The 131,988-nt window shown below is 42.2% G+C and overlaps 2 protein-coding genes across 2 annotated transcripts; one reads left to right on the top strand and one right to left on the bottom strand.

The window, feature by feature from the left end:
- The first annotated feature begins 20,986 nt into the window (after positions 1-20,986).
- LOC124789480 (ketohexokinase-like) lies at positions 20,987-108,695 on the top strand. Its single transcript, XM_047256858.1, has 5 exons — positions 20,987-21,204; positions 61,202-61,321; positions 72,069-72,276; positions 72,728-72,963; positions 108,111-108,695. The coding sequence occupies exons 1-5, from the start codon at positions 21,107-21,109 to the stop codon at positions 108,385-108,387; spliced, it is 939 nt and encodes a 312-aa protein (XP_047112814.1). The 5' UTR covers positions 20,987-21,106; the 3' UTR covers positions 108,388-108,695.
- Positions 91,849-93,851, bottom strand: LOC124789481 (transcription factor Adf-1-like). Its single transcript, XM_047256859.1, has 2 exons — positions 93,602-93,851; positions 91,849-92,191 (listed from the first exon to the last, which is right to left on the bottom strand). Exons 1-2 carry the CDS (start codon positions 93,732-93,734, stop codon positions 91,908-91,910), a joined length of 417 nt encoding a protein of 138 aa, XP_047112815.1. The 5' UTR covers positions 93,735-93,851; the 3' UTR covers positions 91,849-91,907.
- Positions 108,696-131,988: the final 23,293 nt, after the last annotated feature.

Here is a 131,988-nt window from a genome sequence, read left to right as displayed (position 1 = left end):
TCTCCCTTGCAACATCAGTATGAAGCACCCTCTGCCATGCATCATTGGCACTGCATGCTGGCTCTGATATGGGTGGCCTTTTGCTTGTATGGATGATTCCACTGGGGTTCTGCCAATCACCACTATGTGGCAATAGTATCATTTTCACATCAGCTGGAGCCAATTTGCAAGAAATATTTACGATTTACATGCAGAAACTTTCCTCATGAATCATTCTATCTATTAGTGAAAACTGTATCAAAGTCCCTACATTAGCTCCTGAGATTAGCCTGAACATACAGACAGAAATCGTGGTGGGAGACTCTATACATGTATAGAATATAAGAGGAAGATGGTACAATATCATGGGGAAACTCGATTAATGTTACAAGGTTATTAACACTGTAGGAAAAAATCACCTGAAATACAAATTGTTTATTGTTACCAATGTTAATGTATATGATCCCACTTCAGTCGCCAATGGTAATGTATATGGTCAGGGAAGGGGGGAGAAGGTTGTTACATCTGCATTGTGATGACAGTATGCAGGAGGTCGAGCAGTCAGGATTTGGGAGTGGGCATCCAGGGCTGCTGTTAAATGACAAAACAGGAAATTAGGTACAATAAAGAGGATATATTTCAATGTACGGTGTACTAGTGTCACACCTAGGGTCAGACGTTACCAGTTACTCTGCCTTCCAAAAAGACGTTTGTTCTGCTCAAGGTCTGGATTACAAGACAGAGAGGCAACTGTGTTCTGCATCGCAGAACACTCCAGCGTCCACACATGTGACCTGTATCCCATGCAAGCTATTGGCTAAAATCAATGGCGTGAATTCACTAGCAGTTTCAGCAGAGATCTGAGGGTGTCTCTTGTCAGCAGCTTTAACTGGACAGAACTGCCTCAGTTTTGAAAGACAGGCAACTTGTGTCATGTAGGTACAGTGTAAGATACTCTGGGAGAAAACTTGTAAAGATTTCACTGGGCCTTTGAAATAAATTTTTTAATCAATTCCCCTAAAATATTCCGTGGCTGGCTGCCACCCTGTACATTCCTTCCCCCTTCCAGAGAAGTGGTGACAACATTGTTAACAAAACGGCGTCAGTCACTCCCCAGAAAGACGGGTTACCCTAGTAGGGGCCTTAATATTATGGGACGGATCTGTTACAGTATTTCATTTAGCGTAAGCAGGAGGGGACTAACATATAGTCATGTTTATCAAATTTCATGAGTTAAGAAAATAGTAAAAAATTAACTATTCAAATTACAGTACAATATCTCCTAGAATGGTTGAAATCATCACTGTCCATATAATCAGATCTTAAAACATACAATGTTAAAATCATACCAGAAGGCTTCACAAAAGAGAAATAAACTATTTTGGTTTCTATTAGGTTCAGGAAAAAAAATCTGTTATTATCTACTGTTGCAGTACAAACTCATTGTCATAGGGAGTAGATGGTGGCCGAACTGAATCAGCACCAATCTTTTAATGATTTACAGGTGTTGTTTGTATTATTTGGCAAATATTAATCTCATTGCTAGATAGTGGAACTAATACCAAAAATAAAATGCATCAACAACATGAGAGAATACTCAGTTCTAGAATAATCAAAGTATTTGGGTAAACAACATAATAAATCAACTTAATGCAATTGTTAGCATCTGACTTGGGTAAAAACTGGGTGAAGTATATTAAAAAAGAGTGATAACAAACGTAAAATAGTGATATATCCACCACATATTAGTTACAGGTAATAGTTGAGCAAAGTTTCACAGACTACAAAATATTAACACATTTCAGTAGCATGGAGGATGCAGTTAGCAAGCTGAAGAGATGATGTTCCATAAATCACATGAAAATCTTTAACCACATTAACTCATGTTAAAATACAAGGTACAAAAGTTTTCGTGTAAAATACTGGACTTATGGATGAATTCAGGGGATAACAAAGGCTACACATCAAAACCCATCACTATCTACTACCAAAATGCTACCTTCTCACATTAAAGTACCTTAAATCACTTCATAGAGCAATCGTCCTTCAAAACATGGCATACTGGAATAAATATGAACACACAGAAAGCGAAGAAAACAGTGAAATATTACACCTAGGTCAAAATTACTCACTAGTTTCAACTGTAAAAATTGTGACATAGAGTAGCCAGAGCATCCGATTTGCTGTCACTAGCTTAACTTGAATACATCATTTAACATTATCCTCATCCTATTCATAAAACTTCAGATAAAAAGGGGAAAGAATCCATTGAGTTTATAATCAGTTCACAAACTACAAAAAGATTCAGAGCTAGAATGTGGCTCTGTGTGACAGAGGCACATGCACTGTATGTAAACAAACTTCTGACTGACGGGAGAAGAGCACAAGGCTTGTCCGGCAGGGAAGGAGAGATATGCATGTGACGTCGACAAACTTAAATGGAGCTTCTCTCTAGTTGGGTGATGGAGGGGGTTATTATGTGCGGCGTAACACATGTCTTGTGGGAGGGGAAAGAGTGGAGAGGCATGTGCAAGGGAAGAGGAATGGCGAGAGGAGCACTGGCTGCCGACAAGGGTGCAGACGAAGGCGAGCCTCATCGTGAAGTGTCAATGAAGTATAGATGAAAGAGGTAGGCAGGCAATCAATTTATGAAAGCGAAGACTGAAAGAATAACCTGATCAGCTGGGCACTCCGCGGGCAGTAACCGCGCCGTGTAAGGTACACGGCCGTGGAGGAGGGAGGTACAAAGTAATGGTTGAGGTTGGAACGAACAGACAGGCGACTCAGAGCAAGGGTAGTAATCCAGCACAATGCATGGGCGAGGGAGGAACTGTGCTCTGTCTGCATAGGGGCAATTTTGTCTCGTGGAAGTTAATTACTACAAAATTCCCAAAATCCATGAAGTAATAGGGTGAGCTAAAAAAGAAAAAGGGGGGGAGGGGGGTTATGAACTACTACGACATTGTACAATAAAAACTTTTATTCATTAGGGTGGAAGTCTCTTGCTAACTATATTTCCAAGAAGATAACACATAACTGCGCTTGGGAGATGATGTCACATCATGGGTGCTAATCATCAACAATCTAGTGCTTACTGCAGCAGGTGCTTCAATCTTATTACGTCATGGACTAGAGGGAAGGTAGTATGGTATGGTACTATTCTTCAGAGGAGGCTCGGAAATGCAGAGCGCCACCAAACTAAATGGCGGTGAACGGGAAGACACCCCATAATGGCGTGCTTTGTTATTGCGATGTGTTTCCGCTTTGCATTCCATCAGCTGGAGGTCGCTTGCTTCCAAATTCCCCTATGAGTTGTAATCTGATCAGCGGTATGAGAATGAAAAACTGACAATCATTTTTTAATCTTAGGCAGCTTGAAAGAAAACAGGGAAATAAATGCTTCTAAAACAACAGAAGACTTAGGTCATCTGCAAAGCAGTGGAGCATTAGTTCCATAAGTAAGATGAAAATCCAAAGTATCACAATCTTTTGAACAATAAAAAACAAATAGAATAGACACCGCAGGGAGTGGCTCCACATTCTTGGTTTGACAACAAAATAAAACATTCAATGACATACGCTTGTAAAAAGTAGCCCCTTGTACACTAACAAGCAGAATAAGAAGTACTTTGAAAAAATACATAAATAGTGTTGAGTAAACCATTTTATTTGCAATCTGATAATTTTGTTAATCAATGACATATTCAGAAAAATGTATTATTGTGTTGTGTGTCAAGATTTGTAACCTGTTTTTGAACATATAAATGAATCATTCGGTGCTGAATAAAGTATTATTATTATTATTATTATTATTATTATTATTATTATTATTATTATCATCATCTACATCTACATTTATATTCCGCAAGCTACCCAATGGTGTGTGGCGGAGGGCACTTTACGTGCCACTGTCATTACCTCCCTTTCCTGTTCCAGTCATGTATGGTTTGCGGGAAGAACGCTCCCTGTGTGCTCGAATCTCTCTAATTTTACATTCATGATCTCCTCGGGAGGTATAAGTAGGATGAAGCAATATATTCGATACCTCATCCAGAAACGCACCCTCTCGAATCCTGGACAGCAAGCTACACCGCGATGCAGAGCACCTCTCTTGCAGAGTCTGCCACTTGAGTTTGCTAAACATCTCCATAACGCTATCACACTTACCAAATAACCCTGTGACGAGACATGCCGCTCTTCTTTGGATCTTCTCTATCTCCTCTGTCAACCCAACCTGGTACGGATCTCCCACTGATGAGCAATACTCAAGTATACGTCGAACGAGTGTTTTGTAAGCCACCTCCTTTGTTGATAGACTACATTTTCTAAGGAATCTCCCAATGAATCTCATCCTGGCACCCGCCTTACCAACAATTAATTTTAAATGATCATTCCACTTCAAATTGTTCCGTATGCATACTCCCAGATATTTTACAGAAGTAACTGGTACCAGTGTTTGTTCCGCTATCATATAATAATACAATAAAGGATCCTTCTTTCTATGTATTCGCAATACATTACATTTGTCTACGTTAAGGGTCAGTTGCCACTCGCTGCACCAAGTGCCTATCTGCTGCAGATCTTCCTGCATTTCGCTGCAGTTTTCTAATGTTGCAACTTCTCTGTATACTACAGCATCATCATCATCATCATCATCATCATCATCATCAACCCCACCAGATGGGTGCCTGAAATTTTCTAGATTTGTATAATCAAATACATCTCTGGATTTATCTGAGCAGATGTTATTCTCATCCTTTCCTGTGACCACATTCCAGTGGCATTTACATTGTATGCACAGGTGAGTAATACTCCAGGATTGCTTCCCATAGCAAATATTAACTGGAATTCTTGCCAATTTCACAAAAGTCAGACTTAGCCCCTGATGACAATGATGTAGACAGTCATCAAAAGCTTGAGATTTTATCCACGTTTGATGCAGCAAGGTATCTGAGACCTTTTAGCCAAGAATCCATCATGGAAGATACTGTAGGATAATCTGTATCTGCTTGATGATATCTGTTTTAGCATCAAATTTTTAGTCAATAAGAGTAAATACCTATTGATGAATATAAGAGAAAAATGAAGACTTTAAGTTCAGTAGCTAATACGATGGTTCTGTTACTTGTGATACAAGAAATAGTAGAGTAACATTGGAAAGTGACACCAAGGAAGTATTTGGTGTGTCCAACAGCATGGAACACATGGAATAACTGGGCTCCTAACTGGACAAGAACAGGTACTTTTTATTAGGAGCAGTACAACACAGAAAACACACAAGATTTCTGAAGATAGCATAATTGGGCTACAATGGCATTTGTCAATTCTTGGTTCAGTTACAAGTACAAATAATACTTTGCAAGAACTGCCCAGTTCTCAAGTGAGGTTCAGGGAGAGAGAAGACTTAGCAAGCAGCAATAATTCATTAGTGAGTTGTGAGAAGAAATAACATTTAGCAAGTAAGTTCACTGAATACACATGGCCTCACATGGCCTTGGCTGATAGCCAGGTCAAAGTTAAAACTACTATCAGATGCTACTGTGCGGTAGCTCATGCTTTGTTGGATAAGCCACATGGGTGTAGTAGGCATAAAGCTCAGAGGGAGAGCACTTGCTCTGATTTATAAACCACATGGGCACACCTAGAGTAAAGCCCAGAGTGTACACAGAGCAGTTGCTTGTGTTCCAATGGATGGGCTGCTGAGCGGAGTCAGTGTTAGGTCCAGAGCATAAGTGAATGCTGATCTACCAGTCATTGCCAAGTAGGCAGGCAGATGGATACCTGCATAAAGCACATGATTTGATGGTACACCACAGTTGCTGAAGTGCACTCTGCTGGTAGCAAGGCTGTTGCCTCCTGTGGGGGCTGCTGGCTGGTTCTGACAGATGACAGGAGTATGGGAACCCACTGGCTGCAGATGTATGTATGGTAGCCTAAATGGCTGTGGACATGGCAGTAATAGAGCTTTTGCAGCATTGGTGCGAACTTATTTTTCAGATGCTGAATTATATACTTCCTCAAAGTGAACTTTATGAAGAGACAATCAGCAGGCCACTAAAATCTTCGTCTTCATTGTTCTCATCACAAATGAGAGGAGGATACAGTGTATCACTATCGTTTGGTATCCTCCATACTGTTCCACATATACTTTGTTCTAAAACAGTCTGTACGATTCTATATGTGTCCAGGTTTTTCTAGTTTTACAATAGTAGTCTTGTGCAGTATATAATGTGTTACTAAATATTTGTAATGCCCAACAGCAGAGATTCATATGAATGAAATATGGCAAAATGGTGCTGTGACAAACAATACACTTGCAGTGTGTTATGGGCATTGCACACAATATGGTACCATGTGTTTCTATCATGATGTACTACGGTGGTATATTTGTTGCCGAGATGGCTGCATCAATTCAACTACAGTATACCAATGAGACTTGGTATATAACACCGATGGCTTTTGTGGTAATTGACATTAACAGCATATGTCGTACATGACACCGTGCTGCAGGTAATGAATGCTGCAACATGGTGAATTCTTCATACAAAAAAGAAGGCAACATGTCGTTCACGTAGTCATGAAAATGGCATTGCACATAAATCGCCATGCTTGTATCAAGAACATTTTTAAACAGATAGCAAAAATCACTCTTGGAATTTGCTGCAGTTTATGATCAAGTGGATAGGGTGAAGTTAGATGTACTGATAATTCAAATGGTTCAAATGGCTCTGAGCACTATGGGACTTAACATCTGAGGTCATCAGTCACCTAGAACTTAGAACTACTTAAACCTAACTAACCTAAGGACATCACACACATCCATGCCCAAGGCATTCATTCTGGAAACATCCCCCAGGCTGTGGCTAAGCCATGTCTCCGCAATATCCTTTCTTTCAGGAGTGCTAGTTCTGCAAGGTTCGCAGGAGAGCTTCTGTAAAGTTTGGAAGGTAGGAGAGGAGGTACTGGCAGAAGTAAAGCTGTGAGTACCGGGCGTGAGTCGTGCTTCGGTAGCTCAGTTGGTAGAGCACTTGCCCGCGAAAGGCAAAGGTCCCGAGTTCGAGTCTCGGTTGGGCACACAGTTTTAATCTGCCAGGAAGTTTCATATCAGCGCACACTCCGCTGCAGAGTGAAAATCTCATTCAGGAAACATCCCCCAGGCTGTGGCTAAGCCATGTCTCCGCAATATCCATTCTTTCAGGAGTGCTAGTTCTGCAAGGTTCGCAGGAGAGCTGCTGTAAAGTTTGGAGGTAGGAGATGAGGTACTGGCAGAAGTAAAGCTGTGAGTACCGGGCGTGAGTCGTACTTCGGTAGCTCAGTTGGTAGAGCACTTTCCCGCGAAAGGCAAAGGTCCTGAGATCGAGTCTCGGTCGGGCACACAGTTTTAATCTGCCAGGAAGTGTCATATCAGCGCACACTCCACTGCAGAGTGAAAATCTCATTCTGGAAACATCCCCCAGGCTGTGGCTAAGCCATGTCTCCGCAATATCCTTTCTTTCAGGAGTGCTAGTTCTGCAAGGTTCGCAGGAGAGCTTCTGTAAAGTTTGGAAGGTAGGAGACGAGGTACTGGCAGAAGTAAAAGCTGTGAGTACCGGGCGTGAGTCGTGCTTCGGTAGCTCAGTTGGTAGAGCACTTTCCCGCGAAAGGCAAAGGTCCTGAGATCGAGTCTCGGTCGGGCACACAGTTTTAATCTGCCAGGAAGTTTCATATCAGCGCACACTCCGCTGCAGAGTGAAAATCTCATTCTGGTATCAGGAAGTCCTTTCTGAAAGTATTTGTATGGAATGTAGCTATGTATGGATATGAAACATGGGTGATAAACAGTTTAGACAAGAAGAGAATAGAAGCTTTTGAGATGTGGTGCTACAGAAGAATTCTGAAGATTAGATGGATAGATCACATAACTAATGGCAAGGTAGTGAATAGAATTGGGGAGAAGAGAAATTAGTGGGACAACCTAACAAGAAGAAGGGATCATTTGTGGGAAACGCTCTGAGTCATCAAGGGATCACCAGTTTAGTACCGGAGGGAAGTACTGTGGGGGGGGGGGGGGGGGATCATAGAGGGAGACCAAGAGATGAATACAGTAAGCAGATTCAGATGGATGTAGGTTGCAGTAGCCACTTGGAGATGAATAGGCTTGCACAGGACTGAAGACAATAACAACAACATCATCATTAGGGACCAAGTACAAGCTAGGATTGGACAAGGATGGGGCACAAAAGTGATCCAATCCTGCTCAATGAAGCCTCTCTAGTATTGGTATCAACAGAGTCAGGGGAACTATGGATAATCTTTATAACTATGCTGGCTTCCTCAGAGAATTTTATTTATAATATTGTCTTGGGTTATCTACTGAGGGCAGTGTCGTCTTGAAGCAATGTTTCAAAAAGTTTTCTACTTATTTTCCTCGAGGAAAACTTGGATATAGGTGGGCAGTTGGGATCTTGAGCACTGATCCTCTCAAATGAGAGGTGGTGGTTCTTCATCATCATCATCGTCATCATCATCTTGGACAGTTTCCAGCCACTGGCTGGGTCTGTCGGGAACACAAGCCTCTCCATCGTGTTCTGTCTTTCCACCATTCCCTCTCTTCCACCTTCGTCCAGTTCTCTCCTCTTCTCATCACACATTCCTTTACTCCCTTCACCCTTCTATCTCTTGGTCTTCCTCTGGGCCTCTTCCCCTCCAGTTGCAGATCAAACATCCTCTTTGGAATTCTTCCCTCATCCATTCTCTTCATGTGTCCATACCACTGCAGTCTTGATTTTTCTATCCTGTCCTGTACTGGTTCCTCCTTTAGTCTTTCCCTCACATACAAATTTCGCAATCTGTCTCGTCTTGTTACACCCAACCTGCTCCTCTGGAACTTCATTTCACTAGCCTGTATTCTACTTTTGTCGCTTTTATGCATTACCCATGTCTCACTTCCGTATGTCAATATGGGGACAAAGTAGGTTCGGTATATAATTCCCTTGGATTTCTGTGGCACCTCCTTGCTCCAAATAAGCCCCCTAATGCATTTGTAGAACTGCCCTGCTTTTCTGCACCTTTCATTTATTTCCATTGCGTTTCCCCCCTTACTTTCAATCACGCTTCCCAGGTACTTGAAGTTCTCTACCACTTGTAGTTTTTCCCCTCCACAAGTTATATCCACATTTGGCCTATTCTTCTTCCTTGTTGTGACAATTATTTCACTTTTCTTTGCAGAGAAATGCATTCCATATTGTGCTGCCGTTGCCTCCCATGCATCTAACTGCTCTTGCACCTCCTTCACGCAATTTCCCCATAACATCAGGTCATCGGCAAAGAGCACTGCTTTCATTTTATGATCTCCAATTGCATCTGATACTTGCTGTAGGATTTCATCCATAACAATAATAAACGATAAAGGCAAAAGTGCACTTCCCTGTCGCAGCCCATTTTCCAGCTTGAACCATGCAGTACGTTCCCTCCCCACTTTCACACAACTCTCACTTCCCTCATACATTTTTCTGAATTTTCGTGTTATCTCTTCATCTATCCCTTTTGCGTTCAGCACATCCCAGAGCTTGTCCCTACAGATACTGTCATACGCCTTCTCAATATCCAAAAAGGCCATGATTAAGTCCTTCCCGTACTCATAGTGCCTTTCCTGCAGTTGCCTTACCGCAAATATGAGGTCCGTTGTTGATCTTCCCGGTCTGAAACCGTACTGCTCCTCTTGCAGTCTACTTTCAATACTGCTTCTTATTCTCTTCTCCAGCATCTTTTCATAGATTTTTCCACAGTGGCATAGCAGGGTGATTCCTCTGTAGTTCTTACATCTCCTTTTATCCCCTTTCTTGAAGATCGGGACTATAATTCCTTTCTTCCAATCCTCAGGAATTCTGTTCTCCTTCCACACCACCCTCAGCACTCTGTATAGCCACTGGGTTCCTACTTCTCCTGCTGCTCGTATCATATCCACTGTTACTTCGTCCCAACCTGGTGCCTTGCCCCCTTTTATCCTCTTTATGGCTTCTTCCACTTCATTCCAAGTTAGATCATCAATTTCCCCACTATTATAATCATCTGCTGCCTTAGGCTCTCCATCGCTGTTAGTTACCCGCTTGGCGGCATTCAACAGATCTTCAAAGTACTCCTTCCAAATCTTTTTGAGCTCATGCATTTCCTCCACAACTCTTCCATTATTATCCATGATCCTCAGGCACTCGCTTCTGTCGTTCCTCTTATTTCTTACCATGGTGTAAAGTACTTTTTTGTTCCCTTCACTGTCCTCTTCTAACATTCTTGTCCATTTTTCCATCCACTTCTTCTTCTCCGCCCTTACTATGGTCTGTGCCGCTTTCTTGCTTTCCTTATATTTTACCCTAGCTTCCTCTGTTCGGGTCTGGAACCATTCTCTGAAGGCTTTGTTCTTTCGAAGTACTGCCTCTTTACATATGTTGTTCCACCATGGGGTTTCCCTACTTCTCCTCTTTGTGCTAGTTCTTCCGCACACAGTCTCAGCTGCCTCAACTAGAGCCCTCTTAAAATCGCCCCATTCTTCTTCCACTGTTCTCTGATCTTCCTTTGGCAGCTTCTTCCTGATCAGTGTCTGGTACTGGGTCCTCCGTTCATCCTCTTTCAGCATCCATGTCTTCAACCTTTTCTCCTGTATATCTGTTGCCCTCCTATCTTTTTTCTCTCTCAGGGTGGCTACCAACAGCCGATGGTCACTGTCTAAGGCCTCAGATGGTATGACCTTAACATCTGTGAGGCTGCTCATCATCTGCCTGTCCACTAGTACATAGTCTACTACTGAAGTTTGGGACCAGTCCCCACTGTACCAAGTTATTTTGTGACTACTCCTCTTCTTGTACCAGGAATTTGCGATCGCCAGCCCATTCCTCTTGCAGAATTCCAGCAACAATTTTTCTTCTCTATTTCGGTTCCCCCAGCCCTCTGGTCCCATTATCTCCTCGAATCCTTTCCTGTCTGTGCCAACATGTGCATTGAGGTCCCCTATTATAATCTGATTTCCTCCATTTAGCTGCTTTTGCATGTCATCTTCAAATTCCTCCTTCTCCTTTTTTGTACACCCCACCTGTGTGGCATATGCTTGGATGATTTCAATGCTTTTTCCTTTCACCCGTACTCTGGCTTTTATCATTCGATCATTGATACCTTCCACCTCCTCCTGCAGACCCTCTCTGACCACTATTGCCACTCCATTTCTTCCCCTCTCATTCCCTATCCAGTACAGTTTACACCCTTTACTTAGTGGTTTTTCACCAACTCCTCTCCACCTAGTCTCAGCAAGTCCCAAGATGTCCAATTTCCTCCTTTCCATCATTTCTACAATTTCTTCTAACTTCCCAGTTAGAGTCCTTACGTTTAAGGTGCCCAGCCGTAAACCATCTCGTAATCCTTTTCCATTGCTTGGTCGGTTTCCTTTAAATCCGTTCCGTGATCCGAGGCATGTTCCCTTTTTAAAAGCAGTTGATTTATCCACTACTGGCTTGCTAGGCCTATCGCAGCTTCACCAGAGCCCTGTTAGCCGTCACGTTTCAGGGTTCCCATAGGGCCTTCTCAGCTACCGTAGCGGTCCTGGAGCACACGAAGTCCCCGCTGTACATCGCCCCTAAAGGCAATCCCCTACTTTGTGCCGTTGCCCATCTCCCACGACTTGGACGAGGGGTTGGACTTATGGGAGACATTTCTTCTCTTAGTATTTTTAGTATTTCTTGCTGTAACTTACACACACACAAATTTTCTGTTACTGTAGCACCATATCTGAAACATTTCATCAAAGTTTCACTTATGTAAGTGCTTTGCACCACATGCATAATCTTGGAAACTTTGTTTCTCAATCCTGTATCAGTATCTCATAGTAGCAAAACTCTTTAGTTGAAGAATTTTTTTTGTCTATGTCAATTTGCTTCAATGGACACCAATGTTTTAGCCATCTTGTATAATCTCCTAAGTAGCAGATAAGTGTTTCTTTTATTTGGACTTAATCTAAATTCTGTGCCCTGTTGGTTGCCCATTCCAGTTGGCTGTGTTCCTAATTATTAAATACTTTCAAATGATTCTTAGCATAAGTGTCTGTTCTCTTTCCACTTTCTTCCTATGCTGGAACTTTTATTAACTCCTTTCAATATCTTTTTCACACAAAGTTAAACATCATGAGTAATAAAGCTACAAATTTGCTTCATATATGCCCATCCTTATTTATGTTTCCTCTAATTCAATTTAGATGAGTAGATGATCTAGCAGGCCATGGGCTAACTCTGTACTGTAAAAATGAGCTTATGATCCAACTTCAGTGACCTCAAAATCAGAGACATTAAAATTCAACCTTTCTTTCTTTGTGGCAAACATAATTTTTAGCACAAACTTGTATTTTTTACATCTTTCTTGCATGTACTTGTTTTTTTATGTCTTCTCTGCACCTCACCATTCTTCTTGTCAATATTTTCAGTATCCTTACTCTACATTACATTATTTGAAGCCTAAGGTAGAACCTCAAATGACATGAAGGTCTGCTGGTGTTAGTTTTCCTTCCAATACTAAATTCAAGTTTAGAATCACTTCCGCAGGACTATTAGCTTCCCCGAAGCCAAACTTATCTTTGTCTCACGTTTATATTCTTTGATGTATTATTGTAGCATGAAATTTATAAGTCTGCAATGTTAAGAAGAAAGCACAAAGTTCCTCACATTTGTTCACTTATACCTTTTTGATGATTTCATAATATTTTTCTGGGAATCTGTTACGTCTTGTGTTTCCTAGTTTTGAACACAGCTCAAGTAACTTCTAGTTCTTGTAAGTCTCAGTAATTTTAGTGTTCTCTGAATGTCTCTTATCAGCCCCTGCTGACTTACTTTTCCTCATATTATTCTGAATTCTTACCAGGTATGGAAACAGTCTTTTACTCATTGCAAAACAGGTGTTAAAATGATTATATGTAACTGTTGTGTTGGCAGAAGAGCCAACACCGTGTTACTATTGGAGGCTGAAATGCACGCGTTTAGCTCACGCAGGCTGGCGTGAGGAGGGAAGGACTATACTGACGTGAGGCCTGGAACATGACAAGGAATTAAAATTCAGAAAGTGGGCGTAGCTAGTTTGATACTTAACTTTAATCCATTAATGATGAATGTCGCTCTTGACGGTACATGATTCACAATATTATCTGTTCAGAATAGTAACTGAATATGGCGCCTTGCTGGGTCGTAGCAAATGACGTAGCTGAAGGCTATGCTAAACTATCGTCTCTGCAAATGAAAGCTTATCCAGGCAGTGAACCATCGCTAGCAAAGTCGGCTGTACAAACTGGGGCGAGTGCTAGGGAGTCTCTCTAGACTAGACCTGCCGTGTGGCGGCACTCGATCTGCAATCACTGATAGTGGTGACACGTAGGTCCGACATATACTAAAGGACCGCGGCTGATTTAAAGGCTACCACCTAGCAAATGTGGTGTCTGGTGGTGACACCACAGTACCAAAGCTAAAACTCTATTCTGAAGCAGAATTCAAATACTTATACCTATCTTTCACATCCAGTTACATTATCTGAACACAGTGATCGCACTTCTGCATTATCCACAGTGGTAATCAGCAAAGTAAAGCCACTATTAATGATGTGAAGAATAACTTTGTAAACTATTTCCTTCACTTCATCTTTTGTGGTGGTGCAGACATTGTCCATATTGTAAGCAATGTAACGAAAAATTAAAATTATATTTTAAAAAGAAAAGTGATAATAAAGAACAAATAATATCAGTGATATCAACAACAATGATGACTGCCAATATGTGAATAAACTGAAGAAAAGGGAAAACAAAATTATTTGTTTAAGCCAGAAGATAACTACCTGTGATTTCAAAGTATCCGCAGTCACACTGTCAATACATTACCATTCCGATAAATGAGTATGTCCTTGACCACTTGTGCGATTAACTTTTAGTTTGCAAACTTAGAGCTTCACCTTGCATTGTACGACTTTACAAGAGTAAAATATATACTATACACGATTGCTTGACACTTTATACAGTGAACAGTTTTTTTTTTTTTTTTTAAATACAGGTGTTGAAATTTATTAAAATAAAAATGAAATGTCTCATGGTCCGCTGCAGCTGCATTTTTTTTCAGGTCACTTATAAACCCACACAACTGGTTTTGCAACTATATGAGTTGCATCTTCTGGTGCAAATATCTGTACTGAGACATCCTAAAATACTGAATGACTAGATAAACATGGAAGAAAATGTTATGTGTCAAGTTAGGAAACTAGTGTGGCTCACATATGCCCCACAAGAACAGGCTTATACATACTCAATAAATGCAACTTGTAAGTTCATACCAAAAGAAGGTACTTACAAATGCTATGTCATAGGCTACAGAATGCTGCAGTGTAACAATTAGAGTGAGTACATAATTATTTCAGCACCCTTCAATTGATAAAAAAAAACTATCATGATGAAAAAGACCATTGTCCATGACGAAAGTCATGCTGAAACAAAATAATGGAATTAGGAATCAGAAATGATCCTTAATTAAAGATCAGTGGAACAGCAACTCAAATGAAAAACAGATGGGGACCATCTCAATGAGGCTGATCTTAGTTAAGTCTCAAACTGTACACATTGCAACTAAAATACATTCTTGTCGGTGTGTGTCAAAGAACAAAATTCCACTCATAGATGTTGTTCAGATAGGTATTGGGCCCTGTAGTGACTGGAGAATTAAATAACATTAGTGATGAAAACTAGTAATTTTAATACATCGAAACCTACTGAAAATTATTTTAATTGTTATTTGGGGGGGGGGGGGGGGCAATCAGTGACCAAAAGGAAGAAGCATATGCCGCCAATCAAACTAACCAAAAGCCAACAGTCTCACGTGTATTGGTCACCAACACAGTGGATGACAACATAAACTATGAGTGTCCCACGTGTTGTCTATGTGTGTGCTATAGCTGCCACCTGGGTACTGAGATGGTGACAGAAACTGAACTAACACAGGCAACACAGAAAATAAGAAAGCACGATGCTAAACTATTAGATTCGGCTCTCTGTATTGCATTAAACTGAACCTGAATAATACTAAATAACTGAGACTAATAGCTTATGTGGGACCTAAGTCCTCAATAGAGTATTAGGGTGACACTTTCTTATTTTACATGTTTAATTTCTGTCACTGTCCCAGTACCCGGATGGCAGCCACAGCACATGCTTAGACAACACATAACTAGTAGCTTACATCAGCTGGTGTGTTGGTGGCAAACACACATGAGCATGTCGCCTTTTGCTAACTTTGATCACCGGCATATGCTTCTTCCTTTCCATCAGTTATGGCCCCAAATAACAGTTAAAATATTTTTCAGTAGTTTTGAGAGATTTAAAATTACTAGTTTTCGTCACAAACATTATTTCATTCTTCAATTACTACTGGGCCCAGTACTTCCCTGAATAACTTATGTGAAGGGCTTTTTGCTACTTGACATACGCCGACAAGAAAGTATTTTAGTCTGAATGTGTGTATTTTGCAACTTAACTCAGGTCAGTCTAGTTTTTTGGCAACTGATCCACGTCACATGGGGATGGCCCCATCTATTTTTCATTTGAGTTACTGTTTTTTTTTAATTAAGGTTCACTTCTGGTCCCTAATTCTATTCTTTTGTTTTACATGACTTTCATCATGGACAATGATTTTTTTTTTAATCATGTGACAATGGTTTTTTATCAACTGAGGAGTGCTGAAATCATTACCTTATTACGCCAATTCTTACACACTGCGGCATTTTGTAACCTATGACACAGCATTTGTAAGTACTTTTCTTTTGGTATGAACTTACAAGTTGCATTTATTGAGCATATTTAAGCTTGTTCTTGTGGTATGTGATCCATACCACTTTCCTAGCTTGATACATAATATTATCTTCCATGTTTGGTTAGTCATTCAGTATTTTAGGATGTGTCCGACAACTAAATTAACTTTTAAAAATTACTTTGTACAGGTTTTTGGACCAGAAGAAGATGCAACTCATAAATAGCTGTGAAACCAAGTGTGTGGATTTATAAGTGACCTGAAAACATACAACTACAATGGACCATTGGAGATATCATTCAGCTTTATTTTAATAATTTTCAACATCTGTTTTTCAAAAAAAAACTGCTCACTGCATGAAGTCTTAAGAAATCATATATTTAGCTGTTGTTGCCCGTTAGATTACCTGTAAAACATTTATTTCTCACAACGCAGCTTCTACGTATTGTTCATTTAAAGTTCTCGTAAATATATTTACTTTTTACGTATGATAATGTCAAGAGTTCAAACACTTTCAGAGCTGTACTTTCCTTGTAACTTCTGTGTGGTATCCTTTTCCCCCTCATGATTGTTGTATATGTTATGGTGGCTGCAGGGGGCTGGGAGGGAGGGTGGGAGTGAGTGTGCATCTTGAGTGTCTGTATTAACAGTAAGGGGGGGGGGGGGGAGGAAGCTAGAAAGATAGTACAATTTTCTTCTTATATTTTAATTGCGTGTGTCCATGGGGTCATTCCATGTGAAAGGACCCTTCATAATAAAAAATAAAGTTTAAAAGATCTTATAGTGTGGCATATCTTTCTGTAGCTAATAGGTCAAGGAAGCAGAAACTAATCCCAGTTTTCATTGTATCCTGGCCTGAAAGGTGTAAAACAGTCACAAACTTACTTTTGGTGTCAGGGAAAAAAATTGTAAAATTTAATGTGAAATGTTGGCAGCCCTACAGACTAGTGTCTTTGATGTTCAATGTCCGTGTGTTGTGCATATACTCTCTGGATAATTGTGAAGCTGTAACAGTGGTTTTACATTTATAATACAGGTAAATAAGTTCTGAATCTTTAAAACAAAAAAAAAAAAAAATACATAATTTCTGTCACACCCGCAACACAGAAATAGACATTTACTCGTTTATCAGTTTAGTTTCATGATATGTAAAGTTGAAAGTTTGTAAAAGTGAGGTTAGTTACATGGGCTACAACTTTGAATTATAATATATTTTTTTTTTTTTTTGTAGGAACATTCTATCATGTCAAGAAACACGTTTCAGGTGTGACATGTCAAAGTGTTAGAGCTGTTACTGTGATACCAGAACTTTGTAACAAGGAAATTTTACTGTAACAACAGACACAGTTATTGTTATTGTTGTGATTGTTGTTATTACCAAACAGCTGAAAGTATTATTCTTGTAATTTATTATAGGACAAGCATGTCATCCACTGAAAGGTGCCGCAAGTTTAGGGAAAAACTGAAGCAATCTCCAATTCATTATCAGGCAATGTTAGAAAAGGAACACAAAAGAGATAAGTTACAGAGAGAGAAAAATAAAGCTGCCTTGCAGGATGATCAAAAGAAACTTAAACATATGCAAGATAGGGAAAGACAAGGAGGCATTGAGAAAAGAATAAAATTTCTGCTCTAACTCCCACTTCATCTTGCATTTTGTCACCCTCTAAATCATATAGTTCCAAAAGATCACTTGGGAAGGTGGTAAACAAAGTGAAGAAAAGCTTACAATGCAGCCCAAGGAAACGAAAGGATGCAGTGGCAAAGCTGTTTAACGATGAGCTGCCTGAAGTTCCAAATAAACTTAAATGGCTCTGAGCACTATGGGACTTAACATCTGTGGTCATCAGTCCCCTAGAACTTAGAACTACTTAAACCTAACTAACCTAAGGACAGCACACAACACCCAGCCATCACGAGGCAGAGAAAATCCCTGACCCCGCCGGGAATCGAACCCGGGAACCCGGGCGTGGGAAGCGAGAACGCTACCGCACGACCACGAGATGCGGGCTCCAAATAAACTTAAAAAAGATATGTACAAGAAATGGAGCAAGTTTATCAGTGCAGATACAGAAAATAAAATTAAGAACTTCTACCTTCGTGATGACATAAGCCGAAAAGAACCAGGACGAAAAGATGTGGTTAGTGTCAAGAACCCTGAAACTGGAGAACCAGAACATTTATGCCACATAATGTGTGTATTTGTCGATACCACGCAAACATACAGTATTTGGTTGAAAGAGTTGCAATAGAAACCAATACATTTCCAAGTAGAGCACAAGATTTAGTTAGCATTCTTGTTTGTGACAGAAAATTATAAGTGTATGTCCAGTGCCTGCGAAAAGTGTAACACTTTAAATGCAAAGACCCTTGTTGATGAAGAAGTACTGAACAATGAGCTTCAATGGACTCAATGGAAAGATGTTGAAGGTCGCCCTCAGCGTATAGAAACAGTTAGGATAGTTTTGAATGTCATTAAAGAAATAAAAATACAGCTTCTGGGATTCAAACTGCACTGTTATGTTAAGAAGAAGCAAAGTACTTTGAGGATGCAAAAGTAAATTTCAGTAATCACAATTTGGTTTTGCAGGTTGACTATGCTGAAAATTATACTTCTGTTTGTCAGGATGAGATCCAGAGTGCTCACTGGCACCAACAGCAGACAACTATATTTACAGCTGTGGCCTGGATTAAAGATGGTACCATACGCAGCTATGCCATTGTTAGCGATGACTTGTCCCACAATAAATATTCAGGTTGGACAATGCATAAGCTGCTTTTTCAGGACCTAAAGAGACAATTTCCTTATCTTCAAAGAGTCAAGATTTTCTCCGATGGATGCACAACGCAAATCAAGAATCGCTTCACATTATTAAATCACGGAGGGTTACTATTAACATTCCTCATGACTTTTATAAATGTGTCAAGAAGAAACTGAAAGGAATTACAGCCCTCTACTTATCATCTGAAGAAATTAATTCAGCAATGGCTATGTTGGATAATCGTTGGAAAGGCGTACAGCCTATTCCAGGATTGCACAAACTCCACTGCATTATAGCAGTTAAAGAGGGAGTTATAAGGGTTTCTGCTACATATGCCCAACAGATTACAACAGTGATGTCACTTCATAACCATGAAAATGCACACAATCCGATGTGTTGTGTTGATAGTGAAGAATCCTTGAAACTTACTATAGGAGACTTTGTACTGTCAGAGTTGACTGTCACTGGAAAGTCCTGTTTGAAAAAGAAATACTTTGCAGAAGTTCTTCGTTGATGAACAAGCTGAGCAGATCTTGCTGAAGTATATGCAACCCAGTGGGAAATGCTGGATTTGGCCCACAGAAGAAGACATATCTTGGGAAAATATTTCAGTAATCTCCCAGAAAGTAAATCCACCCAAGCTGTTGAGTAACAGGAGACAATTTGTTTTTCAGTAGCATTGAAATAGGCCTAGTTCTCTCTTGTTTAACTTTTTATCATTTTAACATAATAATTAAAGTATTTTCTAGGTGTTTTGTTTTAAATTTCACTCAATAATATTGATGTATCTATGTGTCACACCCACAACATGAAGGAAAAGAATATGTTGTCTTTTGGAAGTGTCTGTGAATAAAAGTTGTCATATCTTGTATGTTATTACTCCTTTCTTCACTGTGTGAAAAATTATCAACCATCCTGATTCAGAAGTAGAAAATGAAATAACTAAAGAACACAGCTATGTGCAAATGAAGGGTAAAGTTCTGTCACACCCGCAACACTTCTTCGCGATTTTTTTTTAGCAGGTTGAGTTTAAAATTAAGAGCTAAAATTTTTTACAGGAACTTAACAACATGCTATTCTAATCACTAAATTAAAGTTAGCCTTACTCTGACACCTGAAGTACAAATAAATAACTTTACGCACGAAAAATGTGACAAAATGTCACACCCGCAGCAGTGGAATGACTCTATGGCACCTATCACATGTTGGCCCGTGGGCAATTACCTTTTAGTACTTACATTCTTGTGGTTATTTTATTATTACAAAAAAGCTTGCTTTTCTTTTACAAGCTCTACTGCTGTTCTACCATTTAAAGTTCCCTGTTTATATTATTGTTACAGTTAGAAGGCTATTTTATCATATGCTCTGCTTTGATGTGTGTTTGAATCTGTTTAAACCAGTCTTAATTGCTTGCAATCTCTCAGCACGTATTTTCTGCTCGATGGGAAACATGTAATTTTCCCTATCTACTCAAACTGCCCTTCTGGAGCTAGGAATACGTTTCCACTGAAATGCATTTTAATTTCTGTTCCATTTCCCTTTAGGTTAAATTAATTTTGTTACTGTCAAAGTAATGGAATGGTCCAAGAGCAAAATACTTAGTTACAACAAAGGAGGAATAGGGGTTAACACCAATAAGGTAATAAGAAACTGATCACACCTTTCAGTTTGCTACAGCAAATTTCTAAGAACCATGGAAAATCTCTGCATGGTTTGACAGGCACGAGTTTAAAGCATTTTTTCCGAATGCAAATGCGCAAACTCATTCACAGATGTCGGAGATAAGTAATGCTTTCCCAGGTTGTATGTCAGTAAATAATAAAATAAACACTTTTGCTGATAACATACAGAACTGAAGAAAAATAACTTGACAACACAGAAACATGAAACTGAAGGTAGTGAAAGGATGCGCTATTTCTGTGTATTCAGACTGCCTGTTTTTAGTTTCTAAACACCAAATATCATTCACCCCATTCTCTACAATGCGTGAAAAGTACGAAATGAAAAAATGATTCTGATGCAATATATACGGTAGTATCAACAAGACTACAACAGTTCACTTTTATAACTTCGATTATGCAACGAAATATTATCTATCTGCTCTTTACTGGTACTCAGAAATTCTAAATTATTAACATAGTTTGCATGAGAATACATCACACCTCTGTACTGTACACACACCGCTGATTTGCTAACGAGGGTTGGTTGGGTGGTATGCTTGTATTCCTCAATTAATCTGTTTAACAGGTTGCTTGGTCGATTAGGTAGACCTTCTCTCGAAAAAGGAAAGTGGTAATAAGACAACGTCTATCTTTCTGGTAAATCACATCTCACATTCTGCTTCATAAATTTAATAATCATAAATCGAATAAAAGCCACATTTCACATAAATTCTCTGCTTCGCCCGCCAATGAGTTTGCACACTGCAACTATCACACCATGGCATGTCCTGCGAAAATATTTGTCAATGAGCTTTGCAACGTTTCTGGATTGGTGTCTGTACAACCCAACGTTGGTACAACCTAAACAACAATTTGTGATACACATTGGATCTTCGAGAAAGAACTAAACACGATGACTGCAACACAGCCGAAAATACTTTGCGTCGGGATGATTTGTGTCGACGAACTGTTGTACTGCAAAAGTTATCCAATCGAAGATTCCGACCAGAGGTATGTAACATGAAAATTACATATATCTAAAGTTTGATATACAGTACTTCTTATTCTTTGGAATTCCCTGTTCGCAGCCTATTGTTACAAAACTCGTTGCTTAACAGCAAAATATCTTAAGTTTAATTGCAAGAACCAGTATGATTTACAGCTAGATCACGAGCCCCCCCGCATCTTGTACGTAATTTCATTTTTTCCATATACTAGTGAAAACTCACAGAATTTTTTTGCGTTCTTTGAAATCTATCGAATAGAAATTTAAAACCGGTGTAAAAATAGGAGTTCTGAAACAGGCCTTCGAATTCATTGTATTCAGAGACAAATGCTAATGTTTTCAAAGACACATAAGAACTACGTCCTAACGGAGAGCCTCGTCCCCAAAATAATACAGCCACAAGGTTTCTAAATTCTTATCTTACAATTTGGGAGCTTGTAGCGATTTACATGGGAAATCTACCATTTTTGTGACAAAAATATAAAAATATCGTATAACAACGTACTCCATTAGGCCGCGTCAGCTGCTTGAATGAGCGAAAACTTTTAATTATTACATTTGCAACCGACTAACTACTGTGGTCACTAGTCACTACTATCTGTAGCAAAATTCTAGACAACGATATGCTTTTTGAAAGCAAATGATTCAACGAACAATTGTTACAAATCGAACTCACGAGCTTCACTTACCCTAAGAGCCACAGGTAAGAACTACCGTGGCTGTTCTTCACTTCTGGAAAGCTTTTGATTAATACTGATCTATATACAATAAAGAAAATACGCTTGTTTTTTAAAACTATGTTTGCGACCGAAATGAGGTTTTTTTTTACAGATGGAATGCAACACGTTTCCGTGATCAAAGCAGTAATTTTGCATGTGTCCACCTTAGCAGTTTGGCCAGAAGTGGTTCTGCGTGGACATTGAAAACCTGGAGCTGGGAGCTTGTCAGTGTCGTCTGTACTCTACCATAACAAACTCAGGCTTGATTCAGGCACCATTATTCCTTGCGATAGTGAAACATTATGATTCAGAGACCAGCGATCTTGGGCTTAAAAGCCAAAGTCACGAGACTACTGTTGTTTTAATTTCTCTCTCTCTCTTCCTCCTCCTTAAGGTCAGCTGTGTGGCAGTGGCTTTTGGGCAAAATAGTCGATACCAACCAATCTCTGGGATATCTTCCAGGCTCCAATTGCATAAAGCTGACTTAGACAAGCAGGTCTCTGTTCGAGTTGACATTTAGTTTCTCCAAGTGTTGGGAGCTACATGGCTTGGATAAGATCCTTTTGGAAAACTTGCCACATCTTTTTGAAACTAAAAGAGACTATAAAATCGGATTTTTCGACTGTCTTTACAGCACTCCTCTTCATGATAACGGAACTCACACTTCTCGAAAACTTGGATATTTTTTTCTCCAATGCTTGTAGCCCCGAGTTGGGAGGGTAGGCTGACAGGTAGTACCAAAACCCAACCAATAAAGAGAGTTTAGATTGGCAGTCTTCCTGAAAAACAATTTCTGAACAACTGTAGCAGTAATACAATTCTAATAAAAACATAGCTACATGTTTATTGTTATGAAGAGATAATGGGGGCATGTTTGAATGAATATTTGACATCCAAAAGGACTTACATGGAATATCTGGCGATCCTGAATCAGTTAAAAGATTGCACATAATTGTATTGTTAATAGAGGCAATTATGTTCAAACAAGTGCAAAAGCACTACAGAGTAGAAATTTTGGAAACATCTAACTGCGTTGAAATGCACTAGAGCCTTAATTACAATGAAGGCATTATGCCAAGTCATGACTATATGAATATAGACTACACCGAAACTTCTGAATAATGGGAATACGATTCAGAGATGTTGTTTTTGAGGAACACTATTGAGAAAATTTATAGAATCAGCGTTTGAAGCTGACAGCAGAAGATTCTACTGCTGGCAACATACATTTTCATAGGGACCAGGAAGATAAAATACGAAAAATTGGGGATCACATGGCGGTGTGTAGACAGTTGTTTTACCCTCTCCCTATCTGCAATTGGAACAAGCAAGGAAATAACCAGTAGTGGTATAGAATACCCTCTGCCACACACTATACAGTGACTTGCGAAGTATGTGTGTATATGTAGATGTAAACAAGGTGAAGAACATAATGAAGCGAGTAAATGACGAATCGGAAAATAAAGCTGCCTAGACAGTCTCTTTTAATTCACCCACAATGAGTGCATGAAGGGTTGGGGTGTTCACGCTAGGAAATTTCATCTTCATTTGTTTAATTCAATGCACTGATTTAAAAAGTCAAATATTTGGGAACACAGTCTTAGCATGCAAGGGGAAATCAGCTTGTGAAAAATAGGACAGGATGTTCGCGATAGAGCTTAATTATGCATATCACAATGGTCTTGGGTCAACCTATTAAGGAATTCCTGTATGAGTGCGATATGTAGATGGACCTTATATAGTTTTCACTTAATACTTGTTCTTGAAACATTGTAATTGTTACTTTTATCTTCAATTGTCTGACAATTCAGGTGACAGCGTTTCTGTGACACACTGTGAGGCTAACAAACATGTGATCAATGGTGCTACTGTTCTTTGTATATGTTGAATATTCTTTATTAACCCGATTTGGTATAGGTCTAACACATGGAGCAATATTCTAGGATGGGACACTCAAATGATCTGTAAGCAGTCTGCATTGTAAACTGATTTCATTTTCCCCTTAGCCTGTCAATGAGTTGTTTTACCTGTGATTGAACTTATGTGATTATTCCATTTCATGTCCCCATAAATTGCTACACCAAGATATGTATTTCAGTTACTTATGTTGTAGTCACAGAATGCTATGTTTTTGCATTTTGTAAAGTGAGCAATGTTTTAATTTAAAGCAGATCACTTTGAAATTTTCTAACGATCTGGCCTGATATTTGTGCAGCTTTTTTGAGATAGTACTTCATTATGATAACTGTATCATATGCAAAAATATCTCAAGTTACTGTTAATATTATCTGCAAAGTTATTAATATACAAAATTAACAGCGAGTGTCCCAACACACTTCCCAGGGATATGTGTGAAGTTACTTCTACATTTCTCAATGACTCTCTATCAAAAATAACATGCCTCATCCTTTCTATCAATAAATCCTCAATCCAGTCACAAATATCGTTTGATACTTCGTACTTTCACTAATAAGCATTGATATTATACTGATTAAAAGTTTTTCTGAAGTCCTTTAAAAACTGGATCCAGAAGTATGCCTCAATCTACAGCTTTCATAGTGTCATGTTAGGAGAATTTTATTTGGGTTTCACATGACCAGTGTTAAGTTGTGGTACACAGCTCGTTTATGAAGCACAATATACTGCTTACATAGAATACAATACTCGAACCCAAGTGCAGGTGGAATCGATTATGAACTGTAGCAGAGAATACGGTTGGCAGAATAAACCTCCAAAAGTTTACGTTCACCACTATGGTCATTGTAGAAGTAACAGCTATACAGCGTCTTATCACTGAGGCAGAACAACATAAGAGGGCCTCCACTAGGTGTGTTGGCATCTTTGTTCTAAGCCTGAAGAAGCTGATTGGCACCACATGATTCCACAAGGTGCCTGGTTGTATGTTTCTGGCTTGCAGTGTCGCTCATGGTGTAATGCAGTAATCTGTGTGCTGCTGGTAGTGGAACCATGCAAACGCAATTTCACATATTGATCTCTGAATCACTGGATACAGCATCCCTACTCCGCCCTCCCCCCTCCAAGAGACAACATATAGGATTCATAGGTCGAACTTATGCCAGTTCTTATGTGAAAGAAGAGGGGCCACCTCAGATATCCAGGGATGCACTTTCTCATTTCAACATCACTGCTCAGTGAGGCTGGGTGCTGCAGTACTGCTGCTAAGCCTGGCACCTAGCTGGGTGGTGGTGCTGCTGAGCATATTGTTGTGTCAGTGCCATTGTCAGCATGAGAGTGGATTGGGTCCGTGGCTTCAGCAGAGGCTGTTGCTTCTTGACATGGAAAGAGTGTGAGGAGCCAGTTCATCGCAGCTGCAGGAAACTGGCACCTATGTGCCTCTTGCTGCTGCTGTTGCTGCAGCTGTTGTAGCTGAAGAAGAGGCAATGTTGAAGTCTGAGCCATCTGAGCCCAGGATTGAAGGTGGTATGACGTGGAAGCCCTGGTTGGGGCAGCCTAGACTGCAGCTGGTTCCGATGGTGCTCCACATCAAAGGTCGTGTGCCAGAGTCTTTGCAGGTATCCAACCTGTGTGCTTGCCAAACAAATGTTTGCACCCACACCACACTGTCTGTTCTGAACTGCTAGTGTGCAGATATTAGCTTGTTCTACTGTGGGTGGAGGAAGTGCAAGGAGGTCTGAGATTGTCTACCATGTGGGATTCACAGGAGTCCTCCCAGCAGCTGGCATAGCCATGTAAGATTCAAGAGTTAATGTATTTTCTGTGAGTGAATTGACTGAACCTCTACCTTAAGTTTTTCTTTGAAGCTGCAAACCATTTGATCCACCTCTCCATTGGATTGAAGATGGAAAAGAGCAGTACAGAGATAACAGATTCTGTATTGGTAAAAAAAAATTCATAAATGTGAATGATGCAAACTTGGAGCTGACATGTTGCTTCCTTCACATATATCACACAAAACATTCACCAAGTATTCCAATTGAACAGATTTATTTGCAACACAAGAAACAACTTCGGAAATTTAAAAACAATAACTAACTGCTGAAGAACAAGAAAATAAAACTTTCTTGACTGACTGATTGGTCAAATGAACTGAATTCCAAAAAGTAAGTCACAGGTAGAATCTTTTAAAATTCTGTATGAATGAATTTTGTAATACTGACATTAAATCCAACACTTTCCAAGTGCAGGAGACATAGCAAAATACACTCCTGGAAATGGAAAAAAGAACACATTGACACCGGTGTGTCAGACCCACCATACTTGCTCCGGACACTGCGAGAGGGCTGTACAAGCAATGATCACACGCACGGCACAGCGGACACACCAGGAACCGCGGTGTTGGCCGTCGAATGGCGCTAGCTGCGCAGCATTTCTGCACCGCCGCCGTCAGTGTCAGCCAGTTTGCCATGGCATACGGAGCTCCATCGCAGTCTTTAACACTGGTAGCATGCCGCGACAGCGTGGACGTAAACCGTATGTGCAGTTGACGGACTTTGAGCGAGGGCGTATAGTGGGCATGCGGGAGGCCGGGTGGACGTACCGCCGAATTGCTCAACATGTGGGACGTGAGGTCTCCACAGTACATCGATGTTGTCGCCAGTGGTCGGCGGAAGGTGCACGTGCCCGTCGACCTGGGACCGGACCGCAGCGACGCACGGATGCACGCCAAGACCGTAGGATTCTACGCAGTGCTGTAGGGGACCGCACCGCCACTTCCCAGCAAATTAGGGACACTGTTGCTCCTGGGGTATCGGCGAGGACCATTCGCAACCGTCTCCATGAAGCTGGGCTACGGTCCCGCACACCGTTAGGCCGTCTTCCGCTCACGCCCCAACATCGTGCAGCCCACCTCCAGTGGTGTCGCGACAGGCGTGAATGGAGGGACGAATGGAGACGTGTCGTCTTCAGCGATGAGAGTTGCTTCTGCCTTGGTGCCAATGATGGTCGTATGCGTGTTTGGCGCCGTGCAGGTGAGCGCCACAATCAGGACTGCATACGACCGAGGCACACAGGGCCAACACCCGGCATCATGGTGTGGGGAGCGATCTCCTACACTGGCCGTACACCACTGGTGATCGTCGAGGGGACACTGAATAGTGCACGGTACATCCAAACCGTCATCGAACCCATCGTTCTACCATTCCTAGACCGGTAAGGGAACTTGCTGTTCCAACAGGACAATGCACGTTCGCATGTATCCCGTGCCACCCAACGTGCTCTAGAAGGTGTAAGTCAACTACCCTGGCCAGTAAGATCTCCGGATCTGTCCCCCATTGAGCATGTTTGGGACTAGATGAAGCGTCGTCTCACGCGGTCTGCACGTCTAGCACGAACGCTGGTCCAACTGAGGCGCCAGGTGGAAATGGCATGGCACGCCGTTCCACAGGACTACATCCAGCATCTCTACGATCGTCTCCATGGGAGAATAGCAGCCTGCATTGCTGCAAAAGGTGGATATACACTATACTAGTGCCGACATTGTGCATGCTCTGTTGCCTGTGTCTATGTGCCTGTGGTTCTGTCAGTGTGATCATGTGATGTATCTGACCCCAGGAATGTGTCAATAAAGTTTCCCCTTCCTGGGACAATGAATTCACGGTGTTCTTATTTCAATTTCCAGGAGTGTAGAATGCCAAAGTCCTCTCCACTCGGCAACATCCCATTTGGCAAAGTCCCATTTCATGGTGACAGTGATGCACAGAGGAGTTGATCTTGGTATTGCATCATCCAGGTGGGGCCTTCCTGATGCGGCTAGCTGCACTGGAACTGCTAGCTGCCATCTCAGCATGGGTCTAAATAGTCATCTTTGGGGGGAGTAACAGTTTTGTTTGATTGGCTCAAACTTCGTTTCTGTGGAAGTAGGAAATAGTTCAGCCCACAAGCACTGATCAGCCTGTGCACATGCCTTGGAGCTGTTTCAGGTGTGGCCACTGGTGTTGCCCTCTGTTGATCTACCAGTAAGCTGGCCAGTTTGAGTTCATGCTTTGCACGGCCTGAAGTATCATTGCTGTAATGTCTGTTGTGTGGGTTGTTTTTGATGCCTCTTGCACTTGTCGCCATGGAAGGGTCCATTGCTTGTGACCAGTACCCTGGGAAAATCTTCAATGGTGAAAACTTGTGTGAATGCTTGGACTGTGGTTTCTGCTGTTGTTGTACACTTTCGCCTCAGAAAAAGCGACTATCACTGTGAGTCACATATTAGCCAAAAACGTCCTGCATAGTCGACATGCACACAGTCCACAGGATCAAATGGTTTAGGCCATAGGGAAAAACATTAGGAGGAACAGCCTGTTGAGGTGCACATTCCAGGCATGTGTGTGCCAGGTCCTCGATTTCTTTGCCCACAACTGGCCAATAGACGTGATGTTGAACCAAGATTTCCGTGTGAGTGATGTTCCAGTGTCCTGCATGAAGTAAAGAAAGCACTTTGCCACATACTGAATTTGCATTGACTACCTGGTAAGACTCATGTGATGAACCAACAAGTGGCATGCCACCAAGAGCAGTTAGACCTTACATCAAGATTCTCAGTATTGGGCTGGACTGTGCTGGTTGGCGATCAGGCCAGCCCAGTCTCACCCATTTTTGGAACTGCCAAAGGGCAGGGTCCTCCTCCGACTGCTGTGATAATTGCAAAATTTTCCAGAGTGTGGTATGCCTCGGCATCTGTATTGAAACAAACGACCTCCTATTGATTGAACTCCATGTCTGGATCATCTGGGAGCCTGGTAATGTTTCTCCATTGGCATGATAACTGGTAGGCTTGTATACAATATTATTGCATGCTGACAGGAACGGGTCATACCACTGTAAGTGATACACTTTTGTATGTGGTAGCGATGGTCAGGGACTGAACAAAGCCAGCAGTGGTTTGTGTTTTGTCACCAGATGAAACTGAACTCCCTACAGATATAATAAAACTTGCAAAATAACTAGAGCCTTCTATTTTATCTAGGCATAGTTTTGAGGAGCTGAATTCATAATCTTTGAGTCAAATACTATGGGGCCGGCCGGAGTGGCCGAGCGGTTCTAGGTTCTACAGTCTGGAACCGAGCAACCACTACGGTCGCAGGTTCGGATCCTGCCTCGGGCATGGATGTGTGTGATGTCCTTACGTTAATTATGTTTATGTAGTTGTGATACTGTAACTGCCTGAAGACGAGTTATTGTGTTGTCTGTGTGAGCAGAAGATTAATTAATTAATAACAGTGACTCTACTTATATTTAAATGCATCATGCAGTATGAGACATGATCACAGATGTTTACTAAACGTTCTGAATATTATTTTTCTCCTATTCATTATGTTGTATTACAAAACCCTTAATTTAATTTCAGATTTCTTGTTATAAATATATACTGCATTGCAGATGACCATCTCTGCAATGTGTATTCTAGAATCTATTTCCTTTTCATATCAAAATTTGTACCGTAGTAGCTGACTGGTACGAGTCGTGCTTGCCTGGGAGTTGTCAGTACTGGAAGACAAACGATAAAACATCCCCTCTCTCACGTATTTTAATACATGAGGTAAGCGGCCAACTTCACTTACGAGTTAGCTCATGGCCAAATTTACCAATGTCAATTAAAACTACGCACATCTTAAAATATTACTGTCTCTGTAAGTGGTTTTCATCATGATGGATGGTCACAAATGAACTGGGTTCTAAACAGGTGATAAATGACACGATTATTGTGTACATAAAATGTAAGAACTGAAATATATTTACAGTCAAAATGAACACTTATCTTCTGTTATGCAACTTCTTCTTTGCTGTGACTGTGCATTAGAGCGTAGGTACGTTTATATACATTGATAGAACCAGAGTAACACTTATGCTGAAATACACTTGCTGGTATAACAACTCGAAGCACTGTTCAGTAGAAACTCTTTCTCGTAGCCCTGTTCAAGGACAAAGCTCACCAAGATATGCAAGGACTTGAGGATTAACTTGAATAGTCTAAACAGTTGTCCCTAACTCTGTTGCTTGCTGTGGACTTAGCGTTGACTGGAACGTAGTCTGGCATAAACTGACCTTGTGTCCATGCGTCAGTCTATTCCAAGACAGGCCTCCGACAGTTGCGCGGAGAACTTCTGTGAGTGTGTCTTGCTGCTTCCGTCTCACTGGTGTGTCCAGCGATGCTTCGATAGCAAGGAGCATCTTTGTGGTGTCGATAGCAGGCGTCAGCACTACGCATGCCGACTACACCGTAGTTTCGTTTGTTACTGAGCTAGAAAACTACATTCTTCAGAAGCTCTTAACGTTACTTGGCGCTTTTTGATTTGGCTTTTAGTTGCTAGATGAATATTATAGTAAAATAGGTCTGAGAGCCGCGGGCCGCAGAATACTTGATTCACGCCGCAAGTGGCACGCGAGCTACAGTTTGACGACCACTGATCTAGAGAATGAATCTTCTGGTCGAGGAACAGGAAAAGTATTTACAATAACTTGCACATTCACTGTTTTGAAGGCCCCACAAAGTCTAAGCGAGCCATTGGCCTTCCTAATGATTATTAATGGAAACGCACAGGAGCTGGACTAAATTGGTGGATGACTTGGTTAAGGTCCAGTTCCACCTTGACTCAGTCGCACAGAACGTGGGGCACTGGGCGGGCTTAGAAAAAATGGCTAACAGTGGTTTCCATGACTTGGATCTGAGCCAGTATGACCTTTGCACAACCCGTCCTGGAGAATAAAAACTGGGAAACTTTGTGCACAGTTCATCGACATCTTGAAATGGAATCTCAGTGGAAACTAAATGAACTTTTCTGTTAATTGAGAAATCGAATGCGTTACAAGCCTCTATGTCAAAGATGTTGTCGGTGCATTAGTGAACTGTTAACCAAGAAAGAAAAACCTCTGACAACACACATATAAAATCGTCAGCCTGGAAAGTTTCTTTGATTTGTAAATTGTGGCCATTACATGTTGCAACTTTCTTAGCAAACAGTTGTAATCTGGGTGACCCAAGCACTGCATAGGTATTCCACTTAATAAAGGAGACTGAAGCTTCCATGTCCACTTGAAAAATTACTGATGATCAATTAACAGTTTATGTGTTTTATCTGAGTGAAGATTAGCTGTGTCACAGGGCGTCTTTGACATCTGAAAGGTACAAACAGTGCTGATGTGTCTCCGTTTTCTACAGTAGAAACAAACATCCTAACGCCTAGACCACTGATGGCGGCGGCGGCGCAGTGGCACACTGGACTCGCTTTCGGGAGGACGACGGTTCAAACACGCGTCCGGCCATCCTATTTCAGGTTTTCCGTGACTTTCCTAAATCGTTTCAGGCAAATGCCGGGATGGTACCTTTGAAAGAGCACGGGCGATTCCCTTCCCCATCCTTCCACAAACCGATGGGACCGATGACTCGCTGTTTGGTCCCTCCCTCAAATAAACCAACCAATAATCCAACCACAGACGACGGCGCGTGTGTCGAGATAAAAACACTCAGGTCAAGAAAGGAGCGAACCTCGAAAAGTACGTGACACTGAACTGCAGCTAAAGTTGATGAAGATTCTACGCGCAAATCGATGTGAGGATGTTGCATGTCTCTTTCGCTACATGGGAGCGCACATCCGTGACTTGGTTGTTGACAAGAACTATCCTTCACTCACATTGTAGTCTGCTTCCTTGTCGGCCGCGTCGGTTGTTGTCCCTATTAACCCTTGTTTACACCGGAGCGAACACAAGCGAACGAGAACTCTCTGGTGTAAACAGCAGGAGAGCGCAAGTGAACAGCATTCTGTTTCCAATACGTACTATCGTGTTCCACTGGTTGACGGTATTACAGCGAACTATCAAAGGAAGTTCACGCTCTCTCCGCTTCGGCGCTAGCAGTGCGAAAATGTTTCGTCTGTGTTCATATCTATGGAGTATTTGGATGTACAGAACGAGAATTATGTCTGCAAAATCTCCTGCAGCTCGTCGCGTGATTTTGGGACGGCGCATTTTTTAGCACGTATAGCACTTATCGTATTTTGAGTGTTACTACTTCGCCGCTACAGATGGATCACCTTCACAAGTACCGGTAACTTTATATACGCGTTTTACAGACATATTAGCAATTTGATATCAGGAAATGTAGTTGGCTTAAAGATGTGAAGAGCAATAGTATTGTGTTTTTTTCGTCGCAGTAACATAGCTCATATTCTACTGTATTTAAGTTTTTTTTGGTAACGGGATACGAAGTGAAAGCCAACAATATTTTTTTTATTTTATTTTTTTTTTACGGTTTCTGTTGCACTTATTCATAATATCGAATCTGTGTTGTAATTAATTGTTACTATGACACTGTAGACGGCGCCAAAGTGTCACGAAAAAACGATGTATTTGGAACTATGAAATTGTTACAGTAAATGCTGTAAGCGATTTGCACCAGCTCCTTGCCCATTACTATTTTCAATTTTTCTTGATTTACCCTTCTGTTTTGCGTAGTCAAGTAACATATCTGTAACATTTTTTCGCAATCTCATCAGAAAAGTAAAATTATACACTACAAAAAAAAAAAAAAAAAAAAAATACAAGATCAGCACTCGAATTTTGGAGTAATAAAAGAAGTGACAGACAAAAAAAATTTTTTTAAAGGTTTTCTGTTGAACTGATTCTTATTGTCGAATTTGTGCTAATTAATTACGTTACTCTGTCACTACATGGGAAACTCTCATGCAGAAATATTTGGATACATGCAATAAACTGAGTACCTCCGTCAATGGGAGGATGTCATGTAAAAATTTTATCTGCTTGTGAACATAGCACCAATACGCATACACTGATTGGCAGTTTACTCAAACACATTTGTAAAAACATGGCCGTAAAACTGCTGACATCATCTCTACAGTACAAGACTGTATAATTACGTGTCTCAGTAGTTTTCAACATATAAAGTGCCTCAAATCATATGACATTTACAATTATAATTTTTTTGTACAAATCTGTGAAAAGTAACTGGTCCTCCATTCAAATACTTCTCTTTACATCCAAAGCACCGACGATATTGCACCATAGCTGCTACTAAAATTCAAACGTGCAGAAACGTATATAAAACAAGGCGGATAGTGAAATATTCCAAGTTTTGTTATTACTGTATTACAAGCAGCGTCGTCCCAAAATCTGTGACTGTATGCCTCCGTACGTGCCCTAATTTCTCTTATCTTCGTGGTCCTTTTCTGAAATATGTTGGCGGTAGTAGAACCCTTCTTCAGTCAGTTTCAAATGCCAGCTATCTAAATGTTCCCAGTACTGTTTCTTGAAAAGAACGTCACCTTACCCCCAGTGATTGCTATTTGACGTCCTGAAGCATCTCCATAATACTTGCGTATTGTGCGAACCTAGCAGCTCACCTCTGACTTGCTTCAATGTCTTCCTTTAATCCGATATACTGCGGATCACAAATACACAAGGAGTACTAGTGTCCTCTATGTGGTCTCCTTCCTAAAATTCTCCCAATAAACCGAAGTCGACCATTGGTCTTCCCTACCACAATCCTTAAATGCTCGTTCCATTTCAAACGCTTTGTTAAGCTACACCTAGATATTTAATAGACGTGACTGTCAAGCAAGGCACTACTAATGCTGTATTCGAACATTACGGGTTTCTTTTTCCTACTAATCTGCATTAACTTGTATTTTTGTACATTTAGAGCTAGCTGCCATTCACCACACCAACTAGAAATTTTGTGTAAGTAATTTGTATCCTCCTACAGTCACTCAACGACTTCTTCACGTATATCACGACATCATCATCAAACAGCCACAGATTCCTGCTCACCAGATCATTTATATATATAGTAAATAACAGCGGTCTTTCACACTTAACTGGGGCACTTCTGACAGTACCCTTTGATGAACAGTCGATGACGAGGACTACCTGCTGGGTACTGTTACCGAAGAAGTTTTCGAGCCACTCACATATCTGGGAACCTATACTGTATCTTCGTACCTTCGGTAACAATCCAGGAATATTAAATCTGTGGTAAAGGCTGCCAGTCATGCTCGCGATATGAAAGCAGAGCTCACTACTTGCAGCATAGTCGACAGGACCAATTGCGGGCCTCTGGTACAGAGCCGAGTGGAGGGGCTGAATCAGAGGCTCAGACGGTTCTGCGACCGTGTAGGCTGCTGATTCCTCGACTTGCGCCGTGGGGTGGTGGGGTTTTGGGTTCCACTAAATACATCAGGAGTCCATTTCACTCAGGAGGCGGCTACACGGGTAGTGGGGACTGTGTGGCGTGGCTGGGCAGTATTTTAGGTTAGAGTGTGTGGGGGGAAACACAAAAAGGGCTTCAGTCTCAAAGGGTGCAGGTCGAACACAGGAAGAATTTGGATCTAGGAACCATCGGAAAAACAGCTGTAAATTTTCGTAGCTGCTTTGGGAAAGTACCAGAGCTCCAAGAGCTGATTGAAAGCACTGATGCTCAAATCGTTATAGGAACTGAAAACTTGCTAAAGGAGAAGACAATTTCAGCAGAAATTTTTGCGAAGGACCTAACGGTGTTGAGAAAGGATAGGCTAAATACAGTTGGCGGTGCCGTGTTTGTTGCTGTTGGAAGTAGTTTATCCTGTACGAAATTGAAGTAGATAGTTCCTGTGTGGTAGTATATGTTGAGGTCATTCTAGGCAACCGGAATAAAATAATAATTGGATTTTTTACCGATTTCCCAAGTCAGATGTTACAGTTGCTGAAGGGTTCGAAGAAATCTTGAGTCTAATTTCAAAATACGTCCGCGACTCATACAATTATGGTTCATGGTGACTTTAATTTACCCTCGATATCTTGGCGAACATACATGTTTAAATCCGAGGGTATCCATAAAACATCATCCGAAATTGTGCTAAACGCATTCTCTGAAAATTATTTCGAACAATTGGTCCATGAGCCCACTCGAATAGTAAATGCTTGTGAAAACACACTTGACGTCTTAGCAACAAATAATCGTGAACTTATAACGGACGTCGAAACGGATACAGGGATTAGTGAACACAGGGTTGTCGTAACGAGACTGAATACCAGACCTGCCAAATCCTCCAAAAATAAACAAAAATATATCTGCCCAAAAAAGCCGGTAAAAAAATTCGCTTGACACCTTCCTGAGAGACAATTGTAGTGCCTCGGGAATTGCAGTGTAAGTTCTACAGACACTCGGCTTTCCACCGTCTCGAACACACGATATTTTAAGGACGAGGGTGAGAGAGTGGAGATGTGTCTACCTCGCCGCCGGTTTCTGTGTGTGCAGGATGGACGTGTATCGGAGAATCACCGGGAGAATACTGCAATAGTGGCGGTCGATCGGCGCGGACAATTGTTTGCCGCTCGCGCCATAGAAGCTGTATAAACAGTACAGGGAGCAAGCACGCTTTATTCCTTGATGGTGTAACGACTGTATCTGTTGTGAACAAATGAATTATGTATTAAACTAAAGACACTTTCATGGTTTTGTGGTGTTGGACTTGCTAGAAGCAGGAACTGGTTTTACAGTGGTTATTAAACCAAACATATTGTAATTGTATCTCTTAGTATCCGATGGTCCAAGACGGGGTCCAGTGAAGCAGGGGATACAACCCGTCGGCTTTGACCAATGACGTCATACCTTAGGCATAGATAATAAAACAGTCCTGTGTTCCAATGAGCGCTATCATTAAAATAATTGAATGTGTATCTAAAAGCGATCGCTTGGTATTCCTTAAATTATTCATAGTGTGAATTAATTAAATTAATTGGTTGTTTCTTATTCAAACGGTACTTAATATTATTCGTAATGATATTGAGGTAATTTGGAGTATTAGTTTTTTATTATAGAACAATTTTTAGTGTCTTATTTTCGTTTATAGGAATGGATTTGTCTATCGCAATGAGGCTTGACGATTTAAGAGAAGCCATGGGCGAAGACATGTTGACCACAATTTGCTTCTTGCAAATGTGTGGTCTTATTGCTGAATACGTCCGATGTCGTGAGTGCGGCGAACATATGCGCCTCACCAGTGTATCAAGTCGCCGTACTCACGACTTATTTGTATGGAGGTGCAGCAGAGACCGGTTATGGCGATCTATTAGCAGGGGAACGTGGCTCGAGAAATCTAAGCTCGCCCTGAGAGACATAATGAAAATCACGTATTGTTGGTGTTTAAGATATCCTGTATGGCTCTGTGTGCATGAATGTCGTGTGAGTAAGCGTACGGTAGTAGACAGGTACTCGTTTTGTAGGGAAGTTTGTGGGGAATATATGAAATGTAGGGGGCCGTTGGGGGGGGGGGGGGGGGCGGGTGTTATGGTCGAAATTGACGAATCGCATTTTGGGAAAAGGAAGTATAACAGGGGGGAACCTCCGGTGGGATTATGGGTGTAGGGGGCAGTAGTTTCAGGTCAGCATTGTGAGGATGTTGTGTTCAGAGTAGTACCAAATAGAAGTAAGGAAGTTTTGGTTAGGTTAATTGAAGATCAGGTTGCAGAGGGTTCTGTTGTTATTTCAGACGGGTTTTCTTCATATAGGGATTTAGGGGATAGGGGTTATCAACATCTAGTAGTAAACCAGAACATTGAATTTACACTCCTGGAAATGGAAAAAAGAACACATTGACACCGGTGTGTCAGACCCACCATACTTGCTCCGGACACTGCGAGAGGGCTGTACAAGCAATGATCACACGCACGGCACAGCGGACACACCAGGAACCGCTGTGTTGGCCGTCGAATGGCGCTAGCTGCGCAGCATTTCTGCACCGCCGCCGTCAGCCAGTTTGCCGTGGCATACGGAGCTCCATCGCAGTCTTTAACACTGGTAGCATGCCGCGACAGCGTGGACGTGAACCGCATGTGCAGTTGACGGACTTTGAGCGAGGGCGTATAGTGGGCATGCGGGAGGCCGGGTGGACGTACCGCCGAATTGCTCAACACGTGGGGCGTGAGGTCTCCACAGTACATCGACGTTGTCGCCAGTGGTCGGCGGAAGGTGCACGTGCCCGTCGACCTGGGACCGGACCGCAGCGACGCACGGATGCACGCCAAGACCGTAGGATCCTACGCAGTGCCGTAGGGGACCGCACCGCCACTTCCCAGCAAATTAGGGACACTGTTGCTCCTGGGGTATCGGCGAGGACCATTCGCAACCGTCTCCATGAAGCTGGGCTACGGTCCCGCACACCGTTAGGCCGTCTTCCGCTCACGCCCCAACATCGTGCAGCCCGCCTCCAGTGGTGTCGCGACAGGCGTGAATGGAGGGACGAATGGAGACGTGTCGTCTTCAGCGATGAGAGTCGCTTCTGCCTTGGTGCCAATGATGGTCGTATGCGTGTTTGGCGCCGTGCAGGTGAGCGCCACAATCAGGACTGCATACGACCGAGGCACACAGGGCCAACACCCGGCATCATGGTGTGGGGAGCGATCTCCTACACTGGCCGTACACCACTGGTGATCGTCGAGAGGACACTGAATAGTGCACGGTACATCCAAACCGTCATCGAACCCATCGTTCTACCATTCCTAGACCGGCAAGGGATCTTGCTGCTCCAACAGGACAATGCACGTCCGCATGTATCCCGTGCCACCCAACGTGCTCTAGAAGGTGTAAGTCAACTACCCTGGCCAGCAAGATCTCCGGATCTGTCCCCCATTGAGCATGTTTGGGACTGGATGAAGCGTCGTCTCACGCGGTCTGCACGTCCAGCACGAACGCTGGTCCAACTGAGGCGCCAGGTGGAAATGGCATGGCAAGCCGTTCCACAGGACTACATCCAGCATCTCTACGATCGTCTCCATGGGAGAATAGCAGCCTGCATTGCTTCGAAAGGTGGATATACACTGTACTAGTGCCGACATTGTGCATGCTCTGTTGCCTGTGTCTATGTGCCTGTGGTTCTGTCAGTGTGATCATGTGATGTATCTGACCCCAGGAATGTGTCAATAAAGTTTTCCCTTCCTGGGACAATGAAATCACGGTGTTCTTATTTCAATTTCCAGGAGTGTAGATCTCTATCGACAGGCGCCTGCACTAACAGTATAGAGGGGTACTGGTCAGCCGTAAAATCTCTTGTAGGGAAAGGGAAACGTCAGATTTCGACTCTTCAAAGCCACCTAGATGAGTATTCGTGGAGACAAAGTATTCCGCGGACTTAGCGTCCAAGGCAACAAGAAAACTGTACCCCATAGTGACGTACGCGCTACAAATTGTATATCTGTGGTCTTCTTGTCTCCGTGTAATTCAATTGAGGTACAGGTTGCAAATGTAACGTACGTCTATTTCCACCATTTTGTTACCAGTGTACATATACAGAGGTCATCGGAAGTCTGGTATACAAATATTGCAGGCGTAGGTCCTTATGTCATCAGTAGTACTAATAAGTACGTAAGAAAAGACTGTTAGCAATAGCGGAGAGGAAATAAAAAAACACATCTACAAATTGTATCCCGTGTTTCATTTAGGGTTTACGGAAGCGGAGGATACATCGTTCAAGTGAAGAACACGACAGTCATGCTACTGAAAACGAAGAAATCGACTTACTACACACTCGTATTCCGTACTGTACTTAGGCAACAAACTTCGAATGAGCTTTTAATTTGTGTCGGGTGTTTCATTTACGGTTTAGTGAAACAGGCGATACATAGTTCAAGTGAACAACAGGACAGCAATGCTACTTAAAACAAAGAAATCGACGTACGCTAAACTTGTATCCCGTACTGCACTTAAGCAATATAGTTCGAAAGAGTTTCGAGATACAACAGACAAACATGTAACGTGATGTATTCTATGCTAGTAATATATTTCATTCATTTCTTTCCATTGTATTTTGCGGAGAAATACTAAGACACAAACACCCGATATCGTTAACGTGAAAATACTACTGACCTCATATATGTGAAGTAGTTTTTCTCTCTCGCATTCCTTTGTTTCTGAATATTCTTCTCAACTCTTTCATCTTTGTAATGCATGCTCTCTGGCCAGTTCTGACGTCATTGCTCAAAGCCGACGGGTTGTATCCCCTGCTAAACTAGACCACCAAGACGGGGTTGACTTGCTAGAGTTGAACGGTTATGTGAAACTTGTGAAGTTGTTTTATTGTGGAGATGAGAATATAACAGAGTTGAACAAAAAGTATGCTGAGAGTACAGAATCATTTCAAGAGTAGAAAAGAAGTCTATTTTGAAATTCCTTCAACCAGCTACATTCTTCGGAGAAAAAGAGTTTGTGAAGATCGACGCAGCCCTCTGACCCGGGAAGAAGATCGGCTGCACACAATACGTAAGTCAACTGCGAGAGACGTGTGAGTCTTACACCCCAGTACCACACTGTCTCGTGTCGTCAGAAACCGTTAGGCAATGTAATTGTAGACTAGATGTGGCTTGAATTCAAAGAGGTAGTATCGACAGCAGTTGAGAGATTTATACCAAATAAATTAACAAGCGACGGAACTGATCTTCCTTGGTACATAAAATAGCTCAGAACACTGTTGCAGAAACAATGGAAAAAGCATGCCAAATTTAAATGAACGCCAAATCACCAATATTGGCGATTTTTTACAGAAGCTCGACATTCAGCGCGGACTTCAAAGCGCTCGACATTCAGCGCGAGATTCTTATAACAGTTTCCAAAAAGATGCCTTGTCTCGGAAACTGGCAGAAAATCCAAAGAGATTGTGGTCGTATGCAAAGTATGCTAGCTGCAAGACACAATCAATGCCTTCTCTGTGTGACAGCAGTGGAAATACTATCGATGACAGCGCTGCTAAAGCTTAGTTACTAAACATAACTTTCTGAAATTTCTTTACCCAAGAATCAAGAACAGCTACCAACATGAGAAACTTAGAAGTAAATACCCTCGGAGTAGTGAAACAACTAAAATCCCGTAATAAAAGCAAGTCTTCTGGTCCAGACGGTATAGCAATTGGGTTCCTTTCACAATAGCGCCATATTTAACAATAACTCCGTACTTAACAATCATATACCACCGCTCGCTCGACAAAGATTCGTACCCAAAGACAGGAAAATTGCACAGGTCACACTAATATTCAAGAAAGGCAACAGGAGTAATTCCCTAAATTGTAGGACCATATCATTAACGTCGATATGCAACCGGATCTTGGAACAACTAGCTCTTTACTCACATTAAATGTTGAGAGCTATCGACAAGGAATTTCAGATTGATTCCGTATTTCTAGATTTCCAGACGACTTTCGACACTGTACCTCACAAACGGCTTATAATCAAATCCCATGCTTATGGAATATCGCCTGAGTTATGCGATTTGATACGTGATTTCCTGTCAAAGAGATCACAGTTCTTAGAAATTAACGGAAAGTCAACGAGTAAAACAGAAGTGATATATGGCGTTCCCCAAGGTAGCTTTGTAGACCCTCTGCTGCTCCAATCTACATGAACGATTTAGGAGACAAACTGAGTAGCCATCTTGGGTTGTTTGCATATGATTATGTCGATTATCGTCTAGTAAAGTCATCAAGGACCAAAACAAATTGCAAATCTGTTTAGAAAAGATATCTCTACGCTGAGAAAATTGGCAATTGACCGTAAATAATGAGAAGTGTGGGTTCATCTACATGAGTGCTAAAAGCAATCCGTTCAACTTCTGTTACACGATAAATCAACCACATCTAAAGGCTGTGAATTCAAGTACACACCTAGGAATGACAATTACGAACCACTTAAATTGGAAATGTTGTGGGGAAGGCGAACCAGAGACTGCATTTTATTGGCAGAACATTTAGAAGATGCAGCAGATCTACTAGAGAGACTGCCTACGCTACGCTTGTCGTCCTCTTTTGGAGTACTGCTGCGCGGCGTGGAATCTTTACCAGATAGGATTAACGGAGTACACCGAGAAAGTTCAAAGAGAGCAGCACGTTTTGTACTATCGAGAAATAGAGGAGAGAGTGTCATGGACATGATACAGGATTTGTGGTGCACATCATTAAAACAACGGCGTTTCTCGTTGCAGCGGGATCTTCTCACGAAATTTCAATCACCTACTTTCTCCTCCGAATGCGAAAATATTTTGTTGACGCCGACATATATAGGGAGAAACGATCATCATAATAAAATAAGGGAAATCAGAGCTCGCATGGAAAGAAGTAGGTGTTCGTTTTTTCCGCGTTCGAAAGTGGAATCACAGAGAATTATTGTGAAGGTGGTTCGATGAACCCTCTGACAGGCACTTAAGTGTGATTTGCAGAGCTTTCATGTAGATGGAGGTGTCTGTTGCCTCTCATCCATGGTTCGCAGGATATCATGTGAGAAAGGGCAAGCTGAGTTTCAGACGAACGATGCTTTCTAAAACTGCGCTCTTTGTGGACAGAAACTTTTCCGTCTCAAGGAAATTTATTATATTCGAACTGAGAATATGTTCAAGGATTCTGCAGCAAATTGATATTAAGAATATTGGTCTGTAATTTTGTGAGTCCGTTCTTTAACCCTTCTTGTATACAGGAGTCATCTGCAGTTTTTTCCAGTCTCTTGGGACTTTGTAATGGGCGTGAGATTCGCTACATATGCAAGCTGAGTAAGCGGTCAATGTCGTAGATTACTCTTCGTAAAACCGAACTGGGATTCGGGGGAGCTGGCGACTTATTTGTTTTCAACCCTTTCAATTGCTTCTCTACGCCGGGGATGGTCATTACTATGCCCTCCATTGAGACTCTGTGCGATTGTCAAACAACAGTATGTTTGTACGATTCTCCTGTGTGAACAACTTCTTAAACGCGAAATTTAAAGCTTCGGGTTTTCTTTTGCTATCTTCTATTACCAAATCAGACTGGTCAGTGAGTGACTACATAGAAGCCTTAGACCCGCTTAGCCATTTTACGTAGGACCAGAATTTTCTCGGGTTCTCGGCAAGATCATTTGCTACGGTATGACGGCGGTAGTTGAATGCTTTACGCATCGAGCTTTACACAGACACACCAATGTCTATTAACTTTAGCCTGTCGTCATAGGCGCGCTCTCTTTTGAACCGAGAGTGTTCTGCTGCCTCAGGATTTTCTGAATTTTCTTCTTAAACCATGATGGGTTTACTCCGTCTTTAAGCCATTTTCTCAACACTTACTTTAGAGCATGATTTACGATCCGTTTAAATGGTTCAAATGGCTCTGAGCACTATGGGACTCAACATCTGAGGTCATCAGTCCCTAGAACTTAGAACTACTTCAACGTAAGGAACCTAAGGACAGCACACACATCCATGCCCGAGGCAGGATTCGAACTTGCGACCGTAGCGTCGCGCGGTTCCAGACTGAAGCGCCTAGAACCGCTCGGCCACATCGGCCGGCTCCGTTTAAATCTTGCCCAAAATTCCTCTTTGTCCATCATACTGGAACTAATGGTGTCAATTCGTTGTCTAAGTGGGATGCTGACAATTGCTCATCTGTCTTTCTATCAGAAATACTCTGCTACCCTTCTTGATCGATTTATTAACTTCAGTAACGCCGTCCAGGCCTGTTTACAGAGTCGGCACAGGATACCATGGGCGATGCGCACTGACCAGTTTTCGTCCAAAGCGCTGCGTGAGTTCGTACATTTGTTCGGAAGAGGGGGGGGGGGGAGGGGGGGGGGCGACCTTGCTTGCCCCTTTCGTCCAGCCGGCGATGACAGTATCGTGGCGCACACCCTGTAATCTTTCTCAAACGATTTTATGGAAACTATTCGGTAAAATAAATCATTTTTGCCTTACTTATAACTTTATATGTCATCTTCATGATGATGTGCCCATCATTTCCGTAATGGTCACAGTTATTGTGATATTTGCACTAAGTAAGACACTGCGCGAAATCGTGGAGTTTACTACCAAAAATATAAGTCGCTATGATTTTGCGTTCGGTGAATATTACTTAATATGTTGTTGCATATGAAATTTAGCTAACATATTGAATTTTTCTTAAGAATTGGATAAGGGTCACTATTTTTCGCCAATATTAACAAAATTGATCTGATGTAGCACACTAATATGGGATCGTGCACGCCAGCGATAAAGCCAGAGATAAATATCCACAACATTCCTCAAATTTGATGAACAATTTGCGATATCGAAATGAGATTTTGGCAAATGATAGAACACAAAGAGGAGAATGTATTGCCATGTGGATGTTATGGAAAACTTCATTATCTGCCGTGTTATTCCACCAACTACAGTCTTTTTGAGGGTATTTTGCCGTGTCGTTATTATGCAAAACTTCATTATCTGCCTTGTTATCCACGAACAACAGACTTTTTTGATGAAAAAGCATGATTTTTAATGACCATCAATAGCTGGTGAAACGAGGAACACTATGGGTTTTGAAACAACGTAAGTGAAGACATTAAACATTTATTTTTATATCGAGGAAGGGCGTTTTTATTAGATGCTGACCTTACTTCTCATCATTTCCTCACTTAATAAACTTAATAAGCAGTTGTTTCAGAATTCTCTGGCAACTGCATCTGCACAACACGTTACTGAGGTGACATTGTGTAAACTCTGTTACGTTTTGGCAGAAGAAGTAAATTTTAACATGTCAACAAGAGAAATACTGGTTTTACTCAGAATTCACCATTCCTGACGTCTCTCTGAAAGTTAAAGATAGTTAACAAGCCAGATGAAAATAAATCGCTGCTTTTGTTGCATTTTCAGTGGAATTCTTGTTAGATTCTAAACAAAGCGAAGGTGGCAGATCTGTTTGAAAAGGTCACCATTCAAGTGTGGTAGTGGAGGGGCTCCACTTAATGTTTACAAAAAATTGAGCATAGGCGTCAGTTTAGGACAGACTTCCCCTCCAGCGCTCGGTATTTCCCCTACAAGGCCCACCTATAACCCCACCATTACTGCTCTCTCCACACATGCCCTGTTGATAGCGTATCTACTGGCCACGTCATTCTGCTCAGATTTCAGCTACAAGTTCTAAAATATTCCCGTTGCCTGTGTACTGTCGAACTAGCTGCTCAAGACAGTTTTATGAAAACGTGTTCAGAAGTACTTCACTGGACTGTCTATACCCCGTCCAGTGAATCCAGAGATGTCCCAGTCTATACTCGGCAGGTTAAATACATTTGAAAACAGTCTTTGGTCAGCAGTGCGGAAATGCCCAGATCATGCTGTACTAGTTGGAGGTGTCCAGCTAGTACTGCATGATCTGGACATTTTCGCACTGTTTGAAAAGGTCACCATTGAAGGGTGGGGGTGGAGGGGCTCCACTTAATGTTTACAAAAAAATATGAGCATAGGCAGAACTGTTTGAAAAGGTCACCATTGAAGTGTGGGAGTGGAGGGGCTCCACTTAATGTTTACAAAAAATATGAGCAATAGTAGTGCATGATCTGGGCATTTCCGCACTGCTGACCGTAGACTGTCTTTGAATTACTCTAACACTGTCACAGCGTCTAATCTGTCATTTTGATATATGTCCCATGAATCGCTAAATACCTCAGAGCTTTCTACTTCACGCTTCAAGAGTTCTCCATCCCCAGAATAATTTAAGTGCGAGAAGTTTCCTGGATGACAGTAAATTCAGGAACTCTGTTACGAATACTTCGACAATTTACTTGTACAGTTTTGACAGTCAAAGTGTCTTTATTCTAATGTGGTTTGATTTAGCTATCTGCATGTTGTCTGGCGAGTGTTCATCAGAGTACCTCAAACTACTGCCTGGCTTAAGAAAATCCGATGTGCACTCCACATGTACTCTGCTACCCAAGGAGTTGCTTCCTTTGGGTTGTGCACCCTTGACCTATCAAGGAGCGTCACTACAATTCTCCACTTGATAACCCAGATTCAGAAATCTAGTCAAGACCGTCACAGAGTCGACGAATCCTTTGGTTGAGTTCCTCCACTTGGCTCCAAACCAAAGGACAGCGATCAACTCTGGGTTCCGCCAACACTATGTTCCTAAGAGGCTCCATAACGCTCGTAACGTTGGAGCTCCCGATAACTACCAAATCCTTGCCCCCATGTGCCTGTCGAACCCTGCTGAAGGAGCACCCACATGTTCACTTACAGAGCGAACAGGTGAGGCCAGATACCCAGCCATCACGTTGGCCCTCCGGCTTGAGCGATGGGAAAACGTTACCACCTGCCATTCATCCTGCAGTGACGGCGGATCAACCACGGGAGGTGCCTTGGCAGCAGAGCCCTTGGGCGAAACAAGAGGCACCTGTGGTGTCCCATGCGACAGGCCAGATTATTCACTCCCACTACGACCCGACGACGCAGCAGCCTGAAGACAGCTGACTAGCCAAAAGCACATTCAGCTGTTTGTGAACTGCAACCAGCTCACACATGGCACATGGGGGCAGGGGTTTGGTAGTTATCGGGAGCTCCCATGCTAGGAGCATTATGGAGCCTCTTAGGAAAATAGTGTTGGTGGGAGTTATAAAGTCTGCTGGCCTCATGTACAGGGTGCACTCACACATCCTACCCCTCCTAGAAGGGGTGACTGAAGAAGTAAACTATATAAGCACGGACAGAAACCTAGATTTGTAACTTTGCTACACTCCTGATGTGTCAGTAATGGAAGCTGACACCTTAATGAGCTGTGTAGCTACTGTTCAGAAGAAATGGCAAGTGTGCTACAGACTGCCTGATTCTACCCTTTTCTGTTACAAAAACGCGAGATTACGCGTCTTAAATAGAAAAAACACGCCCAAAATTTAAGAAATTTGCTACGAAAAAACGCAGAAAAAGCCAAATCATTAACTTGCTGCTCCCCACGTGGTACCAGGCGGCAGTTGGAGCCTGACTGACATTTACTAGGCTGAAACGAATTGTCCTTAGCGCTAGAAAACAAACAAATGAATAATTAGTGTCCTACAAACTACCGTACAGTCACACAACGCGAGGTTAAACCTCTTAAATAGAGAAACATACACGAAATGTGAGAAATATGCTACAAAGAAAACACAGAAAAAGCTAAACGCGTAACTTTCCGGACTCCACATCCTACCCCTCCTAGAAGGGGTGACTGAAGAATTAAACTATATAAGCACGGACAGAAACCCAGATTTGTAACTTTGCTACACTCCTGATGTGTCAGTAATGGAAGCTGACATCTTAATGACCTGTGTAGCTACTGTTCAGAAGAAATGGCAAGTGTGCTACAGACTGCCTGATTCTACCCTTTTCTGTTACAAAAACGCGAAATTACGCGTCTTAAATAGAAAAAACACGCACAAAATTTAAGAAATTTGCTACTAAAAAACGCAGAAAAAGCCAAATCATTAACTTGCTGCTCCCCACGTGGTACCAGGCGGCAGTTGGAGCCTGACTGACGTTTACTAGGCTGAAACGAATTGTCCTTAGCGCTAGAAAACAAACAAATGAATAATTAGTGTCCTACAAACTACCGTACAGCCACACAACGCGAGATTAAACCTCTTAAATAGGGAAACATACACGAAATGTGAGAAATATGCTACAAAGAAAACACAGAAAAAGCTAAACGCGTAACTTTCCGGACTCCAGGTGTGTACCAGGCGGCAGTTCGAGCCTGACGCCCAGAAAAAAACTCCAAGTGACTATATACAGGGACGTCAAACGCAATGATTATTAGTAGTTCAATTGAGGCGCAAGAAATAGTTTGGGGGACGCCTTCTGTTCCTTTCTCGGACAGCAACGAAAAATTTTATGGATTCACCAACAAACTGACTCAATCATATGACAAATATGCTCCCCTAAAGACCAGAAAAGTAAGAAGGTAACCTGCACCTTAACTACTGGACATCTAAAACGCTCATGAATCTCGGAGCCGGCCGAATTGGCTGTGCGGTTAAAGGCGCTGCTGTCTGGAACCGCAAGACCGCTACGGTCGCAGGTTCGAATCCTGCCTCGGGCATGGATGTTTGTGATGTCCTTAGGTTAGTTAGGTTTAACTAGTTCTAAGTTCTAGGGGACTAATGACCTCAGCAGTTGAGTCCCATAGTGCTCAGAGCCATTTTTGAATCTCGGAGATGCTGCATATCAGGCATGCAAACTGCGCCCCACGCCTGATAATCAAGTTGCTTACTAGCAGAAGTCGAACAGTGTTAGCCAAGCTGTGAGAAATGCAAAACTCAGGCAAGCTCATACATTAACTGACAACGGAAATAGACCAGCTGTCCATTGGAAAAATTAGTGGTCTTGATATAGGCAAAGTAAAAGCTACAAATGATCCAGTTGTCCCAGCTGAAGAACCGAACTGGTACTTCACATCTCCTACAATCACAACTGAACCACAAACGAGACTCATTGATTGCTTCATAGGAGTAAACGATTGTAGCCACGAAAAATTTTATCTAAAGCATGTTACTTGCAATGCCGCCAAAAAAAGCCGTCACGCGTATCAGATCAGCATCTACTAGACAAGATGGCATCCCTGTCCAAATGATGAAACGTGTTATTGATTCATTACCGCTCATTATAACAGATATCTTCAACCACTTCTAAACCACAAATGTTTTCCCTGATGCGTGGATACAGGCCACTACTTAAGCGACTACCCAAAAAGAACCCTGCCACTGCATCCTCTGATCACCGACAATATGTAGTCCACGACCAGCTAACAAACTACCTAATCACAAAGAACCTACTATGCAAAGACCTTTCAGGTTTCCGTAAATATCGCAGCACAACTTCTGCCTTAAAGGTAACACGTGACCTGAAGCTTGCCATGGATACGCAAGAAGCGATTATAATGTGCTTCTTAGGCTTCAGCAAAGTCTTTGATACTGTCGTCTTCGACATTTTACTTGCCAAACTTAGCAGCCTAAATTTCTTGCCAAGGGCAGTGCAATGGTTTCGCTCATACCTCACATCTCGCCAGGATTGCCTCATGTACGCCACCTTAAAATTATAATGGAGGCAGGTAATATCAACTACCCAGAGATCGATATTAGGTCCTATACTCTTTGCACTGTATGGCAATAATGTGTTGTTAGTTTTGTGCTACTACAAATACCTAATGTACGCTGACGACTTCAGTTGCATCTAAGAGGAAAACCAATAAAAGCGATGACAGCTATCGAGAGTCTCAGTATCGACCAGTATTCTTTATCAAAGTGGACGCAGAATATAGGATTGAAGCTCAACCCATCCAAAACCCAAGTGGTACTGGTTGGTCATTCTAAGCTTGTTAGCCCGATATATCGGGAACCCCTACATGGAACAAATATCAATCCTCTCTTTCAGCAAAGAGTCTAGGAGTGATAACATATTAAAATGTAAATTGGACTGGGGACGTAACGGCAATGTGCAAGAAGGTATCAGCATCTCTCCATGCCTGATAAGTATACAAAAGCTCTTCACGCTTCACCTGGGAACTTATATAAACACTTATACCACTAATTATTGATTACAGCGATGTCATCCTGCAAGGACTTTCTCAGGCAGCTCATGGCGCCTGGCAATTGGTTATTAAAGCCTGTGTTCATTATATCTGTGATGTTCGACTCTATGAACATATTTCACCATCACATGCACAGTTATCTTGGCTGCATGCAGACAAGCGCAGAGATTTCCATACCCTCTGTCTTCTCCACTGTCTTATCAGCGTACACTGTCTCCCATATCTCTCCTCGACCTTAACGCTCTTGTCTGAACTACGTGACAGAAAGACCTGTTACCAACAGAGCAAAATTCTTTCTGTCCAACCCCAACGAACAGCCATTTTCTCGATGTTCTCAGTAGCAGGAATCCGACAATCTATATTAGAGAACCGAATAACATCTCCAGCTTCAGAAGACAGTTAATGACATATCTACAAAAGCAACAGTAATGATTACTATTGTCCCTGTACGCGCTCATTACCCTTTTGCATCCTTCCTTCCACCGAGATCTTCCCCCATTTTCCAGTATTCTTGACTGGTGCAGTCTCCTTAAATTTCCTATCCCCAGACCTCACTACACCAGAAAGCATCTATTTTTTACGTTTATAAATTCTTTTTATATCTGTGACTGTCGTTATTGTTGGCATTTTTTTTATTATTACTAGTATTACTGTTATCACTATTAGTGGCAGCAGGAGCAGCTCCAGCAGCAGTACAAGTACTGCTAGTATTAACTTTATTAGTTCATTGTCAGTATTATTTATTCGTATTGTCACTGAAGACACTCAAATCATGTTATTACTGTTTCTTATTAAAATAGTTATTTCTTTGGCAATAACGACGTAAGGAAACTCTGGTCTGATGTAAGAGAGGGTCTGATGGCCTTAATCAGATCAGATTAAATAAATAAATAAACAATAACTAAATAAAATATTGAGTTCTATCACTTAGAAAGGCGTTAATCCAGTGACAAGTCTGGTTCGGTACTCGGGAAGTTTGTATTCTGTCCACCAAACGCCAGTGCGAAAGTGTATCAAATGTCTTCCGGAAATCAAGGAACGCGATATCATCTTGGATATCTGTTTACGGCGCCCTGGGTTTCATAGAGAAACAGAGCGAGTTGTATTTCAGAAGATCGCTATTTACGGAATCCATGTTGGTTTTTTTAGAGAAGATTTTTGATCTCCAAAAAAGTCATAATGCGTGTGCGCAGAACATGTTCTACAACAGACTGACGTCAGTGATAATAGGCCTGCAATCATGTGCATTATTTCGACGCCCCTTCTTTGAAATGGGAATGACGTATGCTGTTTTCCGGTTGCTTGGTACGCTTTGTTGTTGCAGCGACCTACGATATACACTATCTGATCAAAAGAATTCGGACACCGTACGTAATGCGGAATTGATCCGCCAGTATAAAAGGCGGCGGCGAGTAATGTGTTGTTAGTAGAGATTCGGTAACAGCAGCATAGATCGATCAGGCGAGCTCAGCGGCTTCGAACGGGGACTAGTCACTGGACGTCGCCTGAGAAACAGGTACATCAGGGACATTTCGATCCTTCTAAAGCTGCTCAGGTCGAACGTTGGCGATGCCGTTTTGAAATGGAAACGCGTAAGAGTGAACCAGCTAAACCACAACAAGGTTGACATCATATACTGACGGACAGGGGCCGTCAAGCATTTTGAGGGAGGTTGTAAAAAATCGTGTGAAATCAGTGGAAGGAATCACTCGTGTGTTCCAAAGTGCTACCGGCACACCAGCTAGCGCATTGACCGTGCATAGAGTGTTAAAAAGAATGGGGTACAACGTCGATCAGCTGCTTATGAGCTACCCATTTCTGTAGTCAATGCTAAGCGAAGCTTGAGGCTGTGTAATGAGCGAAACGAGTTATTTGGAGTAATGAATCGCGCTATATTGTGTAGCAATCCGATGGAAGGGTTTGAGTTACGAGAACGTTACCTGCCATCAAGTGTAGTGCCAACAGTGAGGTACAGAGGAAGTAATGTTAGCGTATGGGAGTGTTTTTCGTGCTTAGACCGTAGTCGTCTTATTGTGATTAACAAAACACAGCATTGTGCACTTTGTGCAGGAGAGGAACAGTTCGGAGAAGATGACTGTTTGTATCAGCTTGGAAACGCACGGCAAAAGCTGCATCTGTGAGGCAATGGTTTGTGGACAGTAACATTCCTGAAATGGACTGGCCCGTCCAGAGTCCCGACTAAAAACGAATGAAATACTTCTGTGACGAGTTAAGACCGTCGACTTCGTTCCAGACACTAGCGTCAAACATCTCTACATTTTCTGGTGTCTTGAGGAGGAGTGGGCAGCCTTTCATCCCTCCACAGACATTCAGACATCTCACTGAAAGTGTCCCCAGCAAAGTTCGAGCCCTCATAAAGGCGAATGGTGGATGCGCCCTGTATTGACATCCAGTAATAGGTGTGTGGGTACTTTGGAACAGAGAGTGTTAGAAGAGATGCAAGTTGTTTCATATAGTCTCTGTAGAATCTCACAGTTATTTCGTCTAGTCCAGATGGCTTTACACTATTGGGCGATTTTAGTTGATTTTCTATTCAGCGATCACTTATCTCAATATCTGACATGTCGGCGTTCGTGTGACGTCTCAGATTAATAACCGTATGACGATTTTCCCTGGTGAAACAATTTCAGGACACTGAATTCCGTATTTCGGCCTCCTCTGTGTCATCACCGTTTCGGTGCTAGCATGCTCACTGAGTGACTAAAAAAGTGATTTCGGTCGACTTACGGACGTTATGTAAGACTAAAACCTCTTATGATTTTTTGGCAGTCGCTCTTCTAAACTTTACTTTCGAATTAATTGAATGCAGTTCGCAATTCTCTTCGTACGCTCATTTTGATCTCGTTCAGCTTTTGCTAGTGATCCAGACTTTGATGTCAGTTAAATCAGTTACAAAACTAACTGCTTTCGTAGCAACTTCCTTGCACGGCCATTGTACCATGGGTGGTCTTTTCCATTCCTGACAACGTTGCTCGGCAGATACTGGTCTAAGGCGTGTTGTACAATGCTGCAGCTTGTTTCAAATCAGTTTCAGTATTTTCGCTTTTTGTCCGTTGGGTTCGGTTCCAACACCAACTAGCCTATGATAGAATGGAAGGTGGCTTTATATGTAGTCACTGGCTTTACAAAACATCATAACTTTGAAATTTTTTCAGATCTTTTGTCAGGTCTGACTGAGGAAACTGTTGTACGATGAATTGAGCGTAGGCCTCTACGTTCATTAAGGCTACCTGCAATAGCAACGCAAACGTCAGTAGATCGTTTATATCATGCTGTGGTCACATACTCGAAAGAATGTAGACTTCACACCAAGCCCTTCAGATGTAAACAGTGCGTTACCATTATTGATTTGATTTGATTTGATTTTATCAGGGAAGCACAAACAATATTGGTCAAGCCCGCTGCTGTCCGCACCGAAACTTGTGGGGTATTGTTACCTGTGTCTTTAGTGAAGCCAACCCTTGATCAGTGCAAGCAGATCCTTTACCTTTATCCTTTGGTAGACACAATTTCTTCAGGTCTGGTTGACCCGAATATTCTGTGTCTTTTAATCTCCAATGCCTCGCATTCGAAGATCAAATGTGATGCGGTTTCCTCGCCCACACCACACATCCTACATTTGAGGTCTTCTTCTATTATCCCCATTGCATGTAGGTGTTTTTTGAAATTCCCATGGGCTGTCAATAGCTCAACCATGAGTTTCATTTCTCTCCTATTCAAGCCCAGGATTGTGAGACTTCTCCTAGAACATGGCTTCGGCATCAATACCTTTCCATGTTTTTGCTTTTGGACCTTAGCACAATATTTTACATTCTGTCTCCTTGTCCAGTCTCGTAGTTTCATTTTGATCATCGCCTTGGTGATTGTTAGGACAGGTTCCGGTCCAATAAATGGTGTCATCGCCCCTATCTGGCCAACCTATGGGTTTGCTCATTATCACTAATCCCTGAGTGACCAGGGACCCACAATAGGCTTACCTTATTGCTGTCCCCTAGCTCCACAAGGACTTTGTAGCATTCTGCCACGATCTTTGATCTTGTTGCGGAGGCTGCCAGTGCTTTCAGGGCTGTTTGGTTGTTTACATAAATGAAAATGCTATGACCTCTGTAACACCTCCGCAAATTCTTCTCCAAGCGCACCCTGATAGCAGATATTTCTGCTTGAAACGCAGTGGCCATCTTCCCTAGAGAGACTGCACTCTTCAGCCTTGGCTGCACTCCATATACCCTGGCCCCAACACCTTGGTCTCTTTGCAAACCGTCAGAGAACCAGATTATGTCCCCAGTATGGTCTCGAAATTTGTTCTCCCTGAGCTCTCTACTTCCAATTACTACATTAAAAGGCTTGTTGTAGCAGCTGGGAGATATTATATAGTCAGCTGGCATTTCACCAACCATACCTATGTCTATCTCACTCAATATTTTAGTGTGAAATCCTGGATACCCCAATGAGTACCAGTTTTTCCCAGTCTTTAACCTGTGTGCTCCAGCTGCTGCCTCCATCTTTACCCACAGGTGTAATAGGGGCATGTTCAGCATTGTTCCGATCCCAGCAGTGGGCGTGATGCTAATTCCGCCTGTAATGGCTAAGCAGGCCAATCTCTGCACCTTAGCAAGCTCTTTAGCAGCTACCTGCCTGCTGTTGTACCTTTTCCCACCACACTGTAGCCCCATAAGTGATCATAGATCATACTACTGTGATGTATATCCTGTACATACTCTTAAGCCCCAGTTTTTACCACAAACTCTCCTGGTACTCATTAGAGTGTCTTTTGTCTTGGAACAGGTGCTCCTTATGTGAGGGGTCCACGATAGTTTCTCATCCAGGGTTACACATAGACATTTCCCTATCCCCTTCACTGGTAGAGTTTCATCGAGAAGCTTGAATTTCCAATATGTGTGTTGGGTCTGCATCCTCATAAATGGTACTACAACAGTCTTCTTAGGACTGGCAGACCTTGTTTCCTGCACCAATTATACACAATGTTCAATGCTCCTTGTGCCATAGCTCTGACTGTACTTGAAAATTTTGCCAAGTATTACTATGACAAGATCGTTCGTGTATCCCTAGCAAAAGTACTGTCTAGAGTTTAATTCATACAATGAGTTCATTCGCCATAAGGTTCCACAGTAGAGGGAACAGGATCCCTCCTTGTGGAGAGTCTGTGGTGGTGCTGATTACCATTTTTTCTTTCATCGTGGTGGCTTCTACCTTTCTACCACTAAGCATGGCTCTAATCCATCTGCAAATGGTGGTTCCTGAGCCATGCACCTCATAAGGTGACAGCTTGAATAGAGTTGCGCAGCCACAGCCCGCATACAACGAAAGGCTTATGACAGCAGTCGGTGATCAACAGCGACGGAGCCAACGAACCCACCAGGTGACACATCGAAGGGAGCAGGTAACGCCCCAGCGCTGCCTGCCATGGAAAAATTCTTTAGAGAATTGCGCTGGGGAATCTTCAGATGGATACAAACAGGCCAGAGATGCAATTAAAAGAGACTCGCATTTACTGATCATGTGAAAGGTCCGTGGTGCTCTCATGATGTACGCATGCAACTTCTAGGCGACAGGAGCGGGAACAAAATGTCCAATTGATTGAAATAAACTCAGAAGGAGTTATGCCCTTTCTGATTGACGGGGATAGTTTGCACGAGATTAAAGGAACACTCCCATTGGTCTCAAAAGGCCATGATGCGAAGCACGACAGTACATTGGTGGGGGGGGGACAGTTTTTGCTACGAAAGGCAGAATACCGAAAACTTCAGGGACTCTCCTCTGAACCAGCGTCAAGTGTAGAACAGGGCACATCATGCTCTGTATGACGCCAAAAGATGAATTTTGTGGGAACACTTTGTTCATTTTGGCTGACATTCAGCTAGAAATTAGCTGAAGAGTCGTTGAGCTCTGATGGCAGAGAAACGAGACAGGCACCTAGATAATTGTTCTTGTGAGAACCGAGAGGGCGTTGAAGTATACACGCTGCTCCATCTAGGCATGTGTATATCGCCATATTTTCCAAACTAGGGATGAGTGCATATTTTCTCGCCTAAAAAGAAACATAGGACAGTTTCAGCTGATAAAATCAGTAAAGATTTTGATTGGCTTTTTATAGGATTTTCAGAGTGCGAGTACAGCCATGCAGCCGACAACACGCTGCAGCTAAAGATAAATGCCGCTGGCAGAAGCGTAAAATTATTGTATCATCAGCTTGCATCCACTGTGAACATGAGCAGCCCTGAGTAATCTTTTGTATATCTTCGTAGACTTGATTGTCGTCCTAAAACTACCGAACTTAGAACCGGAATCGGATGATTTGATGTAATATTGTCCAACTCAGATAGTGCTTCACTGTCTAGATGCAGGAAAAATCTTGTAGAGAACCTTCTATTTAAATTTGATATCGTTGTGTTCAGTGTTATTTCTGCTAATCAGGACATAATACGTTATCTTGACAATTGTCCTGAAATTGTCATGTCACATCTATGTAAACCAATGTGCTTCTTTGACAACAATACACAAATTAAACAAAAATTTTGTGCAGCTAAGCACTGATATGCTCTGTCGTAGAATAAGGGTCCTCTCCTAACCCCAGTAATTTATTCTAGTGATGCTAATGCACTGACAGGGTGTTTTTGTTGCTGTCTGACGAATGTGAAAATGAGTGGAGTGTCAGAACCTCTACTGCGCTGACCATGGATCCGATGGTCATGTTGCTAAAAGCCCCTTCGATGTCCTAGAAGATGCAGAGGGCTATTTCCTGAAAGTGTAGTGCTTTCTCCATCTTCCTAACAAGTTGGTGGAGTGCAGTTTCACACGATTTGCCTGGGTGGTATGCATGATAGTTTATGTGTAGAGGGGCCCTGGTTAACGTCCTTTCCCTAATATGCACATTGACCAGTTTTTCTAATGTTTTAAGAAGACAGTAGGACAGACTGATTGGTTTCATATCCATGGCCTTGTTATGATCAATTCTCCCAGGCTTTGGAATGAAGACAACCTTCACTGCCTTCCAGACGTTAGTTACTATTCAGTTTTCAGTGTCTATTACCTTACGTTCTAATTCATAGCGACAACGTAATAGCCTGCATTTTTGCTACATTCTTCAAATTGTATTATCACCACAAGATATGTTGTTAAGTTTATGATGTTGCTTTTGAACTAAACGATCTCTAGTTCGTGTAAGTAGGATATTAGTAACTTTCCATCACTTTGACCAAGCGCAAATGCTCGTATCTTTTTTGACGAAATTTTTGACTCTGATGATCATTGTTGGTGTAATAGCTCCATGGGCATCCATGTCTGTTTGATGAGTCACTCGAAAGGATTGGCTCTGTTTATTGCAAGGAAGTCTACAGTAGTTGTTTGGTGAGATGGTTGTCTGACTTGATGTTCCAAGTAGCTCTTTCATTCAGCATTGCTTCATAAGACTTGTCCATACTGCTACTGTTTCCCCATTCAGCACCGGGCCAACCAATCCACACTACTACCACGTGGTCAGCTTATATCTATGATAACAAATGTAGGCTATCTATGAGCGACTCTGGTCAAAATGTTTAGATTTGATGGTCAATATAAACATCATTACTCTTGTTCATGAGTCCAGAGTGGGAGTCATTTTGGGCCTAACTAGATTTAATGTTTTTACTTGTTGTTATAAACATTCTAGCCCCAAAGGAGTCTGATCTATTTTTCTGATGTGTGTTTCACGTGTTGTCATTTACGTTCGAGTTCGAATTTCAACCAACTCTCAGTTACTCATATTGTGTGAGAGTCTTTGCTTTTTTTTTTTTTTTTGAGTGAATGGAGTTCTGGGACGTTGCTTTGAACTTTTCATTAATTAACTGCTTTCCAATACTTGTCCAACTAGGCCTATAACCATTTAAATGACTGTTTAACATGTGTGAGACTGGTCCTGCTGTATCTTCCTACCACAGTTGCACAAGAACGCTCTGTGAGTGTTTTAGGAACCTACAGCCTGCAAGGTGGGAGGATACGATCTCACGCATACAGAGTTCAGAATAGTGCAGCAGTATGGGCAGTGACATAATCAGACAATGATCTCAATGTCGTTCCCACTACACTCCCTGCATAGGAAACGTTATCACTAACAGAAATTAGTGTATGGGTTCAGGCATAACTATATATTAACAAAAATGAAAATCGTACATTTTCGATATTAAGGTTTATTTTTACTCTAAGTATGACTTCATTACAAAGCAATTTTAGCAAGATTACATACAGGATGGTAAAATATTGATATTGGGTGTTCACAACTGTGAAGCGAAATTCCTAACTATTATAAGGTTCCTTAATGGTAAAATGGTTGATGACCATGTCTGGGGGTCGATAAAAATACAAACAAATTAAATACAATTGGGCCAGAGATATCAATTACGCTAAAATGCACTATGAAAACACCCAAAATTGAATGGGGATCGGTAAAGAGCAATCAAAAGGAAGAACACAGTTAAAACAATTCCAAAACTTAAGGGTATAAAACATTCTACAGTAGCTGAACAAACCTTTTCATTAGATCGGACATCTCGCGTTTTTGCTTCAATTAAGCCAGACAATCGTGAGTATGTTTAACTAGCGGTCATGGTGGTATGTACGAAAAAATAGGAGCGACGGGGACGACCACAATTCTGAGTGTCAATTGCATATCACTTGCTGGCGTAGCACAAGTGCATGTACTCACCTTCCATCAGCGGTGGCAGTGGCTACTGTCAATGCGAGCTGTGAACCTGAGAATCTATTGTAAGTCTCTCTCGACTGTTAAACGCCAGTCGGTTACATTCCCTCCGTTTTTGGTGAAGCCAAGACTCCTAGTTATTTCCTAGCTAAGTTAATTGGCATGGTACATGCTATTTGGCTGGAATAGTGTGTACGTCGTTGCCCTCAAATCGCTCGCAAGTATTAAGTGTCAGTGTTCGGTGCGATTCTCCATACTAGGAGACTTTCCACTTTAACCCCTTACGAGTTAAGACGAGCCTGTGAACAAGTGTTCACGTAATGACTCTCGCAGTCGTCTCAGTGCGGCGCGAGTAGACTTGTCGCAAACACTCGACGATTTTCTGCAAGAGAAGAAGCGAATTACTCTGTCTGCAATTTGCCCATATCAAAGCTGGTAGCCACACGCTTTCTTTCTGGCCAATCAGAGCGTTCGTACTTGTTATAACTCCACCCACTAGAGTTTTTGTAGCCTATCACAGGCACCGTTTCTTTCGTAGGGCAGAGTTTAACTTGTGCTACATAATACTGAGATAAAGAGCTTTTTCTTTTGTGCAAGTTTTAACACAGGTGGCTAAGGCGAGTCACCATTGTTTTGAGATGGGTTTCTCCGGACGTTTTATCTGGCATCCCCCGCCACGTTCCTGTAGAAAGACTTTATGAAGGGTCATTGTTAAAAGCAGAGACAAGGGCTGATTTTGCCGGCAGCCGTGGCTCTTGCACCTCATTGTGTCCACTAGGTGTCCCGCTGTGAAAGTTTCAGCTGAACATGGGACAGGCATTCCGTCGTAAAAATTCTCCTTCCCTCAGAACTGAATTTCATAGCTCAGATCTGAGACATACGTGGCGTGTAATTACTAGTGTGAGTGTTAGTGGTTTATATTCAAGAAATGTCGAATTGCTTATTCACTTTTGCCTATCAATAAAATTCGAACATTTTCATTTAACTATGTCGTGTGGAATATCGAGTTAATCGGAATTTTTTCAGTAATTCAATGAAGGTGAGTTATTTGTTTGACACCTTACATATCATTACCCCTCCCCACGACAATTTTTGTACTGAAGTTAGACAATGGTTAAGGTGTTGTCTAAGTCAGTCAAAAATTATACTTTTTCTCAAGCGTTGAATATTGGTCAGCCGCTTGGTCTGTTTCTTATTCTGTTTAATTCTATTGGTGTGTATACTTTAATTTTTAACATGGTTAACTTTGTTAATGATTTAATTCTCTGCCTTAAGTGAAGTCTATAAGTTTTTTTATTAATATTGATATGAATTTCTTTTCTATTTATTTAAATGTATTGTGTGTATTTTAGATTTTATATCAAAGATGAAGAGCCTCTCACATCGATCTTTTAATACTATTTTCTTAACCACTTACTATTTAAATCATGTCAAAAATGTAAATGACTTTATACATAGTACAAAAATTATGATTCTAAGAACTAATGTAAACATCAACATAATGCCTTAGCAAATCCTAATCAGTTCAAAATCTTAAAAGTTTCTATTAATGATTTATGCAAAATTCGAAAATATTATAGTCGCAAACAACGTTCATACATACATATCATTCTAAAGAAATATATTATTCTAAGAGACAGTGTGGTTTTTAAGAAATGTTGCGTTGATAATTATGCATGAGTGAAATTTTAAAATATTACGCTCATAGACAGTAAATTAACTTTACAAAAATGTTATCTTTAAGACACAATATAGATGAACAGCTTTTCTTTTTCACATATTATTCTAATGAATATTATAAGTACATAAAACATTTCATTACAAAAAGGCCTCTCTTGCATTACTCATGAAACAAATTTTATGGAAAGACTGTTACACAATTCGTATTCAGAATCTTACACATATTGTATAGAAAGATGTAAATTGCATCAGTACATCGAAGTCCTATATTAATTGTTATGCTTTTTGCAGCTTTTTCACTGTCTGACACTGGTCTTTGCCTGATTTCGACCACTGTTTTCTCACGATGTCTACAAATGTTCTTGTGTGAGGTCGCCGACGAATGTCTTTGTATGAAGCCGAAGGACTTGCGCAAGATGTTAGTCGGCAAACCTTTGGGTAGGCAGCGTCGTTCTTTGTCGAATTTTGCAACAGTATCTTTCCGTAGTCCTCATAATAATGTGGATCTTTTAGTGCAGACTCTCGTGGAGTATTGGCTTTAAAAACGTGTATTTTCCTTCTCAAGTCATTGCTGAAGATGCTTATAGTTTTGTAGCACTTCGCAGACAACTAGTTTATAACAGGATAGGTATCTGGAAAGGTGTGTCTTGAAATATTTTTACCCATCTTCTCCCTGCAGCATCAGTCTTTGGACTCTTCATCTTCTGTTCTTCCAAGCATCTTCCTTTCTTCAACTTGAATCTTGTCCCTTCTCTGGGCAGGATGTGGGAAATTATTGACTACTAGTTGCTTTGAAGTTTTACGTTTGTTAGTGTTACAATCGTTGATATGGATGTGTAGTTCAACACCGATAGACTGATTTTCGTTCAGGTCTGTGGTTCCGTATAATATCGCAGTCTGGTGGCGACAGTGCGATTCTACACGTACTTTTTTGCCAAATTGTGCCTCAGCCAAGCTGGGGTTTTGGTGAGGCATTTTATTTTTACTCCATGTGCTGGTTGCTGTTTCGTTTGTTTCGTGGCCTGTCATTCCCTGCAGTCCTCACTTGAGTATCAATCGAAAGTGAATTTTCGCAAGGCCTGGACCCACCGTCAATCTTCTGTTGCTCATCCACCCTCCTTCTACTTTCTTTATCATGGCAAAGTTGCTACCACAGTTAGGTACAAGGGTTGCCTTGGTTACAAATCGCCTTCCTTCTTGTGCCCTTGCTGACACCCTTGCATCGTAGAAAATCGTTGATCCCGTCCATTCATGTCCCATGTACATTTTCAGTTATTGTCCACTGTATCGTTGTTGGCAGTTGATGGTTGTTTCTTGCAGGAGTTCTGAGTACAAAAATCTATTTTTATGATCTACATTATGCCTAATGCCTAATTTATGCCTCTTAAGAAATTCCTTACATGGTTCGGCGTTCTTTCTCTGTGTCGCAGTTCTAGTTTCTCTATCAGGTTCCAATTTGTTGCTAACATCTTAAGCTAATGAGACTCCTTATGTTCATTGTGTATGGTGTTGCGGTGTGGCATGTTAGTATGTCATGCTATTAGATCATCTCCTTTGCACACTCTACTTGTGTTATTTGCTACATAAAAGAATTTAAGGTACTTCTTCTTTTTCCTCCTCTGTCTCTTCTTTTCTTCAGACTCCTGATCACGTCCTGTCTGAAACGTACTTGTCGGCTTCTTTGGTATTATTTAATGATGCCTATAAGTCATTATGCATCATACCTTTTAATATGGCTTACATGTTGTAGTCCTAAACTTTTACCTATCTCATTCTGTGCTGGTTCGTTCTGTTTATACCATCTTGTTTGAATGGTGGAACATCGTTCCTTAGGTCTGGAAGGCTCTTGCTCTTCCAGCTATGTTTGACACTATACAGCCCTGACTGTACATTTTTAATTAACTGTGTCTGTGACATATCGAATTAACCGGAATTGTTTCAGGAATTCCGTGTAAGGTATGTTATGTATTTGACACCTTACACCTGTATGCAAGAATTGTGCTTTTATTCTCGAACTGTAATAAGGACGTATGCAGTACTCTTGTAGAAGTGATCCATAGGTGAAGAAGATTATTTCTGCTACTACTACCAACTGCTACCACTATTTTAATATTCGCCTCTACTTGTTCAAAATGCCTGATTAAAATAACAATTAAACATTAGGACTGAACAGCGATTCGACGTTAATAAGACGTTGACAAAAGTTTAGTGGTTATTAAGCTCAGGAAATTATTTGTAGTTTCTTCATATGATAGGCGTAGGAGCTTAGAACGTAGTATTTTACACTTTTATTCCTTCAACAGAGAAACCGCCCATCGCCATGTCTGAGTTTCTTTTCACATCGTCATATATCTGACCATTCCCTCTTCATACTAAGAGTTTTTAAGGGGAGTGTAGAAACACACTGTATTTTTCAATGCAGTCTTTCGGAACCGCTACTTTCTTACAATGTGGCTCCAAGTTTGTGGGTACTAGACAGCATCACACGTATACAGAATTATCAGTGTAGTGTCTGTGTAAAGGTACGCCGCAGCACTAAGAAACTTGCAGTTGCATGGAAAGCAATGTATACATTATCACTCTTCACTGAAACGTATTGTTGTTATTTGGCCAACAGGATTTTGGATCGACAACAGAGGACTGGTGGAAATGCTGCAAATAACTGTGCAGTCCTGGCTGAGCTGAAAGTGAAATGTGACTTGCTCGGAACGCTCAGCAGCAATTCGAGATACACCAGGTCAGTTCACTTTAGTTTTTCATAGTATATTGGTAGGCTGGTAATGACAAACATGATATCTTACTCGTCTTTTACACACTTTTGTAAATTTATTATAAGCATTTAACTGTGACCAAACCTGCGTGCACAGTCGGTTTCGTTGGTGGATGTTAGTACTTTGGCTCTCGACATGCTGTAGCTAGTTCTAATCCTAGTGAATTGCAGAGTTGTTCGTTGTCGTTGTTTTCTAAGCAAAGGAAAGACAAGTGATGATATAAAGTTACTATTTAATGGACTTTGCACTAATGTCCTCCGTAATTCGCAAGTCTGTATGCAGTGTGTCACGCAATGAAGGCATTTGGCATTGTTGGTGGCTACCCATCTGTTAGATAATGCACTCCGTCTTCAGGCCACGAGTGACCTACCGGTACCATCCGACCGCCGTGTCATCCTCAGTGGAGGATGCGGATAGGAGGGGCATGTGTTCAGCACACCACTCTCCCGGTCGTTATGATGGTATTCTTGACCGAAGCCGCTACTGTTCGGTCGAGTAGCTCCTCAATTGGCATCACGAGGCTGAATGCACCCCGAAAAATGGCAACAGCGCATGGCGACCTGGATGGTCACCCATCCAAGTGCCGACCACGCCCGACAGCGCTGAACTTCGGTGATCTCACGGGAACTGGTGTAGCTACTGCGGCAAGGCCATTGTCATCTGTTAGATAATGGCAATACGTAATAAAGCTAACTTGTAGTTATTTGAAAGGAGTAGCGAATATTATGACATGGGTTTTACGCTCACCGTTCATTCATTTCTATACTCACTCATAACAAAACGAACACAGCACTGCACAGTCCAAGCATTCCTTACAAATTCCACATGGCACAGATGCACACTTTACTCATTACATTGACTAAAGAAGACTGAATCTAATTCAGTGTTTTGAGAATACACGTTGTACATTTTAAAAGCGCAATATCTGGCGCTATCAGGCATGTTGTTGATTTCCTGGGTTCAGATCGATGATTGGTTTGTTTGGTGTCTGTTCATTAATAACTCTTTGCCAGAGACAAGCTGAGATCCTTGACTTCGGAAGGCACCGACGCATACACTGATCAGCCAATTTGCGAATTGGTATGGGTGGAGGTTATACTTAACAGCCGAGCTAGGTTAATAATTGGCTCTTTCTACCGACCCCCAGACTCCGATGATATAGTTGCTGAACAGTTTAGAGAAAATTTGAGTTTCGTAACAAATAAATACCCCACTCATACGGTTATAGGTGGTGGGGACTTCAACCTTCCCTCGATATGTTGGCAAAAATACTTGTTCAAAACCGGTGGTAGGCAGAAAACATCTTCCGAGATTGTCCTAAATGCTTTCTCCGAAAATTATTTCGAGCTGTTAGTCCACGAACCCACGCGAATTGTAAATGGTTGCGAAAACACACTTGACCCCTTAGCCACAAACAATCCAGATCTAATAGAGAGCATCATGACTGATACAGGGATTAGTGATCACAAGGTCGTTGTAGCTAGGCTCAATACCGTTTCTTCCAAATCCACCAGAAACAAACGCAAAATAATTTTGTTTAAAAAAGCGGATAAAGTGTCACTAGAAGCCTTCCTAAGAGACAATCTCCATTCCTTCCGAACTGACTATGCAAATGTAGACGAGATGTGGCTCAAATTCAAAGATATAGTAGCAACAGCAATTGAGAGATTCATACCTCATAAATTGGTAAGAGATGGAACTGATACCCCATGGTACACAAAACAGGTCCGAACGCTGTTGCAGAGGCAACGGAAAAAGCATGCGAAGTTCAGAAGAACGCGAAATCCCGAAGATTGGCTAAAATATACAGATGCGCGAAATTTGGCATGGACTTCAATGCGAGATGCCTTTAATAGGTTCCACAACGAAACATTGTCTCGAAATCTGGTAGAAAATCCGAAGAAATTCTGCTCGTATGTAAAGTACACAAGCGGCAAGACGCAGTCAATACCTTCGCTGCACAGTGCCGATGGTACTGTTACCGACGACTGTGCCGCTAAAGCGGAGTTATTGAACGCAGTTTTCCGAAATTCCTTCACCAGGGAAGACGAATGGAATATTCCAGAATTTGAAACACGAACAGCTGTGCTAGCATGAGTTTCTTAGAAGTAGATACCTTAGGGGTTTCGAAGCAACTCAAATCGCTTCATACGGGCAAGTCTTCACGTCCAGATTGTATACCGATTAGGTTCCTTTCAGATTATGCTGATACAATAGCTCCATACTTAGCAAACATATACAACATTTTCCAATCTGTACCTACAGATTGGAAAATTGCTCACGTCGCACCAGTGTTTAAGAAGGGTAGTAGGAGTAATCCATCGAACTGCAGACCTATATCATTGACGTCGGTTTGCAGTAGGGTTTTGGAGCATATACTGTATTCAAACATTATTAATCACCTCGAAGGGAACGATCTATTGATACGTAATCAGCATGGTTTCCGAAAACATCGTTCTTGTACAACATAGGAGCTCTTTATTCGCACAAAGTAATGGCCGCTATCGACAGGAGATCTCAAGTTGATTCCGTATTTCTAGATTTCCGGAAAGCTTTTGACACCGTTCCTCACAAGCGACTTCTAATCAAGCTGCGGGCCTATTGGGTATCGTCTCAGTTGTGCGACTGGATTCGTGATTTCCTGTCAGGAAGGTCGCAGTTCGTAGTAATAGATGGCAAATCATCGAGTAAAACTGAAGTGATATCAGGTGTTCCCCAGGGAAGCGTCCTGGGACCTCTGCTGTTCCTAATCTACACTCCTGGAAATTGAAATAAGAACACCGTGAATTCATTGTCCCAGGAAGGGGAAACTTTATTGACACATTCCTGGGGTCAGATACATCACATGATCACACTGACAGAACCACAGGCACATAGACATAGGCAACAGAGCATGCACAATGTCGGCACTAGTACAGTGTATATCCACCTTTCGCAGCAATGCAGGCTGCTATTCTCCCATGGAGACGATCGTAGAGATGCTGGATGTAGTCCTGTGGATCGGCTTGCCATGCCATTTCCACCTGGCGCCTCAGTTGGACCAGCGTTCGTGCTGGACGTGCAGACCGCGTGAGATGACGCTTCATCCAGTCCCAAACATGCTCAATGGGGGACAGATCCGGAGATCTTGCTGGCCAGGGTAGTTGACTTACACCTTCTAGAGCACGTTGGGTGGCACAGGATACATGCGGACGTGCATTGTCCTGTTGGAACAGCAAGTTCCCTTGCCGGTCTAGGAATGGTAGAACGATGGGTTCTATGACGGTTTGGATGTACCGTGCACTATTCAGTGTCCCCTCGACGATCACCAGTGTAGGAGATCGCTCCCCACACCATGATGCCGGGTGTTGGCCCTGTGTGCCTCGGTCGTATGCAGTCCTGATTGTGGCGCTCACCTGCACGGCGCCAAACACGCATACGACCATCATTGGCACCAAGGCAGAAGCGACCCTCATCGCTGAAGACGACACGTCTCCATTCGTCCCTCCATTCACGCCTGTCGCGACACCACTGGAGGTGGGCTGCACGATGTTGGGGCGTGAGCGGAAGACGGCCTAACGGTGTGTGGGACCGTAGCCCAGCTTCATGGAGACGGTTGCGAATGGTCCTCGCCGATACCCCAGGAGCAACAGTGTCCCTAATTTGCTGGGAAGTGGCGGTGCGGTCCCCTACGGCACTGCGTAGGATCCTACGGTCTTGGCGTGCATCTGTGCGTCGCTGCGGTCCGGTTCCAGGTCGACGGGCACGTGCACCTTCCGCCGACCACTGGCGACAACATCGATGTACTGTGGAGACCTCACGCCCCACGTGTTGAGCAATTCGGCGGTACGTCCACCCGGCCTCCCGCATGCCCACTATACGCCCTCGCTCAAAGTCCGTCAACTGCACATACGGTTCACGTCCACGCTGTCGCGGCATGCTACCAGTGTTAAAGACTGCGATGGAGCTCCGTATGCCACGGCAAACTGGCTCACACTGACGGCGGCGGTGCAGAAATGCTGCGCAGCTAGCGCCACTCGACGGCCAACACCGCGGTTCCTGGTGTGTCCGCTGTGCCGTGCGTGTGATCATTGCTTGTACAGCCCTCTCGCAGTGTCCGGAGCAAGTATGGTGGGTCTGACACACCGGTGTCAATGTGTTCTTTTTTTCCATTTCCAGGAGTGTATATAAATGACCTGGGTGATAATCTGAGCAGTTCTCTTAGGTTGTTTGCAGATGAAGCTGTAATTTACCGTCTAGTAAGGTCATCCGAAGACCAGTATTAGTTGCAAAGCGATTTAGAAAAGATTGCTGTATGGTGTGGCAGGTGGCAGTTGACGCTAAATAACGAAAAGTGTGAGGTGATCCACATGAGTTCCAAAAGAAATCCGTTGGAATTCGACTACTCGATAAATAGTACAATTCTCAAGGCTGTCAATTCAACTAAGTACATGGGTGTTAAAATTACGAACAACTTCAGTTGGAAAGACCACATAGATAATATTGTGGGGAAGGCGAGCCAAAGGTTGCGTTTCATTGTCAGAACACTTAGAAGATGCAACAAGTCCACTAAAGAGACAGCTTACACTACACTCGTTCGTCCTCTGTTAGAATATTGCTGCGCGGTGTGGGATCCTTACCAGGTGGGATTGACGGAGGACATCGAAAGGGTGCAAAAAAGGGCAGCTCGTTTTGTGTTATCACGTAATAGGGGAGAGAGTGTGGCAGATATGATACGCGAATTGGGATGGAAGTTATTAAAGCAAAGACGTTTTTCGTCGCGGCGAGATCTATTTACGAAATTTCAGTCACCAATTTTCTCTTCCGAATGCGAAAATATTTTGTTGAGCCCAACCTACATAGGTAGGAATGATCATCAAAATAAAATAAGAGAAATCAGAGCTCGAACAGAAAGGTTTAGGTGTTCGTTTTTCCCGCGCGCTGTTCGGGAGTGGAATGGTAGAGAGATAGTATGATTGTGGTTCGATGAACCCTCTGCCAAGCACTTAAATGTGAATTGCAGAGTAATCATGTAGATGTAGATGTAGCCAGAAATTATGACCACCGACCTACTATCGATATAAACACGTCCAGGCGATAGCAGGATCACCTGACGGGGAATGACTGCTAGTCAGACACGCCCCCTGTGCTTGTGGTATCAGTAACCGTGTTGTCCGTTTGTAGAATGGCGAAGGACTGGAGTCTCTCTGTGTTTGATAGAGGGCAGATTGTGATGGTCCGGAGACTCGGCACGAGCACTTCGGAAACTGCACAACTTGTCGGGTGTTAGAGGAGTGCTGGGTGAGAGTCTTCCGTACGTGGCGAAACCACCCCTTATTACAGATTTCGGACGTAGGCTGGGCATACTAGTTAAACAGGATAGGCGGCAAACTGTGGCGGAACTAACATCAGACTTCAATGCTGGGCGGAGTACAAGTGTGTCTGAGCACACAGTGCATTGTACATTCCTAGCGATGGGCTCTCGCAGCTGACGACCGATGCATGTGTCAATGATAATCGACCGATGCACGTGTCAACGTTAATACAGCGACATCGGCAACTACGACTGAAATGGACACGTGACCATCGGCACTGGACGTTAGCGCAGTGGCAGAGCATTGCATGCTCTGATGAATTCCAATACCTTCTTCATCGTGCTGATGGGAGGGCGCGAATCCGTAGTCTTCCAGGGGAATAGCTGCTTGACACCTGTACTGCAGAATGGAGACAAGCTGGCAGCGGCTCGATTATGCTCTTTGGAACATTCACGTGGGCACCTGTGAGACCAGTGGAACTCGTGCAAGGCACCATGATGGCCAAGGAGCATCGTACGCTGGTTGCAGACCACGTACAACTCTTCATGACGATCATGTTTCCCGATGGCAGTGGCATTTTTCAACAAGATATTGCACTGTGTCACAAGGTCAATAGTATGAGGGAGCGGTTCGAGGAACACAGTGGTGAGTTCCAATTGATGTTATTACCCGCTAGTTATCCAGATGTGAAACCGCTCGAACACATCTGAGATATGTTTGATCATGGCATCAGAGCTCATCACCCCCCTCCCCTGAATTTACGGGAGTTATTGAAACAATGGAGTGGGCCTGTGCTGAGTAAGCTACCTTTCTTATGACGTCATGATCGTTAGTCAGTTATCACTGCCTAGGTCTGCTGCTTACTGTAAAACAGGATATGTGTGGAGTGGAAATAGCATACTGCCAATGTAAAATCTAAACTGTCACGTGAATGAAGTATCATGCTGCTTGTTTACATTTTGCACTAACACCAGAAATTTAATATTCACTTATCTGGCCTATTAGTACGTATTTATTTTCTACTAACAGCAATGGTGAATAATTGTTGTTGATACGAATGCTAATCGAAATATATGAAAGAAGAAAAAAAATCTTCTCGTAGCTAAGTACCACAAGGTGTAATTATAATTTTAATACTACTAAAAGACACTTTGAAAAAGACTGAGACACAGCGTAATAACAGTTAGCGTTTAGAGTTAATTTACGTGACTTTTTGGCAATATATTTATGACTGCTAGATAAATTTGGTAGAGTAGGAGTGTACTACGAGTCAATCTGTTCAATGTGTAGGCCTACACATTTCGAAAGATTCATACCTGGAGCAAACATTTATGAAGTCATTACCTCTGGCTTATACAGATTCCAAACCATTGTTGTTATTTAAAGTAGTTACAACAGGATGCTGTAGTGCTTGTACTTATGATGTTGAAAGTGAATATATGTGATTAATATATTACTTCCCCTGAGGTTGAATAATGTTTAATGGCAGCAGAAAGGAAAAACTGAAGAATTTCATCTTTAAAATATTTCAGTCCATGATAAACTGCTAATTTCCTGTATATCGTAGCTGCGTATCAGTATTTCTTGGAACACTTTCAACTTGACATATTAGGAAGATATTGGTAATACCGCCACAGCATAATTTAAAATATCAATTCTTAAAATGCCTATGACACACGTGTATGACATCCACAGCACTTTTAAACGGGATGTATCTGTACTTTTGTTGTGACATTCAGACTCTGCAGAGCACAGAGGGAGAACCATTACGCTACACCAAAGTTATGTGACCTTGGAGACAGTGTATGTTGGAAACAAAAATTCTGTACTGTGCATCTGAATGCTCACTTAGTAGAGATTCACACTCCATAGTTTGCTGCAAATGTCTTACATGCATGGAGCATTGTTTTTAAATAGAGCTTGTCGAACGCATTCGACATTGTGCAAAAGTCCTTGGGCAGTAAAAGGGTGGTCGGCTCTCATGAACGGTCATGTATCAAGCAGATAGGCGCAAGTTTTGTGAATTATTGAATAAAGAGATGAATTAACATGAAGAATAATGCCTAAGGATCCAGAGATGTGAGTATAGAAACTGCAGTTTAAAGAATGTAATGCATTTATAACGACACGTGTGTGAGTCGAAGAAGTGTATCTGCTAAGCACAGACTGTAAAATGTTAAAGACCATTAATGTCACGAGAGCGGGACTAAAAACTAAATAATGAGTTAGTAAACTAGAAAATAGTAATGTGACTTCTCCCAGAATGTAAGGAGAAGTGTGTTAAATCGTAAACAATGTGAATGCATGTCAACAGTTAGGGATAATTTGAACTGTGAAAGCGATAAATGCGAGGAAAGTTTGAATAATATATTACACTTTCAGGTCAAGCAAATTGTATTATTATTATTATTCGTTTCCATTTGTTACCAAGTCATCATCAAATTAGCTGTTTAAAACATAAAGAAAAAGGAGTCAGTAAAATAATAGGAAAGTAAATTATGGATCACATTTACTTCTGTACACAAGTATACATACATTAATGTATTACACAGTAGCTCTTCGGCTGAACAGTCCCCGAGAAGGGCTTGCACTGTAAGCATACCTGCGCTCTGATGGTTGAAACTGCAGTCTACAGTGAATGCACTTGCACAGTATCAGAACACAGTGACACTATGCTTGTCACTCCAGCTGGCACAATATTCTGTAGAAAGAGCAGTAAGAAAACTCCACGTTTAGACGAAGTAATCATTAGAGTGAAGTTGTATGACGTAACTGACTTAGAGACTTTTCTTTCAAAGTATGAGAATTATGAATTGTGTTTCAAGTGGACCTGTATCGGTTCTTGTAATGGGCGTTATGTATAGGGCTCCCTACAAACTTAATTAGGTATATTGGCAGTCACCTATCCCCAAAAACTAGAATCTCGGCGATTTTTGCCTTTCACCGACATTGATGCTGGCAAGATACTGGTCCCAGGAATTCCAAGACTTCCGAGAATGTTCCAATTTTATGTTTGAAATCGGATAACAAATGGCAAAAGAAATATTTTTTTTCGTGTGATATAATTACAAATTATCATTTTCTGATTTTTTTCCCTTTGCTTCTACTGTGAAACCTTGCTTCTTCCAAATTTCATGGTCGTAGCTCAAGGGGAAGTACCCTATAGGTTTTAATTGTTAAGACTTCTGTGGCCACTTGTTGACAAACTGCCTGTTGGCTTCTGTCTCGGGTTCTTCGACCGACGTTCGTCTGATGGTTTTTCTGACGTTTCGCCAGCACGAGTGGCTGGCATTGTCAAAGTTTCAGCCCTCCATTGCTGGTGGTGGGCTGGAGCCGACTTCGCGTCCGCAGACTATCGTACGTACTTGCACCAACGTCTGAGGGCTTCTCCGCGGTCATTTCCGGTGCGTTTCTCTTGTTACCTGCGACGGTCATTCGCTGCAGCACAGGAAGCCAGGATCCGTTTACGCTGAGGCTTTCCTCTTTCTTTTTGCAGCTATTCGCGTGTTTGTGTATTTCTACAGCTTCTCTGAACAAGTGGGTGTGATACTTTTTCTCTACAGCCAGAACTTCCGTATCGGCGAATTTCACTACGTGGTCGGTCTCACACAGTTCTCCCACAGCCCATTTCTCCACCTGCCCCAATCTGCAATTTCGTTTATGTTCTGTGATCCTGGTATTGATCGAGCGTCCAGTCATTCCAACATAAACTTTTCCATATGTGGATGGTGTGCGGTATATTCTTGACATTGCAAGTCGGTCCCTTTTCTCCTTTGGCAATCTGAGACAGTCTTTGATCTTCTTTGTCGATTTGCTCGGGTATGCTGATCACGAGGGATCGTGAAAACCTGGCACACAGCGTGTATCTAAAACGAACACACATGGTCGATACCTGCAAAAAATATCAAATTACCACCCGAGCCAGAAAAGTGGCATGATTAATACTCCCGTTACGCGGACAAGACGAATATGTGAGCCACAGCTCCCCAGACACGAAATACAACGCTTGGAAAGTCTTCTGAGGAGCGATGGGTACGCCACAAGTGATATTAGAAATACAGCAGAGCCAAACAAACACTTGGCGAAGTGACAAACCAGCAAAGGAAATGTGAGGTACGGGCTTTATGCCATACAATCCCAGCGAACTCGGCTCCAGTCCACAACCAGCAATGGAGGGTGAAACTTTGACAATGCCGGTCAGTCGTGCAGGCGAAACGTCAGAAAAACCATCAGACGAACGTCGGTCGAAGAACCCGAGACAGAAGCCAACAAGCAGTTTGTTTAATGAGTGAGTTTGCGAGTATCACAATATATACTTTTTTGATAGCATTGAATTAGACGCTTCAATTTTATATACCGCCAATGGACCGTAGACCTTAGCACGTGACATAAATTTTAACTTGATACTTCCATCTGTTCCTGAGAAAAACGGTTCTTAACAGTCGGACAGACAGACAGACAGACGGAAATCAGAATGATCCTATGGTGATTCCGTTTTTACCGATCGAGATGCGGAACCCTAAAAAGGCGCTGTATACTGCCTATTGTTCGATAAGTTTGTATGTATATATTTTTTTGAGTAAACTGGTGTTGTTTTCCTATTCTTTCAGTTCTCAGCAGTATAGAAAATTTGCTATCCTACCGTAATCAGGAACATAAACTATGAATGTTGCTTTGGTCATTAAGAAACTTCATTATAGTTGCCAGTTCCTTAACTCTTTTAATGTTGTATATTTCGTGTCCAATGCCCAACTTCACAGCAGACAGCATTCACAGAACGCGCAGTTTTCACACTGACGCGTAAACAAGAACGATTACGCGTGACAGGTGCGTCTCAGTACAGGAATAATGCCCTGTGTGCTCTGTAACAGAATCCATTACCACGAGAAACTGATCGAGACAAGAAAGTAGCTCTTGTAAAAGAGTTTAATCTAGCGAGCTGTTGTCGCGTGAGACCGATCTCCGACTGATATCCATGCATTGTCGGTAGCGGCATTTCGCCGCTTTCATACCACGAAGCGTCGCTGTCAAGGTGGAACATGATCCCACACGATACTAAAGCGTCTTCATTTTAATTCCTAATAAATTTTTGTATCATCTGTTTACGCTGTCTTTTAAACAATGTCGCTCGCGTTGATTGCATTCCATTTCTATTAGACAGTGTCGAATCCATGCTAGAGTCTGTACATCATGATCGTGGTTGCAACAGCTGAAGACGAGACTCCTAAAACGCATCTAATTATGAAAGGAACGTAATGTGCTGATAAAATATTTCTGCTTGTTTGTTAGTTATAAAATTGCTTTTGATTGAATCAGTACACTATGCATTTTTGTTAAGCATTCTCATGTCACTTTGTTAAAAATTCCTGTACTTTAAGCAAGAACAAGCTTTCCTTTTTTTTAACTGCATTTTATGCAGTTTTGTTAAAGACGACCTTGGATCTTATGGCCTCAGTTGCGACCTGTGTGAATTAATTGAAGGCCAAGAGTTACCAATATCGACTTGTATCATCAATGCAGAAAATGGTACACGAACCATCCTACACTACCGCAAGGACTGGCCAGAGGCATCTTATGAAGCATTCCTGAAAATCGACCTCTCACAGTACTCTTGGATTCATTTCGAGGTACGATTCCTTATACAAAGTGTCCTCATGAAACCCTCCTGATTTCCAAGTGCAATTAAAAAAAACTACGAGATATAGATACTTGCGACTTGCAGCATCATGTAAATTAACATTAACCGGTGAAATGTCTAGAACACATGTGCACAGAAGTATGTTTGGGGTGATGGGGGTTTTGCATCCACAATTCTTCTGCGGAGATCGCCAAGGTCACATACAGGCGAGGCATACACAGTCACTTTCACATAATCCTACAGTAGGAAATGCTGTACACCTCAAGTATCTATGCCTCAAAGTTTTTTTTTAATTGTGAGTGGAAATCAGGGAGGCTTCATGTGAACACCTCGAATTTCTTTGTACATATGTTGATGCATACTTAAAACCCTTTGATCGTTATTTGACAGATTTCATTACCAACTGGAACAGCTGTTGATCTGAATCTGTCTATTTTCAGGGGCGAAATATAGATGAAGTAAAGAAAATGATAAAAAGAATTGTTGAATGGAACAACGAACATGCCGAAGGCTATGGAATAACAATATCTATTGAAGTGGAGAAGAAACGAGACAATTTACTGGAGTTAATTCCACTTGGAGATCTTGTAATCATAAGCAAAGATTTTGCTAGGTTACAGGGATTTAACACGATGTCTCAAACGGTTGATGGTCTCTTTGGACTCCTGAAACATGGGTAAGCCTTGTCCACCGGTCCTCATAAACTGAATTGATTGTATTTTTTCTGTATCACATGATCGTCTTTCAGTGACTCCGAAACACGTCAACATTATTCTTGAATAAAAGTAAAGCGTAATATGTTCTGAAATTCACAAAAACACAAAATATCAACTGAGGTATTCAGTAGGAGAAGCTAAGTTCAAATCTCCACCCGAGCAGCCTAATTAGATTTCTTGCGGTTTCCCTAAATTGCTTGGGTGAGTGTATGGATAATTGTGTGCCGGGGCCAAGACCAAGAGCCCTCTTCTGCCTCTACCTCTGCATCAGAGCTAGCTCTCCAACTTTAAAAACCGTGACGTCAAAGGTACGAGTACGTTAGTTACAACCTCACGAAACTGCGCTCTACAGTTTTGGAATGAACAAGAATATTATATTCAGCACACAAAAGTCAGTGATAACTGGGGAGTTGTCTAGAAGTAGAAGCTCAGTAAAAGAGTGTGGACAGAAGGGAAACAATCGATAACTACCATTGGTGCCTAATTGAAGGTATAGCAGAGTATCAAGAAATGGAGGGATATAATAGACTAGAAACAACTAGGATAAATACAGTTGGCTAGTGGAAACTGGAAGTACAGTGAAGGTAAGTATGGTAAGAATGACTTAGTCTGCATAAAGTGCCGTTACTCACCTTCATTAGTTGATGGTTCGCTGCTGGCAACACACTGTGCTACCACCTCACCTAATGTCTCTATAGTAAATATCACACTTGCTAAATGGTTCTTCAAATGGAAAATACACAATTGCGAATATTTATGAAATAGGTAATGCCCCCTTTTGAAGCTGCTTCATAAGCCTTCTCAAAACTTCAGATAATTTGAAATATCTGGTATAATATACATGTTATTAAAATAATCGGCTGATGCGAGTAATGGTGTAAAGGGAGTACCATCCTAGTTATGAAATCAAATTAATTAATTGATCAATTTCAATTAATTACCCACCTCCCCCATCCCAGATGACGTCATGGATTTTCCCAGCTGGCACATGGGTCCCTGCAGCCGCCCCTCCCTGTCCTGTCCTATTGGCGGGAATTTCAATTCTTGGTAGGAAATTCAACAACGGTGGGAATTTCAAAATGAGACGAATTTCTTTGTCCCAAGGCTTTGCTGACGTCCCACCCCACCCACCCGCCTGAGATTATGCGGCAAATTCAAAATGGCAGTGCCCTTTCCGGGACTCGAACACCAGTCCTTCTCGGCAGAAAGCCCAAGTGCATCCCCCTACACAGGAAAATAGTCAGTCTCTATCCAGATGCAGGAGAGGAAAGTTAAGTCAGTGTACTTTATTTGCTTTGGGTGGGAAATAGAAGTAAAGATCAGTCCTAATTGCATAATCATAAAGATTGGTCCTAATTACACAACTATATGCATAGTGCTACACATGGAGGGCCTAAAATCGCAATGCAGCTCAAAAATTGACGATGTCTTACAATTCACAATACCACTCGAAATTAGCAATAGACATACTCAACATAAACTATGCATAGGATGATCCCTTTACTTACAAGTCGAAATACATCTCTCTGCTCGACTTGTGGACTGGCAGGAAAAAGGCTGGAGTGGAAGGTACTATCTATATTTTTGGCAGGAAATGTGCTCAACTGATACAATGTTGGTGTTGGACAGAGAGGAGTTTAATAAGTGTATTAGCTGGAAGCATACAGCTGAGGACTGCATCTATAGCCTCCTATATGAGGATTGGAAGGATATGATAATGTACAAGCCTAGGGGAATACTTTTCAGTAAATAATGGTAATGCAGCGGGTGATGATGAATTTCACAACTCATAGAGACTATTTCCAGTGCTGCAGTGCCTCTTTATTTCTCGGCAACTTCACCCTATTCCGCTGCCCCTGAGAGATCACCTTGGTATACCTGCTGTGTAACTTGTACACTGATACATAAAAGAACAGATAGGGCAGCAAACCATCACTGAAGTTTTTGGAAGGCCAGTATGTGGTACTACAACTGATGAAAAATACTTCAGTGATCTAATTACACAACAGATCATAATACAACACATGTACTGGGAATTGAGAAAAATCATTGCAATAACACGACTTCTACAAAACCCGACTCCAAAAGATCACTCCAGGAGAGAGGATTGGCAGCTGCAAGCGTGTTCTCCTCGATGTGTGGTCACGAACTAACCAGCTTACAGCCAGTCTTACTTCCCATCCTACCACCCCACATCCCTCCACCTCCTCACCATAGGTATAGATACAGCCCTGGTCTATCATGTCGCTGATGGCCCACAAAGAGACCCATCTGGTGGCAGAGTATATTGTCTCCTGCGTGCGGAAATCAGTCACAGAGGGACAAAAGACTTAAGAACAGGGCGCTTCCTGCAAGCTGTTGAACTTATTTCTCGGAAAGACTGAACCTCCTGGAACAACAACGAAGTTCCGGAGAACTCTACAGAGCGCTTTTTCTAAAGTCCACTGCCATGCACCCCTACCATCCACCACCTGCCGCCAACTGCCTTAGCTGAGACCACAGTCTTCGGCCATCGGGAACCAGAGGGATCGTCTCTGGTGGAGCAATGGCTGAGGGCGGTCAGCAGGCCACATCGTGTGTTGGTTGTCTGAAAGTGCAGCTGCAGCAGCACTTTCCCTGCACGACTAATTGCTTCTGCAGGCGAGAAACATTTCAGTGTAACAGTTGTATTTATGAAACTTCCTGGCAGATTAAAACTGTGTGCCGGGTCGAGACTCGAACTCGGGACCTTTGCCTTTCGCGGGGAAGTTGGTAGAGTACTTGCCCGCGAAAGGCAAAGGTCCCGAGTTCGAGTCTTGGCCTGGCACACAGTTTTAATCTGCCAGGAAGTTTCATATCAGCGCACACTCCGCTGCAGAGTGAAAATCTCATTCTGGAAACATCCCCAAGGCTGTGGCTAAGCCATGACTCTGCAATATCCTTTCTTTCAGGAGTGCTAGTTCTGCAAGGTTCGCAGGAGAGTTTCTGTAAAGTTTGGAAGGTAGGAGACGAGGTACTGGCAGAAGTAAAACTGTGAGGACGGGGCGTGAGTCGTGCTGGGGTAGCTCAGTTGGTAGAGCACTTGCCCACGAAAGGCAAAGGTCCCGAGTTCGAGTCTTGGCCCGGCACACAGTTTTAATCTGCCAGGAAGTTTCATACCAGCGCACACTCCGCTGCAGAGTGTAAATCTCATTCAGTTCTATTTATTGTTGCCGCGTAAAGCCAAGCGCCGGCACGCCAGTCGGGAGCAGCAGAGAAGGGAAGGCTGTGAGAAGAGGTCAGCCAATCGCACGCTGACTTACCTCCTTTCCAAGACGGCAACACGACAACTGCGGCTTCTATATGAAGGGGACATAAACTCTGCGCCCGATTGGTAGTGCCCCACTTCGATAGCAGCAACAATGATAGCGACTTCGACAGCAGTTCAGGACAGACTTTTGGCAGAGATCAGCAGTTACTGCAAAGACTGATTATTTCGTATGTCGCCCTGTGCTTGCGACACATGTGTGTAATTGCCAAAGTTAAGAAGAATATAATAATTCCAATCCCAAAGCAAGCAGGCGGTGTTAGATGTGGAAATTACCGGACTATCAGTTTAATAAGTCACGGCTGCAAAATACTAACGCGAAATCTTTACAGACGAATGGAAAAACTGGTAGGAGCCGACCTCGGGGAAGATCAGTTTGGATTCCGAAGAAATATGGGAACACGTGAGGCAATACTGACCCTACGACTTATTTTAGAAGCTAGATTAAGAAAAGGCAAACCTACGTTTCTAGCATTTGTAGACTTAGAGAAATCTTTTGACAATGTTGACTCGAATACTCTCTTTCAAATTCTGAAGGTGGCAGGGGTAAAATACAAGGAGCGAAAGCCTATTTACAATTTATACAGAAACCAGATGGCAGTTGTAAGAGTCGAGGGACATGAAAGGGAAGCAGTGGTTGCGAAGGGAGTGAGACAGGGTTGTAGCCTCTCCCCGATGTTATTCAATCTGTATATTGAGCAAGCAGTAAAGGAAACAAAAGAAAAATTCGGAGTAGGTATTAAAATCCATGGAGAAGAAATAAAAACTTTGAGGTTCGCCGATGACATTGTAATTCTGTCAGAGACAGCAAAGGACCTGGAAGAGCAGTTGAACGGAATGGACAGTGTCTTGAAAGGAGGATATAAGATGAACATCAACAAAAGCAAAACGAGGATAATGGAATGTAGCCAAATTAAGACGGGTGATGCTGAGGGAATTAGATTAGGAAATGAGACACTTAAAGTAGTAAAGGAGTTTTGCTATTTGGGGAGCAAAATAACTGATGATGGTCGAAGTAGACAGGATATGAAATGCAGACTGGCAATGGCAAGGAAAGCGTTTCTGAAGAAGAGAAATTTGTTAACATCGAGTATAGATTTAAGTGTTAGGAAGTCGTTTCTGGAAGTATTTGTATGGAGTGTAGCCATGTATGGAAGTGAAACATGGACGATAAATAGTCTGGACAAGAAGAGAATAGAAGCTTTCGAAATGTGGTGCTACAGAATAATGCTGAAGATTAGATGGGTAGATCACATAACTAATGAGGAGGTACTGAATAGGATTGGGGAGGAGTCTGTGGCACAACTTGACTAGAAGAAGGGATCGGTTGGTAGGACATGTTCTGAGGCATCAAGGGATCACCAATTTAGTATTGGAGGGCAGAGTGGAGGGTAAAAATCGTAGAGGGAGACCAAGAGATGAATACACTAAGCAGATTCAGAAGGATGTAGGCTCCAGTACGTACTGGGAGATGAAACAGCTTGCACAGGATAGAGTAGCATGGGGAGCTGTATCAAACCAGTCTCAGGACTGAAGACCACAACAACAACAACAAGAAGTATTGTACTTGATTGATTATAACAAAACTCATTAATACGAGTTGTTTGATTGTTTGTCTAGCGAACCGAGTAGGCAGTATTCCTAGACACAACGCACCTCATATAAGGGAGCGTCTATTAAAAAAACACAATCGTGATGACAATAAATACAGTCTTGTTTCCACGAAAATAAGTGCAGTCCATTTTCTTTTAGTTTTATGACCAAAATCGGTATAGTTCAGAGCATTCCTCATCTTCAAATTATAAATTGTTATGCGTAAGGGTGTTACATTCTTTTCACACGATTGAATCATCAATATAGAATGACATCAATATAGTCATTCTTTTATGTTCATCTGCAGTCTCTCTTCCACCTCCAGTTGTTCTGTGGCATTCAGCGGCATGGAAAAAAAAAACTACATCTCTACCGTCGATTACAGATGACCAAACAGCAGAGGTCGGAGCTCTGTAGCAGTGCATCTGACAGATGAATTAACTTAGCTTACTTCTCCTATACATGTCCACCGTATGTAAAATCGAAAAAATTTCCGCTATTTTGCTGCGAAAACTACCGATCAGAATGTTCTCGTTTTTTCGAAAGTTTCATTGGAGTAAAGAAAAAGTGAGAATTTTAAACTCCGAAGAAAAAAAGCATGCAGTCTAACGGAACATCTATGTTAACTGATTTATTTCAGGTTGTTGGACAAAATTACATGGTTTCAGAGTATTCCTGACGTTCAAATCAGTGTCTGTAAACAAACTGTTATGCACGTGGGTATTACAAACATTTCAGACACGTGAAATAACATTGCAGAATACAGTCTTTCACGCTATCTGTTCACATATCAGAAAAAAACAAAGTCATTTTACGTTTGGCAGCAGCAAGCTGGGGATGGTGTTTTGTATACTGTGTCAGGTCCCGTTTCACCATAGCAGTGGTATATTTACGAAACATAAAAAACAAATCGTGAGAGCATGCCTCGTAATAGAACCTCCTAATGTCACCTAGTAGAGACCCTATAAGATTCCACGGATCATCGAAAACAAATATCACCTGCATGCTGACATCTGACATATTTGCTCCATAACTCGCCTCTACCGATCTGTGTGTAAAGTTTCTGTCATTTATTGAATTCGAGAGAACTCCTGACGCATAGTTATGTCAGCATATGATCATATACATATGGAAAATTATCCAAAAAATATGAAATGTGGCATAAAATCTAGCAAAAACTGGGATAATTGGTACAGATTGATGGAAAATATGTAAAATGAAGGCAAATACGACGAAATGAGTAAAATTGCGAAAACCTAGAAAAATTACGTAAATTGACCGAGAATAAATAAAATTAGAAAAAAGTACTGTCAAATTCGGGAAACTGAGGTGGGTTGGGGGACCTAGATACTTAAGATCGAGAAAAGCTTAAAAATTATGCTCTGTCTGCATTCAGTTTCAGTCATCCCCCTCCCCTGTATACTAAGTGGGTTTTCGTAACACATACTTCAACAAAGGGGATATAAGTATTACCCAGAAGCTCTGTATTAAAGCAGGCGAAATATATGTATCCCAATCCAGGACAGTATTCTCACACATGCAGGCCAATATAGATATTGCCTTATTACGTTTGGGTCTCACTGGCAATGTTATTCCACAAGTTTTAAGGAGAAGAATCAATGTGTTTAACAGGCTTAAGTCATTTCCTTGCGTGTTCTGTAGGAGAGTGGACTGATACCACATATATCTGCCTTAATAATGTGAGGAGAGTGTGCTCTAGCGACAAGGTGTCAGAACGAAGTTGCTATATTGTCCCACATGAGCAAAACTCCTTAACATCAGACCATGACTTCTGTGTGCAAGAGGGAAGCTGCCAGGTCCGTGGTGATGATACTGTAAACATCAATAAAACTGTTACATCTCCTTAGGCTACTGATCATGGTGTTTACTCCCTTGTAACAAGTCGCTGTTTTTTCGTGTGCATTTTCATGTAGCAAGGCGTGGATGGTAACGCTACATTCCGCTAATGAAATTATTCATGTCGTTTTTACTCGATCTATTTCCTAGTGAGGCATGGCCGAATCTGACAAAACCGCTAATACTACTAATAAGCACGTCTGATTCGGGAAATGTGATTGAGAGTATGTACATTTCCGACTTACAACGACGTATAAAATCCGTCAATTTCCTAAGAGATAGATATGTAGTCTCCTGACTCCTTTGAGTTGGTTTATAAGCAGGTCACGCGGCGGATATACATCGACGATGCCTTCATAGTGAGGAACAACTCGGGCACTTCCTAGGACATTAGAATAGAATAGAAGGAAGTAGATTTAACATCTTAAAGTTTGTCGCCCTAGTAATTAAGGTAGAAAACTCGCAGGGTGGTTGTATGTCAGACGTTGGACTTATACGTCCTGCTTTAGAGTATTAAGAGCATTGCATTTCGCACGACTAATACTTTGGAAACCATATGGCTTTAACAATGTAGAATTTTTAGGTGCAGAACCATGTAGCTTTAGGAGTGTATGTATGTACGATCATTTGTATGTATCTACAATCATTTCTCTCTTGCCAGTACCATCTTGGTACTGACTCCTGAGACTGTAATAATACTCCAGAACTGTTCGCACAGTTGATTCACGTACAATGTTTCAAACTCCATCCATCTGGAGCTCCATTATGCATAAACTACATGTTTCTTCTTAATCATCTGTTATATCACCACAATACTGTCATGTCTAATATACACCCATAAAGTGTGCTAACCTGCTCGCCATGCATGCATCTGGAGAGATCTTGTGCACTTGGATGGATGCCGTGAGTCAGATTGGTGCGGAACAGCGGTTAAAGACTCAGCTCACTCTGTTCCTTCATGAGACAAAATGGTTCAAATGGCTCTAAGCACTATGGGACTTAACATCTGAGGTCATCAGTCCCCTAGACTTAGAACTACTTAAACCTAACTAACCTAAGAACATTAGACACATCCATGCTCGAGGCAGGACTCGAACCTGCGACCATAGCAGCAGCGCGGTTCCAGACTGAGGCACCTAGAACCGCTCGGTCACAGCGGCCGGCCCTTCATGAGACATGGAATGTAGCGGATGAAGTACCCTCCTACCCTGGTCAGATAAAAATTAAATCGGCGGCAGTGTTGCAGGAAGGGTTGGTCAAGGACAATGCAGCGAGATCTTCCATTCTCAGACTTTATCCTATAAATGCAAGAATTCTCTGTGACTCCCATCCACATAGGGAAAAATGGCCAATCGTAGTCGTAAATTCCGCACTATGATCAATGTGCCAGATGTACGTAGATAACCTAATTGCATCATCTACCTGCATTGACAGTGTAGTATATGGTACTCGCAAAGTAGTGGATGGTGGTTTAGCGATGATACAGAAATTGGGAAGCATTCTGCTGTGTCATTGGCTGACGTTGAAATTATGGGAAAACTGGTAAAATTGCTCAAACTGATCGTGCTATCAACTGCTGTGCTTATTACAGTACATCATCCCATATCGGCGGTGTCTTTATGCTGTTGATTACCACATAGTGACGGACTGACACCACGTGTCTGAGATAGAGAGAGCCTTGGCAGAACACTGGGCATCTGCTACTTGTCGCTGTGGTGTTTGGAATTCAATGTAGAGGTCATCACCTCCAAACAGCTGTTTGGAGACGTTCCTCAATGCTGCAGACTCGTCCTATTTCCATATGCTGTAATGACCATCACATTTTTTATTTTTAGCAATAAGATAACAGTACCCATTTGTATTTCTACTATCCGATGCATGTTGTGAACAGCTCCTTGTGGGAATCGCCATCACCGGAACAGTGATCATGCACATATCTATTATGAGGATGTAGTGCTCTTGGCCTCTTCCAGACGGAACACCTGGATATCTGTTACCTGTTGCTGTAACACAAGAATCTTCTATTGCGAGTGATAGCCTGCTGAGTACACTCTTCTTTCCTGTAGACGTGACATAGCTTTACGCACAAACTTCGGTCCATGAAAGCGTGTTATGGAGCAATGATAGTTGATGTCAGCATGCTGACGGTATTTGTTTTTCCATATATCGCAACAGAGACGTGGTAAAACGTTACACGGTGACGTTAGGAGATTTTATTACTAGGAGAGGTATGGCAGGTTAAAATTTGAATGCAGATAGTTCACATTTTTTTCACCTATTCTGGATGTTACAAAATGACGAAGAGGAGTGCTCCTGAACGTAATAAATGGCTGTATAGATACTGATCTGTATTGGTATTTCATGCGTCTGAAATGAATGTAATGCCATCGAGCATGACAATCTATAATCTGAAAACGCAGAATTCTCTCAAACTACACCGATTTTGCTCTTAATACTAATACAAATCGGCCGTGTCTATTCTCGTGGAATCATGATTGTTTTTATTATTTATCGTAACGATTGTGTGTTTAAAAACATGTTTACCACATGTTTACTCCATAACCTCTAATTATAAAGTACCAACCACTTTAATTATAGTTCGTTGTGGAACCTGCAAATGATAGTGTTTTTCCCGACGTGTGAGTAGATTGCGTGAAACAGGCTGTTCTGTGACAGCCAAATTGCTTAGGAAACTACGACAGAAGAATATGCTGCTATTGCGAATGATGGTCTGCTGGGTGTGGTTTTCTTCTTCGTTAGGTGACATTGGGAGCTTCTATTATAAGGCACGCTTTCACGATTTGTGCAAGGGTAAAATGGGGCCTGTCAAATGTTTGTAATACCCATGTGCACGACAGTTATTTAGAGACACCGATATGAACGCCAGGGATGCTCTCAAGCCATGTAATTTTGTCCATCAACCTTAAAGAAATCAGTTACCATAGATGTTTCGTTCGACTGTATGCTTTTTCTTCTTTGCAGTTTAAATTCTCACTGTTTCTTTACTCCAATGAAAGTTTCGAAATAACGAGAACATTCTGCGGTGATCGGTAGTTTTCGCAGCAGAATAGCGGAAGTTTTTTCCATTTTACACAGGGTGAAAATGTATAGGAGAAGTGAGCCAGGTTAATACATCTGTCAGATGTATTGCTATAGAGCTCCGATATCTACAGTTGGGTCATCTGTATCAGCGGCAGAGTTGTAGATTTTTTGTGTGTCATCGAATGTCACAGAATAACAGGAGGCGGGAGAGAGAGACAGAGACAGAGAGAGAGAGAGAGAGAACGTTATGAATTGCATCCTGCAGTCTAACGTAAAAGAAGACTGCAGAGATGTCATTCTGTGTTAATAATTCAGTCAACTGAAAAGAATGTAACGCCCTTGTGCTTGACAATTTATAATTTTAATATGAGGAATGCTCTCAAACTATACCGCTTCTGCTCATAAAACTAATAGAAAATGAACTGTGCCTTTTTCGTGAGCCGCGCGGGATTAGCCGAGCGGTCTAGGGCGCTGCAGTCATGGACTGTGCGGCTGGTTCCGGCGGAAGTTCGAGTCCTCCCTCGGGCATGGATGTGTGTATTTGTCCTTAGGATAACTTAGGTTGAGTAGTGTGTAAGCTTAGGGACTGATGACCTTAGCAGTTAAGTCCCATAAGATTTCACACATATTTGACATTTTTTATTTTCGTGAAAACAAGACTGTTTTTTTATTGTCATCATGTATGCGTTTTTTTAATAGACGCTTCCTTATTTGAGGTGCTTTGATGTTAAATACAATTGTTATACTGAAATGTTTCTCGCCTGCGGAAGCAATCAGTCGTGGCAGTGGAAGTGTTGCTGCGGCTGTACTTTCAGACAATCAACACACGTGCATCATTGTTCAGGGAGCTGTCATTTATCTCGCTTTTTTCTGTGGCCTGCTGACTGCCTTCGGCCATTGCTCCACCAGACACGATCCCTGTGGCTACGGATGTAGACAGATGAGACTGTGGTCTCAGCTATGGCAGTCGGTGGTAGGTGGTGGATGGTGGAGGCGGGTGGCAGTGGATGTTGGAAGAAGCATTCTGGAGAGTTCTCCGGCCTTTCGTTGTTGTTCCAGGAGGTCCAGTCTTCAAGAGAAGTAAGTTTAACAGCTTGCAGGAAGCGTCCTGTTCTTGAGTCTTTTGTCTATCTGTGACTGATTTCCGCACACGGGAGACAGTATATCGCTGCCACCAGATGGATCTCTTTTTCGACCATCAGCGACAGGATGAGGAGATGGAGGGATGAGGGGTGGTAGGATGGGAAGTAAGATTGTATCTAAGATGGTTAGTTCGTGACCGCACATCGAGGAGAACACGCTTGCAACTGCCACCCCTCTCTCCTGGTCTGATCTTTTGTAGTCGGTTTTGTGGAAGTCGTGATACAATGATGTTTCTCAATTCCCAATACATGTATTGCCTTATGATCTGTTATTTATGAGTGCTGGATTTTACATGACAATTTCGATGTGTAATTAGAATACTGAAGTATTTTTCATCAGTTGTGGTAGCATGTATTGGCCCTCCTAACACTTTAGTGATGGTTTGCTGCCCTACCCCTTCTTTCTATGTATCAGTGTAAAAGTTACACAGCAGCTATACAAGGGTGATCTCTCAGAGGCAGTGGAATGGCGTGAAGTTGTCGAGAAATAAAGAGGCACTGTTTATTTGAATTTTGAGCACCAGGGCTGCTGGACGATTGTCGAGCAACGCAGCAGCAGGCGTCTGTAGCGATGTCAAACAGCGAGACACACACACGGTTAGAGAAAAGGGGTGGTGGTTGGGGTGCGAAGTTGTCTCCTGCACTGTGAATTGACCAGCCATTTCAGAAACACAAACAGCTCCAGCACTGGAAATTGCCTCTATGAGTTGTGAAATTCATCGTCAGCCCATCCCGCTGCATCACCATTATTTACTGAAAAGTAATCCCCTATGCTTCTCCATTATCACATCCTTCTATTCCTCATAAAGGAGGCTATAGACACAGTCCTCAGCTGTATGCTTACAGGTAATACTCTTATTAAACTCCTCTCACTTCAGCACCAACATCGTGTCAATTGATCACACTTCCCGGCCACTACAGCTTTTATCCCTCCACTCCACAAGTGGGGCAAAGAGATTTATTTCTACTTCTAGGTAAAGGAATCATCCTATGTAGAGGTTATTTTGAGTATGTCTGATACTAGTTTCGAATGGTATCGCGAATTTTTTTCCTAGCAGAGTAGCACCAATTATAAGACATCGTCAATTGTTGAGGTGCATTGCGATTTTAGGTGTTCCTTGTGGGCATATGCATATAGCTGTGTAATTAAAATCGATATTTATGATTAATTACGTAATTAGGACTGATAATTACTTCAGTTGTCCAGTCAAAGTAAACAAAGTACACTATCCTAAACTTCCTTTTCTCGTCTGGACAGTGACCGACCATTAATTACCCTGTATAGAGGGGTACACTCGGGCTTTCCACCCAGGACTGGAGTCTGACGCCCAGAAAGGGCACCGCCAGTTTGTATTTCCTGACAATTTCCGAGCTTGGGATGGGATCGGACGTCAGCAAAGCCTTAGAACAAATAAATTCGCGCCATTTTGAAATTACCACTATTTGTTAAATTTCCCGCCAAAATTCGAAATACGCCCCAAAATTCAAAATTACCGCTAATAAAGAATGTAGAGGACGGAGTGGGGACCCACGTGCCAGCTGGGGACAACCTACGACGTCATCTGGTGTGCTAGGAGGGGGGTAATTAATTTATCAATTAATACATTTTATTATAATTTGATATTAAAATTGGGGTGGTATTCTCTTTCCTCAGCTACTGACGTGGGACCACCACTAGGACAGGCATGCATTGTGACCAGTCTTAGTAAAAAAAAAAAAAAAAAAAAAAAAACGCTGCTGCCGTGCTTGGTCGCTATTATACGGGATGTTTCAGGCACAAACGAACACACATTAATAGGCAACTGTTTCTGTCTGAATGGATTGGCGTACCTAATACAGTGGCACAGTTTCCTATTTACTTATTGCACACTCACTTCAGTTAAGTTCCACAAATCCGTCACCCAGTCTACATCGATGAACAGTTTAATGCATTCATGCACAGCTTTATAAAACTGAATGTAATGGACGTCTTCTTAAAGAGCTCTCTATTACCTGTTAATCTGCTGTATGATTTTCCTACACATGAGTCCCTAGTTCACTATCTAACTTAGGCAAGCTCTCTGACAAATAACTATAATATTTTCGTGCGAAAAAGTCACGAAAAACTGCCGCCAACTCTATACCAAACAACACGTATTTATTTAGAATGTATAGTTCTTGGTACAGACGTTACTCTTCTGTTTTATTTATTTTTTTATAACTATTCGGTACATTCAAACTACTTCCTCTCACTATCAGTCGGCATTCGTACGAGCCATTGACCTTCCGATTACCTCTACAAAATACAGTCCGTTCACCACACACCGTATCCAATTATTAGAGTTGATCACCAAAATATTAGACAGTTCTTTACTTCTCCATGACCTAATGTCTCTACACAGAACCTATCATCTAAATCGGCTGGTAATGATCACATTCACTTTATGATTTCGTCTGTCACATTGGTCGTCACCAAAATACATTATTGAACATCAACGTTAAACAGTTTTAGAGCAGCAAGGAGACACATCTTTCCTTAAAGAAAATGGATGCCGACTCCTCGGTAACTGGTCTTGTTGTCAATATCCCGCATTCAGAATATGGGACAGTGTTCTTTCCTGACTGTCCAACTATGGCCAGTGAGCATTGCCGCAGTGCTCCTATCAACAGGTACTCATCCTGCATGGCAAACCATGAACCTTTTTCGAATTTTTCCAAATTATATGATCACAGAAAGCCAGAAAAATTTCGAGTAATATCTTTACATGTAACTACGTAGGCTTTCCCGGCGTAATAAGTCTTGAAAGTCTTTTCGGGATTGCTGCCGGATCCTAAAATCAACTTGACTCGATATTTCGGCGATCCAACTGTTCGCCATCTTCAGGGAATGCTGCTTCTGCTGATGAGTCCCGCTGAGAACTGACGCAAGATTGCAATTCGACGTCCTATATAGGCCACCGCTCAGTACACGGCGCATGCGCCGCCCATCACGGTTTCTGACTTCCAAAACAGGGAGGTGGCGCCGCCCTTAGTGAAACACTGCTGGCAACGATATATCGCAATCAAGGCCGCACCGAAGAACGTTCTGTTTTGATGCGAGATAATACAGGATTCCACGTTTTGCTAAGAGGAAACCCATTGTCCCTGTTGATTAAATTATCAGCCAACCTAATTTCGATCGCCTCTTTATACACACTATTCCAAAAACCGGAAATGTTGGCAATTATAACAGTTTCCTCAAATTTCATTTTGTGTCTCTCATTCAGACAGTGTTCTGCTACGGCCGATTTTTCCGGCTGTTGTAGCCTCGTGTGACGGCGATGTTCCACACACCTGTCATTCACTGTGCGAATAGGACGACCAACGTAAGCTTTCCCACATTGACACGGGATTTTGTACACCCCAGGTTTCCTAAGTCCCAAATCATCCTTCACAGAACCGAGCAGAGCCCTAATCTTAGAGGGTGGACGGAACACACTCTTAATGTTAAAACTCCTTAAAATTCGTCCAATCTTAAACGATAAGCCTCCAGCATAAGGAAGAAAGGCCACAGATCTATGTTCCTCTTCGGACACCTCCGGAGACGGTCCAAATTCCATAGCCCGACGAATCTGGTTCTCGGTGTATCCATTTTCCTTAAAAACAGTCATCAAATGCTCAAGTTCTTGGGTTAAGCTGTCTGCGTCGGAAATGGCATATGCTCTCCGTACCAAAGTCCTAAGGACGCCACTACGTTGATGTGGTGGATGACAACTCCTAGGGTGCAGATACAAATCTGTGTGTGTCGGCTTTCGGTGAACGCTGTGTCCCAAAGTTCCATCTGGTTTTTTATAAACCATTACGTCTAAAAATGGAAGCATCCCATCATTTTCAACCTCCATAGTAAATCTGATACGGGGATGAAGACAGTTGAAGTGGTCCAAAAACCTGTTAAGAGCATCACGTCCATGCGGCCATACGAAGAAGGTATCGTCCACGTATCTCCAGAAGCACGTTGGTCGGGCTCGACCACCGCGGGATAACATCTCTTCCTCAGAGAGGGCAGCCATTCGTTCCCTTAAGAATGATGACGAACTAGTAATTTTACCAGCTGACAAGGGGAATGCCACGGTTGTAATGACGCGGGATGATTATGTCCTAAAAATGGATTTACTTCTCAACGACCCGGCGTACAGAAAACTATCTAAGGACCCCACAGAAAGGATCAAACGTAAGACACTTTCACTGCTGAAAAAGAGTTCGTTGTCAGATGATTTACGTAAGAAACTTCATCCTGGTGCTGCCGTTCCGCCTAGGTTGTATGGTTCGCCTAAGTTGCATAAGGAAGGGGTTCCTCTACGCCCAATTGTTAGTAATTTGGGTGCACCGACCTATAACCTGGCAAAGTATTTATCATCTGCTCTCAGTCCATTTGTTGGCAAATGTGAACACCATATATCCAGTTCAGTGGATTTTATTCGACGATTGGGATCTTTGAAGTTGAGTCCTTCAGATCTGTTAGTGAGTTTCGATGTGGTATCCCTATTTACACGAGTTCCTCTGGAAGAGTCCCTTAGTTTGATCAGTGAAAAACTGGATGAAGAGCTGGTGAAGCTTTGTCGTCATGTGCTGACCTCTACGTATTTTTTATTTAACAGTAACTTTTTTGAACAGAATGACGGAGTGGCTATGGGTAGTCCTTTGTCACCCATAGTCGCCAATTTATTTATGGAGGACTTCGAGGCTATGGCACTGAGGACTTCAGCTTTGCAACCAACGTGCTTCTGGAGATACGTGGACGATACCTTCTTCGTATGGCCGCATGGACGTGATGCTCTTAACAGGTTTTTGGACCACTTCAACTGTCTTCATCCCCGTATCAGATTTACTATGGAGGTTGAAAATGATGGGATGCTTCCATTTTTAGACGTAATGGTTTATAAAAAACCAGATGGAACTTTGGGACACAGCGTTCACCGAAAGCCGACACACACAGATTTGTATCTGCACCCTAGGAGTTGTCATCCACCACATCAACGTAGTGGCGTCCTTAGGACTTTGGTACGGAGAGCATATGCCATTTCCGACGCAGACAGCTTAACCCAAGAACTTGAGCATTTGATGACTGTTTTTAAGGAAAATGGATACACCGAGAACCAGATTCGTCGGGCTATGGAATTTGGACCGTCTCCGGAGGTGTCTGAAGAGGAACATAGATCTGTGGCCTTTCTTCCTTATGCTGGAGGCTTATCGTTTAAGATTGGACGAATTTTAAGGAGTTTTAACATTAAGAGTGTGTTCCGTCCACCCTCTAAGATTAGGGCTCTGCTCGGCTCTGTGAAGGATGATTTGGGACTTAGGAAACCCGGGGTGTACAAAATCCCGTGTCAATGTGGGAAAGCTTACGTTGGTCGTTCTATTCGCACAGTGAATGACAGGTGTGTGGAACATCGCCGTCACACGAGGCTACAACAGCCGGAAAAATCGGCCGTAGCAGAACACTGTCTGAATGAGAGACACAAAATGAAATTTGAGGAAACTGTTATAATTGCCAACATTTCCGGTTTTTGGAATAGTGTGTATAAAGAGGCGATCGAAATTAGGTTGGCTGATAATTTAATCAACAGGGACAATGGGTTTCCTCTTAGCAAAACGTGGAATCCTGTATTATCTCGCATCAAAACAGAACGTTCTTCGGTGCGGCCTTGATTGCGATATATCGTTGCCAGCAGTGTTTCACTAAGGGCGGCGCCACCTCCCTGTTTTGGAAGTCAGAAACCGTGATGGGCGGCGCATGCGCCGTGTACTGAGCGGTGGCCTATATAGGATGTCGAATTGCAATCTTGCGTCAGTTCTCAGCGGGACTCATCAGCAGAAGCAGCATTCCCTGAAGATGGCGAACAGTTGGATCGCCGAAATATCGAGTCAAGTTGATTTTAGGATGCGGCAGCAAACCCGAAAAGACTTTCAATATCTTTACATGTCTGAAGGACTGAAATAAAGGTATTACTTCGTTGGTTGCTCCACGAAATGACTTTCATACAGTGGTTATAATCCATTGTACCATTGCACAACATTATGTACAATGCTATACATACTTAAATACCTACAATTTTAAAATTTATTCTTTATGTACACTCTTTTTACTCCTCTACATGTTCTGAAAAAAATAGTTGTATTTTAGTGCCTGTTAATCGTCAATAACTCGAAATGAAAAATAATCCGAAGTATTTGCCCTAGCAAAAGTGACACTTTTGTTGCTAAAAGCCGTGTTATGACTATTTGAAATGCAGTTAAGCTAGATTTTTCAACTACGACATGTGTACTGTGTGACAATAGTGTCATCAGGCAGAGATCCTTTAGATAAGATTGACGATTTCGAATTTCAAGTAAATTTATATATTTTAGTAACTTTCAAAGTTATCAGCTTGAGTCTTGAAATGTGAACTACTATTACTATTTGAAAGTATTGCATAAAGTTGTATGGCAATCAGTGTACTGAAAGAGGCAGAAAATTAAATTGACTGGTTCGAGTATGGTTTAGCTATTCCATACACTCTTGCACTGTGACACACCATGCAACACACACATTGCATAGGAACACAATTCTTGGAATATCTTTCCACACAGCATATACATGGTGATCAATGTTGCCTCTTTATCGAAGCCGATTTGATAACATTTTTCCTCACAAGCAATATAAGAAGGGCAGTCAAATGAAAACGAAACAGATGGGAAAAAATAAGAAAACTATTTATTATTTCGAAAGTAATCGCCATAACACATTTATCCCACTATGAGGCAAGACAGTCAGTGCCTTTATGGAAAAATGTTTGTGGTTGCCTATGGCAGCATGATTGTATCCAGGTGTCCACCTCTTCGTCCAAAACAAATCGATGGCCACAAATGCCTTTCTTCAAGGCTCCTGAAATATGGAAAACGTATGGGCAGGGCTTGGTACTGTATGGAGGATGTGTAAGTGTACGTTTAGACTGCCTGTGATGCGACGCGACGCGACGCGATGCGATGCGAGGCATAATGGCCAAAGCGATGCAATGCGATGGAGCGTTCACATTGCACACGATACAGCGCGCGCGATCTGGCCAGCAATTGAGCAGTCTCGGCACGATGTCGTTTTTCCTCGACCAGTTAATTCTTTTTTATTAGAAAACAGTGCTCTGAGAATTCAACGCAGTCGTGAATGGGTGCATGAAATCAACAAGGAGAGGAGGGCTTTAGGAGAATTTCATCATTTGTACAGTGACTTGAGAAAAGATGAGGATAAATTTTGGAATTATTTCAGAATGAGTACAGAGACATCTGATTATATAGTGTCGTCTGTTTCAAATAGATTACAGAAGCAAAACACAAATTTCAGAATGGCTATTACCCCTGAAATGAAAGTTATGATCACCATCAAGTAAGTAAACAATATTAAGTTTACAGCAATCATTTTATTATGAAAAATTTACGAATTGTGATGGATTCAAACTTTCTTTTAATAAATTTTGACGTAGTTGACAATGAGAAGTAAAATACATCACAGTTCACTCACTTAAGTATCAAAGTTTTCAGAATCTTGGTGGCTTGAAATAACAATGTCATCAGGTTGAATTTCAGAAATGACTATTTCATTTTGCGGATATTCAGCAATTACGATTTCAACTGGATTTCCAGGTGCATAGGGTGACATCAACGAATGTGCAGTGGAAGTGGTTGATTGTTCCAATTCTTCCGAAAGAACCTGCTGAATTTTTATCCTGGCTCTCAACTGAGCTGTTGGTGATAGTTCTCGCATTGCCGGCAGCAAACTCACTACAAAATGATAGTTGTCATCTTGCGTTTCTGATTTCGACATTTGTTGCTCAGTTAGCCTCAACTTTTGCTTCTCTATATTTAGCAACTCAGAGTTTGTCGATTTCTTGGATCTCTTGTTTTGGTTTGTGTGTAGGGTGGGTGAGGGAGGAGGCATCGAAACGCTACCCTCTGAACTTACAGTCTTGAAGAGCTGGCTTGGTTGGTTTCATCAGGTGAAACACACACTCTCTCTCTCTGTAAGAGCTGGTGAAAATGGTACGTCGTCGTGTGCGTCGTCGTGTTGCGATACTGTTCTTTTACTGTGATGAACATTAGTCTTCGTCTTCCGTGGCGTCATTATGTCAGTCAGGAAGGTCATTAGCTCGGACCACGGCCAATTGGATTGGAAAGGCGGCGTGCTACCTTCGTCTCCTGAACGTTCAGCACGAGTTTTTTTGAGTTCAGAGCGGAAAGTGTCACGTAGGTTCTTCCATTTATTCTTCAGTACCTCGCCTGAAAATATAGACGTGAAAATATGCGTAAATAATTAAGTACACTGTATACTTAATACATTTTTTGTCCTTAGCACATTAACTGCAAATCCTACGGAGATCCTACACATCCTTCAATTACGCTAATTTCATTCTTTTTCATATATTTGTCTGTTGGGATGTCTTTCCATGCACTGTCACAGTCGTTTCGGATGGGTCTAACTACAGTCGCACAATGTGTGCATGAAACGTGCGCCGCAGTATGTGAAATTCTGAGCCCTGTACACCTGCCTTCTCCTACTATACCACTGCTTCAAACCGCTGCAAAACACATGTATGCCAACTGGAATTTTCCGAATTGTGTGGGGGCCATTGACGGTAAGCATGTTCGGGTTAAATGTCCCTCTCATTCTGGGACAATGTATTACAATTACAAAAAAAATATTTTTCGCTTGCTTTACTAGCTGTAGCCGATGCTAACTGCAGATTAATAGCAGTTGACATTGGAGGCTATGGCAAGCAATCAGATGGTGGCACATTTAGAGCAAGTAACTCGTACAATAATATTTTGAACGAAACTGAAAACTGGCCTCCACCGAAAGAACTACCAGGTACTTCAGTAAAAGCCCCATTAGTGTTGGTTGGAGATGAAACCTTTCCACTACTGGAAAACTTAATGCGCCCTTTCCGTGGACTGTCACTGATTGAGGAAGAGAGGTTATTTAACAGGAGGCTATCGAGGGCTAGAACGGTGGTGGAACGCACTTTCGGAATTATGGCCAGCAAATGGCGTCTTCTCCGAAAGGAAACCGAAACTTCTGTAGAACATGCAGACATTATTATTCAGTGCATCTACGTCTTGCACAATATAATAATCGATAAAGATGAGCCTGACATTTCCCTTCAATTGTCTATTGACCAGGACATAACAGAACACAGTGTTTTAGCAGCATGCTTCCAAAATGACAGAGCAAACAGTAGTGCTTCAAGAAGAGCGAGGAGCCGGCCGTGGTGGCCGAGCGGTTCTAGGCGCTACAGTCTGGAACCGCGCGACCGCTACGGTCGCAGGTTCGAATCCTGCCTCGGGCATGGATGTGGGTGATGTCCTTAGGTTAGTTAGGTTTAAGTAGTTCTAAGTTCTAGGGGACTGATGACCACAGCAGTTAAGTCCCATAGTGCTCAGAGCCATTTGAACCATTTGAAGAAGAGCGAGGAGTGTCAGAGAGGCCTTCAAAAACTGTGTCAACAGTCATTAATGCAAATATATTTCATGTCGAAATTATCAAATACTGTAACTATTGTGAACGTCATTTCATTATCAAAATACTGTAATAGTATCTATACACAATTAAAATTAGAAAATAAACGAAGTTGTTTGTGTTACGTGTTTCTTGGAATCTTGTAGCTATTTATTTTACTTTTTTGTACTTACTGTCTGTTCCACAATCTTCAGCTATTTCATTCCATGCTTGACGAACAAAATCACTACTGCGGTAATATTTATTTTTCTGGTCCCACAACACGGGGCGTTCACGTACATTGTTAATTAGTCTTTCGACGTCCATCGCAAGCAAGCAATTACTCCAGACGCAAGCACAAACAAGCAACCGCTCCAAACACTCGCGCGAAACGCAAACTCGGTTGCGACTACAGCGGAGTCATCGCATCGCACCGCATCACATCGCTCGGCCCAGCCAGCAGTCTAAACGGGCACCGCTCTGTTGCCACTGTTAAACCAAGCCTGCCCATTGTCACGTGATTTCAGCGCGTCATCGCTCCGCTCGGCTCGGCACCGCATCGCATCGCATCGCGGGCAGTGTAAATTTAGCCTAAGGGCTTCCCAGCGAAACTTCCGCAGCGTGGGTGGACCTACATCTCACCAAGGCTGTTCCGACTACATTGCAGAAGTTCCTCTGGGAAGAACCTGCACATCCTCCATACAGTACCAAGCCCTGCCAATACGTTTTCCATATTTCAGGAGCCTCGAAGAAAGGCATTTGTGACCATGGATTTGTTTTGTACGGAGAGGTGGACACCTGGATACAACCATGGTGCCCTAGGCAACCGCGAACATTTTTCCATAAAGGCACTGACCGTCTTGTCTTACAGCGAGATAAATGTATTAAGCGTTATGACGATTACTTTTGAGATAATAAACAGTTTATATACTCTTTTTCGTCCGTCCTGTTTGCATCTGCCTGGCCCCTACTTAATTTGTCGCTACCGGCCCCCTCCTTGGCCCCCACCTTCAGACATCAGTTTTCTTTCCTTTGGCTCATGATAAGACCGTGAAAAATAAATCATAATCTAGTGATCATGGAAGCAGCTCTTTTTTTCTTTTAAAATACGAACTACACAGCCATTTCTTTGTAACATAAATAAATTTCTAAACCTTATTATACGAGCGCTAAATATTGAGAGAGGAAAAAAAGTCATTTTCATTTAAGGTAATTCTTGATATCTTAAAAGCTTTTATTGAAATTTTTTTGTTATTGTGATTACTGGGTGTACCATAATTAATAGGGACAACAGACATATGTGGAAGTATAGAATAACAGAATTCCACTAATCATGGACCCAGAAATATTCAGTTTCCGGGATAATTCCGAATATGTAGTTACGAACCACCACTGATTCAGTATGATATATTGTCCTACTCAGTGGAAATGTAAAATTTTTCAATTAAGTCACCATCTAAATAGGTTCTAATTTCACCGATGCACAACGCTGGGGAACGACATATAATGCGCCAATTTAAGTCCAAGATGGATAGCACAAACAACTTGTACCTTGGCCTCCAAGATACCTGACTTCAATCCTTTGGAGTTTCCTGCTTGGAATCATCTCAAAAGTGAAGCGCAGAGCATTCCCATTGATATGGTTGAAGAACTGGGGCAGCAAATTGTATAGTCTTGTCAAGATTTACGAGATGCTCCAGGGGTGTTTGAGAGAATTCGTAGCTCACTGCAGACGGAGTGCAGAACTGGCTGAAAATGTGAGGACGATGGGTGGAATACCTCCTTAGCAACTACAAGTGTACTGTAATTTGTAGTATGTAATTGTTTTTCTTGTGAAGGTAGGCCTTAGGTGAAATCTGAGCCAAAGCGGATGGGGACTTAACAGAAAAGTTTACATTTCAGATGTGTTTCTACTAATTAGGACAATATTTCATGCTGAAATCAGTGGTGGCTTATGACCATACTTTTGCAATCATTCCCAAATGGCTCGTTTGCTGCCCCATGTGTACTGGAAAATTTTTGAATATTTTAATATATTTTCATTAGTGTCAGTTTTCGCGACGAAATATTTTACACGCTGTGAACGAATTTTACATCTTCTCAGTTGGTGCACCAGTCAACTGTGTGACTGTTGGGCCTTGAACTTCTCTATACATAAGAGGCAATGTCCCGAATGACTGACTCACTAAGGACAGAAACTTCAAATTTGCAGAGGATGGTGATCTTATACTGTAGGAGTCGTTTAAGAAGGGATTTTTCCATTTCTACCCCTAAGAGATGAAATAAGGCATAGAAGGTTTTTTTGAAAATATGACGCTATTAATGCAGTATTCAAGCTAGAGCTACGGAAATTGGAATTTGGTTACTCGATCAGAAATAAAGAAATACGTGTTTCAGCATTTTTGGAAATTTGGTCCCTATGGAGGTGAAATAGTACGTGATTTTTTTTTAAAAAAAGCAAATCATTATTAAAGAGCTACTAGAGCATTTTTGAAAATACACCTAGGAAAATAAAAACGTGGCTTTTCGGTTAGAAATAAAAAATACTTATAATAAATGAAAATCGCTTTTCACTTATTATAATGTTGTTCTACCAACAACCAACGGAAGATTCAGTTACTGTAAAGAAAACTTGCTTTAGTGGTTTTAGAAATTTAACTCCCAAGTGGGTGATATAAGGGACGCAAATTTTTATGAAGATATTTCATCATCAAAGAATTTTTTAAGCCAGCTCTAAGAAAGTTTGTATTTGACTTCTTGGTTAGGAAAAGAATGCGTATTTCATTGATTTTCGAAATTCAGCTCCTAAAGGGGTGAAATACGGGATGAAAATTTTTGTGAAAATGGTTGTATGGTTTTAATTAGCGTCCAAATTTTAGGAGATGATACAATTTGTGTGTACCCCCCCATGAACCATGGACCTTGCCGTTGGTGGGGAGGTTTGCGTGCCTCAGCGATACAGATAGCCGTACCGTAGGTGCAACCACAATGGAGGGGTATCTGTTGAGAGGCCAGACAAACGTGTGGTTCCTGAAGAGGGGCAGCAGCCTTTTCAGTAGTTGCAAGGGCAACAGTCTGGATGATTGACTGATCTGGCCTTGTAACAATAACCAAAACGGCCTTGCTGTGCTGGTACTGCGAACGGCTGAAAGCAAGGGGAAACTACAGCCGTAATTTTTCCCGAGGGCATGCAGCTTTACTGTATGATTACATGATGATGGCGTCCTCTTGGGTAAAATACTCCGGAGGTAAAATAGTCCCCCATTCGGATCTCCGGGCGGGGACTACTCAAGAGGATGTCATTACCAGGAGAAAGAAAACTGGCGTTCTACGGATCGGAGCGTGGAATGTCAGATCCCTTAATCGGGCAGGTAGGTTAGAAAATTTAAAAAGGGAAATGGGTAGGTTGAAGTTAGATATAGTGGGAATTAGTGAAGTTCGGTGGCAGGAGGAACAAGACTTCTGGTCAGGTGACTACAGGGTTATAAACACAAAATCAAATAGGGGTAATGCAGGAGTAGGTTTAATAATGAATAGGAAAATAGGAGTGCGGGTAAGCTACTACAAACAGCATAGTGAACGCATTATTCTGGCCAAGATAGATACGAAGCCCACACCTACTACAGTAGTACAAGTTTATATGCCAACTAGCTCTGCAGATGACGAAGAAATTGAAGAAATGTATGATGAAATAAAAGAAATTATTCAGATTGTGAAGGGAGACGAAAATTTAATAGTCATGGGTGACTGGAATTCGAGTGTAGGAAAAGGGAGAGAGGGAAACATAGTAGGTGAATATGGATTGGGGGACAGAAATGAAAGAGGAAGCCGCCTTGTAGAATTTTGCACAGAGCACAACATAATCATAACTAACACTTGGTTTAAGAATCATGAAAGAAGGTTGTATACATGGAAGAACCATGGAGATACTAAAAGGTATCAGATAGATTATATAATGGTAAGACAGAGATTTAGGAACCAGGTTTTAAATTGTAAGACATTTCCAGGGGCAGATGTGGACTCTGACCACAATCTATTGGTTATGACCTGTAGATTAAAACTGAAGAAACTGCAAAAAGGTGGGAATTTAAGGAGATGGGACCTGGATAAACTAAAAGAACCAGAGGTTGTACAGAGATTCAGGGAGAGCATAAGGGAGCAATTGACAGGAATGGGGGAAATAAATACAGTAGAAGAAGAATGGGTAGCTTTGAGGGATGAAGTAGTGATGGCAGCAGAGGATCAAGTAGGTAAAAAGACGAGGGCTAGTAGAAATCCTTGGGTAACAGAAGAAATACTGAATTTAATTGATGAAAGGAGAAAATATAAAAATGCAGTAAGTGAAACAGGCAAAAAGGAATACAAACGTCTCAAAAATGATATCGACAGGAAGTGTAAAATGGCTAAGCAGGGATGGCTAGAGGACAAATGTAAGGATGTAGAGGCCTATCTCACTAGGGGTAAGATAGATACCGCCTACAGGAAAATTAAAGAGACCTTTGGAGATAAGAGAACGACTTGTATGAATATCAAGAGCTCAGATGGAAACTCAGTTCTAAGCAAAGAAGGGAAAGCAGAAAGGTGGAAGGAGTATATAGAGGGTCTATACAAGGGCGATGTACTTGAGGACAATATTATGGAAATGGAAGAGGATGTAGATGAAGATGAAATGGGAGATATGATACTGCGTGAAGAGTTTGACAGAGCACTGAAAGACCTGAGTCGAAACAAGGCCCCCGGAGTAGACAATATTCCATTGGAACTACTGACGGCCGTGGGAGAGCCAGTCCTGACAAAACTCTACCATCTGGTGAGCAAGATGTATGAAACAGGCGAAATACCCTCAGACTTCAAGAAGAATATAATTATTCCAATCCCAAAGAAAGCAGGTGTTGACAGATGTGAAAATTACCGAACTATCAGCTTAATAAGTCACAGCTGCAAAATACTAACACGAATTCTTTACAGACGAATGGAAAAACTAGTGGAAGCCAACCTCGGGGAAGATCAGTTTGGATTCCGTAGAAACACTGGAACACGTGAGGCAATACTGACCTTAAGACTTATCTTAGAAGAAAGATTAAGGAAAGGCAAACCTCCGTTTCTAGCATTTGTAGACTTAGAGAAAGCTTTTGACAATGTTGACTGGAATACTCTCTTTCAAATTCTAAAGGTGGCAGGGGTAAAATACAGGGAGCGAAAGGCTATTTACAATTTGTACAGAAACCAGATGGCAGTTATAAGAGTCGAGGGACATGAAAGGGAAGCAGTGGTTGGGAAGGGAGTAAGACAGGGTTGTAGCCTCTCCCCGATGTTGTTCAATCTGTATATTGAGCAAGCAGTAAAGGAAACAAAAGAAAAATTAGGAGTAGGTATTAAAATTCATGGAGAAGAAATAAAAACTTTGAGATTCGCCGATGACATTGTAATTCTGTCAGAGACAGCAAAGGACTTGGAAGAGCAGTTGAATGGAATGGATAGTGTTTTGAAAGGAGGATATAAGATAAAGATCAACAAAAGCAAAACAAGGATAATGGAATGTAGTCTAATTAAGTCGGGTGATGCTGAGGGAATTAGATTAGGAAATGAAGCACTTAAAGTAGTAAAGGAGTTTTGCTATTTGGGGAGCAAAATAACTGATGATGGTCGAAGTAGAGAGGATATAAAATGTAGGCTGGCAATGGCAAGAAAAGCGTTTCTGAAGAAGAGAAATTTGTTAACATCGAGTATTGATTTAAGTGTCAGGAAGTCATTTCTGAAAGTATTCGTATGGAGTGTAGCCATGTATGGAAGTGAAACATGGACGATAAATAGTTTGGACAAGAAGAGAATAGAAGCTTTCGAAATGTGGTGCTACAAAAGAATGCTGAAGATTAGATGGGTAGATCACATAACTAATGAGGAGGTGTTGAATAGGATTGGGGAGAAGAGAAGTTTGTGGCACAACTTGACCAGAAGAAGGGATCGGTTGATAGGACATGTTCTGAGGCATCAAGGGATCACCAATTTAGTATTGGAGGGCAGCGTGGAGGGTAAAAATCGTAGAGGGAGACCAAGAGATGAATACACTAAGCAGATTCAGAAGGATGTAGGTTGCAGTAGGTACTGGGAGATGAAAAAGCTTGCACAGGATAGAGTAGCATGGAGAGCTGCATCAAACCAGTTTCAGGACTGAAGACCACAACAACAACAACAACAACATACAATTTGTGAACAACATAAAAATTCGGTTAGAAGAAAATAATAGAATCTGTGCAGACCATATAATCTGCATGGCCGAAGCAGTGGGGCGCTAAACCAGTGAACAAATAAATGTCGGTACACCACACTATTTGCTGCAAGATGGTATTATATTATATTTGGGCAGCACATCCGTTTCAATGTCGATGACGACATCCATTTATTTAATTGGTGTATGAATCCTGAGCCCTGTGTAATTGAGTCTATAGGAAAGCGTTGGCGAGTGACTTCCTGTTGGAGGTGGATGGAGGTGTAGACGATGTAGGTAGTCAACTTGTTGCTAAAACCCTTTATTAACACTCGTAAATAAATGTGGAGCATTGCGTTTGCAGGAAGCAGACAGCAGGTAGCTGACAGTGACCCTCAGTTCACAGCATGCTGGCATAGACTCCCCGAAATACACATTGCTAGGGGAAAGCAGCAAACGGCTTGCTAACTCTGCATTGTGATGGATGGCTACTGCTAAGTGACAATGGCACGGCAGTCACACAAGGGATAGGCAAGATCGCCCAGTGGGACTCCCCAGAGCATGAAACAAATGGTTCAAATGGCTCTGAACACTATGGGACTTAACATCTGTGGTCATCAGTCCTCTAGAACTTAGAACTACTTGAACCTAACTAACCTAAGGACATCACACACATCCATGCCCGAGGCAGGATTCGAACCTGCGACCGTAGCAGTCGTGCGGTTCCGGACTGAAGCGCCTAGAACCGCTCGGCCACCGCGGCCGGCATGAAACATGGACTCACAAATTGGAGAGCGACGGTGCTGAGTTCGCTAGTTCTTACTGTGTGTCTTGGACCATGGGGCAGCGGTGGGGGGAAAGTTGCCAGGAGCCCAGTAGTCCTTGGTTCGCGTCCTGAAAATTACGAGGGTGCCTACATTGGATGTATGGCACTGACTGGCACAGTTTGAGCATCGTAATATGGCCCAGTTCTATCAATGATGATCAGTTGGAGATTTTAATACCACTGTCTCTAGCTGAATGTGCAGAAGATGTGTTTCTGTGTAATGTGGAAATGTTTCAAACGGGGACCAGTGACAAGAGCCAGTGATCAATGTCTGTCTCTTGCCATACGGAAGTGGGTCATGTCGCAGAAGCTTCCTGAAGGTTGGTCAGTATCCCAGGCTATGAACTTGCAAAAGTTCAGTGAGGAAACGTCTCTCTCTGAAGAGCTGCTGAACAGGCAGATTGATATCAGCAGTTAGTGGCGGTGGTTGCGTGCTTGTTACGACTCTGGATTCTGGCTGTGTTCTAGGTCATTACACTTCCTCCCTCCTTAGATTAGTCTGGCCCACTGGTTCCAGTGATGATTGCGGGTAACTGGAAAATAAGTCCTGAGATGTAGCATTGTGTACTGTTTATCAACAACCCTTGCCCCTTCAATTCTCTTCACCGTGTGCCATCGAAATAACCATGTTCATAGCAGGTGCAATGACAACTATCGGTTTTGGTGCTAAGAATAGCCAGTGTGAGCCAATCATTCGGAAGAATTCAGTATCACAAGTGTCTGCACTGATACCTGAGTGGTCAGCGTGACGGATTGCCGTCCAACGGGCCCAGGTTCGATTCCTAGCTGGGTTGGGGATTCTCCCCACTCAGGGACTGGGTGTTGTGTTGTCTTCATCATCATTGCATCCCCATCCGGTGCACAGGTCACCCAATGTGGCGTCGAATGTAGTAAGACCTGCACCGAGGCGGCCGGATCTGCCTTGTAAGGGGCCTCCCGGCCAATGACGCCAAACGCTCATTTCCATTTCCAGTACCACAAGTAATGACTTCTCGGACGCATTTGGTCATGGGATTCTCGTAGCAAAACAAAGGATACACACATGACTCAGGAGGGAGACGGTGACTTGCCCAGTTTGGCAGTGCAGTAACTTCCTCAAATCATCCATCATCTTAAATGACGAAACTGACCTAGCAAACGTCCATTATAGGGAACCTTCAACCTTAAAATCAAATACCAAAACTATCATATTTACACACACACACACACACACACACACACACACACACACACGCACACACACACACACACATACTTGACAAAACAATAAAAGTACTGCACCATGTAACGTCGATGTTTTCCTTATAAGCTAAATTAGACATGCTAAGGATCCATTAACACTGCAAATAAAAATTTCATCAAACAGTCCTATAATGTACTACATAAACAAAATTATTCCTTTACATTCCCTCGCGAGGTTCTTTCATAAAAACATGACAAACACAGGCCTAACCATAATATATACTTACAAACATAACTAATATAACTAATATGAAAACATAAAAAATTAGCTTGCAAGGCCACCTCTTGACCTCAAGGCAAATGGATTCTGTGGAGCCACGCAGGATTAGCCGAGTGGGCTAAGGCGCTGCAGTCATGGACTGTGTGGCTGGTCCCGGTGAAGGTTCGAGTCCTCCCTTGGGCATGGGTGTGTGTGTGTTTGTCCTTAGGATAATTTAGGTTAAGTAGTGTGTAAGTTTAGGGACTGATGACCTTAGCAGTTAAGTCCGATAAGATTTCACACATTTGATGCTGTGGAATAACTGTAAATACATCCTGTTTCACTTGCGTAATTTTTACTTTTCTCCTTAATGTTTTCTCCAACCACTTCCCTTCCCACTTCATAAAGAGCTTAAAGCAAATGAAGCAATGGTTCCAGTTCACCCTGAAGTGGACGAATTCTTCCTGCATGCACCACTGTTCTTTGGGTAGTAAGTTGTTTGACATTAAACAGAGGTGATGTGTCGACCACTTGATAAAATCCTTGTTAACACACAATAACTCCTTAGTTTTTCTTTTCGGCATGTAAGTGTGAGATAACATAACCCACTATCCGACATGATACTTAGACAATTTTGCCTGTCTATTGTGGGTGCCTTCCAGTCGTTACAGAGCCTTTGCATTCATCCTTTTAACCTGGTACCAGATACTTTTTAACCTTGTAGTAAAACTGCGAATGTAGGATATACCTTCTCCTTGGGTAAATTTCCATAATTCGAAAGGGGAAGTCATTTTTTGGCCAAAAATAAATTCATATGGTGATAAGTCCTGATTTTCATGGATTTCATGTTATACGCTACTACTACATTTAGTAGCTGAATGTCCCAGTCATTATGATTACTATTTACATAATAACTTGGCATTTTCCCTATCATTCTGTGTACCCTTTTAGTCCTACCATTTGTTTGCAGGTGTAGTGCACTAATTTTAATATGTTTAAATTGATTAATCAACACAATTGCTTCAGTAAGTTGGACCTAAAGTTAGTGCCTTGGTCAGTTGGTACTGTCTCTGGCGTCCTGAATTTAAATATCCATTGGTTAACCATAGAGTGTGTTTCTGTAAATTGATTTGGTATGGCTATCATGACCACAAAAGTGAGAAATGATCAATTATTATTAACAAATATCGATTCGTGGTTGGTGTTTGCGCAAAGGGACTAAGAATGTCCATACCGATTATTTGGAATGGTCTATCTGCTTCAGGCAACTCTGTCATGGGATTCACTGAAGACCCAGCTCGGCTTTTTGAGTGCAAGGAATGCAGTTCATTATGTAGTAGTTTACATCTTGCTTTCTCTTCTGCCAGCAATAATTGTCTGCAGCACACCACTGAGTGGCCCATTGTACACTATATATCCTGCCAAAATGGAATCGTCAGCCTGCCTCAATACTTCATTCTGTGAACTTCCTGTCCCAAACATGCAGCAGCGACATCTGCTTTGATTGTAGAGCACTCTGCCACTCAGAGCTGAATTGCGCTCACCTCATGAACTGTCACAATCTGGGCCAGCAAACTGGGCTATGCACGATACTTCTGTGTTTATCCCAATACATTCAACAACACATACCCTATGACTAGGTCCATCAGCGTTACCATGAAATTTCACTGCATGATGTACAACCTGGAAATCAAATTTGCTTAACCATAAAGCCCAGTGGGTCAAATGACTAGTTGGATCTTTTTGTCCCAGAAGCCATTCAGTGCTGTGTGATTCATTATGACTACAAAATGTCAGCCATATAGATAACAACGAAAATAGATGATGCCAAAAATTAGTAAAAGCATTTCCTTTTTGGTACTCGAATAGTTCTTCTCCATCTTTCTGAGCTGTCTAGAAGCATAAGCTATTGTGTGATCTTTTCCATCTCCCTCTTGATTCAAAACACAGCCTAGAGCATGTTTGCTCGAATCATATGATAATATAAACCGTTTTTGGTACTCATGAAAGTGAGGAGGGAACCAGTGGTCAATAAATCTTTTAATCATTCAGATTCTCTTCACAGTCCAGAGTGCAGTGAAATTTTACTCCCTTCCTCAATAAATGTGTATGGATCTTGCAATCTCTACAAATGTTGGAATAAATTTTCTATAAAAATTAACAGTCCTCAGAAATTACTGTAGTTTCTTTGTGTATATGTGGTGGGAAATCCTTCACAGATTATATAAGTCATAGGTCAGATCACACGCCATCCTAGCTGATAATGTCGCCTAAATAGTGGGCCTTCTGTAATACCATACAACAGCTTTTCTAATTAAGGGTCAGTCATGGTGCAGGTGACCAATTGAAGACCTCTCATAGATGCACCACTTGCTTCAAGATGTCCTTGGAGAATAAAATGATATTTTATAAGTAGACCATATATCATTTTGGTTTTAGACCCTGTAGCACCCTGACTAATAACCATTAGAAAGTTGCCAGTGCGTTTTTCAAACCAAATGGCATCTGACGATACTGGTAGTTATCAAATAGAATCGAAACCGCTGTTTCAGATCGATCCTGTTATGCTACCTCTAATTGGTGGTACCCACTTCATAATTCCTTGCTGGCAAAACAACGGCATTCCCCCAGATTGTTCTAGAACCCTATAATGTTGAGCACTGGGTACACATTTGTAACCGTTTGTCTGTGTAAAAATCTAGAGGTTCAACAGAATCCATAAGCTTTCTTACCATCGGAGGATGCTTTTAGAATAATGACTACAGGTGCAGTTCAAGGTCTGGTGCTTTCCTGTGTCCAGGAGCTGTTGATAAAAAAACTCCACCATCTCTTGTTTTAGATAGTTGGGATTTGATATGGTTTTTTGTGTACAGGTAGTTCATTACCAGTTGGAATTCTGTACTGCACTATTTTCTTAGCTGGCAATTCTCCAGGCAGGTTAAACAATTCCACATATTCCTCTAGTAATCTCTCAATGTCTACTGTATCATGTCCTTTCAGATACAATACTTTTCCCATTAATATGATTAAACCGACAGCCTCTCCTGCTTTCGAGTATTCCAGTCTGAAATCCCTATTGAATATATCTTACTCTAACACTTCTAAGATAGCATTTCGTGATGTCTCAGCTCTTCTGAACCAAAATTGTCTATACTGACGAGCAACATGCGGCTTCGATAAATTTTCTGCACAAGAGATAAACTACAACAATGCACTTTTTCCATTTCCTCATTTCCCGGCAAGGGCTCTACCACACATGAAGTATTAATTTACAAATCAACTCATACATTCATCCTGGGTAGTTTTCCTGTTTCCTGTATCGTATCCCATCTGTAATACACTATGTACACAGCTTAGACGGCTTATGGGTATTCCCTGCGACAGTTTGATTCTTTCTGTAGTAAAACCAAGATGGAATAATATCCCATACAGATTTGCTATGTGCTGTTAAAGATCTATTTTTCTGTGATGTTTAATCAGGAATTCTAGCCTTCGAATTAAGTTGTAGCTTATGCCCATGCTAGAGATAACTTTCACACAAACTCTAACGTCGCTCCTTCCCACTTAGAAATCGAACAATGCTGAACTCAGCAAGTGAACATTGTTTTACATAGCCGTGTAGGCAAATTTATACCACTGGTTTCGCGAAGGGTGTACTGTGGCCATAGTTACTGGTAGCGTTGTTAAGTGGTCACACCGCCCCCAGTCCTGTTTAATGTAGCGATGCGAGTGTCACGCAGAGTCCACCTTGCAAGTGCTGATGAATACTTTCAATTGGAGTGTCCCACCTGCTTGGATCTTTCACACTGTGGGTTCCTACAGAACTACTGAATGTGGCACAGAGATCTACATCTATAGCATTATTATCTCTGCATTAAAAACTACTCGCTTCTCTCCCGCCCTAGTCACTAACTCAATGTCAACCAAAGCCACCACAGTTGCTACTGCCTCGTCCAAAGTTTTCAGGAATTCCATCCACACCTTTCGCGACATTTCAGCTTGTAGACACAACAAAAACGCATCAAGTGTCAGTTATTTTGATTCCTGCAAACTGGCCTAATTGGCACATCATCCATCAGTTCATACATATGAATATTGATTTTCTTGATACGGTCACAGAACCTTCTACCACTACTTCTTGTTTGTTAACTACACCATTGAATTGGTCTCCATAATACCAGAATGTGTTCTTTCTCTTGTAACAATCCAGTAACCCTTCCTATACGTTCACAAAGGACTGAGCATCCCACAATTTCTCGTTGCACAACACATATGTGATAGCATTCTCTATTAATATTAATGGAACAACACTTAACAACTGCTTGCTGTTCCTTTTCCTACCTTCATGGCCATATTCAAAGTATATAAAAAAATCTTCCCCATATTTTCCCGAGAATGGAGCTACCAGTGAGGCAGCATTAACATCAAGGATGGGTGGAGACACACTAGGAATTAATTGCTCCCTTCTTTCATCATTTAAACCTATGGAAAGCCACATTACCAGCTTGAACCTTAGTTGTAAAATACAGCAAATATTGAATCGCATCTTGAGTTGTTGCTCTTATACTGACAGACATTTTTGTTTACTGCTACCACCAAAAGCACACGACATACCCAAACGGAAAAGAAAGGAAAGGAAAAAACACAACCAGTCAGGCCCAAAACCTTAAAGTTGGAGTTATTTGTATTTTTGCGCTGACTGCTACTGCTGCTGCATCCTTTTCATTTCTGCCCTGCAGTGGTCAACCATTTCAACCACCAACAGTTATTTTGACACCAATATGTAACTGGATCAATGGGTGGGTTGCGCGAGTGGCTCGCTGCTGGAGGTGGGTAGAGGTACAGACGATGTAAGCAGCCAGCTTGTTGCTAAAACCCTTTATTAACAATGCTAGATAAGTGTAGAGCAGCTCATCTGCAGCAGGCAGATGGTACGTGGTAGGCGATGACTCTCGAATCGAAGGGTGCTGGCATCGACACACCAATGCAGCCATTCCTCATGGACAGTAGTGTACAACTTGAAACCTCTGCATTGCGATGGAAGGATGCTGCTAGGTGAGGATGACGGTGCAGTGGCACATTGGCCATTAGCCAGGGATAGGCAGGCTCACCCAGTGGGAGTATTCTAGGCATTTGACATGACTCACAGGCTGGAGAGTGCCAGGAGATAAGCTGAGTGGCTCTCACTGCATGTCTCGAGCTATGTGGCATTGATAGAAGTCTTCCTGCCAGAAACCCAGGCTGTAAGTCAGTGGTCCATGGTTCACGTTCCAGAGATGGCAGTGGCAGGTGTGTTATGTGTTTCAGTGTCACGTGGAAATGTCCCGAACAGGGGACAGTGATGGGAGCCAGTGACCAATGTCTACCTGTTGCCATACAGTAGTGGGTCAAGCTGCAGAATCCTCCTGAAGGTTGGTCATTGTCCTTGGCCACTGACTTGCTGCTGAGCAGGCAGGGCGATGTCCATGACTGCTGATGGTGGCTCCTTCCTAGTTATGATTCTGGGATGTGGCTGTGTTCATGGCAGATACACCTGCGAGATGATATGTGACACCAACACTGGTTGTAAAGATAAGAAGAAATATATGTTGTGGCTGAGGTGGCTTTACTAAAACAGTACTCCTCTAACAAATAAATTGTTAGTTTTTGTTCACGTGTATGGTGTTTGAGTTATGATGTCATTTAGACTGCCTGTACGTTATTCATGCCCTATTGTTTGGTCATGGAAAGATATAAGGAGAAATGAATTCAGCTGTTGTGTGCTACAGGTTATGTGCATGCACTGAAAGAAGACACTCGGGGTGGTGACTGATGGGAGTAGCCGAATCAGAAAATGTAAGAAAATCGCGTATGACTAGAGTGATATTTATTTATTTTGGGTCACTACAAACCTTTGAGCAGCATACAGTGCAGTGTACACAGGCATTGTTTTCATCGTTCAGTGTTGTCTTCATGGTGGTGAGCTGTGTTTTAACTCCACGTATCACTTCTGCTTTTGTATGCAAAAGTAGATGACTTACAAAACCTAGTATTGCCAACATAGCGTGGTTAAATTGACAGGATGGGGAAGCCGTCAATCCAAGTTGACTACCTATGATTTGTATCATTTCAGCAAGCCCGCATCAATGACCGCACCCAGTGTATCAAAGGAGTGTGCAAATAGTAAGTCAATAACGCCAGTACATTGGAGGCGTTACCACGTTAAGACTGTACGCTGCTGTTTTACAGGGCGACCCTGGTGGTGCCTTGGGGAGAAGATGGCGCGGCTGCAAAAGGTCCTGAGGGCTTCTTCTTGGTTCCTGCCTGCCCTCCAGAGCGCGTGTTGGACACGCTGGGCGCTGGAGACACCTTCTGCGCCGCGCTGCTGTCAGCGCTATCTGGCGGCCGCCCGCTGCAACACAGCCTGCGATACGCCTGCGAGGTTGCTGGTGCCAAGGTCGGCATGCAAGGCTACCGCGGACTTCGGGACGTTCTCAGGGAACGAAGAATAACTGTGGACCATTAACCAACAACCATATTATTATCAACTATTAAGACTGACTGGGACAGAAATTATGCTACATTTACATCTGTATCCCACAAGCAATCGTTCAGCGTGTGGCGGTGTGTGTGTGGGGTGCCACTATAATCAAGTGCCCTCCCACCTTCTCTTATTCTATTCGTAGGTGACATTATTCCTCCATATAAGCCTAATTTTCAGCAATTTTATTTTCCTGGTCGTTGTGTGGGATACAAATGGAAGTGTTTATGAATCCATATTCGTTTTGGAGCCTTCATTTTGATAACTTTAATATTAAAAGAGACTGTGATGCATGACGCGTTTTTTGTAATATTTCCCACAGCAGATTCTTGTTCAAAATGATTCAAATGGCTCAGAGCACTATGCGACTTAACTTCTGAGGTCATCAGTCGCCTAGAACTTAGAACTAGTTAAACCTAACTAACCTAAGGACATCACACACATCCACGCCCGAGGATTCGAACCTGCGACCGTAGCGGTCGCTCGTCTCGAGACTGTAGCGCCTAGAACCGCACGGCCACTCTGGCCGGCCAGATTCTTGTGCATTTGTTTTTTACACTTGGTTTCACTTTCAAGTCCATGACAATTTGCACAAGTCATCTCTGAATCTTTTCAGTTTTCTTTTCATAACACTACTTTGTAATGGCTCTATATTAATTCAAAACACTCAAGAATCTGTTAGACAAAAATTTTGTAGGTGACTTCCTTTGTGCTTGACTCACGCTTAGGATTATTCTAGTTATTAGCTATGTGCCATTAATTTTCCCTGCAAAGTAGATATAAATGTTTTACTTAAATCGTACTGGAGGAGTATTCTCCTGTGTAGACTGATTTCGCTGATGGGGTAGTGTAAGAACATGGAATCTTTTCGCAAATGTACTTGCATTAAGCGTTCATGACATTTATTCATTTTGAGGATAGCTACCATTTTATATACCAGGTGTTGTTATCACGATGTCTTCTTACAGTTTACTCATGAGTGTATACAAATGTATTGTCTGAAGTTACCTACCACGTCTTTCATAAGATGTCTCCCCTTTGAGAAAGACGTACTGCGTTTTGTAGGATAGAGAGTCCATAATACAATCGATCGCATACCTATTCTGATATGGACAAGTATTTTATTTATTAGGCGACAGAGTGGAACTGTAATGAACGCTTTTTGGGAATCAGTAAACAGGGAATTAGCAAGCTCCACTGCCTGCTGGATCTCGAGTACAAACAGAGTGAACTTACTTTCACACTTTTGAAGACATCACTCCCGTACTGTGAAAGGACAATGAATATCAAACATTACAAGAAGTGTTTTGTTTATACAAAACGTTGTGCAATATTTTCTAGATTTCTTTAAAAGTAAAATATTTATTTTTAAAAGGACACTAATAATAATTGCACCACACATTCGATACCAGATGGTAGATACAACCTGTCTGTTGGATCACCACCAGTGTGATCTAATATGAGATTCGACACTGGGGCGGTGGGAGAGGACAATATGATTTTATGTCTCTAGACCAATAAGTAGTGAGTATGTTGCTGATCTCTATTGATTTATTTACTTCAGGATTGGTATTTGATGCGTAATGCATCACTTGGGCGTTTTGTTCGTTTTATCTGAAGTAAAACTTTATGGTACATCATCTCAGTTCTATGATGGACAGTACATTACTAAAACAAAATGAACAATCTTAATTTCAGTAATAACATCAAATTGAATGATGAGTGATGACACACAATCACACAATTTGTGCAAACAATATAAATTTAGAAAATAAATTATAGTTTGAATAGTAAGAGATCTTCTAGTGGCTTATACAGCCTGTTACTGCTTAATCTAAATAGTATAAGCTGTATGGAGAACTGAGGAAATGCAACTAAAATATACTAAGAGAAAAGGAAAAATAGAAAGTAGTGGGGGATATTTGCTCGGTCCACATTGTAGCCAGTGGGAGTTGTGTCCTAAGAGTATACATTGTTCAGAAAAAACAGAAAACCTTGAATGCCTAGAAATAGGACTTTCATATTCACAGGAGATATACATTAGTATGTTCTGCAGAATGATTAGCATTTCAGTCACCTTGTTTGTCCACGTGTCTCATTGCCTAGTAGGCACAGGGTTCATCATGAGCCTTGATAACTTGTTTCATGCATGATGGCATCGACTCTTATAAGGCGTGCACGGCGTCCTGTGGTACAGCCATCCACGCTGCTTTCACCTGGAACCAAAGTTCATCTATAGTGGTTGGCGTTGAGTCGCAGCACTGCTCCCATTGTTTCACAATATCCCACACATTTTTGATTGGCGACAAGGTTGGTGATGTGGCAGGCCAGGGCAAGAGGCTGACACCATGTGACACCAAGAAGGCACATGTTCATACAACAACATGTGGTCGTGCATTGTCTTGCTCAAAAATGGCTTCTGGGGTGTTAAGGATACAGGGTACTTATAAATGGTGGAAAATAGTTTTTCCTGATTACATTGATATATGCATTATAGGATTTCAAATGAAAAATGACCTATACATGTCAAATTTTAAAGTTATGGTCATGTGTTCTGCCAGCCCCCTTTATTTCTGTTACAGAAACCAGTATTATTTCGAAAAGAACTATGAAGTTTTTGTTTCCAGCGATTATACATATGATAAATTGTATATGTTGGTAACAGCGCAGGTTTCTAGTGTCTGTAAATGATTATCTTCGCTAGTATTTACTTTTGTTTAGCTGAAGCAGTTTGTTCACGTGTTACTGAATGTTTGTTGCCCTAGTGCTGCATATATTTGTGGAAGTACGTATCCTTTAGTGTGCAATACATACGAACTATACCACACTTCAAGAAATTCAGTAAAAGGAAATTACGTGGTAACCAGTTCGCAAACAAAGCAACCCACACTGTTGAAAGTAACCCATGTATCAGTTCTTCAGGGAAGAAACTCCCACATGGTACGCCTCCTGGTGATTCAAATTTTTGTGTTAACAATGACGCTGTTTGTAGTGGATTTGTTGTTGTTGACGTGGGCATATTATCTTCTTTGACAAAGGAAGTGGCGTAATGTAAACAATGTGATGGTGTAGGCTGTCTGGAAATAACTGAACAACAAAGTAGCAGGAAGGGTTTAGCGTCGAAATTAGTTGTTCTGTTTAGAACCTGCAATAAATCTACCTCGAAAATGACTTCGAACATTGTGCATAATTAATACAATGTGAATTTTAAGTTAGCGAATGCAATGGGTGCAATAGGAAAAAGAAGAAGGGCTGCTGAAAGGCTTTGTGGTTTGATGGACCTTTCTGCTCCTCCTCCTCCTAGTAGGTTCAGCAAGTACATAAAAATGCTTTTAGCTGCCTTGACGGTTGTGTCTAAAGCATCTATGAAACGTGCAGTAGAAGAAACTGTAAATATTAGTGGAACTGGGGACATTGCTGTTGCATTTGATGGAACATGGCAACATTGAGGACATCGTTCCTTGAATGGTGTTGTAAGTGCTACTTCTCTGGAGAATGGAAAAGTTGTTGATGTTGAGTGCTTATCTAAGTACTGCCACATCTGCCATGGTAACACTGAAGGACATATTGAAACATCAGTGTTCTAAGAAGTATGATGGTTACGGTGGAGGGATGGAGTGTGATGGAACTCTAAAAATATTTCAGAGGTCGGTGCCCGTTTTTAACGTTAGATATACCTAGGCGATGGGGACTCTAAAGCTTTCAATAAAATTAATGAGTTCAATGTTTATGGTGATACCTTGGCAACAAAACTGGGGTGTTGTGGACATGTGCAAAAGAGGATGCGTGATGGATTGAGAAAGCTAAGTAAGTAAACGAAAGGAATGTTGCTATCTGATGGAAAATCTCTGTCTGGCCGAGGCATATTGACAGAAACTGAAATAAACCTTCTTCCGAGTTTGGCCATTAGACGAAATTCACGTCTGAATAATGTTAAAGCAATGAAGTCCACAGATGACCACCCTGTTCATGGAACTTGCCCTAAAGGAGCAGATTCTTGGTGTGGTTACCAAAAAGCAAAAGGAAGTGGTCAAATATACCATCATAAGCATTCTCTTCCTGAGCCTGTTATGAACGAAATAAAACCAATATTTAGAGACCTGAGTGACCCTGATTTGCTTAGTAAATGTCTTCACGGGGGCACTCAGAATACAAATGGAAGCTTCAAACATTGTGTGTGGGAAAGATTACCCAAGAATGTTTTGTGGGAATAAATACAATAAAAGTTAGTGTACTAGATGCAGTGATACGTTTCAATGATGGAGTGACTGGAAGGTTGTAAGTCCTGAGATATTTAGGCATAAAATGTGGCTCTAATATGGAAGATGAATTGGTTGCATGTGACAGACAACGGGTGCATGAAGCTGAAAGATATGCTCTTCAAGTTACCAAAGAAGCAAGAGGTGCTAAAAGGAATGCCAAGAGGAAGCTTGAAGATCAGGAATATTCTGAGACACAGTTTAATTGGACGCATATCTTCATTCACAAATTTCTGCAAGTTGTATTTTTCAGAATGCAGGTACAAATATTTCCTAAAGTTTATAGAGCATTGCTTTAATTTTTTCTGTAACTTGCAATAGACCATACTTATGTAGTAGACTTAAGCATTGTTGCAGAATCAACAAAATTATAGAAAATATAAAATCTTTATTAGGAAAAAGTTATAAAAATTAAAATGTAAGATATGATATTTTTTTATCCTCGTAATATACATAATAGGTGGAGTTAAATAGGTCTAGTACCTCAGCCATCATATCAGGCATATCTGGTAAAAAGTTCCTCTCCTTCAAATGTATAACATTGGATTAAATGGTACCCGAATTTGAGGAAGCATTTTGGAAAAAAAATTGTATCAATTTCTTTGTAATTTTTAATAACCCTAAGCACGTTCAAAAACATTCAAAATACTTCTAATTTGCTGAGAACGTGTGCTGAATTACCTTATATCAACAAAAATCTGTAAGACATATACATTATAAACTGCGCCTGAAAGAAATAGGTGTTGATTTTTGCATAATATTGAGCTGGAAAAGTACCCTGTATCCTTAAGCAGGAAGGGTATGGCTATGGGTCGCTGGACGTCATTCACCTGGGTCACAGTGGTCACAGTATCCTGGACATGCACCAACTGTGATCTCTGGTAGTACGCAATAAAACCACATACCGTAAGGCCATAAGAAGGTTCTGTATGTCTTATGCGAATGCAGTCACTGTGATGCCGCTCCTCCTGTCGGCGGCGAACCAAAATGCGGCCATCATTTTCAAACAAACAGAAGCTGGATTCGTCCGAAAACACTATCTGATGCCATTCCTGTCCCCACGTCGACCCGCTGGTTCAAAGTCAACATCGATATCGCGGCGCAACACCACCTACGGGTAAAATGCGCCGTCGGGCCTGCAACACGAATTACGTCGAGATTCGACATTTTACAAGAAGTAATTTCCAGTAGCTGCAATGCAATATTTATCTGATTATATATAGATATTTCTGCACAACAATTTTGCCTATTTTGTCTTACAATCCCATTTTCAAGTTCACGTCTAGGTGGAGCAGACGTTCATATGGCATCCAAGACCCAGCTGTGAGCTTTCTTTTGTGAAATATTATTATTATAATCACAACATTATGAGCCCCCGACACTGATACTGAAAGATGAAGATAGAGGAATAGCACACAGTAACAAATAAATGCTGAAATGATAACAAAAGTATTTGATAAACTTTTGAATTGTGAAGATCCCAAAGAACTCTTACAGATCTACGTAAATACTCCAATTAAAAGCGAAACTAACAAATTAGACCCCCAAACAGTCGAAGAAGCACAAAGAGCCCTCAAAGAACAAAAAAAATTGTAAGGCATGTGTAGAAGACGAAGTTTTTGTTGAAATGTGTAAACATTCAAGTAGACAGTCAAGAGCTCCTTACACACGGCTCTAGCAAAAATTTGGATAACACAACAATTGCCTGAGCATTGGACGATGGCGATCACACACCCACTTCACAAGAAGAGGGACAAGAGCAGTCCCGACTACTACAGACAAATCTCTCTCCTAGACTGCACATACACGATTTTATCCAAGATCCTATATGGAAGAACCAAGGAACAACTAGAAAAGGGGTTAGGGGAATACCAGAGAGGTTTCAGACGGTGGAGAAGCTGTGCAGAGCAGATCATTAGTTTAAAACTGATTATGGCATACTGCATCAAACGGAACAAAACCCTTACAATAACATTTGTAGATTGTAAGAAGGCCTATGACTGCTTCCATAGACCTTCAGTACTAAAAATTATAAGAAATCTGCGACTCCATCCAAAACTAATTAAATAATAGGACTGACACAAATAGGAAAGTTAAGTTTAGAGGAGAAGTTTCTGAACTATTCCTTATAAAAACAGGCTTAAGTCAAGGTGACTGTTTATGACCATTACTCTTCAACTATGCCCTGGAATACATAATGAGGGAGTGGTACAAGGATAACCCAAAGAACATAAGAATTGAAAGTGCTGAAAAAATATATATTTGAACTGCTTGTGATTTGCTGATGATCTTGCTCTCCTAGCCAACAATGTTCAAGAAACCAGGCAACAAGTTAGATCACTACAAGAAATAGCACAGAAAATTGGCCCAGAATATCATTTGAAAGAAAAAAAAAACAGAGATTATGCTAACTGACCCACCACTTGCAAGCAAAATTACAGTAGGAGAACAAGAAATAGAAATTGTTGATAAATTTAAATATTTTGGTGAAATCGTAACTCACTAGAATTAAAAAGTGAATGAAGGAAATTACATTACCAGAAACACATACAAAGAAAAACGCCTATCCATAGATAAGAAATTAAAACATTGTAAGACAGTTACACAACCAGATATAACTTACAGAGCTCAAACCATCTTCAAAACAATTAATACAACAGAAATTCACAAAATACTGAAGATAGAAAGAAGAATAATCAGGACATGGCTAAATAAACCATATCAAGTAAATGGGCATTGAAGTCAAGGAAATGGACATCGGAGAATAGCTTCAAATGAAACAGTGCACAATAAAATAGAACCAGTAATGAGCACCATCAGGAAGAAGCATATCTCATTCTTTGGTCAACTGATGTTTGAGAGTACCAGAAAACAGAATTAGTAAGGAAATAATAGATAAATTTTGGAATAGTAACAGCAACATTAAATGGATCACAGAAATTAAGGAAGATATAAGAGAACTCCAAATTACAGTAGACGACTTAAAAAAGAAAACGAAGAAAATCGAATACGCAAGACACACAAACCAGGCTACGAACGAAGATCAACAAAACGGTTACAGGAACAGTGATCTCAGACGAAGAAAGACAAAAAATATCTGAAAGAATGAAGACGTATAGGGCAGACAAAAGACCATATAATAATTAATTATAACAGTCCTCGAGTAACCACTGCACTATTTGAAATGTCTTATTGAATTATTATTGAACTGTGTTCTGTTACTGAATAACAACAACCTGTATAAATCTTTGTATGACTGAATAGAGTGGTCCAATGAAGGTCATAAAATAAAAACTAAATAATAATAATATGTAATATTACAATCATATAACTGTAACAACAGGAAATTTTTTGTGACAATAATTGTTAGACAGCTATTTGACAGTTGGGACTCTTAGATGCTGTACGTTTTTTCTAAGGATCCCAACTGACAAATAGCTGTCTGTCAAACAATCATTATCACGAAAAATTTCGTATTATTGCAGCTAAGTGATTATAATAACAATATTTCACAACAGGGAACTCACAGTTGGTCCCTGGATGCCATATGAACGTCAACTCCCCTAGACGTGCACTTGAAAATGGCATTGTAAGCCGAAACAGGCAAGCTTGTTGTGCAGAAATATCTGGATACAAGCAAATAAATATTACATTGCAGCTACTGGAAATGACTTCTTGTAAAATGACTAAGGAAATTATGCAACACGATAAGGTTACAATTGTATTTTTGATTGCAGATATCCTACAGTTACTAGTGTTATAACTATAACACTAACCTAGTGGTTGTGGAGGTCTGCGCGTTTAAACTGCACTAGATGCGGGAGCAACAATTCTCCTTTTGCTCCTTTTTTGTTCATAAGGTAGCATGGAAGGTGCAAGCGTTGACTAGGATGTGAGGACATAATGATACACGTTTGAGCTCCATCAATATGTCACTGCGCATTTCACTTTCACTGCCTGACGTTTCTTCTTCATTCGATCTGTTTTACTGGATCCTAATCCCTATTTTCCTCTTACGTCATGCTACAGAAGTCCTCTGCAGCATCTCTCCTTTTACTAACAATCTCTTGGAGATTTTGCACGATTTTGGGAAAGTATAGTTCAGGTGCAAATAGAATTCTAAATGCGTTAAATAATCCACCAGAGCACCTATAACTATGAGGTTATTGTTTAATGGCAATACAAGGATACTTAGGTAACAGACTGATTCTAGCAACTTTAAGTTGTAGTACTTGTACCCTGAGAATTCCTCCATTGTCAATAATGCATTAGACAGAGTGTGCTTATAATACAGACTTTTTTTTTGGGGGGGGGGGGCGGGGGGGAGGTTCGCAGTCTCGGAACCTCATTTTATGTGCGGATTGCGCAACTAAGCGATTCGCACTACTGAGGGCGAAGTATCGATCAACAGTCAAAATTAGACGTGTTTGCGTCATCAGAATTAAATTCTCTATAACGTGAACCTCGAAAATCAAATTTCCTGAAGTTCATTTCAAAATGGCGGCCACCTGAAAACGTAGGTACTGGAAATCGATATACACTCCTGGAAATGGAAAAAAGAACACATTGACACCGGTGTGTCAGACCCACCATACTTGCTCCGGACACTGCGAGAGGGCTGAACAAGCAATGATCACACGCACGGCACAGCGGACACACCAGGAACCGCGGTGTTGGCCGTCGAATGGCGCTAGCTGCGCAGCATTTGTGTCAGCCAGTTTGCCGTGGCATTCGGAGCTCCATCGCAGTCTTTAAGACTGGTAGCATGCCGCGACAGCGTGGACGTCAACCGTATGTGCAGTTGACGGACTTTGAGCGAGGGCGTATAGTGGGCATGCGGGAGGCCGGGTGGACGTACCGCCGAATTGCTCAACACGTGGGGCGTGAGGTCTCCACAGTACATCGATGTTGTCGCCAGTGGTCGGCGGAAGGTGCAGGTGCCCGTCGACCTGGGACCGGACCGCAGCGACGCACGGATGCACGCCAAGACCGTAGGATCCTACGCAGTGCCGTAGGGGACCGCACCGCCACTTCCCAGCAAATTAGGGACACTGTTGCTCCTGGGGTATCGGCGAGGACCATTCGCAACCATCTCCATGAAGCTGGGCTATGGTCCCGCACACCGTTAGGCCGTCTTCCGCTCACGCCCCAACATCGTGCAGCCCGCCTCCAGTGGTGTCGCGACAGGCGTGAATGGAGGGACGAATGGAGACGTGTCGTCTTCAGCGATGAGAGTCGCTTCTGCCTTGGTGCCAATGATGGTCGTATGCGTGTTTGGCGCCGTGCAGGTGAGCGCCACAATCAGGACTGCATACGACCGAGGCACACAGGGCCAACAACCGGCATCATGGTGTGGGGAGCGATCTCCTACACTGGCCGTACACCACTGGTGATCGTCGAGGGGACACTGAATAGTGCACGGTACATCCAAACCGTCATCGAACCCATCGTTCTACCATTCCTAGACCGGCAAGGGAACTTGCTGTTCCAACAGGACAATGCACGTCCGCATGTATCCCGTGCCACCCAACGTGCTCTAGAAGGTGTAAGTCAACTACCCTGGCCAGCAAGATCTCCGGATCTGTCCCCCATTGAGCATGTTTGGGACTGGATGAAGCGTCGTCTCACGCGGTCTGCACGTCCAGCACGAACGCTGGTCCAACTGAGGCGCCAGGTGGAAATGGCATGGCAAGCCGTTCCACAGGACTACATCCAGCATCTCTACGATCGTCTCCATGGGAGAATAGCAGCCTGCATTGCTGCGAAAGGTGGATATACACTGTACTAGTGCCGACATTGTGCATGCTCTGTTGCCTGTGTCTATGTGCCTGTGGTTCTGTCAGTGTGATCATGTGATGTATCTGACCCCAGGAATGTGTCAATAAAGTTTCCCCTTCCTGGGACAATGAATTCACGGTGTTCTTATTTCAATTTCCAGGAGTGTATTTGGTTGCCTTTAAATGTAGATAAATAACAAACATTGTGAAAAATGTATTGTTTTTGAGGTTCACGCCAGAATTACATGCGTCTATTATATTAAATCTAAAACGGCATCCAAGTTCACGGAGTAGTTTTTTTTAATCATGCGAAAACTGTTGTCTCGAGAAATACACATTTAAAGCTTTGAGTTGGATTTTTGTGCATATAAATTTAAAATCTTGTGCATATAACATTAAAATGTTTCAGATTACCATTAATCTGCTATTCTGGATCACACAGTAAACTTTTCTCTTCTTCGAAGATCTCTTTATTAAGCGCGAGACTCTGTAGCCGCAATTCTAGCCTCGACGCTGCTCTGGAACGAGTGCCGGTCCGAACGCTTGAGGCGTTTCTCGCACCTTTTCGTGGCGAACGAACAAGCCGTGGTGACGATAACAACTCCCATGACTTCCATTTTATCCAGGACGCCCTTAAATCTGTCGTCAAAAGTGACACACGTCCGACTGTTGGCAGTTTCGACGATTTTTACCAACAGAAACATGCATTTTGGAGTGTAAGTTAAAATTAATGCATCCAGTGCTTCATTGGGGTTCTGCATATAGGCTTCAAAGTACCTCGTCAGTCATATGTTTGTAAACGTCAGCAATAGCTTCAGTGAAGTCCGTCCTAGTGGTTGCTTTTAATCAAATGCATACAGTGTGCTGTTCATCTCAGCTTGCTTCCATTTACGTCAACTTTCAGAGCAATAATCGTGCTGGGAATTGTCATTCATTGAGCTCCTGTGACAGATTGTCGCCGTTACCACTTTCTTCAAGTCACTTTTGTCGAACACACATACACACTTATATATGTAAGTGTCTGCCGCATTTGTTACAATGGCAGGTTATCAAGATTTAAGTAGTTTGAACGTGGTGTTATAGTCGGCGCACGAGTGATGGGCACATCTCCGAGGTAGCGAAGAACTGGTCATTTTCCCATACGACCATTTCACGAGTGTACCACGAATATCAGGGATCCGGTAAAACATCAAATCTCCGACATCGCTGCGGCCGGAAAAAGATCCTGCAAGAACGGGACCAACGACGACTGAAGAGAATCATTCAACGTGACAGAAGTGCATCCTTTACGCAAATTCCTGCAGATTCCAGTGCTGGGTCATCAACAAGTGTCAGCGTGCAAACCATTCAACGAAATGTCATTGATATGGGCTTTCGGAGCCGAAGGCTCACTTGTGTGCCCTTGATGACTGCACGACACAAAGCTTTACGCCTCGCCTGAGCCCGTTAAAACCGACACTGGATTGTTGATGACTGGAAACATGTTGCCTGGTTGGACGAGTCTCGTTTCAAATTGTATCGAGCGGATGGACATATACGGGTACGGAGACAACCTCAAGAATCCATGCACCCTGCATCTCAGCCGGGGCGCTATTCAAGCTGGTGGAGGGCCTATAACGTTGTGGGATATGCGCAGTTTGAGTGATATGCGACCCTTGATACGTCTAGATACGACTCTGACAAGTGACACATATGTAAGTATTCTGTCTGATCACCTGCATCCATTCATGTCCACTGTGCATTCCGACGGACCTGGGCAATTCCAGCAGGACGATGCGACACCCTACACGTCCAAAACTGCTACAGAGTGACTCCAGGAACACTCTTATGAGTTTACATACTTCCGCTGGCCACCAAACCCACCAGACATTAAAATAATAAGCATATCTGGGAAGCGTAACAACGTGCTGTTCAGAAGAGATCTCCACCCTCTCGGCCTCTTACGGATTTGTGGACATCCCTTTAGGATTCACGGTGGCAGTTCCCTCCAGAACTACATCAGACATTAATCGAGTCCATACCACGTCGTGTTTGCTGCACTTCTGCGTGCTCGCGGGAGCCGTACACGATATTAGGCAGGTGTGCCAGTTTCTTTGGCTTTTCAGTGTATATATACTCTTGAGACATCTGGTAGGAAATGTACAACAACTACATCGATATTTTCTTCGACCTAGAATGTTAAACCGCTACGGTCGCAGTTTCGAATCCTGCCTCGGGTATGGATGTGTGTGATGTCCTAAGGTTAATTAGGTTTAAGTAGTTCTAAGTTCTAGGGGACTGATGACCTCAGATGTTAAGTCCCATAGTGCTCAGAGCCATCTCAATTCAGAATGTTAAAGTAGCTTTATAGAGAAAGAGATACCGACTGGAGTCGCAAACGGACCAAGTGCCGAGATCGTCTAGAGTGAGCATTTTTGCGCTTCCATTGAAACTTGATTTTTCAGGTATAAAGAATAATTTGTCGACAAAATCCTTGTGATCACATATTCTTAAGACTATAAGGGGTCAAAATATGCAAAAAAAATACGTTTTTTTGATAGCTCGAGACCGGAAAATCCCCTTCAGCGATCAACGCAATTTTGACGTCACTGACTGAAAGGGCCCCACACATAAAGGAGCACCAGGTTTTCATTAATGTAGGCAAGCTTCTACGTGAATTATTAACGTAAACTAAAGAAAGAGCATTAGATCTGAACAGGTGCAAAGCTCAAACACTTTGGTTTCACATACGATTTCGCATAACCGGACACCTGGCAAAGGTGCTCGCCTGCGGCCAAGAAAAGCCATGTAGCGGAAACAGGTGATACAGAGGAACACGCTATCCACACTGAATGTTGTGTGAAGTCCTCAAGACCCTCTTAGGCAGGTACTGGGCTTTAAGTTATCTAGGTGTAATGTGTTGTAGTGTTTGACCGGTCTGTATTTAGCCCACACATGAAATCGAAATGAATTATAAATTACACTTTTCTTAAGTTAAAAATTACAGAATGAATTTGGAAATCTCGCTATTAAGGTGTACCTGTTCACAAGCACATCCAGAATCATGAACGACATACTTAAAATGGTTATCTTATATGATTTAATGCTGTCTAACGTTACGCCACGTGTTTAACATTGAGGTTGCTTTGCATAATTACCAGTACCATTCCTAATAATAGATAACAACCCATGTGTTTCTGGTGAGTACTATATCGTTGGCTTTCTAGAAGGCTGCAGAAGGGGCCATTTCCGCACCACTGATCGGGGAGTTTAGACTGCGTGCTTGGGAGATGATACAGAGGCAGGTCTGTAGCTTACGACTAGCCGAAGCTGAAGGTCAGGGTGCGGCCCATAGGCGGAAAAACTTAACATCGCTGAGGAAATATTGGTTCGTTTGAAATTATGGGAAGTATTATGAATCGAAGATGTGTTTACGCACACGCGGGTGAAGGTTTGTGAATTTTTGACCGAAGCATCGAAAGTCATAAGTATTAAGAAGGACTGAGATTTAATACGTGAGTGGCAGCCACTGATGCTACATGGAATATGGTAAAGGTGACCGTCGACATAATTAGATACTGGAAGAAGTGATGTTACTAATCAAGGAAGCTAGAGAGACAATTAAATCTTTCTGAACAGCAGTTTACCAGCCTTTCTGATGCGGCATTCAATTTTCTCCGTCATTTTGATCATATGCTTCGTCAAAACTTTGACCAATTCCTGCATCGTCATTACTCGTCTTTCTGGAATTTGTGCAACCAGTATCTAACAATACATGCAATATAGTCGCAGTACGCCAAAAAGCAAGGACATTTATCACAAACACAAGGACAGAGGAACTAGAAAAGTGACTAATTTCTACGACGGACCGTAGCCCATTGAGCCTCCGTGCACTGATGTGCTTCATTCCCATAACGTCGGCATGTGCCTACCTGGCTGAGCCTGCATATACAGGGTGAGTCGCTAGCTATTGCCACCTACAATAAATCCGAAAGTATGATAGTAGCTGAAAAGTTCGTGGGACAAATGTTGCATGGGGCAACGGGGGCCATAATATAACGTTGGTTTCTTGTTGCTAGGTGAGGTCGCGTCAGAGATATGAAGATCAACTTTGTTTTTTTTTTAGATGGGATGCAATAGTTGGGTACTTATTTTCTAATAGCGGTTATCGAGAGAATCCAATGATATGTAACAGCAAGGTCTTTGAAGATCAACGAAGGTCTAAAAGGTGGCATGAACGCCCATTTACAGAAGGTGTTCGAAGTGATGACTATTGGTATCAATGCAGTGCTGCAATCTTATCATGGACTGAGTGGTATTCCATACAACATTGGCACTTATCGAAGCACATGCTCTGACAATTCTCTCTCGCATATCTTCAGGTGTAGTCGGAACGTCTTTATAAACAATGTCTGTTATAAATCCCGACAAGAGAAAATTGTCGCAAACAAAAGAAAACTGGAAGATCAAATCATTCTCTACTACACACATCAAGAAAAGTTTTGCATCACCCCAGTTTCCAGAACTTCTGGTGATAGACGTAGACTGTGGCTATTGTATCACAGACACAGTCCCTCTGACTGTTCAGAGATGTCTCTAAACCCGCCCAAAGATGTAAACAACCATGCATGAGCAGCGTCTATTAGACGGAGGAGTCCAACAGCCGATCAGTTCCAGTCATTCCTCCAGGAAGGAGGCACATGGCTCAACCATGTAGGTAGTTCAACCACGTCTAGACGGTCAATACCGGGGTTCAATCACGTCCGCATTGCTACTTTGTACCAGGAAGGGCTCTCTACATCTACATCTACATTCATACTCCGCAAGCCACCTGACGGTGTGTGGCGGAGGGAAGTGTCCAGGCGTCTCGGAATGAACCAAAGCGATGTTCTTCGGACATGGAGGAGATACAGAGAGACACGAACTGTCGATGACATGCCTCGCTCGGGCCACCCAAGTTCTACTACTGCAGTGGGTGACCGCTACCTACGTATTACGGCTCGGAGGAACCCTGACAGCAACGCCACCATGTTGAATAATGCTTTTCGTGCAGTCACAGCACGTCGTGTTACGACTCAAACTGTGCACAATAGGCTGTATGATGTGCAACTTTATTCCCGTCGTCCAAGCCATCTTTGCAACCACGACACCATGCAGCGCGGTACAGATGGTCCAACAACATGCCGAATGGACCGCTCAGGATTGGCATCACATTCTCTTCACGGATGAGTGTCGCATATGCCTTCAACCAGACAATCGTCGGAGACGTGTTTGGAGGCAACCCAGTCAGGCTAAACGTCTTAGACATACCGTCCAGCGAGTGCAGCAAGATGGAAGTTCCCTGCTGTTTTGGGGTGGCGTTATGCGGGGCCGATGTACGCCGCTGGTGGTTATGGAAGGCACCGTAACGGCTGCACAATACGCGAATGCCATCCTCCGACCGATAGTGCGACCATACCGGCAGCATATTGACGAGGCATTCGTCTTCATGGACGACAATTCGCGCCCCCATCGTGCACATATTGTGAATGACGTCCTTCAGGATAACGACATCGCTCGACTAGAGTGGCGAGCATGTTCTCCAGACATGAACCCTATCGAACATGTCTGGGATAGATTGAAAACTGGCTGTTTATGGACGAAGTGACACATCAAACCCTCATAGGGATCTGAATCGCCATTGAGGAGTGGGATAATCTAGACCAACAGTGCCTTGATGAACTTGTGGATAGTATGCCACGACGAATACAGGCATGCATCAATGCAAAAGGACGAGCTACTGGGTATTAGAGGTACGGGTGTGTACAGCAATCTGGACCACCACCTCTGAAGGTCTCGCTGTATGGTGGTACAACATGCAATGTGTGGTTTTCATGAGCAATAAAAAGGGCGGAAATGATGTTGATGTTGATCTCTATTCCAATTCTCTGTACAGGTTCCAGAACTGTCGGAACCAATGTGATCCAAAACTTTTTTTTGATGTGTGTAGGTGAGTCTTTCCATTGTCCGTCTAATTTGCAGTCCTGCCTTTAGTGTTATGTTTTTGTAGGTGTTAGCCTCGTCGACGAGGTTTGGTTTTATGTTATTTGTATGTGTAAGGTGGAGCGGATTCGCTCAGCCTACTTTTATTTCTCTTAGTTGGTATCTTTGGATTTCTCTACATAGTTACACTATGACTTACAAGTTTGTGGCGCCCTCCATCGGTAATGCTGCAATTCATTATGGTGTTGGCCCGCCCTTAGCCTTGATGCAGCTTCCACTCTCGAAGGCATACGTTCAGTCAAGTGCTGGAAGGTTTCTTGGGGAATGGCAGCTTATTCTTCATGGAGTACTGCACTGAGGCGGCCTGGCAGAAGGCGGCGTTCCAAAACATCCCAAAGGTGTTCTATAGGAGTCAGGTCAGGAGTCTATGCAGGTCAGTCCATTACAGGGATGTTATTGTCATGTAACCACTCTGCCACAGGCCGTGCATTACGAGCAGGTGCTCGATAGTGTTGAAAAATGCAATCGCCATCCACGAATTGCTCTTCAACTGAGGAAAGCAAGAAGGTTCTTAAAACATCAGTGTAGACCTGTGCGGTGATAGTGCACGCAAAACAACAAGGGGTGCAAGCCCCCTCGATGAAAAACACCACCGCCTCCGAATTTTACTATTGGCGCTACCCACGCTGGCAGACGACATTCACCAGGCATTCGCCATACCCACACCCTTCCATAGGATCGCCACATCGTGTACTGTGATTCGCCACTCCACACAACGTTTTTCAATTGTTCCATCGTCCAATATTTACGCCCCTTACACCAAGAGAGGCGACTTTAGAAGGGGGACTAAGTACGTGCCAGGCCATGCTGCATTGTTGCCAAATTTATTCAAGATGGCGGCGATGACGTCATCCACGATGGCGGCATGTAGACTTGGCAACATCTCATGACGTCATCCAAGATGGCGGATTTTGGCGGGAAAATAGCCCAATTGTGCTACGTCCACTAACCTAAGCCTCCAGATGGAAAAATGGCGGGAAGTTTGAATTCCAACAGGATAATACATGCCCAGACCGTCCTTGTCTTATTATTATTATCGATTATAATTTATTGACATTCATTATCATTCATTGTCATTTATTATCATTCATTATCTTTTATTATTATTTATTATTATTTATTATTATTGACCTGCCTCCACTAGAAAATTCCCTCCAAATTCAAATTCCAACAAACCTTACTTTTGTTCATTATTATTCATTATTATTATTATTATTGTTGGCGAATTTTCCCTAAAAGGAAATCGTTAAGCTTATGACTTTGAAGGCTTGTTCTTCTTGTCCTTCGAGTACTCCTTCATTCTCTTGGAGAGGGCCTCTTTTCTCTCCTCAGACCATTCTTGTTTGGTCCGCTGTTTTAGCGCTTCTGACTTTACTTCCCAATTGTCTATGTGTTTTCGGAAGGTGCTTCTGCCTGTGGTGTTTGTGGTGCCAATTGCTTGTAGGTCTTTTCGGACTCCTTCCAACCAGGGTGTCGAGACTTTAAGTGTCTTGATGTGTTCTAGAATTTTCTTGGTGAGTCTTGTTTCAGGGAGTCTATCTAAATGTCCGTAGAAATTAAGGCGCCTTTTTCTCATATCGTTCTCGATGTTCGAATATGCTTCTACTGTTGAGTTGTTCTGTAGTCTGTAGCCATCTGGTGTGGGTCTTCCTCCTAAAATTTTCCTCATGATTTTGCGTTCTTCTTTTTTGATTTCTTCAATTTTGATTTTTCTGTTGAGTGCTAGTGTTTCGCTGGCATACAGTACGGCGGGTTTGATCACTGTGTTATAGTGTCTGATCTTGGTGTTTCTGGAAATGCATTGTTTGTTGCAGACGTTTCGTACCATGCCTAGTGATTTCCGTGTCTTCTGTTGTCTGTCTTCATAAGCCAGTTTCTCTGTTCCGGTCGGTTCATTATTATTTATTAACATTCATTATCATTCATTTTCATTTATTATCATTCATTATCATTTACTATCATTCATTATCATTTATTATTATAGGCCTACCTCCACTAGAAAATTGCGCCAAATTCAAATTCTAACCCGATATTCTCTCGAAAACTGTACTTCTATTTATTATCATCATTTATTATTTATTCAAGATGTCTGATTTTCTCGGTGAGAAAGCCATTTTCCTTACATCCATGACAAAAATCTATCACAAGTTCAAATCCCAACACCATAATTGATCACATGTACGAGCTTTCTCCATCACTTATCTTTTTTCACTGGTAGCCTATCATAATCGTGTCAAATAATAAACTGCACTTATAGTACTATAATTCGCATCCATTGATTTTGCAGGAGGGAAGGGACTGAAGACTTTATTTCAAGCAGTACGGTCATCACTTGTTCTCCAACACAGTCAGCACACAAATCTTTGATATCGCAGTGCAGTCACCACGACGTCCCCACTCCAACTGAATTAGTTCAAATCCTCGCCACCCCCCAGCCAGCGCGAGGAGACACTGCCTACACCTGTCACGTGAGGCGGCCAGCCACTAGCGCGAGGGGCGAGCCCAGCGATCACTCCCACGTCGTAAACATGTTTTCGCTGGACACGCTGGAACTTGCCGAGTTGGACGTCACAGCGGCCCCTTGTCCCCTCACCACGTGTATTCATCGTCTCCGCATGTTTCCCGCCAAAATTGTCTGCCTCGGAGCTGAATCACACAACAGTCGACTGTTCACTGCCAAAGTTGTTTTCCTCGGCACGTTCAAACCTGTCGATGCCAACCGCTCACCATCCACCACGTGTCCCTGTGCAAGCGAGAACGCAGTGCTACACTTTTGGTAGCAATAGTTTGCTCGACAGTGTAATCTGCCATGACTATATAACAGCACGTTTGGACTGCACTAGAACGCCCGCTAATTGACTCACTCTCGCGCGCGCGTAATAACTGTTCAATCACTGCGCCGCCGCCCGCTTACATCACACACCCTCCATACACGCGACGGACATAGCCTTCTGTAAATACCGGGAAAATGACTCTTTATTTCAGACATTACCATGCCCACACAGCGAAACTCCAGAGCACAGCTGACGTACACGTGGCCGGCTGAGCCCGCTCCATCGGCAGCTCCCTGGCCGGCTGACGTCAAGCGACCAGCGGTCCCTGCACACCCCCACGGCCAGTGCGCCAGGTAGGCGGTTAGCGGCGCCTAAGGGTCCCCGCCACAAACGGTCAGCCGCGCTAGCCTCAGAGTCCGACTACGTAAACATCTTTCCACGGCCACGAGCACTTAACACTGCACAGGATGGAACGTGTCGACCGCGTGCCGGACAAAGGATATGTTGGTGCCAGAGTTTGACTGACAGTGGAATCCACCATGACCGTATAACAGCGCGTTTGCTCGTCGCGAGAACGCTCGCTAATTCACTCTCACCACCCCGCTATATTAAATAATTCAATTTACAATTTCATATACGTATGCAAACGTGTTCAACTCCCTAATTTCAACTACTTTTCGAGGATCAGACCGCCACCTCCTCCTCCTAGGAACCAGCGCCAAGTTTGAAATCTGCCAGTAAACAAAGCTCACTTGCACTTCTGCCACCAACCCAAGAAAATTGTTTCAAACTAAGCCACCAGCACTCAACCTCTTCCTACACGTTTCTGGTAAACGGACTGACCCTGCACTAGGTCCATTATTTAGAAATGCAGTATATGTATCTCGCCAACATGTCCCACATCATACAGACCTGAAAAACACTCCTACATAACTCATTTATAATGCTGTAGACACACGGTTTGCTAATTGTAAACAGTTAAAAATAACTCATAGCACAGCCTACAGACATGCGAACGCTCTTAAATAATGCAAAACATTTACCTCCAAATAGCCAAACAACTACTAATTTTCGGAAAGAATTTCAGTGCATAGGCTGATGGAAGGAAGAACGAGTGTACTTTATTTATTTGCGACATGTCTTTTTGAAACTTTTGCTTGTCATAGGTTTCGATATGTAAGGCTGACATAAGGCAGTTTCTGAACTACAGTAGTGCACTACACTTGGCAACACAACCACACCCATCAGGATATTCATTCCAATCCAGACCTGTAACTCCTCTACAGATAAATTTGTCCAGTTATTTGTCTGCTCACTCACATTCTGACCAGATTGCCATTATTGCGCAACAACAGCGCAGACTGTGCTGTTCTGCTCGGGGAAGTAAGGAAGGGCTGAACTGTATTTATTTGGAGCCCTTTTATTTTACCACACAATAGCAAACAGCTCTTAAATAATGCAGTACACAATATCAGCAGACTAGCTCGTACTCTTAAACTCTCCAAATAAAGCACCGCACAGTGCACAGACATGCTCGCAAAATAGTGCAACAGACACGCCCAAACACCACCAGCTCCCAAACCGACCAAAAGTCTCTGCTCGGCCTCCCCCAAACATGACCTCAACACAGTCGCATTCGCACCTATCACCGGAGAAATTGATATCGCCTATGCGCCTTAGATTACGCTCCAAGGCAGGTCGCGCGCGCGTGCGGTCGGCCGTGAAGGGGATTCCAGAGTCTCCGGCCAAGTTCAGCTTCCGAGCGCTCGTGACAGCCGACACATTTCAAAGCTTCATTGTTCTTCTCATGTATATCGCCGGCGTCTCAGGTCTGGACCTGCTTTCACGTCTATTGGCAGAATAGCTCATAGCTCATTGACACACTCGATTAACGCAGCTGGGAAAACATTTACTACTCACATGCAACAGAGATGGTGATGGAAAACCAATCACTCTGATCTGCGCTGCAGGTGCATGTAATCATTGAGAACACTCTATTTATTTTTTTCGAACAACTTATTTAACCATAGAGTATATCTATCGCGCTATCACAAAACACCAATCCCAGATGAGCCCTGGGCCATGTTGCATAGCCCACAGACACGCACCCAATCATAATTTCAGTACACACTATAGCAAACTGCTACTCCCGAGCCGCGCCCACTGAACGCGGGTGAAAGTCAACTTTATATCAACATAGCATAATTCCAAAGCGCAGCCTCCATACGCTAGACACATCATAGCAGCACATGTCTTTACCTCCTATGACACTGTAGCACACTGCCAATTGCTCCTCACACGACATTACATGGCCCTTTAACTAAGCATAACTACACATCGCTGCTCACGCCTCGTCACGTGACCAGCCATCTAAAAACCTTCTCAATATTATACTTACTTTACAACATTTTTTTAAAAATAAGATATAATTTACACCTCCCACCACACCTAACCTCACACCCGTCCCACCATCAACATACACAAACGTCCTCAACCCTATCTTGACACTCATATATCACCCCACAAACCATGCCCATCAATCAATTTACCATTCTCATCCCCTCTTTTCGAATTACAAACGTAGCCTCTATCTAAACACCAATCAACTCATCTTTCTTGCACTTTCAACAGTAAAATTAATTTTACACACACCCAGAAATACCAAACGCAATTAAAGACTCAAACTTTTATACAGAGCATCAAGCACATACGACACTCACACCAATATTCAAAGCCTGGTCCATATTTACCACCTCCACCTTCAATTAAATATTATTACCATTGCCGCAACATTCTACCAGCGCTGGATTTGTACCTATTTTTCCGCTCTTAACTGTTGTCACTAGTGGTCGGGTCGAATATCACTGCCTATAGATTGCATAAATTTCCACATAAAAAAAAAATCTCGCCCCGCCGTTTAGAGACTCCTATATCCGAACACATAGCATCATTCAACTATCACTTGCTCTTATCTAATAACTCATCCATCAGGTCTGGGCGCAAGGTCATCCCTTTCTTTCTATCTTTCCTTCTTTCAGCAGCAGACAGCTATTGTTTTTACAGTGGTAGGTAAACTGCACCATCAACTTAACATCACCATTCGTGAAACATATCTTCAAATTCTTAAACACACTCACTCAATTACACAGCGGTCTCGCTGAGAACATGACCTTCAATATTACAGTTCTTAATCCAATAACCACCGAAACAAGTACTAAATGCTCAAACTAATCCCATAGCGCCTTACAAAGCGAGTGCCCGAGCGCCGGCGGCGGCATGTGCAAGCCACATAGCTGTCCATCTAAACAGCCGTCCACTCAGCCCCAGGACCAGAATGCTGAAGTGGGCTCTCCCTATACCTGCTCTCCAGCTATTGTCTAACGACATACAGTGCACAAATGGATTCCTGAATAGCGCAGATCTCTTATGTCCACCTTGCATCTCCAACAGGACATGTAAACAGTGTCTCCCCCAGCCAGTGAACCCGACATCATTCACCCTTCGCTGATAATTTCCACTCGCATATATAAAGCCATATTCACTCCTGCCAAAACTCCCTTAATAATAAAAAAGCATTCTCCCTTTCTAAGCATAGATGAGTATGCATTTATCTTCACCCATCTGATCTCTGCAATTTAAATCGGAGAAAGACATATCTATTACCTTCTGCAACCTGTCTACAAACAGAACGATCTCAGTTACTATAACAGGACCTTGTTTTGACCATTCGCCGGAAATGTGAGCAATGTTGTACACCTCAAACTAGGTACAAGTACAACAGATCCTCAACACCCTATCATCTTTATCTTCTACCATCAAACAGTGAAAAAGTCACGAAGGCACCAATGCGATCCACCTCCGTTGCGGACAAACGGAATTCACAATACTCCCCCTGAATAACTCAGAGTGTGACCATCCAAGAATTCCTAACAACTCACCAAATCCAACACATCAAACTACAAATGCCTATATGAACAAGATCATACTAAATATACACACACACTGCAGAGACCCCTTTAAAGTTTGATCACCCATACTCTAAGCGAATGAGAAGCTGCCTCTGGCCCTTGTTCAAACAGTGTTTTCTAACACGCTTTTGCACACTGCTGAGCATTTCGTCTTTCTGCCGCGACTTCGAAGACATTGTCTGATTCTAAACAGACATTAACACGGACTGAAGCACAGTCTCTCACAGGAAACTATACAATGCACCTTATAAATCATATTCTTACAGTCGATAGCATAACATTGAATGATTTTAAATAAAGGACACCCACAACACAAGGAAAATAGAAGAGCCTGCTGGCGTTGTAGCCACTTCCCTCGAAAGTGATTGACCACTTCTACATTTAAACTCATATGTTGCAGTGACTGAATAGTTTATAACTCTGCATTCAATTTCTAGTGATTGGTCATTTTTGCGCACAAGTACAGGATCACTGTTTTCGGTGCTAGCAACCCTCGAAGTTGCAGTCCATCAACCAAAATTTCTCCCCCAACTCAAGCAAGCATTGTCAGTCAATCATTATGTCGTGTAAGTGGGCTGTTTAGGTTTTTTTATTGGTAACGCCAACTCTGTATGAAAATCACTGGCTGTGCTGTGTGCAGTCTGTGGCTGCTTTGCATTGTTGTAATACTCGCCATTGTAGTGTTGGGCAGCGGCAGCTGGCTGTGAACAGCGCGTAGCGTTGCGCAGTTGGAGGTGAGCCGTCAGCAGTGATGGATGTGGAGAGAGAAATGGCGGAGTTTTGATAT

Source organism: Schistocerca piceifrons, chromosome 3, assembly GCF_021461385.2.
Source record: "Schistocerca piceifrons isolate TAMUIC-IGC-003096 chromosome 3, iqSchPice1.1, whole genome shotgun sequence".
Classification (NCBI taxonomy): Eukaryota; Metazoa; Arthropoda; class Insecta; order Orthoptera; family Acrididae; genus Schistocerca; species Schistocerca piceifrons.
This window is presented reverse-complemented; position numbering and strand designations above follow the sequence as displayed.

Coding starts and splice junctions, on each gene's coding strand:
- LOC124789481 (XM_047256859.1), bottom strand. CDS start 93,734: ATGGACGTCGAAAGACTAATTAACAATGTACGTGAACGCCCCGTGTTG. Junction 92,192..93,601: donor TGAAGATTGTGGAACAGACA/GTAAGTACAAAA, acceptor CTATATTTTCAG/GCGAGGTACTGAAGAATAAA.
- LOC124789480 (XM_047256858.1), top strand. CDS start 21,107: ATGACTGCAACACAGCCGAAAATACTTTGCGTCGGGATGATTTGTGTC. Junction 72,277..72,727: donor ACTCTTGGATTCATTTCGAG/GTACGATTCCTT, acceptor GTCTATTTTCAG/GGGCGAAATATAGATGAAGT. Junction 72,964..108,110: donor TTTGGACTCCTGAAACATGG/GTAAGCCTTGTC, acceptor GCTGTTTTACAG/GGCGACCCTGGTGGTGCCTT.